This window comes from Polypterus senegalus, chromosome 17, assembly GCF_016835505.1.
Source record: "Polypterus senegalus isolate Bchr_013 chromosome 17, ASM1683550v1, whole genome shotgun sequence".
Taxonomy (NCBI): domain Eukaryota; kingdom Metazoa; phylum Chordata; class Cladistia; order Polypteriformes; family Polypteridae; genus Polypterus; species Polypterus senegalus.
In genome coordinates this window covers 29,813,766-29,957,944 of record NC_053170.1, presented here as the reverse complement: position 1 = coordinate 29,957,944, position 144,179 = coordinate 29,813,766, and the positions used below count along the sequence as shown (strand labels likewise).

Genomic DNA, 144,179 nt, shown 5'->3' with positions numbered 1-144,179 from the left:
CATTCATCTGTCTATCCAACCATCTCTAGTATGCAGTAATCAATATTTAGTACATCTTGTTAAAATATATTTAAATATACTGCTCAAAAAAATGAAAGGAACACTTTTTAATGACAGTATACCATCAAGTCAATGTAACTTGTGGGCTATTGATCTGGTTAGTTAAGTAGCAGAGGGGTTTGTTAATCAGTTTCAGCTGCTGTGGTGTTAATGAAATTAACAGCAGGAGGACTAGAGGGCAACAATGAGGCGACCCCCAAAACAGGAATGAATGGTTTAACAGGTGGAGGCCACTGACATTTTATCCCTCCTCGTCTTTTCTGACTGTTTTTTCACTAGTTTTGTACTTGTCTATGGTCAGTGTCACTACTGGTGTCATGAGGCGATATCTGGACCATACAGAGGTTGCACAGGTAAGTCTAACTTCTCCAGGATGGCACATCAATACCCACCAATGCCAGGAGGCTTGCTTTGTCTCCCAGCACAGTCTCAAGGTCATGGAGAAGATTCCAGGAGACAGGCAGGTACTCTAGGAGAGCTGGACAGGGCCACAGAATGACCTTATCCCATCAGCAGGACCCAATGGTATCTGCTCCTTTGGGCAAGGAGGAACATGATGAGCACTGCCAGAGCCCTACAAAATGACAAAATGAGGCCACTGGTGTGAATGTCTAAGACCAAACAATCAGAAGCAGACTTCATGAGGGTGGCCTGAGGGCCTGACATCCTCTAGCGGGCCGTGTCCTCACTGCCTGGCACCTTGGTGCTTGATTGGCATTTGCCATAGAATACCAGAATTGGCAGGTCCACCACTGGTGCCCTGTGCTTTTCACAGATGAGAGCAGGTTCAAACTGAGCACACATGACAGACGTGAAAAGGTCTGGAGAAGCCATGGAGAACGTTATGCTGTCTGTAACATCATTCAGTATGACTGGTTTGGTGGTGGGTCAGTGATGGTCTGGGGAGTCATATTCATGGAGGGACTCACAGACCTCTACAGGCTAGACAACAGCACCTTGAGTACCATTAGGTATCGGGATGAAAACCTTGGACTCATTTTCAGACCCTATGCTGGTGCAGTGGGTCCTGGGTTCCTCCTAGTGCATGACAATGCCCGGCCTCATGTAGTGAAAGTATGCAGGCAGTTCCTGGTGTATGAAAGAACTGATACCATTGACTGGCCCCCACGCTCGCCTGACCTAAATCCAATAGAACACCTCTGGGACATTATGTTTCGGTCCATCCAACGCCACCAGGTTGCACCTCAGACTCTCCAGGAGCTCAGTGATGCCCTGGTCCAGATCTGGGAGGAGATCCCCAGGACACCATCCGTTGTCTCATTAGGAGCATGCCCTGATGTTGTCAGGCACCATAAAAACTACTGGATATGATTTTGAGTTGCTGCAATAAAATTTCGCCAAAATGGACTAGCCTGCTGCATCATTGTTTCACTTTGATTTTTGGGGTGTTTTTGAATTTAGCCCTCTGTAGGCTGATAATTTTCATTTCCATCAAACGATGTGGCATCCTGTCGTTCCTAACACATTACCCAGTCCCTATCAGTAGAGATATCCACCAGGATTTTTTTCCCCATTAAGATCTGATGTGTTTTCAAAGTGTTCCTTTAATTATTTTGAGCAGTTTATTTACCCATTAAATTAGCTTTAATTTATACTCTCATATTAAACAGTTTAGATTGTATGAGGAAAGGCAAATTTCTTATTTACATTTTATTGTTATACTGTACAACATTGAATCACAATGGATTTGGCATTATTAACATTGATCAACAGAAAAAAAGACTCTTTAAAGTCCAAGTGAAAACAGGTCTCTGCAAAGAGGTCTAAGGTAATTATAGATATTTGACACAAAATAATTAATCTGTTAAGTACTCCCAGCACACACACACACTTCGTGCTCTCATAGTTTAAAAGTCCAGAATTCACCCTATCAAGTTAGGGTCCAGACCCAGGTTTGCATCCCGGGTCCTCCCTGCGTGGAGTTTGCATGTTCTCCCCGTGTCTGCGTGGATTTCCTTCAGTTACTCCGGTTTCCTCCCGCAGTCCAAAGACATGCAGGTTAGGTCCATTGGCGATTCTAAATTGTCCCTAGTGTGTGTGTGTGTGTGTGTGTGTGCGTGCCCTGCGGTGGGCTGGTGCCCTGCCCGGGGTTTGTTTCCTGCCTTGTGCCCTGTGTTGGCTGGGATTGGCTCCAGCAGACCCCCGTGACCCTGTAGTTAGGATATAGTGGGTTGGATAATGGATGGATGGATGGAAGTTGGGGTCCAGACAGAATCAGTTTGTCAACCAAAATGTGTGGCTGGATTTAATATGATGAGAAATAAATACTCGTCACGTTGTTTCTTAATTGCTGCTGACACGTGTTGTTCCTCACAGTCCTAATGAGACAAGCAGCTCCTTTCTGTTAATTTGTAGTCATGTTACGTTCTGCTTACTACAATATATGGAGACTCAAATTGCACCCAGTATTTCAGAAAATTCTTCAAAAGTACATAATGAAGTTCACACAGAAGTTTACAAAGCAGACACACAGAGAAATTTTATAAATATACAGTAAAATAAAAACCTGACAAATATTAACAAATAAGGTATACTAAACAAAAAAACAAGAATTGATGAGATATGATGAAATAACAAAATCAAGCAATTTGAATAATCTACTTATACGTAATGCAAAGCTGACTGACTCGCCGACTGACTGACTCACCCATCCACTCACACCCTCTCTCGCTCTCTTCTCACCCCCTCACCCACTCACTCTCTCTCTCTCTCTCTGCCTCTCTCCCACTCTCTCGCCCGCCCACTCACCCACTCTCTCTGACTCACTCTCTCTCTCAGTCATTAACAAAAACAGCATTTTCTGATAAGTTAAAAAGCTGATGTTTGGTAGGGTGGTACATCTGGAGCAGTAGGTATCCACTAAGAAAGGACATTTTATACATCAATACAGGGATAATCCCCCCGACCCCCCATACAACAGAAAAACTGAATACTCCAAAATCTCAAAAATGCATTAGCTGGTTTGATTATTGTTTTGTGACATTATAGTAAAAAGAAAACTATCCGACATGTGCTCTTTTATTTGTTGATTGTTTATTCATTGATGTTTATTAATTTTATGCTATCTTACATGTTCTGCACTGCACTGAGAGCCTGCTTTATGCAAAGGAAGGATGCAGCAGTAGTGACTGATAGGCCACATGAATAGTACAACTAACCAATAGGGTGGAGGGATGATTGAAGACAGTGAGGTGTCCTGGACAGGAAAAAAGAGACATGATCACATTGTGAAATGGAAAGAGAAAGTTCTGGGAAGCTCAAGGAAGATGCAAGGCTCAACGGTTAGCTTGCTGTTTTTTGTTGTGAATTACCAGCTCTCATCTTGGTTATCCATTCCACTCCATCGACACCCAGTCCCCGGTTGCAGGGTTGAAAGCTAAAAGGGGGAATTACCTCCCCTCACCTTCAATATTCAATCGTGATGCTTAAAACATTAAAGGAGAACCACATCCCCACCCCAACCCCCAGATTGTGACTCTTGAATTTCTAATGGGGAGATTGCTCCCCACTCCTCGCTCTTCACAGTAATGTATCAGTGTAACACAGTGGGTACTTCAAGTTCTTTAAATGGGGGACTACATACAGCTCATGAAAAGCATGAAATACTGTACTTGAGTGAGCAGCGTAAAACAAAGTCACAGACATCTGGTAATGATAATAATACAGGGTGAGTCAACATTATGTTGACACTAATGGATTATTTTTATCTCAACCGCACCTTTCCAGGTCGATGGACAGCTTGCGGTTGACCATTGCCATGGCCTCCACACTCCCCTGATTTGACAGCCTGTGATTTCTGGTTATGGGGTATGGTGAAGGAGCCCGTGTATAGCAGGAAAGTTCATGATATCAATGAAGAACAGAATACAGAGTTTGGCATCATCTGTTCCCCGTGAAATTTGTGACTGGGCTTTAAATGGTACTGTTGCTCGTTGGTTTTTGTGTGTTGAACATGATGGTGAACAGGATGAGACGTTCCTGTAAACCATCTTGCACATATAAAGTATGTTTTGTGAAAAAATTGTTTCCGCCATTCAAATGTTAACGTAATTTTGACTCACTCTGTATGACATGTCACATTATTTGTACTGTTTAGCAGATTCAATTCAAAAGAACACACTGTCCTGTAAAATTCTGTTTTTCAATGACTGTGTACAAAAGCCAAGTCACTAGGAAAAGCAGGAATTGATCTAATGGAGGAATGTTTTACTCATGGACAATTGTGTGTGTCATGTTCAAGAGTAGGCATCCCCTCTGACCTAATATTATCGTTACTTGACTGATGCCTTTATCCAATGTGACTTACAACATTTGAGATATAATTGGCCACATTTCTTTTGTTTTTCCCAGTCGGAGCACAGCCAGGTCAAATGACTTGCTCAGGGTCACACAGTGTTAGTATCAGCATTAGAACCCACAATGTCAGGGTTTGAAGTCCAAAGCCTTAACCACTACACCACAGTGTCTGACAATTACGCTACCCCTTAAACCTACAAATATTGTATACAGGAAAGTGTATAATTAGTTACATAGCATTTCTGTTACATCCGATTAACTGACAGCACTGTAACTGACAGGCATTGCCTTAGGAAATTTCCTGTGTGAAGCTGGGTAACGTGGCTAGTGAAGGCCGAAAACAGAAGTCCAACACAATAAAAACTCCAAAATGGGTCAAACAAAGTCACTGGAAAACAGTCCGTATTTACCCTACCTAAACACAAAGTATGCAAGACACAAGTGACAGTAGCTGAATAATACTAAATTGACATGTGTCAGACATGCATAATACAGTTTTTGACATCAGTGGGAAACTGAAGCCGTCGAGGGTAGGCGGTTTGAGAACAAACACAGCTGAGACAAGCTGCAGCAAAGGAAGTGAGGCACGCCAAGGTTGTGAGTAATGAGCGAATCGTTACATCTGCATAACAGCAGGCAGAAGTGCGGGAGAATGACAGATAGAAACAGTACAGGTGATGAGACAGGGAGCACGAGTCAGGGTGCATGGCAGGGTGGGCACAAGGCTGCAAGTTCACTGCCCAGCTCTGACTCGATATTAACGCTGAACGAGCCACTCAAGCTGCCTGTAGTCTGATTAAAAAGTGTATCAGAGTAACAGGAGAGGACGGCTTTGTCTAATAATCAAAATAAATGTACTTTAGAAAGGAATGAGAGGAAAAAAATGCAGATTTTCCTTTGTTAATAGGGAAATCCAGAGGAGATTTCAGTTAGGTAAGATTGTGGGGTCAGTTGGAAGAGGAGCAGATTAATCGAACCAAATGGCTATGCAAGTTATGGGCCACAAACCAGGCAAAGAATCACGAAACCAAAAAAAAAAATTTGAATTGCATGAGGAGGAATTTCTTGAGGCCACTAGCGGTCAGGGCTTTTTTCCCAACTTTCTACACGTTATCCATGGCCATACTAATAAACAGCAGGGAGGTACAGCGACAGGACATGTAAAGCAAGCGATTGCAGAGGGCCCCGAACTGAGAGGGGGCACACATTTGCATATGTACTCGATTTAATGACAACTCTGTGGGAATTCCCCTGGAAGCACAGCGTCGACACACTGCAGTGACACGGCCAGAAACCCAGTCTCCATTGCGAGAGTGTCAGTGTTTCTGATGGATGTTACTTTTTTAGTAACGTTACATGTAATCCAAGCTGATTTCATAAATCATGAAGAGCATTGACATGTCTGGCAGCAAAAATCAGATTGACTCGGTTTGTTAAGGCAATTCGGCTCCCCAGTGCCCATCCCAAAATCAGCAGCACCAATTCAGCGAATAGTTGAGTGGGTAACAGTGAGATGGGGGTCTAAGAAGTAAAAATGTGGTCCCTCAGCAGTCCTGATCATTCCTATCATTGTTTCGATCTTTAAAGCTGTTGAACTCTTACTTGACATCTACCACCAGTGCCAGGAGGGGCTGCCAGCCGGAGCTTTAATGTCAAGAGCACACAGTGTTCAAAGGCCCTTGGACATCAAGGACTGTAACCAAAGCCTACAAACGGCAAATATGAAAGTTAAAATAATACCTTCACAAGACATTTTTTTGTTTTTTAAATTTCTAGTATGTATGCTTTTCTATTCATTTTTTTAATATTAAAATGTCATGTCATTTTCCAACCTGCTTAATTCAGACCAGGGTCATGGGGTTAGGTGCTGTTTGGAGCCTGTCACAGCTAACATGGGGTGCCAGGCAGGAATAAACCCTGGACAGGCTGGCAGTCCATCTCAGGGTGGGCACACACACACGCACACACACGGGCCGATTCACCTGACTTGCATGTCTTTGGACAGTCTGAGGAAACCCACACAGACTCAGGGAGAGCATGAAAATTCCATGCAGGGAGGACACCAGAAGCGAATGTGCAATTCATATATATTTTTTATTACCATGTGCACCTTTCATGTATTTGCATTTCATTTACTTTTTCATTTATTTAGTTTATTAAAATTACTTTATTCCATTTCTGTTGTTCTATTTTCTACACAAATGTACTTGTTTGTTGAAGGATTTGTGTTTATTAACTCCTCCTTGCTGATTTTATTTATTTACACTAAAATCCTAAATTTGACCATGTTGAAGTGGTGAGTTGGAGGGTCCCTAGGAGTTTGCCTAGGATCCACAAAGTCCTTCAAATCACCTCTGCTGGGCACTAGTGGCTCCTATTTGGTTGCCTGCCCTCTTTGGTCCTAATGCTCACCAATTAAAAGTCTCAGAGATAAGAAACAAGAGTCATTCGGGACATTAGGAGAATTGCAAGTTTGCACTTGATGATGTTATTTTGTAGATGATGTACAGGTCAGGTCATGTTGGGGAGGATGCACTGGTACAACACATTGCCACACCCACCACATGACGAAACAGCTTGGGATTCTGATTGGCAACCCCCCACCCTCTGGAAATGACCCTCTATCTGCCACAGCCAGGTATTTATGTGGGCATCCCCTTGGCCTGGTCCAACCACTGGGGTCCTCAACAATAAGGATCTTGTGAGCCAGACCACCGTCAGGGAATCACGCCACATGGCCGTAGTGCTATAACTGACGCTCCCTCATAATGTAGGTAACGTACCTCATTCGGGACTCCTTGAGCAACTGCTCATTCAACACAAAGTCAAACCAGTGGTACCCAAGGATTCTCCAAAAAGACACAGTACCGAAGGGGGCCCAGTCTTCATCTCAGATCACTGGATAGATAATGTACCCAAAATGTTATTTATGATTAATAACAACAACACTACTTAATGAGCAGCTTTCAGTACCCTGAGAAAAAGATGGCCTGAAATATCAAATCCCAGACCTGTAGGGATGAACTGTTTTATTCAAATTCATTCATTCATTCATTCATTTTCCACTGTTTATCTGAGACCAAGTCACAGGGGCAAGAGTGATTTCCACATATCCCTTTCCCAGGCCACACTTGCCAGCTTCAAGGATGGATTAAGACGTTTAAAAGATTTTGGTGCCTCCATATACAGCATATGTAATTCAAAATATAAACAATCATAAACTGTAAAATAAAATTTTATTTTTCAAAAATGATCATATGTCTGGCAACACTGTGCTGCACTCACTCTCAGTGGATGACTGAACAGGACAGCCAACATGACCAAAACGACGGCGATTAGGTGAGACTCAGTGGACTGTGTAGTAGTTGCCATATTCTCAGTTTGTTGTATTCCAAAGATTAATAGATATCATTAATCTCTATTATCATACTTTCTTTATTATTTTTATTATTGTATATATACGTATGTCATTTTTTTCATTTAATGTGGGAGCCCTTTTTGTGTTCAGCTGCAGCATTTACAGTTTTGCACCATATAGTCCATGGTAATGTAAATCTGACAATGGAAAATTTGTGTGGTGCCCCCCTTCCCTTGATGCCCTAAGCACGTGCTTATTTTGCTTAATGGTTAATCCAGTCCTGGCCAGCTCCTCCTGTGGGATCCCAAGGCACTCCCAGGCCATCTGGGAGATATGGGGGGCCGGGTGCAATGTAATCTGTGTTTTGGGTGTTATTACGGCAATAAAAAAATGTACTTCATCGGCAGTGGGTGCAAAGCAAACATAAAGCCAGGATGGGATGCCAGTCGATTGTTTGGCACACCCACTCACGTGTATTCATACCAGGTCAGTTTAGAGTTGCCAATTAACCTACGCTGCATGTCATTGGGATGTGGGAGGGCAGACCACCTGGTGAAAAAAATTGAAAATACTTTAAAAAGTCTCTGGAAGGATTGGAGGAATGGAGAAAATGCAATGAAACCAAAGGTGAATCACACATGAGCTCATCCAGAGGCCCAAGTCTCAGTGAGGGTGGCCATATTCCTACAAACTTCCTCCCATCCTCCTTTGGTCTCCTCCGGCCATATCCATCCTGCTGGGGTCTCAGGCTGCTGTCATTCATTTCTCAGTGAGGGGCAATTTCTAGTTTGTTGAGAGATTTAGTGTACTTCCCTGCAGCCCCTTCCAGTGGGTTTACTTTAAACAGCCAGATACACAGATGTTCTCTCGAGCTTCTTATAACTGCTGTTTGCATTTCATTTTTTCTCAGGCTTTCCCTGAAGCGATAAAAATAATACATACACGTGTTCTGCAGTTTTCTGACCCAGGGATTTATTTTCTCACATCATTTTTTTATTCAGAGTCTTTATTTTGATGTGTATCTTTTTTCTCCATCTTTTAAATGCCATTTTGCCCTGCACCGCTCTGTCAAGGTTCACCTTTTGTCATAGGAATCCTTTCCCACAATGCACCGGGTTTACACAATGGTGACATAAGTCACACGACCATCTAAAGGTCAACTTGCACAGCCTCACATTTATCTGAAAATAGATTCATTCTTTGTCAACTACGGGTTTAATTTTGAGAATTTTTGGGATTGACTTGGTGTTTAAGATTTGGGTTAGCGTTCCTGGTCTTGTGTTTTTGATCTTTGATTGGTGGAGTTGACTGTGACGATACGGGTTGGTTCCATGCTCCCATCTTCCCTCTGGGAGGCCTTGAACCCGTCACCATCGGTAATGTTACTGATGAGCTAAGCAGTGAGGCAACAACATAGCAAGGGGATGGTGAAAAAGTGCAAAGTGCTTTTATTAAAACAATCAACAAAACAAGGCATTCAAATTCATTGTGCAGTGCCTTCCAAACAGTCTTTAAATAAATAATCCAATAAAACCAGAAGTGAAAATGTGGAGGTTGAAAACAATAGAAAAACGTCTTCTTAAAAACAACAAGGTTAAAATAATGCAGGAAGCATTCTTTTAAAAACAACAACAAGCCTGGTGCTTTTGTACCTGCGGCTCCCCTGCTTCCCCTGTCTGGGCTTCTCAATAGAGGAGTCACTCTACCTGCAGCTGGCCTACTCTCTAGTTGCAAACTGGTCGGTCACCTTTCTGATCCCTGGCTCCGGTAGGCACCACTGAACAGCGACTTGGGATTCCCCAAAGACCAGGACTCTCACGCTGGGGACACCACGTCCCAAGTCTTGACTCCTGCTGCCTTCCGTGGCCTTACACGGAGATTCATCCGCCTTCCGGTCACTCCCGCCCTTCAAAATAAACTCTGTGGGAGCGACCACTACTGCTACTCCTCAGGTGTCGGCCTAACACCCAAGCTCCCTGATCAGCTGCGTGCGAGCCGTCGTTCCCTGGTTTTCGTTCTCTTCCCACTGCTTCCTGCTTTCCTCCTGCAACCTCCTGTCCGTTCTTTCTCTTTTCCTCCTTCCCTCTTTTCTCTTTTTTCCCTTTAGCCGACTCACGCTTCTATTTAACTAGAAGGAATGGCAGCTGTGGCAAATCAGCAGCACTAGGAACAATCACGGATGTGGACAGTTTCTCACCTGTGAACTTAGGTGAGAAATGCCCACATCGCGAAATGCCCCGAGAACTGCTTCAGACGCACAACCACCATGCCCCCTCACCAAGCCACGAGCGTGGTGATTATTTATTTTAAAAGCGGCCCTTTGACGGGAGCTGTAGACCCGCTATACCACATTGACAATTTGCTGAATTTTCTGAGACTTTCTTTTCTCATGAAACCTTTCTGACCTCTTGCTCAAGTCAACCCAGACCACCTGCTTGTCACACTAGAAAAAAACCCACATGGGCATGAGGAGAGTATGCAGAACCCAAAGGGAAAGTGGCCAGGCCATGACTTGAATCCATACCTCTGGAGCTGCGCGGTGTCAGATTTAACGAGTGTGTTGAAAGGAGAGCCTCTCCTGACCCTTGGACATAAGTAAGTAAATTCAGGATGGGGCTTAAATTCACCTCATGGTCAGAACCTTACAGAATTTAGTCAGGGTGTGAGAAATGCAAAGCTGGTGGGGAGGAAGTGAGGCCATTAAAGAGAGGGAGACAGAGAGAAAGAGAGATGGGATGGAAGGGAAGCCTGTCTAATAGATGGGGGTCCACCAAACTTGGTTGTTTAACTAAATTTTGTGTATTTTGCAAAGACAAGCATATTCTCGCAGAATGTAGTAAAATCAAAGGATTGCCACATACAGTAAAGACAGAATTGACTTTTTAAAATCTAAAAGTTTAAGCTTTCGTTGTCTCAAATAGGGGCACCTTGGTAAGAATTGCAAAGAAAGAAAGAAATGTCAGAAATGCTCTTTACAACACCCAGACATCCTGTATATCAAAAATGAGGATGGAGCAACATCTAGTAAAGCTACAAACAGTGAGGCGACACCGACTAAGGAGGAAACTGAGAAGGGAGTCTGTGCTCTTAAGTGGGCAGGAGAAGAATAGGCATGGTATGTGGTCCCTGTTAAGGTAAAATCTAAGAAGAGCAAAAGGTATGTAGAGACATACAGCTTTACAGACCCTGGCAGTACAGTAGAAAAACTACAAAGACAGTTAAACCTTCGGGGAAGATGAGTACAAATATTGTGGTCTTCTGCATGTGCAGAAAACCTCAAGTGGTATGAGGCTGCTGTGAAGATAAAACGCCATGGCAGTCAGAGGCATTGCTGAACTGATGAAGTTGAACTTTGGTACAACGGGCTTAGACAGTTGCTCCTCATGGAGTAGAGACCTGAGTCTGACCAGTGGAGATGGTTTATGATGAAAGCACCATTCATGTCAAGAAAACTCAGTTAATATACTGATTGCATTTTAGTTAATCATTTAAGAAAATGCTGATTTTCTGGCCATGCTGGCATTAGTCTGTGTAGGAGGAGTGCCCTCTGTTGTACACGCACTGTACTTGTAGTGCCTTAGATAGGCACCATATGGAACAACAATTTGCATTTTCTCTCAATCTTATGTGTTCCTTGTGTACTGAACTTAGAATAATTGAGGTTTAATGATGTTCAGGATTCTGAAGTTAACCTACAAACTACAACTATTGAAAAGAGTGGGTATGTTTGAACATCTGGAATCAGAGGTAGCCCAAGAAGAAGAATCAGCTGCAGGTATAACCCACTGTGTGCAGTGTGGATGGAAAAATTGAACAAAGGTATCAGGAGTATCATGTGATTGAAGAATTAAGTTGAAGGTTAAAGGTAAAGTTTTTAAGACTAGCAATGATGTGTGGAGCTGCGATGTGGGCAGTAAAGGGAGCGTCAAAGAAGACGTCGGATGTGGCAGAAATCTTATGTTGAGATGCCTTTGTGGAGTTACAAAAAAGGATAGAATAAGAGATGAGACAACCAGAGGTACAACAAAAGTTGGAGAGACAGGATTAAGGAGAATAGGATTAAGTGGTATGGACGTGTGAAGAGGAGACAATAAAAATGTGGGCAAAAGAATAATAGGAATGGAAGTACAGGGGAATTAAAGATAGGGATGACCAAAGCAGAGGTGGATGGTTAAAGTAAAAGAAGATTTAAAGGAAACTTGGGAGAATGTGGAGGACTGAGCTGTTTGGGGAATTTGATCAGGCTTATTGATCCCTCATAGTGTTGGAAAAAGGTAAAGAGGAAGAAGATCAAATGCTATTCTTGGTTTGCCTCTGGAATTCAATCTGTTGGTCTCATCTTCTCCAAGACTAAATTTGTGTTCTTTTACTAAAACCCCTTGAATCGGTGATGGTACAATATGTCCTGAGATTTGGAGGGCAGGTGTTCACCAACCCATGCCAGCTAACTCCTTGCAATAACTTGGCACACAGATCAAATGTCAGCAGGCAGGCCCTCCTGGACTTCTGAACAGGTAATCCATCTGATTTTAAGCATATTTGGATCAACTTGGGTTGCTGCTGAGGCCACCAGGGAGCACTTACCGTTGTGGTCTGTGTGTGGATCCCAATGACCCAGTGCCGTGATGTAAAAATTGACACAATCCTTTGTATGAGAAGAAATTCTGACGTCTTGTCTCTCTGTGGTCATAAAAGATCTCTGGACATCTTTCGAAAAGAGAAGGATATACCATGATGTCATAACTAAACTGCCCACCATGACCTTGTCCATTCTGGCCCGTAATTATCACTTCTCCCTTATTGGATAGCTATCTCTCTCACCCGTTCATCACCCAATAGCTAATGTGTGGTGAGCGTACTGGAGCTAGAATGGCTGCTGTCTCATCATCCAAGTGGATGCTGCAGATTGCTGGTGCTTGATGTGATTCCCCTTCTGTCTATTTAAAGCACTTTAGGTGTCTAGAAAAACTTCATATAAATCTATCTAAATGAACATGTGGGCTACTAACATGAGGTGACGTCCACACAGCCGCACATGAAGGATGGATGAGACTTCTTTCTGATTCCTTAGCGAGGGCATCGGAGTGCAATGTAATGGCGAGTGCAGACCTCACAGGGCTGAACCTGCTGACTTTGTGTTAACCCATCAAAGCAGGAAAGGATTTCAATTAAATTTAGGATTTCGAATGTGCTGGGTTGAATCACACACACAAACAACCCAGTGAAACAGAGTATGGGAATAAGGAATGGAGGTTGAGACCCCTGTTAACTCAAAAAGAAAAGCAAGAAGACTCTCAATGCAATCCAAAGATAATCAATGTCAGCAGGCAGAGCTGTGCCATAGCAGCCTGCATGAATGCGTAGCCACAAATCTCTAAATGCCTTTGAGGGGACCTGGAGCCACACTGCTGGCAGTCCTAGGATCAGCCGAGACACACAGTGCCACCGACTTTATATTTCCCTTCAGAACTGCAGATTTTTTTTAGTGTTCAGTATTCAGTTTTAGTAAGCAGAGGTAGGATAAGGAAACCGGAGGGAATCAGCAGAGGGCTGAGTCACCCACACCATTACAAAGCAGCAGTCACCCACGACTCTGCAGTTTTAGGAAGCGGGTAGCAGATGGCAGGGATGCGTGGGGTACTATTTATACCAGCATACCAGACCCTCAGACTGGCATTCGGCTGATCTGCAGGAGGATGCGTAGAAAGCCACCGCAACAGGCCCTTAGAGAGATGTCATCATTTTTTTCAAGGTAGAAACATTTCTATCTAGCAGCACACCACAATAAAAGATAAACTCAAATGAATCAATCCATTTAACAAATAACAACAGAGCACACGGCACTCACGATTCAAACGCGGGGTCAAAACACTACCCACAATTATCAAGTGTCGAGATTAACCTTAATGCATCGTGCGGGGGTGAAGTGCTTGGCGGCATATTTATCAAATGCATGTGGGATGATATAACAGCAGCATTAAAGTGGCAAGCCTTGAGAGGACTCGGATGGAGTGTGAATAGTAAACTAATATAGCAAAGGTATTGTGGGATTGAAGGAAGGGTTCAGAGAGGAGATTGCTGTTTGAATGCTCCTTCGATTTGATTGAGAAATGGAAAGCCACCGACACCAGCCACAAGGGGGCACAGCAGTTAGTGTCCCTGACCACCTGTGTGGGATTTGCGTGTTTTTCCCACGTCTGCTGTAGGATCGACAGAAAATAAATAGGAAGTCAACACCGGGCAGGAAGGTGACATGTTAGACAGTACTGTTGCCTTAAATCTCCAAAGTCCAGCATGTCTCTGGAGTTTACACATTCTCACCATGACAAATATAGGAATGTGTCTCAGAGTGATTTAAAAAACTTAAAAGTTTTAGCAATTAGGTGGTACAGTCACTAGTGATGCCACCACAGGATCTGGGTTCAATTCTGTCTCAGTCACTGTCTTTATGGGCCTGCATCTTCTTCATATATCTATTAGGGGAATTTGTAGCGGTCCGGAGAGATTTCAGGGACGCACCCAGCCTTGGCCCAACCCACACATACGAGGTGTGGCAGAAAAGTAATGAGACTGGCAACACTGCAAGCGATCTGGCAACGCTGCGCTGTTGTCCTTGATAGAGCACGTGTATCAGTACCTCCCATAGCTCAGTGCGAGTTTCAACTCCTTACGTTAACTACGTGATTTTTGTGACTGCTATTAGCGAAGTTGTGTTTTTGGTTGTGCGTCACACAAAATGGAACAGCGGAATTTGGAGCAACGTTGTGCCATTAAACAGCAAGTGTGACGTTTGAAAAGTTAAAACAGGCCTATGGGGAACATTCTTTATCCCGAGCTCAAGTTTTTCACTGGCACAAATCATTTTTGGAAGGCAGAAAACACGTTGAAGATAAACACCGTTCAGGGAGGACTTCAACTTCGAAAACCAATGAAAACATCGAACATGTGAACACTCTTGTGAGATCAGACCGTCGTTTAACATTAAGAATGTTGAGTGAACAATTAAATTTAAACAGATTTACCGTTCATCAAATTTTGACTGAACATTTGCACATGCGAAAGGTCTGTGCCAAAATGGTGCCGAAAAACTGCCCTCTCCATAACAGAATTTTTGACCTCAAAAGGCATTCCTGTGGTTCCCCAGCCCCCTTATTTACCTGACCTCAGTCCGTGTGACTTTTTCCTAAACTGAAAAATGTCCTCAAAGGACGTCATTTCGGGACTTTAGAAAACATCCAAAAGAGTGTAACGGACATGCTGAAGACCATACCGGTTGAAGACTTCCAGCGCTGCTACCAACAGTGGGAACAACGTCAAACATTGATGTTTGAAAAAAATAAAAACTTTGGTAAATAAAAAATCAGTCTCATTACTTTTCTGCCACACCTCTTACTCACAAGCAGAGACAAAAAAGCCACCGGTAATAAAACAGCAATTAAAGAATATTAAACAATAATAAATGTAAACAACGATCCCATCCCTGTTCCCTCTTACGGCGAAGTACAATAAACATGCATTTGACAATAACAAACCACTAACAAAAATCACACACTATGAAGTCCATGAAAACGGCAACTGATGAAATGAAATGAAGGTAGATAGTTCAGTGATCAGCACGCTGTATATGAATGTAAAGGTCAGTCCTACCGGGATTGAATGGGATCAGGAGCACTCCTTTCTTCACAAGATGACAACAAATCCTCAGACAATCCTCATGCAGCAGGAAGACACCAGACAGTCCATACACTCAAAACAGGAGATGATCCAGGACAAAGCAAGAATCCACAGGTGTCAGAATGGAAGGCAGACAGACATGAAACACAAAAGACTTCTCCTTTTTGGTGTCACTGGTCCCCTTTTAAATGTCGCACTGGCCTCTCTGTACCCAACAGCCCCTGCATCCTAAGTAGATAACCAATAACAGCCACTGCAGGGACTGCTGGGAGTTGAAGTTTCAATCCCCAGTAGCTCCGCTACAAATTTACCTGAAAAACTGAAAAGTAAGGGGGCACCAAGATGGCACTGTGGTTAGTGCTGCTCCCTGACAGATTCAGGAACCCGAAGTCACTTTCCAGCCTAGTCACTGCCTGTGTACGGTTTGAATGTTACACAAATGGGCTCCAATTTACTTGAAAAATTAAAAGGTTTTTACCTCATCAAGGGGGCACAGTGGTTAGTGTTGCTTTCTTATAGTTTGAAGGATCAGTGTTCAGTTCCAATCTCTATTACTAACCACACTCTTAAAAAGAACGGTGCCATAATGGTTCTTCAAAGAGATGCCACTGGATAACTATTTTAGGTTTTCAAAAGAACCATCCACATGAAGGTTCCAGAAAGAAATTATCATTTAGATCTGTAACAGGCTCCATAAATAATCAGGAACATGATCAAACATGGTAACAGATTTTTGAAGTACCAATGGGTCCTTAATAGTGATGAGCGAACTCGAGTTCAGAGAAATCACGAAAGTGTCTGCGATTTTCATGAAACTCTGTGAAATACATTGAAGTCAGTGGGGAAGGACTAACTGGAGTAGATGCGACTGGTTTATAATGGTGCAACCATCATTAAAGAGTCCCTGAGGACTAGGGAAGTGTCTGCCAACTATACTGGACCGGTTATTGTAGCCAAAAAGCTGTGTAGCAGCAGTGCCAACCACTACACCACTGTGCCTCCATGAGATCAAAGAAGAAAGAACACAGTTAGAGACGCACAATCATATATTTTGCCAAAAGAAAGCGAAACTGCCAAAATAAAAAAAAAATACATAGGCCTATTAAAGGCAGGAAATTCAAAGTGACGTGTCATGATTGAAGCCATTGGCTCATTCTATTTTTTGAAGTCACGCTGAAGGCTCTCCAAACTGTCTGAGCTGATGCTTTGCACTTTTACTTCTATCAAAAAGATAGAAACATCTTCTAAATAGTAATAAATCTTTTGTTATTATTATTTCATAGTCTCCTGTGTTTGCAGAGGCGTCAAGCTCCTTCAGTTTGTTTTGTATTTCATGTGGCTAATTATTCATGCATAGGGTATGCGCCTCCTTCTCTTATACTGACGTGGAGCTCAAAGATCGACCTGTACATTTGGCGGCAAGCAGAGATAATTTATTTATGTTGTGTATGTTTCATAAAAATAAAATTTTGAGAACCTGCTTTGTTTGCTGATCTGTTCTACTACTAACTAAGTCCCACAGAGTCTGTAATGAAAATGATTCGCAGGGGCAGTCCCATCCAATGTTGTCCGCTACAACTCTAGGAGATGGTGTCCTGGCCTTGCAAAGCATTATGGGGCACCGGGGAAAAACGTTCTCCTAAACCGGATGGAATTATCAATAGATAATTTGACAAGCAAGAGCGAATGAGAACACAGTAAATTCGCTCTGAATAACGCTTTGGCAAAATTCACCGAGCAACACTAGTCCCTAATTTAAAATGGCTCTTGCTGCATGCAACACCACAGGCTAAGTTCAAGTTTTCTTGACCTGTTGTATCCAGCTAGTTAGCTTACTATACATTAAAGAATTCTGTTTTGTTGACATACTAGAAACCAATTCCATATGAAAAGAAGCCTTCCCAGAATGGCATAGTTCTTTGTCAAGCAAAGGAACTACGAGGAAACAAACAACCCAGTAAAGTGCCATTACTTTTAAGAGTGTAGAGTCAGCCATTAAGGCAAATTAGGCATTCACGCAGATCATCGGGAAAAAAACACCAACACAGGATAGCTACCGAATAATTGTTAGGCGAAATAATAAGCTTGGCCTAGGGTACAAAATAACCTAGCACCAGCACTGTGTAGAGTTTGCATGTTTTCCTTGTATCTACTATACTGCACCGGTTTAAAGTACCTGAAAAAATCAGCACAGAATTGGAAAAGTGGCACAGTGGTCAACAACATTGGGGGCCGGAATTCAGTTGCCACAGTGTGTCCCCATTTCCTCCAGGAGTCACCTCTGGTTGCTCTGGTTTCTCAATCAGTGCTTACTATTAAGTTAACTAGCGAATTTAGAATGGCAGGTGTGAGTATGTGGACACGGGTGTAAATGTGGTCTGCCTTCAAAAATAGCTTCTGGCTTACTGGGAACCTTTAAAGGAAAAAGTGGGGCACAAAAATTAAGGGTTGAATTCAGTTCACCACGCTTTGTTCTGTCTGATGAATGTTTGTACTTGAGTCACCTTCCAAGATCAGGGTTTATTACAATTGTGTAATGATTTAAGTGGCTCCCTCGGGGTCACACAGTAAGTCAAGAAGTGAACAGGCAGACTTATGGCATGAGGCCCAGTGCCTTAGCCATTAGGCCATACTGGCAGACAACAGATGACTGGTTCAGAATTACAAAGTGGACCCTCCAAGGCTGTATCCTATTATTTTAGTTATTGAGCTTTAAATTAAAGGATACAGTTAGGTCCATAAATACAGGTGCTGGTCATAAAATTAGAATATCATGACAAAGTTGATTTATTTCAGTAATTCCATTCAAAAAGTGAAACTTGTATATTAGATTCATTCATTACACAGACTGATGTATTTCAAATGTTTGTTTCTTTTCATTTTGATGATTATAACTGACAACTAATGAAAGACCCAAATTCAGTATCTCGGAAAATTAGAATATCAATTAAGACCAATGCAAAAAAAGGATTTTTAGAAATGTTGGCCAACTGAAAGGTATGAACATGAAAAGTATGAGCATGTACAGCACTCAATATTTAGTTGGCGCTCCTTTGGCCTGGATTACTGCAGCAATGTGGTGTGGCATGGAGTCGATCAGTCTGTGGCACTGCTCAGATGTTATGAGAGCCCATGTTGCTCTGATAGTGGCCTTCAGCTCTTCTGAATTGTTGGGTCTGGCATATTGCATCTTCCTCTTCACAATACCCCATAGATTTTCTATGGGGTTAAGGTCAGGCGAGTTTGCTGGCCAATCAAGAACAGGGATACCATGGTCCTTAAACCAGGTACTACCTGTACTGGTAGTTTTGGCACTTTGTGCAGGTGCCAGGTCCTGTTGGAAAATGAAATCTGCATCTCCATAAAGTTCGTCAGCAGCAGGAAGCATGAAGTGCTCTAAAAAATCCTGGTAGACGGCTGCGTTGACCTTGGACCTCAGAAAGCACAATGGACCAACGCCAGCAGATGACATGGCACCCCAAACCATCACTGACTGTGGAAACTTTACCCTGGACCTCAAGCAACGTGGATTCAGTGCCTCTCCTCTCTTCCTCCAGACTCTGGGACCTTAATTTCCAAAGGAAATGCAAAATTTACTTTCATCAGAGAACATAACTTTGGACCACTCAGCAGCAGTCCTGTCCTTTTTGTCTTTAGTCCAGTCGAGACGCTTCTGACACTGTCTCTTGTTCAAGAGTGGCTTGACACAAGTAATGCGACAGCTGAAACCCATGTCTTGCATACGTCTGTGCGTGGTGGTTCTTGAAGCACTGACTCCAGCTGCAGTCCACTCTTTGTGAATCTCCCCCACAGTTTTGAATGGGTTTTGTTTCACAATCTTTTCCAGGGTGCGGTTATCCATATTGCTTGTACACTTTTTTCCCCACCACATCTTGTCCTTCCCTTCGCCTCTCTATTAATGTGCTTGGACACAGAGCTCTGTGAACAGCCAGCCTCTTTAGCAATGACCTTTTGTGTTGTGCCCTCCTTGTGCAAGGTGTCAATGGTCGTCTTTTGGACAACTGTTAAGTCAGCAGTCTTCCCCATGATTGTGTAGCCTACAGAACTAGACTGAGAGACCATTTCAAGGCTTTTGCAGGTGTTTTGAGTTAATTAGCTGATTAGAGTGTGGCACCAGGGGCCTCATGTATAAACGGTGCGTACGCACAGAAATGTTGCGTAAGAAATTTTCCACTTTCAAATCACGATGTTTAAAACCTACACTTGGCGTAAAGCCACGGTACCTCATACCTTGTCGTACGCAAGTTCTCCGCTCGGTTTTGCAGACTGGTGGCATCCAGCGTCAAAGCAGTGCTACTGTTCCTGTGTGGTTACACCTTATTTTCCTGACGCTTTATAAATACACTGAAACTAACCACATATTGTTTATTGGTGTAACGCATCTGATTGTAATTAACTTGTAACAATATAATGGTCCAGGGTATATCCATAGTATTCCAAAAACCATAACTGCTTTGGCGTTGTTACTCTCACTGCATTTTCTTTTTTTTCTTTCAGCTGCTCCCATTAGGAGTTGCCACAGTGGATCATCTTTTTCCATATTACTCTCATTGCACCACTCTGAGTATTTATATCACTGTATCTGAGTGTGAATCACAGCAGCAGCTGATTGGAAAGAGAATTATCGGTATACGGCATTAAGCACACGCTGTCTTGGCCACAGCAAAACGTTTCAAAGCCTTTCCTGTACGGACCTCGCGGTTCAGAAACAGTTTCATCCCAAGAACTTTAAACGCACTCAATCAATTGCATCTTGTAGGACTGTTTGTACTTATAAGTACAATTACCTCACTGTAAACTTGCACTTCAGTTATAATATTGCACAACCTGAGCCACTTTATAAAGCGCGTATTTACATATGATGACGATATCATTTTTAAGATGAAATGCAGCAAAATGTGTTTATTATATTATACAGGTAAAACTTTAACTTCATTTAAATAATCCATATTCTTCACTGAGACTGGCGTGAAGGATAGAATAATTAAACATGTACTAAAAAGATATTTCAATGTTCCTTAAACGTTTTGAAGAATCGGCGCTCTAAGCTTACAGATGGCTTAACGTCTATTACAGAGCTGATTGCGTGGCGATCGGTTACTTGGAGAAAGAAAAGCAAGGATTGCAGGAGTCGGCCACGCCAATATATAGTGAATATAAAACAGAAAGAGAAAATAATGACACAGCTAAAAATGCAGCGGCAAATTACGACAAAAGTTAAACGCTTGTGTCATGAGCACGAGGCGGCTACGCAGTGTCCACAACGGACGTGGCCATCCACTGTGCATAAAATACCATATTGAAGGGGCCACCGATTCTTTCTCTGTCTAGAGCCGCCCCTGAGTACTGCTGCAATAAATAATTTCATTGAAGGTCGTACACAATCACTGCACTGTGAAACCCATGTTTAATAACGTGCTTTAACTCCTATCATCATGAAAATGATATCACGTATACATCTCAGTATTTTAGTTATTCAGGGAGCTGTAATATCACGAATGTAATGGATTGTGTGTCCAGTCGGAGGAAGAGAGCCGGTTTAAGAAGCAAGTAGTGATTCACACACATAGAGCACATAGAAGATCAAATACAAAAAAAGCATTTAACGTGCTACTTTAATTACGATGTGACTTGAGAAACTGGTTAATTAAACGATTTTAAGATGATGTTTATGATGTTTTACTTTAATGACAAAATAAACTACTTCATTAAAGTGGAAATTTCTAGATTGAACTTGACATTTCGTGCTTTTTTCCCCACTGTGTGCCTTTTTTTCTCTGTATTCTAATAAGCTTTCATATGACACTCAGACAGTGGGCTACGACTCGCCTTTTCACGGCGACTGATATCTGAGCTTTCAAGTTTCTCCAACATGCTATGTCACTCGATCAACTTCCTTTTGTTGATTATACCACGGTTTAATTAAACAAATGGTATGTTTTTCCTTTGCCACCACTTGATATTCGCTGAAATTCTTATATTTTCCCCCGTGCTTTTCCCATTGACTTTTCACAGAAGGCTGAGCTTAAGGGCAATTTATATTGATTTGCATATTCAAAGAGGCGTAATTTTGGGAGGAGCTGGGGCGGGACATAAGGCGCGTGCACGAGCGTTACTTTTCACGCTGACTGGGATTTATGTAGCGGAAGAACGTGGAAGTTGGAGTACGCACAGATTCCTGTATCTGGATTTTTCTGTGTGTAAGCACATTTCGGCTTTTGTGCTTACGCCATGTTATAGTGCGAGTTCTACGCACGGCATTATACATGAGGCCCCAGGTGTCTTCAATATTGAACCTTTTCACAATATTCTAATTTTCCAAGATACTGAATTTGGAATTTTCATTAATTGTTAGTTATAATCATCAAAATTAAAAGAAATAAACATTAGAAGTACATCAGTTTGTGTGTAATGAATGAATCTAATATACAAGTTTCACTTTTTGAATGGAATTACTGAAATAAATCAACTTTGTCATGATATTCTAATTTTATGACCAGCACCTGTATTTGGACAGAGACAATTTTTTTCTAATTTTGGTTCTGTACTTTACCACAATGAATTTTAAAGGAAACAACTCAGATGCAGTTGAGGTGCAGACTTTCAGCTATAAGTTAGTGGGATGAACAAAACGATTGCATAAAAATGTGAGGCAACTAAAGAATTTCATATCTTTAGAAAAGAAGATTATATCTTTTCATTTGTGGTGATCAACTTTTGTTACCTGTCCTATTACACTTGCTGAACAAACAGGCCCTAGCTAATGTTACTCGATTGTTTGTAAGTCGCTATGGACAAAAGTGTCTGTCAAGAAAATACATGTAAATGTAAATGTATCTTCCACTGAACAAAATCGATCACCAAGAGGCACAAGGAAGTAAAAAACATAGTCATGGCCAGGCAAAGACGTCAGAATACTAGGAAGAGCTTTGAAAGATGAATATATGAATCTGAAAAAATACCAGTCAGAAATTTTCATCACAAAACAAAGGAGGAAAATCACACAGAGAAATAATGAAAGGAAGAATCACCACGAAGATCTTTCAAAAAGCAATCCAAAATCTTGGATGGTGTGGAAGAAATTAAATTGGAAATCTATTAAAGAAAGAAATCTTGACCTTGATTAGGACTTATTTGAATCAGGAACCAGGCAGGAGGAAACTTGTTCATTATTCTTTAGTTTCTCTTCAAGAAGAGGGAGCATCCTGATACAGAACTCTACTCGCAGTGACAGTGCCCGGGGCAGAGGTTGTCAGCAAAAGGTCCCAGAACAAAGACAGAGTGTCATTCTTATAGATAACTGAATGTGCATAACAGTGCTGAATTAATGCCGACTCTGATTGGTTCACTTGCATGCATACACTCTGATTGGTTCAATAGCTTACATACCCAAATAGAGATACCCTAATAAAAGTCTCATTGTCCTTGACTATCTCTTAAGTTCAGCTCTTTTTCTTTTATGGACAACTGTATATGTGACCCAATGGCAAGTCTTTCTGTGCACATGACACTTCTTAAACCACCTAGGACATTTTATCTGTCTACTATTGCATTCGTTTCTTCATGCTATTTCTAAGACAAATTTCTTTTTAATGCATACAGCATTTAAAACACTTCATTTACAAAAAGCTATTTTAACCCTTGATAGTTCCTTTTGCTCTCTCACAATGCCAGGAGTAGTGAGCCACCATTTTAAAAATACTTCAAGTGACACATCATGTGGTACAAACAAAAGCGCATTGCTAACAACAACATGGCTACCAAATTCAATAACATCACAAAATGGCAGCAGTCATGACAAACAATGTGATGGCTAAAATGAAAAACTAAAATAACAATAAAGAAATATAAAAAACAGCAAGAAAATAGTCATACAAATACCATAAGGAATTAACATATAACCTGTGGTGTCATTATTCATCCATCCATTATCCAACCTGCTATATCCCAACTACAGGGTCACGGGGATCTGCTAGAGCCAATCCTAGCCAACACAGGGCGCAAGGCATGAAACAAACCCAGGGTAGGGCACCAGCCTACTGCAGAACACACACACACACCAAGCACACACTAGGGACAAATTAGAATCGCCAACCTGCATGTCTTTGGACTGTGGGAGGAAACCGGCCCACCCGGAGTAAACCCACGCAGACATGGGGAGAACAAGCAAACTCCACGCTGGGAGAACCTGGGAAGTGAACCCGGGTCTCTTAACTGCGAGACAGCAACGCTACCCACTGCGCCACCGTGCCGCCCACAGTGTCATTATAATCTATTTTATTGGAGAAGTCCATCAACACAAACAGCCACCCTGAATTTCCTTTCTTCTCATTTTGCCTGCCCAGCGTGGTGGTCCTCAGCTAGCCGGCCACTGCCACATCTGGCTTATCTGCACAGCTGTGTGATTTTTATTCTCAATGGCTGCACTGGGTGGGAGCTGGCATAGCCCACCTAGCGTCACCAGCATGCCCGTTTCCTCTATCTTGGCAGTAGCTAGTTCAGTTTCACAGCATGCCAATCTGGTCTCGTGGCAGCTGCTTATTTGAATTAAAGCAATTCCTGGTTCTGACTTTGATCTGCCCCTGATTTCCACCACGATAAAGACCTCCTCTGGCTTTTGAAAGTTCTGGATGGAACTCATACTTTAGATTTTCTTTGTCCTTCAACTTTTATTACTTTAATTCATTTTTTATGATGCAAGTAAAGTTTTAAACATTCTAGGATGTTACAATTGTGTGGTAACAATTCATGTTTATCGTTACTACAATTCTTTGCTGCAACGTGGTAGTCAACTTCTGTCTCTTGAAATAACACAAACGATCCAGCAAGTGAATATGAAAAGTATGAATTAAGAATAAAGGAAAAATTATCTGTCAGGAATGCACCCATTTATGTCCTATCGATTTTAGTTACTCTTTGGATGTTCCATAATTGTTATTTTGGTTATTATTATTTTATCATTATTTTGTGACATCATTGTACTGACATTTTGTTGAATCATTTCTTGAAAGGCGCCTCCATTTTCTTTGTTATTTTCCTGGGTTCCACTATTTTGTGGAAGGATTCGATGTCCTTTGCTGCCATGTGTTTGGACTGCAGTAAGGCTCATCACTTCACCACGCCGTGACCGTACATGACTGGGGTCTGAGCTTTGCTTTTAAAAATAATCATCTGAATGTACACCAAAGAAAACTTGATGCTAAACTAATTATTGTTGGGTTTTATTTGGTTTTAATTTAGAAAGTACCTTTAACTGCAGTTTTCACTAGATATTTGGCCTTAGTTTGTTTAGGAATGTTCATGTTAGATATTTACTTTCTGATGCTGTGCGCCCCAGGTGCCTGCAGCCATGGCCATCTTCAGTTTCCTATGACATCAATAGCCATAACTGAGCATGGACTATGGCACTGAGGGCACAACAATTATGGTGCAAAATGAAAAGTGCATTTTATTAAATCGAAACAGTGTCCAAAACTAGAGCACTGCATTGAAAAGTCTTCAATAAATAATCCATAACATCAATAGTGCTCATAGTGAGGAAGTTACCATCCAATAAATAAGTTCAAGAAACATAAGACTAAAAACGAAGATTAAACCACAGGCAGAATGGGCACGTCATTTTCATTCTCCAGTGCTCTCTCTCACACTTGTCTCTCTTATCGACCCATCGGTGCCCAGGAGGGCTGGGTTTTGGGCGAATGTAGTCCACCAACTGGCAACTATCCCAGCCACCTCCTTCATTGTCCGCTGGCCACACACCAAGCTCAGCTCACTCATCTTGCCACCTCCATCAGTACCCAGACGACCCCTGGAGCCTATGGTATTCTTTTTTCCAACGACTCAAGTTTGTATCCTCCCAGGAGGGCCATTTCTCTTGCTCCAATGCTGGGCATCTACGACTGCTTCCCCTCCTCTAGATTACACTTTCTGAACAGCCAACTCTGTTCTCTCCTTCTATGTTGTCCTTGATTTTTCTTCCTCATCTCTCTTTTCTATTATTCCCATTTGACATTTTCAGACCTTCTCTTGTGGACCTGTGAGAGTACGTGTTTCCCTAACAAATCATGGAGCACTAATGAGGGATGGCTGCGCCAACTGTGCTCGTGCATGTGAATGAGCAATCGACCAGTTCTCACATTGAAACACTCCATGGCTGCAGGGCTGTTCTACCTGCACACACCTACACTCATGAAGTCTGAAACGCACTATTCTGTTAAATAAAGTGAGCCAACCGGATGAACCGATTACGCCACAGACACTTCACCACACTCGGTTAACCAATCCTCTGACAATGAAGCTCCTTTTCAACAAAGTCAGCATTTTAAAGGCTATGGCACATACGTAAATTAATCTACCAGTTGTCCTACTAGTGCAAGGTGACAGCAGTTTTGAGAGAAAATGGGATAAAAAAATGGCATAGAGAAGTCACAATTTATGCAGGTGTCATAACCAGGAAGACAATAATTAAAAAATAAAACTTAAAGCATAGCCAGAGTTGTTATCAGAGAACAGACAAGGAAGTTGTAAGCCAAAAATGACAACAGAGCCAAGAACCATGGGATGTAAAATATATTCTTGGGACCAAAAAAAACGCCTAAACCAGTAAATTAAAAAAATAATAATAATAATAATTACTCAAAGGTTTGTCTTTCACAAATCCAGATCTTTAATGATTCATTAAACATGGTGCCAGATTTCTAAAACATCACAACGAACGACCTCAACAATGGATCCTCATGTCCCAGCAACTAATCGCCAACACTTCAACGTCCAGAAGGAAAACAAGAATAGGAAATGAGAGAAAGTGAATGGCCACCTGGGAGTTATCTTGTTAGTGGTCTTTGGGGCTGTAGCACCAAATAAGAGCATATTAGTAGGTAACAAATTGTAAATTGAGAATAGTGAACATCTGAAATATGAACGAAAAAATCAGCATGGCATCACAGAACATTTCACTTAGCGTTAGGTTTTTTATTAGTCATATTTTGGATTAGATTAATTATTCACAAAAATAATTTACATAAATAGAACTACAACCATCTGAATAGCAGTCAACAGTTCGAGTCTCAGCAGTATAAATTCAAAATGGAAACTGTGACATTCGCTAGAAACAAATGGTGCTACACTTAACCAAGTTATTGAACAGGGAGCTCAAACAGACTCTTTTAGAGAAAATACACTTTTGAGCTTTACTCAATAGCAAAATGTGTTTAATTAATATATTAAAATAACCCTCATTTTACTTTGGCATCTGGAACTAATTCACCTTACTCACTGTGGCAGTCAACATGTGAATAATGTTAAAGAAACAATGAAGCAAAGGATGAATATAACCACTAGATTCCTTGGTGTCCGTAACCCCAAAAACCCTGCTCAAATCATTTTTGCAGGCCTAGGAACAGTTAGAAAAAATTAAACTTCTAAGTCAGATCATGAATCTGTCCTGCAATTTCCTTGCACAGAATATTCAGTGCCTGTTTCTCATATCTTGTGTATTGTGATATGAAATCCATCCACGTTGAAGCACAAAAAGTGGAGAAGGCTTACAAAAACCAACAAGAAAGGCCTGACCTGCCCTGACTCCAGTCTGGGCCTACTGGACAAACCTCAGCCCTAGGCTGTCTAGCCCCAAACTCAAAACGCGGGCTTTCCAGCCTATATAGGCCCTAAATGGACCAAGGATTTTAAAATAGTAAAGTCTCAAAAATGGAGAAGTGGAAAACTGTAAAAAATCTCTGTCTCCACACAAATTAAAGCAAGTTCTTTCAAATGAACTATTTAATTAAAGGAATTAAAAAATATATAAAACAAGAAAAAACAAAGTGGTAACAAACATAGCAAAAATTAGGGATGCGAAACCTTGAGCAACAAAATCCAAATCCAAATCAAAAGACAGAACCTTAATACAAAATGCCAGAGAATCCAAACAAGAACAAAAAAAGTGAGAAACAAAACAAACCCCAATCACTACTCGTATGCCAAAGCAGCTGGGACAGCTTAAGTGCTGCTGGGGTGGGAACTCTGGCTGCATAATTAGGTGGCCCCACCACCTTAGGCTCCACATACAGGAAGCAGGGCAGATTACAAACAACACTATACAGAAACACAAATGTAAATCATAACATGCAAAAATATAAAGACAAATCCAAACTAATAAAAAATGAACATATAAAATTTTATTTAAATACACAAAAACTAAACAAACAAGAAATCAACAACCCTGGCTATACTATAATATACTGTAGAACACAAAACTATTAACAAAAAGTGCTTATCTACTTCATGCATACTATAGTTTTCTAAATATTTTCATAAAATAATAATTATAATCTGCCCATTCTGCTACAAAAACATAAAGCAATATCTTTAAAAGTTTAGAAAAAGGGTAGAAGCCAGTAAGCAGATTTTCCATGTAACAGAATCATTAAGGTTAACAACCCATCATTAAAGCAGCCCACGCAGAATGTGAAAGAGGGGGTCACACTTACAGTACCTACAAGAACATCAGTGATGCTTCTCCACTGCTAAAGTCCATTAGGCTGGGTGTGCGGCCACCATCAAGTCTCCTGAAGGATTCAGATGGTGCTGCTTCTGAGTCCAAGTGAAATGTCTAGGAGTGAAAGAGAAAGATAAGAACTTGTGGAGACACCTGGAAAGTGCTGTGCACATCTGCAGTGGCCTTATGGGGTGGCAATGGAGGGAGGCAGCAGATGGCATGAGCCCCATGACACCCATCCAGTCTTCCACTGCCAAATCGCGACTGACCCTAAGACGTATCCTATGTTAAATCTACCTCTGTGAACAAAGTTTCTTATAACAAACTAAAAGCTGAAACACGTCTTCTTCATTAATTGAGGTATTACTGTACTGTTTTAAATTGTCGTATTAATAGATTTAAATTTCCAATGGTGAAAAAAAAATCTTAAATCTGGTCATTAGGCCTTGCAAATAGTAATATACACTTTTTTATTTGCCCAACTGGATCATGACAAATATACTTTAAAAATCATTGCAACTGCTGTGAAGACACCTCACTCACGTTCTAGTATCTGAGCTGACCAGCTACTATAGGCAAGGGTGCCCCACAACACAACACCTGATGTTCTGGTGGTGCGCCATTTTAAAAATAACAGCACCGGTATGCAAATACTATATGATGGTCATCAAGCACTGTAAATAACTTAAGAATGTTCCATGGAAGTCCAGTCTGTTTCAGCCTGATGCCAGCCCAAATGCAATTCAAGTTAGTAAACATTTTGTTGCATGTGCATCATTAGCCTTTAGTCCAAGGTGTAACTTGATTATTAAACAGTGTTTTAAAGCATTAAGGCAGACCCCGTGAAAGGTATTGATTATCTTGAGGTGTTCTTTCTTTGGGTCTCCAAGCTTCTTCCTGAGCAGTATGAACAGCTTCATACATGCATCATAGTCAAAATCCTCTCAATATTAAATCCACTAGGCCAACATATGCCAAGACACAGCAGCATAACCATAGGAACTTATGAAGATCATCAGTTGGCCCTTGTGAAGATCACTACATTGATAATACGACTGATGACGCTCTTGTAAAGCTATGCTGTAAGAATGACACAAGTGCACTCACCATGATCTGACTTGGTCCAGCTATTGCCATTTAAAGGAAAGCTTGATGTGCCACCTTCTGGTGCCAATCTTTGTATATGTGCAGCTAATAGTCTCATGGGATATTTTTCCTTGCAAACCGGACAACTCCTTAGTGCAGCTATTTTTTTGTAACGGACATGTCTTAAATTCCATATAAATATAAGAGGAACAGTTTCAGGAGTTTGCATGTTCTCCCCGTGTCTGCGTGGGTTTCCTCCGGGTACTCCGGTTTCCTCCCACAGTCCAAAGACATGCAGGTTAGGTGCATTGGCGATTCTAAATTGGCCCTAGTGTGTGCTTGGTGTGTGTGTGTGTGTGTGCCCTGCGGTGGGCTGGCGCCCTGACCGGGGTTTGTTCCCTGCCTTGTGCCCTGTGTTGGCTGGGATTGGCTCCAGCAGACCCCCGTGACCCTGTAGTTAGGATATAGCGGGTTGGATAATGGATGGTTGGATGGAACAGTTTCAGAATTTTACCTGTCATCATATGCACCCTTGTCTTTCCTTTGGGTAGAGTTATAGTTACCTAAATCTGAATATAGACACGCCACTTTTTATCGCAGTCCTAGGACTCCCATCCTGTGCCTGGTGGTTTTCCTTTAAATACATTTTTAAATTGTTGTTAATGAAACATGCCATTTAATGGGCTCTATGCACAATCTCTTCCGGATTCCGCGTCAGCCAGCTACTTCACTTCCCGCACTGATATAAAAGTGCACCTAGCTATGGCGCGCCCAGAATTACGGCAAGCAGCATAAGTCACATTATTCAAACATTGTGCCAAACATTAGGAAAAGAAAAGGAGAAGGGCTTCAAACGATATGTTTCAGGCTACATCCACCATTACAATTATTAAAAACTTGCGTCTATTATAAACGTACGTGGTACAAATATGTGAGGTACATTAGGCTTCTGGAAAGAAATAAAACTTCAATAATTAGTCATTAAACTTTGTTGAGGGACAGGTGACTATGTATGTAAGTTTATATTAACATGAGTCTGCTGGACATTTTACCTTGGAAAAAAGCGAAAGTCTCTGTCTGAGCCTGCAAAATGGTGAATGCCAAACTGCGGCTTCATTATAAGGGTCTTGATTTGTTTCCTCGGCTGGAAGAACTTCTCTCTGACAGACATGTTTCCACCAAGCGCTAGGTCGACAACTGCTAGATCTAGTCCTCGTGGTCTTTGAGGATTTGATCATCCTCCTCCTCCTCCTCACCCGGTGTGTCATCCTCCATCGGTCACTTTCTGTTCTCCTAAACCTCCGGTCTTGAAATCGGGACGGAGAAATAGTTTCACTCAAACAACGTAGGAAACACTCCCTTCTTCAACAGTCGCCGCCCTGTCTCGGACCCTGGCTCACGAAAATCCTCTTTTTTAAAATGATACAAACTCAGGTATGGGGACTTACCATAAAGCTGTCTTTCCGATTAGCCATTATATATTTAGATCGGGTTTCCGCATTCGAGGGAAATGTATGAAAACGAAATACTTGCTGGAAACTCAACATAAAGGTACACAGCAATGTTCCGTTATAGAGCTATCTGTACGCTGAAACTTAAACTTGTTATTCTCTGACATTCTCTCCACTAAACAAAAATCACAACTGCAGTAAGTACAACGAAAGAGACAGAGGTGGCTGAGATTTCACCGGATGTACGTCAGCATTGCCGTGTGTATAGAGCCTATTAGATGGCTTGTGTTGTGACCTTCTGGGGCTGATGCCCCACATTAAAAAACTTTAGTGGGAAAGTTTATTGAAAGAGAGAGAAATCTCACAAAGTCGAGATTGTTCACCAGGTGAAATGGAGTAAGCCAAAACAAAACTAGTCAACTCCAGACGATTCTTCAAAAAGTATATTTGTTCATGAGGTCTTTCATCAACGTTGAATTTTCATAGCTATTGTAACTTCTGTAAAATGGCTGCACATCATAAGGGAGCATTCAGAGAAAAACCTTTACAGGCAAACAGATAACAATAATAACAGATAAACTCAATTTGAAAGTGACCAAGGGGTTCAGCCCCAGCCTCCTGGAGGTGGAAGGCAGCAAAACTAATCGCTGTGTCACCACACCACCCTCTCGGAGTGTCGTCTTCTTCAACAACGTAGGAACTGTAAGTGGGACCTGTCACATAAAATTGAAAAGCTTTATTTTTCTAAAAGGACTTTTGACATCAAGAGCAGGAACACTGAAAGCCACTTCACCTTGACAAGATGAATTCTGATTTTGGAGGGGACGGCTGTCAGTGTGCATGATGTGTAATGTTACAGGCATGAGAGCAGATTTCTCTCAATGACACTGTTAGACAGACGTCATAGCGCGATGTTGCAGATCTCACTCTGCGACGCACTACTTCACCTTACGCTCCTCATTGTTAATACAAGGACATGGGCCAATCTGGAAATTTCCATTTGACTCATGCTCCCTAGCAACCATCTTAGTTGGCATCTTTCTGAAGACTCACAGCTTGCAGAACTTGTTGTGTCATTCCAAGCTTGACATTTTCTGTACCTGTAAATAGGCCGGCAGGCTGCACATTACACATTAAAGCGGTTCATTCATTTCAAGAGAAGGTAAACTGTTTCTCGTGATACATTCCTGGGCTGTATTTTCCAGACCGTAAATTAGCATCTGTAATGTGAGGAACTTTGGAGTCTTTTATTTTGAGCCCTTCTAGTTTCCTGTGCACATCAAGTGACGATTTATTGTATGTTAAGGGTTTGGTTTAACAGCTTCCATGAAAAGGACGGGTCTGCCAAAGCTAGGGTGTAATTATTTCTACACATTTAACATTCTGCCAGTACAAGATAGAAAACAAATGATCCACGCACACGTGATGGCAGACTGCGTCAATCACTCATGAGGCCATTCACAAAGTGCACGTGCGCCCGCCTTGCATGCCAGATTTCTGCTACAATTGTGAAGGCTCACCTGCTCTTCTGCTATTAGTGAGACAAACTGCCTTTTCCCAAAAACTGAATATATTTCTACATTTATGTCATCGTACTGAATAACAAAGCACATCCACAGATGAGTTATACAGTGCCCTTAAAAAGGCTTCACCCCCTTCAAAGTTTTCACATTTTATTGTTCTACAACACTGCGTCACAGTGGACTGAATTTGATTCTTTTGACACTGATCGACAGAAAATGACTCTTTAATGTTAAAGTGAAAACAGCTCTCTGCAAAGGGGTCTAGATTAATCACAAATACACAACACAAAATAACTGATCAAATGTAAGGACCCACCCCTTCAAGCAGGACTGCAGAGTCGGAGACAATTTTGGTTACCTGGAGTTGGCAAAAATGAACCGACTCTGACTCCTAATAAATTTAAATTGTAATAAAAAAAAAATACATCGAGTTCAAATGTCCCATTTCACAAATAATAGTCATAATTAAATACTTCTCTGATGTAAGAATAAAGCCCAGTGCATAGTTGTGTTACTACTAGTGTGACGTTCAGCTATGTACACCAACAACAACAACATTGATTTCTATAGCACATTTTCATACAAATGATGTAGTTCAAAGTGCTTTACATGATGAAGAAAGAGAAAAGAGAGAAAGTAAGAATTAAAATCAGAAAACACTAATTAACATAAATTAAAAGTAAGGTCCGATGGTCAGGGAGGACAGAAAAAACAATAAAAACTCCAGGCGGCTGGAGAAAAAATAAAATCTGCAGGGGTTCCAGGCCATGAGACCCCCCAGCCCCCTCTAGGCATTCTACCTAACATAAATGACCAGTCCTCATTGTGTTCAGGGTTCTCATGGAAGGACTTGATGATGACGGTCACGTTGGTTTCTGGCCTTTAATCCAACCTGACATTAACATATTGTAATCTGGATTATGGTACATTACAAAAAGTGTTTTCATTTTATTTCAGATGTAATGTGTTTAACAAGTTCATTTGAGTGTAAACAAGCGTAATGTTGTAGGTGGAGGGGTGTGCTATGGCCTTATGTGCATTCAGGGGTTCTTGTCTTTTGTTTACACTGGCCAATACAGTAGACAGCCAGCTTCCTAGCCAGTAGTTCTGTGATTAAATGATGTGTGTTGCCTTCCTTCAATCAACATGGAAAATAAATTAGCATATTAAATACAGGGGAGTCGGAGTCGGGGAGTCAGAGTCAGAAGAACCGGAAATAAGGAGACGTAGTCGGAGTCGAAGGATTTATCTACCACATCCACAGCCCTGCCTTCAAGTCAGTGTTTAGGTGATGCACCTTTGGCAGCCATGATGGCCTTGAGTCTGCTTGCTCAGGCCTTTCTCTGTCAGCTTTGCATATCTCCATACTGCCACTTCTCCTCATTCGTCTTTACAGAACTGCTCAAGCTCTACCAGGTTGCATGTGGATCCTGATTTGAACAGCCTTTCTCAAGTCCAGTCCCAAATTCTCAGTTGGACTGAGACCTGGACCATGCCAGACATTAGTATTGCTGTTTTAAAGTCCATTCATGTGTAGGTTTGGCTCTCAGCTTGGGCTCATCGCCTTGTTGGAACATAAATCTTCTCTCATGGTGCAGATTTTTTCTCCAGGATTTCCTTGTATTTTGCTGTATTCATTTTATACTCCATCCTCACAAGTTCTCCAAAAAAACATGAACACAGCATGATGCCGCCACCATTCTTCACCGTGGAGATGGTGTGTTTTTGACATTGTGCAGTCTTCAAATATGACATTTAGTCTGATGGCCAAAATACTCAAGTTTGGTTTCATCAAAACTTCTTCTAGCTGATTTCAGAGTCTCCCGTGTGCTTTCTGGCAAACTCTACTCAAGACGTCACAGGCATTTTTTTTATTTTAATAGTGGCTTTCTCTTTTCCACTCTTCCATAAATCTACAATTGATGAAGCACCAAGACAACACTTGTGGTCTGCACAGTCTCTCCAATCGCAGCTGCTGTAGCCTGCAGCTCCTTCAGAGTTCTCAGTGGTTTCTTGATGGCCTCCCTCACTCGTCTTCTTTTCGGCACAAACACTCCGTTTCTGTGGATGGCCTGCTCCAGCGATACTCTTTCCATTTCCTAATGACTGATTTAACTGGACCCGAGGGATATTCGGTGACTTGGGGAACATATTTATACCATGAATTGAACTTTTCAATCACATTTTCACAGAGTTGTTTGGAGTGTTCTTCATTGTGTAGGTTAGACCACCATACTGACTCACCACTAGTTGGACCTTCCACATGTAGGAACCCAGACAAGTGACCTCCATTGAACTAATGATGGGACTTCTAAATCCAGCTGGCTGCACCAGTGATGACATTGGGGTGTCATTGCAAAGTGGGTGAATACTTACTGTATGAAATCATGTTATGTTATGTTTTATATTTGGAATTAATTTTGAATACTTTACCAAGATCTGTTTTCACTTTGATATTAAAGAGTCTTTATATGGTGACCACTGTCAAAAAGCCAAATTAAATCCACTGAGATTCAACGTTGTGCTTAAAATGTAAAACCTGCTACGGGGGTGAATATGTTTTGATAAGTACTGTATACACTCACCTAAAGGATTATTAGGAACACCATACTAGTACGGTGTTTGACCCCCTTTCGCCTTCAGAACTGCCTTAATTCTACGTGGCATTGATTCAACAAGGTGCTGAAAGCATTCTTTAGAAATGTTGGCCCATATTGATAGGATAGCATCTTGCAGTTAATGGAGATTTGTGGGATGCACATCCAGGGCACGAAGCTCCCGTTCCACCACATCCCAAAGATGCTCTATTGGGTTGACATCTGGTGACTGTGGGGGCCATTTTAGTACAGTGAACTCATTGTCATGTTCAAGAAACCAATTTGAAATGATTCGAGCTTTGTGACATGGTGCATTATCCTGCTGGAAGTAGCCATCAGAGGATGGGTACATGGTGGTCATGAAGAGATGGACATGGTCAGAAACAATGCTCAGGTAGCCTGTGGCATTTAAACAATGCCCAATTGGCACTAAGGGGCCTAAAGTGTGGCAAGAAAACATCCCCCACACCATTACACCACCACCACCAGCCTGCACAGTGGTAACAAGGCATGATGGATCCATGTTCTCATTCTGTTTACGCCAAATTCTGACTCTACCATTTGAATGTCTCAACAGAAATCGAGACTCATCAGACCAGGCAACATTTTTCCAGTCTTCAACTGTCCAATTTTGGTGAGCTTGTGCAAATTGTAGCCTCTTTTTCCTATTTGTAGTGGAGATATGTGGTACCCGGTGGGGTCTTCTGCTGTTGTAGCCCATCCGCCTCACGGTTGTGCGTGTTGTGGCTTCACAAATGCTTTGCTGCATACCTCGGTTGTAACGAGTGGTTATTTCAGTCAAAGTTGCTCTTCTATCAGCTTGAATCAGTCGGCCCATTCTCCTCTGACCTCTAGCATCAACAAGGCATTTTCGCCCACAGGACTGCCGCATACTGGATGTTTTTCCCTTTTCACACCATTCTTTGTAAACCCTAGAAATGGTTGTGCGTGAAAACCCCAGTAACTGAGCAGACTGTGAAATACTCAGACCGGCCCGTCTGGCACCAACAACCATGCCACGCTCAAAATTGCTTAAATCACCTTTCTTTCCCATTCTGACATTCAGTTTGGAGTTCAGGAGATTGTCTTGACCAGGACCACACCCCTAAATGCATTGACGCAACTGCCATGTGATTGGTTGATTAGATAATTGCATTAATGAGAAATTGAACAGGTGTTCCTAATAATCCTTTAGGTGAGTGTATATACATATATATATTAATAGCTAGTGTGGGACTCCCGGAGGAGACTGTATTTTTAAGAACGTTTAACAGACGTTAGCCCCCTTGGCTTGCAGCAGGGCCACAGGTCACGAGCTTAGTAGTTCAATCCTGTTGGGGCCTGTGGACATTGGCAGGGTCCTATATGGTCGCACTTAAGCCACACCCGGAAATGCAGCCAGAATAGGCTCATTGGGCACCTGCACCCCGTTGGGTGCCCTATAAAAAGTGGCCAGTCCACACCATTCAGAGGCCAGACTTGGGAGGAAGAAGACAAAGCCAGAGGAGGAATGGAGGCGGAAGGACTGTGTTGGGCTGTGAGCCTTGTGTGGTGATTTGTGCACTGGGCTGTGGGGTGCAGGGTGAAACACTCCCTAATTGTAAATAAACTGGGTGCAAATCCTGAGTCCTGCGTCTGCCTGTGTCAGGGTTTAGGGCGACTGTTCAAGACCCAGGCTTCACACTAGGAATCCACAAAGGGAGAAAATAAGTCACGTATCTTAAAATAGTTCTTTATTCCTAAGCTTTCAACAACCATCCAAGTGTCATCATCAGAGGAAAATGATTAGACATACAGGAATCAAAGGCAATAAACAGCAAGTGAAGGGTGTGATGGATTAATAAGGTGGGGTTCGGAAGGTGTTGGTCATAAAGTCTTTTCTATTATATGGATGTTGTTCTTTATAAGCCTGAGTTCAAGTCCAAGTTGTTGCCGTTTTTATTAGAGAGCCACGATTCAGCCAGCTCTCTGGCACTCTTGGTATTCGCCCTGAATTTTACTTTCAAAGGGTCCCAGTTAAACCAGTGGAACTTGTACTTTATGTATGTAAATCAGAGACCGTGGGTCCTTCTTTCTGATGAGATTGTGATATGTAGTATACGTGTCGCCAATCTTTTAGATGTTTGTCACACGTATACCACTGGGCATGCGCGCCATGGAATACTGTAAACTGCGTTTCTTGTCGATTTCTTGCTTTAGGCATTGAAATGGTCAGTCCACAGAGTGCTTGCTGGTTTGAGTGCTCTCTTGATCCCAGATCTGGACAGGACGCATGCCGGACTTTTTGATACGCCACAATGATAAGAGCGGTGGGAGACACCTATTTGCTGAAGCCTGCGGCGTCTCCTATATATGAATTGTTTAATAAATGTCTTGGGGTAGCTGTTTGATGTGAACAGATTGGAAAAGATAACGTCTATCATTCTTTTGTGTGTCCATTGTGTTACAATGGGTGTTAATCCTTTTGAACAAAGTCCTAACACAACTCCGTTTATGCGATGAAGAATGGTTGCTTGAAAAGTATCATGTTTTGACTGCATAACATTCCTTGCGATAAATACACGTAAATTAAACTGGCGTCGTTACCTCTCTCAATGGAAATGTCAAGGAAATTGAGTTTTCCATTCATTTCTTTTTCAATTGTGAATTGAATTGCAAGGAATACTGAGGTGATGTAGTGGTGGGATTCATTCAGCTGGTTAACTTTTAATGTGATGAATGTGTCGTCGACATGACTTATGAAATGTGGTTATCAAATTGAAATGCCATTAACAGACACTTGGACACGAACCAAGCATATGTAGGCTTAAAAAGAAGAAGATTCCAGTAATAAAAAAAGACTTTATGACCAATACCCTCTAAATCCCACTTTATTAATCCCCCCCCCCAATTTACTATATATTGCCTTTAATTCATTTATGTCTAATCATTTTCCTATGATGATCATACCTGGCAGGTTGTCAAATGCTTAGGGAAAAAAATAAATGTATGATATGTGACTCATTTTCTCCCGTTGTGGATTTCTAGCTACTAATATGCAAATCGTATCACAGACATTCGCTTCGCAGACAGAGAGGACCCTTACCTGGAAGGACTGTGTGAGAGAACAGGCAGGCACAGGACATTATCTCCCCTAGAGCGTTACATGGGTTGCAGCAGTGCCTCAGATTTCCACAGGGCTTCATGGGAGTTGGAGTTCTGCACAGCCCTGTTGGGTTCTGTCGGTGCCACCAGGGGGCGCTGCAGGAATTGTGGACCACTAGGCCTCCGCCTCCCCCAGAAGTGCTAACGGACCACTGGAAGTACTCCTGGATGCAGCATAAAAGAAGCCTGCTGCCTTCATTCAATGAGCCAGAGTCGAGAGGGAGAGAATGACACTTGCCGGGAGGAGTGGAGGCAGAGAAAAGAGATAGAAGAAAAGGGAAGAGAAAGTGATGTGTACTGAGCTATTAGTGTGCTTTGCCCTGTGGTTGTGGTGTGGGAAACACGTGGTGCTGGAGAGCTTCCCACTCAAAACGAAACAAAGCCTGTGTCTGCCTGTGTTGGGTGTTAGGAAGCTGCAGACCACTAGATAGATAGATAGATAGATAGATAGATAGATAGATAGATAGATAGATAGATAGATAGATAGAACTGAAATAATCCTATTAGTTATCTATCTAAGCTCATGGTCTTTCCTGACAGATGTATGAGCCGCCCTGCACAGAGCACCAGTCATCACAAGGCCAGCCAATTCCTTCTTCTATGGACCAAACAGCCTGACACACATGACCTTTGGATGCTGAAGATAAACCTACTCAGAGAAGAAGTCATGAAGACACAGGCTGAATATGCAGACTTCACAAAGACTGGGACCAGATGTGGGGCTCAAATGCAGGATTTCAAATTTATGAGGCAGTAGTAGTACAAACTGCTATTTCAGAATCTGTTATTAAGACTTAACAATTTTAACATGTCTATGTGAGAAGGCCTCTCGACTGGCCAATGCCACCTCTAAAGAAATTAAAGTCTTCCATGACTGAAAAGGACCAACTTATTTTATGGTAACCATTGGGGAGCCAAACAAACTAGGAGAGTGCCTAAATGAAAGTCGTTGAAGAAAAGCTCTCATCAAATGTCTACGTCTTTTAGCCAGAAGGTATGAAGGATGCTAAAACAAAGTGGGTGGAAATTCAAAGGACTACTGAGACCAGAAGTGGCCCTTTTGATCTAAATGTTAAGTGGAATGCTCTGTCCGATGCATGTGCACCATCTCAATGCTAAAGCACGGTGTGGGCAGCGTCTATAAAGCTGTAGAAACAGTGCTTTGTGGCAATGCCCACAAGACTAGTGAAGAGGGGCAGTACAAGGAAATGACAGCAGAACCTCTAGGAACAAAATGCTGTAGTCTAAACTGGTTAGCCTAAAAAGACCTTAGCCTAAAAAGAAACTTCATCTGTTGGGAGATGAACTCCTCCGACGTGTCTGTTTCTCCGTTTGCTCTTTACGCACAGATTTGTTTGTCAAACCACACACTGGAAATCAAATCACATGGGTGATGAACTGCTGCCCACCCCAGCACTGCACCCAAAATGGCTCTGATGGGCTCGGCCCACCACTACCCTGAACTGGATTAACAGCAGCATTTACTTCTAGAAGACATTTTCATACACAGAAAGAGGCTCCAAGTGCTTTATGAGATGTGAAAGAAAAAGTCACAAGAAAGAAAAACAAACTATATTAGACAAGACAAATAAATAATATTAATAAATAATAAGTCAATATAAGCTTACATAACATAGATATATTATTAGTAGAAAAGTATAGTCCTTGTAGAAAATATCATATTCTAAGTCTTAAAGATGAACCCGATAATCGGTCAGAAAAAGCAAAACAATACAAAATAAAAACTCCAGTTAAGCCGGAGAAAAAATTAAAATCTGCAGGGGTTCAAGGGCAAAAGACCACCCAGTCTCTGACAACGTTAACGTTAGCTTGGATGAATCAGTACTACTTATTTCACTGCACAGATTACCCCATAATTTTTCATTTTCAGTTAATGTTATACATAATGTATACTCCCTGCTTGCTTCACTTGCCAACCCCGCCGCCTGCACTTCGCGCCAGCAACTTCATGTCTCTGCCGCTCGCGTATGTGGATTTCACTTTCACCAAACAACAAATCTTTTAATTCTCATGGAATCACCTCTTCATTGAGAAGAAGCACTACTTTTCCCTGATGGCAACATGAATTAGACGATCTACAAGTCTCTGACGTAAACTTTAAACTCCAACAATACCTACATACTTCTGTCATATCACCTATGTCCATATTTCGATCTCTTTTGCTTTACCTTTTTGTCAAATTCGCATTGAATTTTGATTCTGTGTTTGCAATTACATCGTGACACCTCAATGTATAACTGCCCGGGAGTGAATATCATTTCTTTCTCTCTACACGAGCTGTGTCTGCCAATAGCATTCGCACAAATGAGAAATGATTGAACTGTGTGCATGGTTGTAAATGTTTTAGATGTGCGCAGGACTTTTCCAAATCTCTTTGCATAAAGTCTTGTCTCGCGAGGCTTGAAATTTTCTCTCATGGGATTTCACTTTCACCAAACAACAAATCTTTTAATTCTCATTGATACGCCTCTTCATTGGGAAGAAGCACTATTTTTCCCTGATGGCAACACGAATTAGACGATCTACAAGTCTCCAAACGTAAAGTTTAAATTCAAACAATATATTCAATCTCTTTTCGCTGTTCCGTTATTTCACCGAGTAATAATTTCTGTTGCTTGTGCTAATGTGATCTTTACTATCATTATTTTATGAGAATTTCAAATTTTAGTACTTTCATTATTTCTTACCTGCTCTGCATGTGCATCGCGCCAACGTTTTTAAATTTCTTTATGACGTTCTACATTGCCATCTACTCTTTGTCTTTTATTTCCAGTCCCGGGCTGGTGAAATCTCTTGGCACAAAGTCTCGCCTCGCAGGACATGAAAGTGCCTCTCTGAGAAAGTCACATCTCATCCCAAGATTTTCTTTTAATAATAGAGAGATGTACATAAAGACAGTAAAATATAAAAACATAGAAGGAAATACATTCGTTATACAAACACCACCAATTATGTGTAGTAATGTTCATATCTACGAATCTAAGCTTGTTAGAGACACTGCACAAACCCATTAACCTTTCTATGGACATTAATGACATGCAGACATCTTTTGCTTTTGTATAAAAATCAGGAGTGTTCTCCCCTCGACTTTCTCGTACACTCAGATATGAGGATGTACATTTCAGGAGTAAATCGCAAGACAATGATTACATTTTTATATCATGTACATTCATGAATCATCAACAACAAATCAAATCAAATTAATAATATATTGAACAATTATTATAAAAGTAAAGTTCAATAAATCAGTCTCTACAGCTGCATGAATAAAACAAAATTTGAGTATGCGTTCAGGTAAAGTACCACTGCCAGTTAGCGGAAATAGCTCAAAAGTGGATAGAAATCTACGTTTTGTACCTAACACTTGTATGCAATATTTGGTTGACCTCAGTGAAACTGTACTCAAGTTATCGTATTTACACACACACAGACAGACACACCTTGACATAATTCCAAAAATGGTATTTTCGGACTAAGGGAGGTATAAAATATCTATTTGTCAAAATCTCGAAATGGAATTTTAGAGGATTCCAATACTTTCCCTGTACTTTGTATACGAGAAATCCAGGGAGGTCTAATACGACGGAATACATCAAAATCTCAACGTTGAATTTTTGGTTGATTACAGTATTTTCCCTATACAAGAAAGTAATAAAGACATGCAGAATTTTTTTGCTTTTATACCCTGTACTAGTTAAGACGGGTAGTAAATGAAGTAGTCAGCGTAGACTCCATTGTTAACGTTAGCAGCGCACAAGCCATTGGGATGCATTTGGCAGAGCACGCATTAATAAAATGCATTGCATTTGTTATTTCAACAGATGGCACATCACAAACATTTATAGTAATAAAATAAGTTACTACAAAGGTTTACGATGTGCCATTTGTTAGAATTACAAATGCAATACATTTTATTACTACAAGTGTTTGTGATGTGCCATTTGTTGGAATGACAGAGACACAGTATCCAGATGGACACAGAGACACTTATCCTTTTATTAAGATGCATTTGTCTGCTTTTTATGTTCATTGAAACACAGCACATCCATCTAGAAATACAAGTTGACTATCCATCTGGAGGTCCGAGTGAAGAATGAGCAAGAGATGAACAGCTGAGATGGCCAGTGGAAGAGCCACCTCACTCTTTGGACAGGGCAAGCACTCGTGGAGGTAGGCCTGGAGGGACAGAAGAGCTTTGGTTGTCTTCAGTTCCTTTCTTACTATGAATTCTCCTCTATTGTGATTCTCTCATGTCTGATGTAATACATTAAAACAAAATCTATATTTTGTGATATTATGGGATGCTTATTATTATTTAAGGTTGTGAGGAAATATCCTAATGGTGTTTCCATAATAGCATGTGCATGAATACAAAGCCCAGCTAGCGCTCACACACACAGCTCTAAAATGGCACTTTACTGACTTGTGGGGTCCTCATTGAGACATTTTGTTCTGTGAGGGTTTCTTTGAAAAGGTTCTTAATATTTGAACAAAACAGAAAGCTGTGATATACAGTTGACTACCAAGATCATGAAAACCCAAACTTTGCTGGTGATATTGTATACACCGAGGGTCTTTTTAAAATCAGGAGCTCATTGGTATTTCACAAATCTGTTACCATCTGTTCATGGTTACTTACGGAGCGTTTTACAAATCTAAATAAATAGGAGGTTCTTTTTGTAACCTTCACGTGGGCACTTCTTTTGAGGACCATGATTCCCCTGTGGCATCATTCTGAAGAACCACTTTGGCACCTTTATGTTTAAGAGGGCATCTCCAGGGCCGTTCCTTCAAGTCTTTACAAGTTGGTGTCTTTGTGGTGCTCCATTTTTATTTTTTTAGAGATGGCACACTTGACTAACCATAGAATGGCACCCACCGGAGGCGGTGAAAGGCCCTGGCATGCACTCTGTGAAGCTGATGGTGGATTTTAAGAGTTTAACATGTGGATGAATAAGTACAACAGATTCACAGAGTGTTCAGATCTCTGCACTCTCCGCACACTTAATTGTGTTGTAGATTTTATTTTAAATGGAAAAATTTGACATTTCTGCCCCTCATTCTGCACTTGTAAAACCATAATGGCAAAGTGAAATCATGTTCTCCGAAAGGTTTACAAATTTATTCAAATTTAAAACCGGAACCTCTCATTCATAGAAGTTTTCTGCAAGCTGTGCTCATTTGCTTTTACCCTTGAGATGTTTCCAGAACTTCATCATAGTCCACCTGCGATAAATTGAATCAATGGGACATCATTTAGAAAGGCACACGTGTACCTGTGTATTGAAAGTCCCACGATTCACATTACATGAAAACCCCAGCAAGGAAGTTCAAAGAGCTCTCTGTATACATCCAAGTTAAACGTGTGGTGAGGAAAAGATCAGGGCAGGTCAACATAACCGTTTGGAAAGCTTTGACTGCTCCCAGGAGCCCAATGTCGTCAATAATTGTGAAATAGAAAAACATTTGGAACCACTAGGACTATTTCTGGATTTAATCATCAACCCATACCAGGCACAAAAGGCATTGGTCAGGAAGGTGACCAATAATCCAATGGTCATTCTAACAAAGCTTCAGAAGGCCTCTACTGAGATGTCTGAAGGACAGCTAGCACTTCATCAATCAGGTGTTTATGATAGAGTGGCTAAGCGGAAGTCACGCTTGAGTAAAACACAATTTAAAGGACTCTAACAGTGTGAAGAAGATGATTCTCTGGTCCGATGAGAGAAAAACTGAACTCTTTTGATCAAACTCCAACCACTATGTCCGGTGACGACAGACACTGCGCATCACCTGCCTCGTACCATCTCTGTGGTTAGCATGGCGGTGGCAGCCTCATGCTATGGGGGGCCTTCTCAGCTGCATTGAAAGGGAGACTGGTCAGAATAAAAAAAGGATCAATGCAGACAAATGCATGGTGTCCCTCGAAGACAGTCTACTCCAGAGTGGTCACGGCATTTCACCTTTCAGCAGGACAATCACCCAAAGCACACAGCCAAGACAACGCTGGAGTGACTTTGGGACAAGTCGCCATTTACAGACGCTTCCTATCCAGTCTAATGGAGCTTGAGAGGTTCTGCCAGGAAGAATGAGAAAAACTGCCCAAATCCAGGTACCCCCAAAAAAGACTCAAACCTGGAATTGCTGCCAATAGGGGTATTAAGAATACTTGTATACTTTAAATGAAGGAACTTTAAATTTGTAAACCTTTCTGAAAGTGCTTTCACTTTGTCATTACAGTCAGTTGATGGACAAAAATGTCAATTGAACCAATTTAAAGTTGAATTTGTAACACAATAAAGTGTACAGGGTGGCATGTTGGCACAGTGGGTAGCGCTGCTGCCTTGCAGTCAGGAGACCTGGGTTTGCTTCCTGGGTCCTCCCTGTGTGGAGTTTGCATGTTCTCCCTGTGTCTGCGTGGGTTTCCTCCCACAGTCCAAAGACATGCAGGTGAGGTGGATTGGCAGTTCTAAACTGTCCCTATGTGCTTTGTGTGTGTGTGTGTGTGTGTGTGCCCTGCGGTGGGCTGGCGCCCTGCCCGGGGTTTGTTTCCTGCCTTGCGCCCTGTGTTGGCTGGGATTGGCTCCAGCAGACCCCGTGTCCCCGTAGTTAGCGAGTTGGATAATGGATGGATAAAGTGAATACTTCTGAATGCGCTGTAGATGTACGGATTGCACAGAATGACGCACATATTTGTACATACCTGATAAAGGTTCAGCCATGAAAGTGGGTTTCTCGCATTTTTTTAGTCTTCAACGTAACCTCCACCCGCTTTTCTTCTTTTGTTATTTGCGTTTGTTATAAAAACGTGTTGAATTCTATAATTCTTTTTTTTTTCTCCCTATGCTAATTTGCAGAAGACCCCTGCCTGCAACTTTCTACCCGTTTTTCTTTACACAATGTCTGTCAGCTAACGGCAGCTCAGGAGGTAGCGGTTATCTTACAGCCCCCCGCCCCCATTGTGGATTCTTCTTTTTTGCCCACTGGGTGTTTCTCAGGGTGCTCAGCAGAGCTGCAGTTTATGTTGACCTCTCACTCCAAATTGATTTTGCGTGGGTTTGCTCGGGAATTCCTGCCTTTATGTCCGACGCTGCCGGGATTCAATCGAACCTCTCCACGAGGTCGTATGTGGAATAAGTGCGTCCTGCTACCCTTTTAACAGATGCCCGGTCTGGGGCTGTTTATTGATTTATTTATTTAAGCACAGCTTTGTTTTTCCTTGAATTTGAATTCTGCGCTGCGCTGTTTCGCCTGTTAAATTCAGGAGGGTTTCCCTCGCTTTCTGCATTGCAGCGCTCGCCCACGCATCTATCGATTAGGGGCTTTGACTTAACATACACAGAATTCGAGAAAGGAAAGAGATTTACTACAAGTTAGGGAAGCGCCCACCGCCCCCAGAGGATGCACATGATCGAGCTCACCATTTCAATGCAATTTCGGGCAAGAGTCCGTGAGGAGATCTGTTAGCTTGGCTGGAGACGTGGAGTCGCTCAGGTGGGCGGATAAATGAAACTCGGTTGTCTTTGATTGCCAAAGCAGAGAAAGAATTGAAATTCTCCCATGTGCGCTGCCGAGCCGGCGGTGGCAGCAGCAGTGCGGGGCTGCTCCTCTCCTTTGAATTGTGTCAGGTTCACTCTGCGGCAAACATCTAAAGACATCACCGGCAATGTGAACCGAATATAAAGAGGCGCCTCGCGAATCCACCCAGCAACACAGCGGGCTTCCCCCTTCATCCTTGCAGCCCACAATAAAAGGGAAGACCTTCAGCCGCGCAAGCCATTTCTTGACACAAATGATTTTCGACACACACTTTTGTAGGGAAACGGGGCTTTAAATTATACGGCAAGCCGAACACGTGCCTGTTTATGACACTTGCTTATACTTATGGTATGTTAAGTAAAACTTATTTAAGAACAGCGAACGTACATAATGAAGAACCCCGCGATCGCCTTTCCCCAATCGCCTCATTAGATTTTACAAATGACAATCACTGCCTAACACGTTTCTAGACGAATTGCCCTGTTTAGGGTCTTGGGCAGCTGGTGTCCTCACAAGGCAATTAGCGCCCAGACTGGGAATCGAGGACTGGAAGGCTGACGCGCACATCCACGTAAAGGAGACTCGCCATTTAACTTGTGACGCGCGCCGCAGAAAACCTCACGTAGAAAAGGGGAGAGAACGTGCAAACTCCGGACAGGCGACGCCGGATCTGCGTGCTGCCCCACGCCAAAATAATTGTCACTGGATGTGCCCAGCGGGCAGTGGACAGAGCAATGGAGCCATCGGCTTGACTGTTAAGTGCAGAAGACATCGGGAACACCTACGCTGCCTCCTGAGGTTCTTTCACGTTATTTATTTGTAAACGTCATGTAAATTAACGGTTTGCTCGGTGGCACTGTGACTAGTTCTGTTGAACCAACGCTCCGAAGAAGTTAGTCCACAGCTCTGAATGGCCAGGTGGGCGTCTGTGTGTGTGGGTGCCCCCCGCGGTGGACTTTCTGTCTTCAGTGTAACAGCTAAGATTTGTTTCTGGGACTCCGCGACCATAATTTGGTTAGAAAATAGTTAATTTTAAAGAGTTTGATCATGGACACCCACGTCATAAGCCAACACGTCCAGTGTTTGCTGTTAGATGCATCAGAAGAGTTCATGAAACTTATTAAGCCTGATAGCTGAAGCTTCAATGTGCGCCAATAATTAAGTGGGTGCAAAAAGTTACAAATTAATAAAAAATGCAACAAAGCATGATTATACGTATTCCTTAGGTAAGCAACACTCCTTCGGTGCGTTCTCACCCCTTCACGTTTTCACATTTTGTTATGGTACAGCCTTGTGCTAAAATCATTTCATTTCATTTCCCCCCTCATCAAACAACACTCAATACCCCAGAATAACAAAACGACACATACAATTTGTTAAAGTGTATTAAAAATGAAAAACCGAAATGTCACATTGACACAAGTATTTAAGCCCTTGAAATTCGACTCCGGTGCCTCTCAGTTTCACCTTGTTTGGACTCCATCTGTGGCCAGTTGAACAGATTGGCCTGACTGGGAAAGGCACACATACCTCTCTATAGAAGGTCCCACAGATTTGTAAAAACCAAGCCATGGGGGCAGAAAAATTGCCCGAAGAGTTTAGAGACACAATTGTGTCAAAGCACAGATCTGGGGAAAGTAAAAAAAAAATGGAATTCCTGTGGCACTGAACTTTCCCAAGAGCACAATGGCCTCCATAATTCTTCATTGGGAGAAGCAGAAACAAGTAGGACTCTTGGCCAACTGCCCAGACAGAGCAATCATGGGAGAAGGTCCTACAAGAGAGGAGACCAAGAACCTGACAGTCACTCAGGCTGAGCTCCAGAGAACATCACTGAAGATTTGAGAAACATCCAGAAGGAGAGCAATCACTGTAACAGACTCTTCTCAGTAAAAGACACATGGAAACCCACTTGGACTTTGGAAAGCGGCCCCTAAAAGCCCCTTAGAGTGTGAGAAATAAGATTCTCTTGTCTGATGAAACCAAGATCAGCATCATGTTTGGTGAAATCCAGAAAACTGGTCATCACCTGTGCAATGTGACAGTGCTGACAGCATCGTGGTGTGGGGGTGTGTTTCAACAGCAGGGGCTTGGAGACTTGTCAGGAATAAGGGAAAGCTGAACTTCAAATTACAGAGATATCCTTAATAAGAACCTGCAGCAGAGCACTCTGGACCTCAGACTTGGCTAAAGGTTCACCTCCCTACAGGACAATGACCCTAAGCACAAAGAAAAGACAACACAGGAGTGGCACAGGGTCACCTCTATGAATGAACCTGAACTTGACCCCAATCAAACCTGTCAAGGGAGACCTGAAAAAAAGAGCTGTCATCTGATGGTCTCCATCTAACCTGAGAGAGAGAGAGAGAGAGAGAGAGAGAGAGATCTGCAGAGAAGGATGGCAGAAAAATGCCCAAAGTGTGTGAACTTTGTCATGTCAGAACCAAGAAGAGTCCAGCTGGGATGGAATCGCCGTCAAAGTGGCTTTCAATTAAATACGGAGTAAAGGGACTGGACATTTGCGTCAATGCGATATTTCAAGGTTTGCTTTTAAATAAAAAATATATATACTGTAATACGATATTATACTACCTACATTGTATATATGTACACTATATATATGTATGTATGTATGTGTGTCGCCCATAAAAGATGCATTGTATAATAGGCTATTTATTAAAAAAAAAAAATGTCCATCAGCAAGAAGCAACGAAGAGAAAACTACGAATCTAACGTGTAAATCCCACTGAAAGGGGACGGGGAAGATGCTCGGGATCCAGAAAAATACTTGGTTTTTGCTCGTATTTCAGTTAACGTCTGACTAGTCAGCTTGTTAAAGGTAAAACGAGTTCATTTTTCAAAGGAGGCCAAGGTGATTTAAAACACAGCCGCTAAAACCGGGGGCTCGTCCGATGTCTATGACTCACGTACTGCATTTTTTATTATAATTGAGACTGAGAGATTTTTTGCAAGACCCCTCGTCGAGATTTGATTCAGATGAAACGCAGAGAGACGAGGTTCCTTCGCAAGACATTAAAAGCAAGTACATAAATAAATCCGCTTTTCTGAGACGCGATATTTCTCCCTGATTATTGCAAATCTGTTGCCGCCTGTCTGTTTTAGTCGGGAACAGGAAACGATTGCCTTATATGGACAACTTCCCGCTGCTGCGCTCCTGACGTTGGACGACAAGCATTAAGATGTCCTTCCATACCTCTGGGAGCAGAAGTCCTGCTTCAAATGAATGTCGGAATGTCTGGGAGAAGCACCGCTCGCAGGCCATTGAAACGCAGTCGGAGGAGGGGCATTGGGGCGGGGGCTTCCACAAAAAAAGAAGGGACCAAGAAAAAAGGAGCGTTCGCGAGAACAGATTTACTACGTCTTTATTTAACTGAATTCCGTATTTACTCGTGTCGAGGAAGGGTGAATACAACGCGTACTGTGCACTTCGTATTTAGAATCTGATTAAGTAGGCGACAAAGGCGAGAAAAAAAGAGAATTCTTTAGTAAGCCTTTAGAGATGTTAGCATTTCGTTAAAAAGATTGCCTGAAAAGAGTGGTTCGTTTAATGTTGCTAAAACAAGAGCGCTTATTCAAGTGATATTAAAATTCATTATTGAACAGAAATGTGGGTGCCAGATAATAAAAATCCGAACAGCCATCCATCCATTATCCAACCCGCTATATCCTAACTTCAGGGTCACGGGGGTCCGCTGGAGCCAATCCCAGCCAACACAGAGCGCAAGGCAGGAAACAAACCCCGGGCAGGGCGTCTGCCTACCGCAGGGCGCAAAACACACACACACACCAAGCACACACTATGGACAATTTAGAATCGCCAATGTACCTAACCTGCATGTCTTTGGAAAGTGGGAGGAAACCCACGCAGACACGGGAAGAACATGAAAACTCTACACAGGGAGGACCCGGGTCTCCTAACTGCGAGGCAGCAGCGCTGCCCACTGCGCCACCATGCCGCCCAATCCGAATATCAACAGATAATAAAAGCATAATTTACACATCCTCTGGGTTTAAACGCCTGTGTTTTTCATGTGTTCTATTAAGTGCGTGTGTATATAATATACAATATATATACACACATATATATGTTTGTGTGCACAGTGGCATGCAAAAGTTTGGGCCCCCTTGATTAAAATGCCTGTTACTCTGAATAGTTAAGTGAGCAGAAGATGAAATGAGCACCAAAAGGCATTAAGTTAGAGAAGACACATTTCTTTAATATTTTAAGCAAAATTACATGTTTTTTTCCATCATTCACAGGTACAAAAAATGAAAAGGGCCTGAAAAAAACTTTTGGGCAGCCGACATGCTCTGTACTTAGTTAGACCCCCTTTAGCAAGGATCCCAGCTTGTAAATGCTTTTTGTAGTGAGCTAAGAGTCTTGCAGTTCTTACTTGGGGTGTTTTTGCTCATTCATCCTCGTAAAAGGCATCTAATTGTTCAGGATTCTTGGGCCATCTTGCATGCACTGCTCTTTTGAGATCTCTCCAGCCATAGATTTTTAATGATGTTTAGGTTGGGGGACTGTGAGGGTCATGGCAAAACTGTCAGCTTGTGCCTCTTGAGGTACTCCATTGTACAGTAGATTTTGAGGTGTGTTTCAGATCATTATCTTGTTGTAGGACCTCATCGTCTTTTTAACTTCAACATTTTTACAGATATGATGTTTGTTTCCAGAATTTGCTGGTGTTTATTTGAATCCATTCTTCCCCCTATCAGTGACATGTTCCCTGTGCCACTGGCTGCAGCACAAGCCCAAAGCTGATTGATCCACCACCATGCTTAGTAGTTGGAGACACATTCTTTTCCTAGAATTTCCTAGAATTCAAAGAAACCCTTTTTTCTCCAAACACACCTCTGCACATTGTGGCCAAAATGTTTCATTTTGATTTCATCAGTCCACAGGACTTGTTTCTAAAATGCATCAGGCCTGTTTAGATTTTCATTTGTAAACCTCACCCGCTGAACTTTGTGGCTAGGACTCAGGAAAGGTTTTTTTCTACTGATTCTACTATGAAGATCTTATTTGTTCAGGTGCACCACCACTCCATAGTCTGCGAAATCTTCCTGAAGGTCTTTTGCAGTCAAACAGGTTTTTATTTGCCTTTCTAGCAATCCAACTGTCAGTTCTGTCAGAAAGTTTTCTTGCTCTTCCAGACCTCAACTTGACCTGCACCATTCCTGTTATCTGCCATATCTTAATAACATTACAAACTGAGGACACAGCTACCTGAATACGTTTTGCTGTCTCCTTGTAGTCTTCTCCTGCTTTGCGAGTGTCAGCTCTTTTATTTTTTAGAGTGCTAGGCTGCGGCTTAGAGGAGCTCATGGCTGCTGAATGATGGGGACAAGGTTTGAGGAGTCGAAGAATTTAAACAACTTTGACATTTGCATCCCGTGGGGTTTCCTAATGATGATTGTGAAGAAGCCATAGTCCTGATGAGCTAATGAAGGTCTGAGACCACCTTGGGACCTCAAATATCTTGGGGTGCCCAAACTTTTGCATGTTGCTCCTTTCGTTTTATCATTGTACAATTGTACAAAACAAAAACAATACACTAATCCTGCATGAAATGCTGAAAAGAAATGTGTCACCTTTAACTTGATGCCATTTTAAGCAAGGGGGCCTGAACTTTTGCATGCCATTTTAAATAAATGAATAAGTAAAGTGTTTACCTAAAATTATTATAAATGTAGCAACCAAAAAGCTATTAAAGCATCAGTTAATTCCTCACACACATCATAAGAGCACTACTCATCTTCTCCACCAGTTGTTTCATCGACCCTTTGATCAACAGTGACTGAAGACTGGAGTAAGAATCACATCTGAATAGAATGTGAAGCCACTGATCCACACCTTTGTATTCTGATACATTTATTCACAATGCAGATTAGTACATAAGGATTATTCTAAAACTGCCTCAATACAAAAAAGATTTTATTCACTCCTCTTCTGGACTTGCTCCATTAAACCGTTGTGGGGTTCCTGAATCTGTCCTGTAAAAACAGTGCTAAGGACTGAAGACATCCCTTGTTGAGATACACATCCCCCTATTTAGGCAGTAAGGCATAGTGGTTAAGGCTTTGGACCTCAGGCCCTCAAATCCCACTACTGACACTGTGTGACGCTGAGCAAGTCACTTGACATGACTGTGGAAAACCAAAAAAAAAATGGAACCAATTGTATCATCAATGTTGTGAGTCGCCTTGGATGACGGCGTCAGCCAAATTTGTAAATGTAAATTTATTCAAAGTAAAATGCTGGCAATTTCCCCATGCAGATGCCTCAGAAATAACAAGTAGGCTGGAATTTATGCACATGTTGCTGGTGCTGTGCAGCCACGTATTTCAACTTTAGACATTGTTTAAGATATTTACTGACAAAAATATGCTTCATTTGTTTTGTTGTTTGTTTATTAGCAGTTGAGTTTAAATATTCAAATCGGTGATGCGAAGGTATCGTTTGCTATCCAGCAAAATAGTTTTGCATGTAACCGTGTTTCAAAAACTACCTAATTTTACTGATCAGAAGACAAAATTCTATTGATCAGTCCGTTTTTGACCCTCAAAATGTGGTCGGAGTCTCAAGCTTTGAAAAGAAGAACAGTTAGGCCATTCTTTCTTGTCCAGCGAAATCAAAAGGGGGGGAACAGGAATTTCAGCACCATGGCCAGCGCTGTTCCTAACAGACTTCCATTTGTTGCTACTTTTCAGAATGTGAAAGCCCGTCGCTTATACTTTTCACAGCCCCTTGAAAACAACTTTGCTAAAACTTAATTTAAAAAAAATTTAAGATTTAGCTAAACGTTCAATTTCATTCTATTAGGTATTGAAATGATGACAGACTAGCTGAAGAGGTGCGTCTATAGAAAAAAAAAAGATATTCTGGTAAATGAAAGGTAATCTGTGGAAGTTCTTCGACGTATGCTGCAAAGGACTCCTGTTTTATAGCAGCACGGGAGCGTTACATGTTAGTTCAAACAACCAGCAAGGAGTAAAGAGCTCCTCGCAGCCTATTTTTATTTATGTCTACTAAGCGCTCCTATTTAACTTAAGATCTAAAAAAAAAATAAAATCAAGGTTAAACGAATAAAAAGCGTGCTTTAACTTTTACGGGGGCAGATCGCAGACGTCCATAATATTTGATAGTGGGCACCGCAGTGGGCGTGGCGCTGTGCTTTGCGGATTTTTATGAATGAAATCCCCCCTACCCGGGAGCTCCATTGACATTCGGAGCGCGGGCTGCCCCTTCCCGGATGGTAATTGGTCGCGATTTCCAAGCGAATCAATCTCCGCTCGTTGACGTCACGCGGGAGCTGGCGGAGTACCGAGGAGACGTTGAAAAGACTCGAAGAGAATATGTGAGTCACTGTCATGAGCGCAGATAGGTGCAGAAAAGACCATTTAGCTGAACGCACTGCGTTCTCCTCGCCACTGCGTTGACAACTGGAGTCGAAAACGCTTCTCGCCGCTTCAATGTCTGGATAATACCGAGCTCAAGGAAATCCTTATTAAGCATAAAAGATAATCAAGTTGAATGTTTTGCCAAAGTTAAACTATTTCCATGCAATCAGGTAGGTCTATTTATATATTCTCTCTCTCTCTCTCTCTCTCTCTCTCTCTCTCTCTCTATATATATATATATATATATATATATATATGTGTGTGTATATATAATGCATGTTTGGAGTATAAATTAAATTCAAGGATATTCCTTTTTCTTCCATCTCCCCCTTTCATTTTACATATATAAATACATAAACACACGTTATCATACATATGGGGGCGACAGAGAAGAGATAGATTATTCAGTTATTCTGATTTCAGATTTCTTTTATGGTTAACACAGACCTAATATTCTCATTCAGTTGATAAGGATGCACAAGATGACGTTCGGCTATCTTGAACCTATCATATCAACTAGAGTCTGAGTATAAATTCTCCTGATTCTTCCTAAATACTTCAAGCAGAGGTGGATTTCATTTTGCATTTGAGGTCATGCGTGAACTTTTTTCCCCTCTCTTTAAAGCGTCATTTAAATAAAAATAAACGAGTCGATATGGCTTTAAGCCTGTCTGAGAAAATCCTCCAACAGGTTTGCCTGTCAAAATGCGAATTTATTGCCTCTAATAGAACGCCTCCTCGTTGGTCGGTGCAGAAATAGCGGCAGGTAGACTGCAACAATAGCGGCCGGATCGGCTGCTGGGCTCAGCGGTGGCTCAAGCACGCTGAGCTAAATTTAGAGCCTGTAGGTCTAAAACGGCTACGGTTCGTGTGGCTCATTTTTACTCTGCCGGTGAAAAATGTAAACTCCGCCTCTGTGTGTACAGTTATGCGAAATAGCATCCTAATTAAACATTACTAACTTCAGTACGCACGCACAATTTTATTACACTAAAAAATAAGCCTTTTAATTATTTGAGATTTGAGATTTCAACACAGCAGTTTACTTGTTAGATGTTTTTTCAAATGACGCCATCAAGCATGAATTGAATATTTATGACTTTCTGTAACGTATTTCTGTTTGTTTTATTCCGGTGGCACAGGTGCAGTCAACGACAATGAACGAGTATTTCTCTTCGAACTCCACCGCCAAGGAGGAGCCCAGCTGGTTCGAGCAGACCGATGACAATGTCTCTCTGGAGCTGGCGTCCTCCGCACCGGAGCCGCGGCTCAACCCCTGGGACGTGGTGCTTTGCGTTTCGGGGACGGTCATCTCCTGTGAAAACGCCATCGTGGTGGCAATCATTTTCTACACCCCTGCTTTAAGAACTCCAATGTTTCTCCTGATTGGCAGCTTGGCCACTGCGGACCTGCTAGCCGGATTGGGGCTCATCGTTCATTTTGTGTTTTTGTACTGTATCCGCTCAGAAGCGGTCGATCTCATCACCGTAGGCTTGCTGGTCACTTCCTTCACGGCCAGTGTGGGGAGCCTTTTGGCCATCACCATCGACCGCTACCTCTCCCTCTACAATGCACTCACCTATTACTCCGAAAGGACTGTGACTCGGACTTACATCATGCTGATCCTCACCTGGGGGGTTTCGATCTGCTTGGGGCTTCTGCCTGTCATGGGATGGAACTGTTTGAAAGACGTGTCCAGCTGCAGTATAGTCAAGCCCCTGACCAAAAACAACGTGGTGATCTTGTCCGTGTCCTTCTTCATGGTGTTCGCCGTGATGCTGCAGCTGTACACGCAAATCTGCAAGATAGTTTGCAGGCACGCCCATCAGATCGCTTTACAGCGGCACTTTTTGTCAACGTCGCACTATGTGACCACCAGGAAGGGCATCTCCACGCTCGCCGTCATCTTGGGGACTTTCGCCAGCTGCTGGCTACCCTTCTCCATCTACTGCCTTTTGGGTGATTACACCTACCCCTCCTTGTATACCTACATTACCCTCTTGCCTGCTATCTATAACTCCATGATCAACCCCGTCATCTACGCTTTTCGAAACCAAGAAATCCAGAAGGTCCTGTGGGCAGCTTGTTGCGGCTGCGCCTCTTCGAAAATGTCTTGCCGGTCCAGGTCTCCCAGCGATGTATAGCGACGGTCTTACTGTGGACCAAATGCTGTGACCAAAACTAAAAATAATAAAATAAAATGACATGAAATGAGATGCATCCCCGTGAGCAGCAAGTGGCGGCTGATGTGCTGCAAAAGCAAAAGCGGCCTTCACGAGTACGCACTGCTGCTCACCACACTCTGCAAAGGCACTTAAACATGAAGTCAGCGCTGTAGCCTCACCGATCCGAGCCCACCTATCCCCCCATGATCGCGTGGAGCGCGCACGTTCTCCCCGTGTGAAAGTGGGGCTTCATCCCACCAAAGACGTGCAGGTCCAAATTGGCCCGTGTGTGTGTGTGAGACAGAGAGAGTGAGAGTGAGGACCCTGCGACGGATTGGCGCACCGTCCAGGGATTGTTTCCTGCCTTCAGTCCAGCGCTGCCGGGATAGGCTTCTGCCTCCGCGTGATGCTGAACTGGCTTAAACAGGTGTGAAAATGTGATGTTAAAGGCAGGGACGCTACGTTGATGTCCATGTCCCATGAGTATGCTGCGCTTTTGGGATAAAAAATCTGCTAGGAAGAGGTTTCGTATCATTGCAGAATTAAATCAGGATGACTGCTAATAGGACCGTATATGCTGGACAAGAATATAATGCAGGAAAAGAGAGATCGATAGATGACAGGCACTATATAATAGAAAAGAAAGGAACGACGCAAAATACGCCAAATCGGTCAATTTAAAAGCGGACTAGAACCTAAATATTTCAGATATACCGAGAGATAACCCGCCGAGAATATCACTTGAAGTGCTGCCTGCTGCTTCGCTCCACGGGTTTCAATCGAAGTGACTTGCTCTACCCTACTGAATGCTCTTACATAATTAATATTATTAATACGTTAATAGGCACTACGCGTGCTTGAATGCAGGCACCAACTGCCACACAATCAGCTATAGTCGATTGTTGTGGATTTAATATTCGAGGACAGCGTTGGCTTGGGTTTTCAGCACTCCATTGCATTTGGAAAGCTGGAAGATTCTGAAGCTGGATGACGTCGTTTCCGAGTCTGAGAGCCTTAGACTTTTTAAATGCTTGGATGGATGGATGGATAGATAGATAGATAGATAGATAGATAGATAGATACTAACACGACAGACAGATATGACTGGCGCTATGTAATAGATACATAGACATATGGAAGGTTCTGAAGTGGATGGCTGAGAGAGCCTTAGATATTTTAGAGGATTTGGCTCAGTTATCCACTTTAGGACCTTCCATATGCATGTGGAGAATCTTAGCATCAAGTCGGAATAACACTAATATATATATAATGCATTATTAACTGTTATTCCGACCTGGTACTGTTTCTGGTGATATTCTTCGCGTATTTCCTATTATACAGATTGAGAGATTCCGAGCGGAGCCGCGGCTCTGATATTCTCCGCATATTCTCACTGCCAGTCCCCCGGGCCGTAATGCATTCCTCACATTGTGGTGCTCTTCTGACCCCTATCGGTCACAACGAAATTTGTACGTAAAGATGGCCTGAAATTGCTGGAAAAACTGCAGGACTGAATTTGAACAGACTCATGAGCCTTGCGTTCAGAAACGAGGAGGGTGTTTTTGTATTATGTGCCTAAAACGATAGCCAAACACTCTAACGTGGAGTATCCGACATTTGCACTATGCTCATACGTGTGGTAGGAGATCATGCAACATTTAAGCAGATGTGTTCAAAAGAGTTCAAACATGCAGGGCTTGGTTTTCTAAAGCTGATTCAGTGTTTACACATTGCTCCGTTTGGCCCCCTTTTTTGTTTAACATTCCTAATCATAACTTGAAAAAGTAATAAAAAACATCAGTGATTCTTTTAGTCATCAGTGGCTTTTGAAAATCAAGCCCATGTCGATCACAAATTTGCATTGCTGCGGTAATCCTATCTGTAAATGATTTTGAAACATTCATTTTTGCTGTGAATCTATAAATGAATTCTACTTTTTGCCAAATTCTAAGAGCTAATGAAACTACAATGGATGAGTTTATTGTATGTACTGTGTTCGATTTGCACAAATATAAATTCAAATGAGGAGGGGGAACAGAACAAAAAGTATCAATGCGAGGCACTTTGAAACTAAACTTCTTACTGTAATGTTGCACAAATCTTTTAATGTATATAAAATGTCTAAATGAACAACTTCTTTTGTTTAAATGGGAATGTATAATGTTCTTGTTTACAATTCAAAAATAAAAATTAATTTCTTACATGAATGCCCTCAGCTTGCACCTTTACTTCCACATCCTCAGTTGATAAGCGGAGGTCTTGGCTGATGTGGTCACACCAAAGGAACATGAAAAACGAGAGGAGAACATTCAGTCCATCAAGCCAGTTTGTTTAGCCAATAGCAGAGCTGTCCCAAAACCTCCACCAGATTCTTCTTAAAGGTCGTCAAGATTTCGGTTTCAACTTCACATCTTGGTACTTTGTTTTAGATTTCTACAACTCTTTGTGTAAAGAAGTTCTTCCTAGTGCCAGTCTTAAATGCACTTCCCTTTATTTCACACTTATGATGGAAGAATTCTGCTGGGTCTACTTTATTGATGCCTTTGAGGATTCTGAAGACATGGATGAGGGTCTCATCCTCTTGGCAATAAACAGGTTTAATTGCTCGAGTCTGTCAGAGATGACATGTCCTTAAGTCCTGCGATTTACTTTGTTGCTCTCCTCTGCACAGCATTAAGTTCTGCTAGTCTTTCTTATGAGCTCTTTATGTGGTCACACCTTACGCAGTGGCCATGCCAAGGAGAGCACAAGGCTGGCAGTCTGGCCATCTGTTTCATCTCAGGGTGCACTAAAATGAAGTCCTGTGCATCAGTGCTGCCACTGCTGAGGTGTGGGCCTGGTGGCAGGTGCTCCTCTCCCAGCTGGATTCCTGGATCTTCATGACAGGTATGAACCCAAATGAAAGGATCAGACAAAGATGTCCAGTTATTTAATTGATAATCCTGTAACATATTAGTGGAAAAACTGGACAGATAAGTGGAGTCTTCTCTACAAACTTGAGCTAGTAAGTGGATCAGGAAATTGATGGATGGATGGAACGCTCCTCAGCTCTAGTGAGACTGCTGAATTGAAAACTAAGTCAAGCAACTCAAAATGTTTCTTGAAATGCAAGGATAGGTTGCAGCAAATTGGACCATTTCTTGCTTTCCCCTCTCCTTGGTGCTCCATGTTATTTGCTCATTTGAAGTTTGTATTTAACCTTACTTCTGAGTTGGTGCAAGTTTAAAGCACTGGCAGGACCGACTTATTGGCCCACGTTACCAGTACCCTGATGCTCAGCCCACCGGTGCTTCTCACAAAAGCATTCACAATGCTGTCTGCCATAAAAGAAGATGGCGAACAAGTAGACCCTGTGGGATGTGTAAACGTGCTACATCACAGACAGACAGGGGAGGCTGCCGTTCAGATGGTTGAAGTATCACCGTCGCCAGCCCAATTATTTGAAGGCAGCCCTAAACACAAGTCCGTCCAAATTAAACAGCCCACTGGGTGCCGCATTTGTGGAGGTTATTAAGCTGATAAAATAAATGAAAGAAGCTCACAATGTGGAATCTTCAAAACAGAAACTCACACCAAGAGTTCCAATTCCTTAAATTAATAAAGGATGCAAATCAAGCAGATTTCTTTCCATGGAGCAGTGAAACCCACACTTAATGGTGGTGAGGAACCCCAGGAGCTCTGTGGAGAATGGGCTATGAGAAGCTCTGCTGCACAGACACACTGGTCAGGTGCTGGGGTGCAACACCTTCTAACTGGAGGAGTCCAGGAATTTTCAAGGTGGCATTGAGGTCAGTGAGAGAGCTTCAACTCCCAGCTCTGTCAATATCTTTATAAAATATGCAGGTACACACAGTGCTGTGAAAAAGTATTTGCCCGTGATTTATTTTTTTGCATGTTTGTTACATTTGTTTTCAAATCATCAAATTTAAATATTAGACAAATATAAACACAAAATGCAGTTTTTAAGTGATGATTTTATTTATTAGGGGAAAAAAAACTATCCAAACCTACATGGCCCTATGTGAAAAAATAATTGCCCCCTAAACCTAATAACTGGTTGTGCCACCCTTAGCAGCAACAACTCCAATCAAGTGTTTGCGATAACTGGCAATGAGTCTTTCACATCGCTGTGGAGGAATTTTGGCCCAATTCTTTGCAGAATTGTTTCAACTCAGCCACAATGGAGGGGTTCCGAGCGGGAACTGCTTTTGTAAGGTCATGCCATAGCATCTCAATTGGATTCAAGTCTGGACTATGACTAGGCCACTCCAAAACCTTCATTTTGATTTTTTATTAGCCATTCAGCAGTAGACTTGCAGGTGTGTTTTGGATTATTGTACTGCTGCAGAACCCAAGTGCACTTCAGCTTGAGGTCACAAACTGATGGCCGGACATTCTCTTTCAGGAGTTTTTGATACAGAGCAGAATTCATGGCTCCATTAATCACAGCAAGTCGTCCAGGTCCTGAAGCAGCAAGGCAGCCCCAGACCATTACACTACCACTACCACCATGTGAGATTGTTGGTATGATGTTCTTTTTCTGAAATGCTGTGTGACTTTTACGCCTGATTTAACAGGACGCACACCTTCCAAAAAGTTCAACTTTTGTTTCATCTGTCCACAGAATATTTTGCCCAAAAGTCTTGGGGATCATCAAGATGTTTTTTGGCAAAAGTGTGGCAAACCTTTATGTTCTTTTTGGCCAGCAGTGGGTTTTCGCCTTGGAACTCTGCCATGCGTGCCATTTTTGCCCAGTCTGTTTCATATGGTGGAGTCATGAACACTGACCTTAACTGAGGCCTGCAGTTCTTTAGATGTTGTGCTTGGTTCTTTTGTGACCTCTTGGATGAGTCATCGCTGCACTCTTGGGGTAATATTTGTAGGCCAGTCACTCCTGGAAAAGGTTCACCACTGTTCCATTGTTTTCTCTATTTGTGCATAATGGCTCTCACCTTTAGAAATGGCTTTGTAACCTTTTCCAGACTGACAGATGTCAATTAATTTGTTTCTCATCTTTTCCTGAATTTCTTTAGATTCTGGAATGATGTCTTCCAGTTTGGGATCTTGTGGCCTACTTCACTTTGTTTGACAGGTTCTATTTAAGTGATCTCTTGATTCAACAGCGCCGGCAGTGATCAGGCCTGGGTGTAGTTAGTGAAACTGAACTCCGCTTTCCAAAACGTGATTAACCAGTTACTTCATGATTTAACACGGGGGCAATTACCTTTTCACAAAGGGCCATGGAGGTCTGGATCGTTTTTTTTTTACCTTAATAAATAAAATCATCATTTGAAAACTGCATTTTGTGTTTAATTATTAAACAAAGATAACCCAAGTAAATGTTTCAGGTCATCAAACAAATTTAAATAAGTGTGGCAAACATGCAAAATAAATAAGAAATCAGGAAGGGGGAAAAATACATACAGTGCTGTGAAAAAGTTTTAATATTAATGATGTGAAGTTTTCATTATAATGAATTACATTTATATGGTATCTGCTGTAGCTACTCAAAGCACTTTTCACAGACAATAGGGAGCAACGTCGACCATCCACCTGGATGATGTGCTGGCAGCCATTATTGCACCAGTATGCTCAACACACAGTAGCTATTACGTGGCAAAAGGATGAGAGAGAGAGAGAGATACTAGCAATATAGCAAGGGCAGGGGATGATTAGGAGGCAAGAACTACCAGGCTATGGTGGTCAGTTTGGCCAGGACATCAGGAGATAACCCTACTCTTTTCAGAGGATGCTATGGATCTTTTATGACCAGAGAGTGAAGACCTCAGTGTCAATTTTTACAGCACAGTATCCCTGTCACTACACTGGGGACATTGGGACCCACACCCAGGCCACAGGGTACACGCCGCCCCCGGATGGCCTCACCAACACCTCTTCTAGCAACAGCCCAATGTGATCTCCCACCCAAGAACTGGCCAGGCTCAAACATGCTTAGTGTCTGGTGGATTCCCTGGCCAGAAGTGCAGGAGGCAAAACAGAGGGTGCTATTTCTTCTTCAGACTTGATGACCCATTCACCTTCCAAAAAAAGGGAGATTTCATTTGAAAAATCCAGACATGGTATATACAATGGGAAATTGACCTGGATAGATAAAAATCATTATTTTGGAAATGCAGGCGCTATATTAAAAAGCAAGATGTTTACAAACTCTGGCTCAGACAAACTGCGATGACTGCATTCTTTGGAACTGTTTTACACAAATTAATGCTGTAGGATATTATCTTAATCTATGCATACTTTTTCATTTAAGTGTATAACACCACCACATTTTATTAGTCACCAGTGGCATTGATAGGCAGAGGTTTCAGAGGCCTAGTGTGTCTAGCCCCTCATCATTTTGTCTGCTATTTATTATTATTGTTTATTATCATTTCCACAATCACAATGTTAGATATGTATATTAATGCACTCAATCGCCTACATGGACCAACCTAACGACATCACCCAGCAAGATGGATTAAGATAAAGTGGTAGCTGAATGGTTAAAAGCACTGTGGACCAGGGCCCTATACACACACTTAATTTGTGCAGATATTAAAATTAAGAATTCACCCAAACAAATACTTATGTGCTTGCCTCTTATTCATATCTTACCTTTTTAATGTCCATAATTACTGGAACATCTCATTACATGCACGTAAAGAAAACAACACAATTGATACACTTCAAATGTTGGTTAAGACCAAGAGAAAAACAGCAAAAAAAGAGAGAAATGCTAATAAAGAAATCACTGTGTGTCCAAATCACAAATGTTGACAATCAAGCATTTAAATGTTTAGCTTTACAAGAAGATACAAAAACAAATTAGTAATTATTTCAAAAATTGATCACAGTTATACTTTAATATTAATCTTGAGAAAAGAGTAAATAAATCCCATACAAATCCAGTATAAACACGAATAAAAAAAAAAATAGGAGTCCCCAACCACCTGGTATGTATATTTGCTATGAGAATTCATATTGTAGGAACAGACCAACACAATTTTCATTCATATAAAACTTATCACAATACCATAAAAAGGTGTACACTTGTTATTTTCATATATAAACTTTATGTTTAACAAAAGTGATTATTAGACAGACATTGCATAGATAAGAAAAAAACTTATTTTTATTACATGGCACTTGAAACAAAGAATTATAATGGAGAAAAAGGCTGTATGGTCTCTAAGGATTCTTATGGCCCATTCACAATCTGCACCTGGCTTGCCTTTCACTGTACATATTTTTTTATTATGCATGTGGATTCAAAGTATTTAAGACTCAGTGATGATAAACTCAACTTAAAAATGTGTTAACAGGAAAAGGCAAGAAATAATACAATCTATTGCGCAGCAAGGCCATGTTGGAGAGTACTATGTCTTGAACACATCTGATCAACAAGCAGATAGTAATAGTAATACATGACCGAAATTAAATGTCCTACCTTTGGTGTAGTAATAATAGTGAGCACCACTATATGGCAATATTCAAGGTGTTCTGTCAGACATATTTTGTAATTTACAACAGGACCATAAAGCTTTTCCACATGAATGTTCTTCAAAGCACTGCGTGTGTTATTTTACTAATATATTTCAATTGGTCCCGGCACACACTGGGGAAACAGGCAGACAAGAGGCTAAACCCGTATGAGACAGCAGGAGTCGTCTTTTTTTCTCTTCCAAAACGTGCTTGCATCATTTCATTAAAAACACAAACACCCTTTATAATACAATGTGTTTCTTTAAAGTCTGTAAAGCAAAACCAAAAAAGGGTACAAAATACATAATGACTGGTCACAAATAAAGCAGCCTAGGCTGGTTTGGTCTATTATTCGTTGTACAAGTGTAACTGCAGGTAAAGAAATTAAGAGAAATTAATGATTTTATATTCAACATACTGTAGGTATCATTTACAGTGAAAGATTACACACTGACTGCAACTTAAAATCAAAAGCTGTTATCCCAACTCCAATACTGAATGCACATGAATAGACACTAGCTCATTTCTGAATGGACTGCAATCTGCAAATCAGCACAGGCAGACAAGTGTAGTTTTTGATATTGCCTCCTGCCTCCGCATCCCTTACTCCACTGGCAACTACCTAAATAAATATTGTACAATAATAAGAATTTTTACGTACTGTACCTACAAGCATATATAAAATTGAACTCCCTTTCAATGTATTGTTCAATCTTTGGAAATTACCTTTTATGTGGCAACATTAGAATAAAATGATCTAACATGTCTAAATCCAATTAATACAGTAGACACTGTTTTATAAAATGACATTGGTACAAAACTTGAAAACAAAACCATTACACACAGCAAAAGGCAGTTCTACAGACAGTGCAAGCTTCCCAAACAAAAGTACAAAACCACATTAAAGTGTTTTCTATTCACCCAAGACATCTGCCATTTAATTCCTAAAATTTGTTTGTCAATAATCCATTTTTACCTCCAAGTCCTGCTATATTACTTTCTTTCTAACCAGTTACAGAAATCCATGTTTCAAGCTCTAACATGAACAGGACTTCTGAATTTCTCCTGCAGGAGTTAACCACGTGGACTAGATGGTAACACGTGCTATAAAATCTGGCCTGTTTTATATCTAAATCTCAAATCATTTACACTTTATAGAAAAAGGGTGCCTACACCTAATGTGGTCTGCCTGGGACTTTATTAAGTATTATTTACCTACTATTAAATATCAGTATACATCCCTATACTTAATTCCTTTTTAAATATATTATAGCCAAAATAAAAGATCTCACAAACTATGATCAAAAGGATGACTATTTTCCCCTCTGGCATATATTTTTTACATTTATATTTAAAGGTAAACATAAGGCACAAGAATGGCACTAAATCAATACATGTTTTGTAAAACACTGTGCGTGTGTGTGTTTGTTTTTTTTTTCCTTTACCCATAGATGCTAAATTAAAGTGCAGATTTCTGTTCAGGAGTGCAGAGCCTGCTGGACAAACTAAAAGCAGCTCTTTTTGTTTTTGATCAATTTATGTCAAAGTTCAAAAAGGATATTTTTTTATACATATCACATTTTAAAACTACTACTTTATATATAAAGTCAAAGAAGAATCTCTTGTTTACATTCTTCTTTCTTTACATGCAATGGATTGTAAGTAAAATGCATTTGGTCTGGTCTTAGTGCAATGGATACGTTCTGTATATTTTAATAATGTTTCCCCTAAAAAAGAAATTCATTTTAATGGTCTTTGGCTTAAATATTTGGTCTCATGATTTTACATTTGCTTGTATTTTTTATTATTTGCTATGGCTGTTTTTGGCATTGCATAACCTATAAATATGCACATAATGTATGCACTAAATTAACTATAAACTGAAGGTGAAATCTAACATATCAAAAGTTTGTTCCTTTTTGGCATCAAACACATTTTGTCATAGAAGCTATTAAAAAGTGTTTGTACTCGATATCTATGACAGAGAAGAAAGATAAGTACATACATATAAACACACACACACAAGATTTTTTAGCAAAAAGTTTGCTAGATGTTAAGGCACATTGTTAGATAATTTCAGAAAGAAAAAAAATTAAAGTAAACCCAGACTGAATCCAGGAATCAGTTCAGAATACATTATGATATTCAAAGTCGTTCCTTTAAAGAAAGCATTCTAGTCAGACCAATCTTCATCATCAAACTCTGAAGAGTCATCTTCCGAGTCACTGCATTCCACAGCAATTCGTCGAGAAAGGATGGCAGCTACATCATTCCCAACATGGTCACGCTTTTCTTGCTCCCTCTGTTCCTCTACTTTGCGCAGATTGAAACCTGAAAAATTATACCTGGTCAGATATGCTAGCACTAAACTGAGAAGTTTTTTTCTTTAAGTGAAAATATGACTAGAAAGCCACTTGATTGAATTACACTGTGACTAAAAGTTGGTGGACACATTCCATTCTAAAACCATGGCTGTTAAAAAACACACCCTAAGACCATTATCTATCCTCTGCCAGACATTATCGTAGGCACTATGCAGTGGAGAAGGTAGTGTTCTAACCTGGCATCCACTAAACCCAGATTCGTCCATCACACTTCCAGATAGTTCAGTATGATTCATCACTGCAGAGAACACGTTTCCATTGCTCCAGGATCCAATGGCACCATGCTTTACACTATTCTAGTTGCTGCTAGGCAATGTGCATCATGGTCTTAGGCTTGTGAGTAGCTGCCTGACCAAGGAATCCCATTTCATGAAACTCAAAGTGCAAAGGTTCTGGAGGCAATCTGGAGCTCTGTTTTGAGTGATGCAATCGAGGATAATTGGCAGATATGCTCTATGAGCTTCAGCACTCGGCGGCTCCACTCTGTGAGCCATATAACGTACTTAATAGAGTTAAACCTTCTAAACCAGCTGCCTAAGAAAAAAATATATCTAATTTATGGTACTTCTATTATAAACTACAGACTATGTGTTTTTATACATGGGCATAAAGAGAAAGCTGTTTTTAATCTTAAAAAAATTTTGAATGTAGAGAGTTATGGACTACAGCTCCAGAGTTCTAAAACTGAATCTCTGTTCAGTTGACATCTGTAAGTATTTATCAGAGCCCTTTCAGCTGCTATACACATATGTTGTGTTGCTTTCAGTATAATGTTAGGCTATTTTAGCAGTCTTATTTACTGTGTACCGCGTACATTCCTACACTGACACTATTGTTAGATACCCTGTCAAATTTGTATTAGGAGGTAAGCCACACAAATGTCTATTTCATTGCTAAAATAAACTGAAGGGCATTTCTGTTTTTGAAACCACTGGTGTGTCCCGATGCAAAGACAATAAATGTGACAAACACATATGTTAAACAATATTTGAACAGAATGGAGGAAACTGTGATGCAGACTCCGATTACAAGTGTATTTTGCAGTTAAGGCTAATTTCTGTTCTATGAATATTGTGGATCAGTACAAAAGCACAAACATCATCAAAATCTTACGTGAGGTGCCTTGAAAATAAACGCAACAAAGACATTTTAGTCATTTCTAACCTGCTGTCAAACTTCAATTAAGAATTGTAGTTTTGCAAAGAAAACCTTACATAAAATAAGGAAAGAATTTGGAAAATTAAAGGATCACTAATTTGTGACATTTTAAATTTTAAATAATTTGACTTGTAAACTATGTTACTAATGAGTTAATATTTCCTGAATGTACAGAAACAAACCAAAAAAAAGACAATAAAATGTAGACTGACAAAGCGATGCATGTGCAGTTAAAAAAAGTAGCTTCAAAGAATTTTTATCTAAGAATGAAGAAAATGAAACAATCTTGAATTATCACGATATTTAATAGTTCATGTGACAAAATATACTCTTTGGATTTTAATTGTTAATACTCATTGAAACAGATTTTTATAATTAGTCAAAAAATGTGGAATGTGCATGCTGTAAAAGAAATAATTTAAGTCCGTGATAAATGATGATATCATTCTTTCTAAAATCTGCCTGAAATCTCTCCAAGCCTACTCACACTTATTTATTGTTATAATGGGGCAAAACACAAATCAGACCCGGTTGACTGGCAGCTCTAAATTGCCTAATAAGAATAGCGCCAAGTAGTTCACGGATGTGGCCTGTAAAGAAATGGAAAACTGTTCAGGGCTGGATCCTGTCATAGTCCAGTGCTGTCAAGAGGGGCCCTTAGCTTTCTCACCCCCAAACTAATTTAATCAGATATTACAGTGTATGGATGGAGTTCTGAACTATAAATATTAAAATATATATATAAAAAAAAAAAAACTAACAAGACAATATAAAACTATATCAAAAATTTATTTGCAAATGTTGGTTTAAAAGATTGTCATGATTTGGTTCTTAATTATTTAAAACTTACAAGAATCAGAGAATGTACATGCAAACAGTAATTAGAGGAATTTTACTCGCTTACAGGATTCTGACTACCAGTGACAGACAATCATCAGACACATCAGGTAGAAACATTAGATGAGCAACAACAAAGTAAAGTAGAAACAAGGACTGTACAAAACATGTCCCAATTTTGCCTGGAATGGGTTGGACATATTCTTTAAATGGATGAGAAAAAGACTACCACAGAAACTTTTACTTGCTGAACCAAAATCTAAAAGGAAGAAAACAACGTGGTGGTCTGGCCATGACATGGCACTGTGCCATGTAGGAGAACAGCAAAGGCCTGGAAGCTATAGAGACTTGTCTACCACACAGCAGGGGCCAGGAACCCAAGGCAACTTTGACTCTCAGAGAAACAAACACCAGTGGCATTCATGTTAACACCTGTTAACTGGATCGTCAGTTTGAAACACGGACGCTTATTTGCAGATTTTTACCCCCCCACTCTTTCCATCAAAAAGCATATTATATGGTTGTATGTAGAATAATTGTATTGCTGTTGATGATGAATACATTAATAAAATCATCAAATGTTTAATTGTATACTTATTCACTAATTAAAACTTATACCTGTATTAGCACCTGAGAAAAAGGAATATTCCTTTTATAGTTAACAACTAAGTCAAATACACTGCTTGAATTGTTTAACTTTAAAAATAGGGCTCTAAATACTGCCGGCACAGTGAAAGCAATGAAGATCCTTGAAACTTAACCAACATTAAAAGGAAAAGTTTAAAATGTATTTCATGGTACATCAAGGTCAGGAGGAAGACAAAGGAATTATTTCTTAAAAAAACTAATTTTTACTAAATATTTAATTTCACAAATTAAATTTCATATGAGCACTCACCTTGTCGAATGGCTTGCAGAAGATCACTTCGAGCATCACTCACTGGGGCAGGCTGAGCTTTAGGTGTGTTGGTCAAAGCAGGGGCAGGCATACCACTAGGAGGTAATGGTGGTGCAGCAGGACCAGAAAACATAGGGGGAGGTGGTGGTCCAGGAGGAGGAGGAGGGGGAGGAGGTGGTGGAGGACCACACATTGGAGGAGGCAAAGTGGGAGATGGCAACGAGGAAGGCATATCAGGGGAAGGAGGTGGAAGTGTAGAAGGTGAGAAACCAAAGTTACTGATTGGAGGAATGGCCGGTGGAGGTGGAGGTGGAACTGGAGCTAAGAAGTCAGCAGGAGGTGGTGGAATTCCCATTGAAGGAGGGGGAGGGGGTGGAGGTGGGGCAGGGGGTGGGCCAACACTAGGACGAACACCCATTGAAATGAGAGGCCCTCCTGGAGGAGCTGGAGGTGGATGACTTGGACTAACAAGGCTCGACCTTTTCTGAGATGTCACTCCTCTCTGACTGTCATTTTGGTAGCTGCACATAAAGAGGAAGATTGAAAGAGAGAGAGAGAGAGATCATTTAAAATAAATATACATGTACTGTATGGTACCAGTATGGTACCCATTAATTAGTACAAATGTTTACTGCTTACATAAGACAGAAAAGATCACCTTTATACATGTCAAAAACCTTTCAAATCTAAACTCTCATTAAAAAATGACAAAATACTGTACATTCCTAATAAAAGACTGGAAAAAAGAGGCACTAAAGTTTCTAAACTACAATGGGTGTTTTTCTAGATAATAATTTAACAAATTTAAAAAGTCTGATTATGATGACAAGACTTACACTATTTGACACTAACAATGCGTGAAACAGAATATCAAATTTATAGCTAATTCAAGCTGTACATTTTTAAGGTGTAATTGTAATAATCATAACATGTTTCTTTAGAGACAGAAACTACAGAACATAAACTCTGTGAACAGGGCAGCATTTTCAAAGCAACTCATGTATTACCTCATATCAGGAGGTGGTGGGGGTAAGAAATCATCAGGAGACATCGGTGGAATGGGAGAAGTGGGGCTTGAATAAGATCCATGGCTCTGGTCCAAGCTGCCATTCATAAAAACATCGTCTCCTGAAACATAACTACCATTGGGCATGTCCGGGAAGTCTCTGGAATGGGGAAAACGTTGATGATAATCAAATTGGGAAATAATAACTGACAAGGCATAATGGGGATAAGCAATAGATGAAATATCCCAGCAGTATTAAAAAAAATAACTAAACAAAACAGGATCAAAAAGGATAAAAAATGTAAAACACTGAAGAATTGGCACATGGCTCATTCACAGTGTAACAGACAACAGGTAAAGTGCTAACTGGAAAAACAAAATGGAGTGTCCATTTATTTTATGTTTTTACAAATAAAAATTGTTAAGTTTAGGCTTTTGGCTAAAGCATTTAATCTGAAATGAACCCTGACATACAGAAAAGAGAAAAAAGAAAATGTAACCCACAGTTATGAAGAAATCCAGGTTTAGTGTAATTCACTTTTGCATGTTAATTCAAATTGCAACACAAGACAAACTACAATACTTTATAAATTTACACTCATACTATTACTGCAGCATTAAGAAGTCGGGTAGATGTATTTCTAATGTAAATACTACGGACTGGTGTGGGTATTGGAGTAACAGACTTTTCCAGCGAGTTTCCATTAACGATTTCATTTACATAATCTTAGCGAGTCACAGGCAGCCACACCACATTGACTACTGATCCTGTATTCTGACATACCTAGTGACTCAGTCCTACCAATCAAGTCTCAAGAGTGGGCATCGTGTGTATGAGAGCTGACAATTAATGAGCGTTCACCTGGAAGAACAACGAACAATATATAACTTTGAAGAATGAGGGTATTTTGGGCTTTGCAAACAGAGCAGAAACTAATCTGTCTGATGCCTCATGTTTAACTCATCACGACAGGAAGGAAAAAAAGAACTTGCCATACCTGGAAAAAATTCATAAAGCACTGATTTTGTCAAGCATAATCTTATTAGCTGTCAGAAAATGGGGAACGCTTATGATACTTAGGAAATATGAAGCTGCGCTGGAAAGCCATCACGAAGCCATGCAATTTGCTATGCCCCGTGACTTTTACTTGTATAATTTGGCATATTCGGATGATGAAATCAGGAACTGCACTTGTCAAGTCAGAAATTCCCTTTGACTAAAAGATATGTAATGTGCCACCACCTTTACTATACCATCATATAATTAGATTATTATTCCACAATTCAAACCATAGCTGTACTAAAGCACCATTATTATTATTTTTTTTTTATTTCATAGAATTTATGTTCAAAAACCTACTCGCTCCCCTAAATCAGTCTTTCAAACACCCAAAACAATATTGTGAAAACTAACACACACACAGAACACGCATGGCGTTTTGAGATCAAAACATGTTCTCCCCATGTCTATGTGGTGTTTTTATCTGGGAACTCTGGTTTTCTTCCCACATTTTAAAGACATTACGCTTATCTTGGGACCTTCTTATTAGCCCTACAGGAGCAGTACAGGTCTGAGTGAGCCCTCAGATGGTCAGGAGCTCAGTCCAGGGTTGGTTCCTATTTTACACCTAAAGCTGCTGGCTTACTGTAACACTTAATTGGATAAGTAGGTACTGAAATGGATGGATGGATGAATGAGGGAATTTTACAGTCAGCTAAAACAATACCAAGATGTAAATTTGGGGTAACTAGAAAGGGATGTCTATAAAAAAAGTTTTAGAGAATGGTGCACATTGGCTTTTTTGAAGTTCAACATTAAAACAGGAAACACAACGTTAATGAATACCATTTCCCCAACATGACATTTAAAATCCACAATATGATATATTAATTCTGAGCAGAAACCCTTTGTAGGTTAAAATCTATTTTTGTCATGCATGGCCAAAATTCAGGAATTTTATTGCTCATTACATGACATTGTACTGGGGAAGAGCTTTCTTGTACATAATGTAAGAAAGTAAACAAACTCTCAGGCAATGCGTGTTTTGCTGAAAGAAAAAAATCTCTGCCGATAAGCAGCATAAAGATAAGTAATGTGCTCTATCATCTCTGCAGAGTATTGGAGATAGCGAAGGAGCTGGGCAACAAAGCAATTGCTAACTAGCTTGAGCCAAATCAAGAGTACAATTGCAAAACTGACTATGCAGTAGCTTATACAGCAGAGGTTTGCAGATAAACAAACATTTGCTTCAAGTGGACTTGTAGTCACTGTCCAAAGTCCCATTTAAAAGAATAGGTTGGTAGTTCAGCTCTTTACAAAAGAATTTTCAGCAGTATTAATACTAACCATCATTACTATGTAGCCTTAACACCTAAAAAATGAAACTCATTTTAAAATCTTTACTCAAATGTTTAGACTATAGTACATTACTTGTACTGAGAGGCCCGCACTCTTGTGACATGCTGAAAGTTTTGGTTTATATGCGTTTACCACTGTACTTCAGCTGCAAACCTAATAGAAAAATAAATAACTGGCTTTTGCATTCCATGTGGTCTGTCCCACTGCTCTTTACAGACATTTTGGTGATAAAAGAAAGTTTATGAATTACATTGCAGACCAACCAATAAAGGGGCAAAAGACTCTGCATTGAGCAAAAAAGTCAGATGATTATGTATAAAGCCAAGACGTCTTCTTTGTTAATGATTTACTTGGTAAGAAAGTGAATACAACAAGCAGAGATCGAACAGAAGACATCAATAATTGGACAGAAGATAAAAATGAATCACATTTCTGGTTGCCCAATTAAAACTCACCACAGGCCACTACCACAGGAAATGCCCAATGGAATACAGACACTTGTTTTTTGGTGACCAAGTAACCACAAGCACACTTAGTCTGTGAAAACCTGACATCACTGTGGGGTGAAATAGCTGTAGAAAGTCTTTTGCATTTATGTGATCACTGCACAAATTCCTCAGGATGAAGACTGTCCCAAACGTTATCCAGCTAAGCCTGAAAATCTGTACAGTTAGGATCTATGTTAAGAGCAATTAATGACAGAAGTCAAATACAGATCTGCAAACAAATATTTTTTATGGGAGCCATACAGTATGCCAGATCAGCAAGTATTGTACAGGACTCATTATTAAAAAAATGATTTAAAAAAACACAACATGTGGTGTACAATGTTTTTCTATCCAGAGCCTTAAAATATAACTACCAAAACTGTACATAAAGTGATTTCCCATGCTTAAACATACAAGATTATATTTTCAGCTGAAATGGTGGATACTTGATTCTTATGAGTTTCACTAATACAATGATGTCTGTAAAAGCGACTCCCTGCTGAGCTCAAATGTGCCATCTGGTGGAAATAAACCATGCCAAGACCATAGCTACAGTGGTGTGAAAAACTATTTGCCCCCTTCCTGATTTCTTATTCTTTTGCATGTTTGTCACACAAAATGTTTCTGATCATCAAACACATTTAACCATTAGTCAAATATAACACAAGTAAACACAAAATGCAGTTTTTAAATGATGGTTTTTATTATTTACGGAGAAAAATAATCCAAACCTACATGGCCCTGTGTGAAAAAGTAATTGCCCCCTGAACCTAATAACTGGTTGGGCCACCCTTAGCAGCAATAAATGCAATCAAGCATTTGCGATAACTTGCAATGAGTCTTTTACAGTGCTCTGGAGGAATTTTGGCCCACTCATCTTTGCAGAATTGTTGTAATTCAGCTTTATTTGAGGGTTTTCTAGCATGAACCACCTTTTTAAGGTCATGCCATAGCATCTCAATTGGATTCAGGTCAGGACTTTGACTAGGCCACTCCAAAGTCTTCATTTTGTTTTTCTTCAGCCATTTAGAGGTGGATTTGCTGGTGTGTTTTGGGTCATTGTCCTGTTGCAGCACCCAAGATCGCTTCAGCTTGAGTTGACGAACAGATGGCCGGACATTCTCCTTTAGGATTTTTTGGTAGACAGTAGAATTCATGGTTCCATCTATCACAGCAAGCCTTCCAGGTCCTGAAGCAGCAAAACAACCCCAGACCATCACACTACCACCACCATATTTTACTGTTGGTATGATGTTCTTTTTCTGAAATGCTGTGTTCCTTTTACGCCAGATGTAACGGGACATTTGCCTTCCAAAAAGTTCAACTTTTGTCTCATCAGTCCACAAGGTATTTTCCCAAAAGTCTTGGCAATCATTGAGATGTTTCTTAGCAAAATTGAGACGAGCCCCAATGTTCTTTATGTTCTTTTCGTGAACAGTGACCTTAATTGAGGCAAGTGAGGCCTGCAGTTCTTTAGACGTTGTCCTGGGGTCTTTTGTGACCTCTCGGATGAGTCGTCTCTGCGCTCTTGGGGTAATTTTGGTCGGCCGGCCACTCCTGGGAAGGTTCACCACTGTTCCATGTTTTTGCCATTTGTGGATAATGGCTCTCACTGTGGTTCGCTGGAGTCCCAAAGCTTTAGAAATGGCTTTATAACCTTTACCAGACTGATAGATCTCAATTACTTCTGTTCTCATTTGTTTCTGAATTTCTTTGGATCTTGGCATGATGTCTAGCTTTTGAGTTGCTTTTGGTCTACTTCTCTGTGCCAGGCAGCTCCTATTTAAGTGATTTCTTGATTGAAACAGGTGTGGCAGTAATCAGGCCTGGGGGTGGCTACGAAAATTGAACTCAGGTGTGATACACCACAGTTAGGTTATTTTTTAACAAGGGGGCGATTACTTTTTCACACAGGGCCATGTAGGTTTGGATTATTTTTCTCCCTAAATAATAAAAACCATCATTTAAAAACTGCATTTTGTGTTTACTTGTGTTATATTTGACTAATGGTTAAATGTGTTTGATGATCAGAAACATTTTGTGTGACAAACATGCAAAAGAATAAGAAATCAGGAAGGGGCAAATAGTTTTTCACACCACTGTATATGAAGTGTGTGTGTGTGTTACAGTCTTCATTGTAAATATTGAAAAACATGCTATACTATGCATACAATTGCTGGGGAGAAGCAACAGCAACAGTAAATAAGTGCTGTGTGCATAGAATTTTCATTCTTCATTTTTCTTTGTGGAAACAGACTGGGCACCTCTGGGCTCCCAACAACCTTCCTCAAATTGTGCTTACTCTATACTGTCAAAAAACGATGCAAAAAGGTAGTCATCTATGTATCCCTTTCACGGTAACTATGAGCTGTAAACACCTGTGTTTGTACTCCATACAACAATAATTGGGCATTGAGGCTATTTTAACTCTAATATACATTGGTGACTGTAATGTGATTAGCTGACAGGTGTAACTTAAAGAAAATGACAAATATTTAAAACATGAAACTGTTTAATGATTATTTAGTTAATGAGGTCTTCATGACTTCATTGATAACATTCCAAAAGAACCAAAAGAGCAAAATCATTAGTATCCCAGTATTACAATTAAGGATAGAAAAGATTAATTTAACAAGCAAAAAGAGCATCAAACTTCATTTAACTTAATAAAATAAAAAAAAGAGCTTGGCTATGTTTGCTCAAAATAAGTGGGAAATGTCCTGCAAATAGAAATTGACTGCTGAAGGAAGAGATTAAAATCTCTCATCAAAACAAACCATTTTAATTACAGACCTCTCTAAGTGGTAAAACAAAAACAATAGTTATAAAAAATAGTTATAAAAGTTTGGTATGCATTTTGTTTTTGGAAAATAATTCACAAAGAGAAAACTTATAAATCAGTGAAAGACACATCAAGGACAAAACATTGATGTTCCTTCTAAATTTCTTCAATTTCAATCTACTTCCATTTGAAATCTTCTTAACAAGGAAAAAGAAAATGTAATCAGAAATAAAACTGATTTTTATAAGGCACAAATTGTTGGCAAAGTGTTACCCAACCCCTCTCAAAGACAAACAAATACTCAAGTAACTAAGAGATTTACTTTGCTGGATAATTATGTTTTTACCCATTTCTGTGAACTGATACCTAGATTATTTGTTGTACACAGCGGTATTGAAAGCTATATGGCCTTTTGTTGTTAGACACCCATCTCATCAGTTTAAGAAGTTAACAATAGTATAACAATGGTGGGATCAAGGTAAATAGATACACAGTTTTAATTAAAAGCCAATACAAGTCAAACCTATTTTATGTAGGTTTATCAGTTCTCAAATAAAAAAAAAATAAAAAAATTACATTTTGTTACTTATAATAAATTAAGAATCACAGCGTAAACTTCCTATGAAATAAAACAACTCACTTTGATGCTAGCAGTTTGCTGCTAATTTGCTATATCTGAAACTTTTCAATGGACCAGGTAACGCCTAACATCCACATATACAGTATTTCACATAGGCTAAAACCCTGAAGAAGACTGAAAAATTAAGTTAGGAGTATTAAAAATGTTTTGGACAAAATCAGCATTTAATAAAAAAAAAAGTTGGGGACGTTTCCAGGGCAAGTTATGATTGCTAATCATTTTTTGACTTTTTTTATTTTAAACTAGAATATCAAAATACAATATCCAACACTTAAGCTTTATACCAAAGGGATAGGTATGAATATATAAACACCATTATATTATACCTGCAAAACATGTAATGAATATCAGACTTACATAATTTCTCCCTTCTGATTTTTTGGCTCCACAAACTCTTTACCCATCTTTTGCCTCTCCCACTCCTCTTTGCGGGTTTTAATTTTACGGGGATTCATGGCTCCTCGGTTGGGATTATCCTTTTTCTCTTTCTGTTAGGAGAAATCAGTCAGCTTGAATCAGGCATACTCCACTCATAGGAAAAGCACCAAAAAAAAAAAAAAATCACTGAATTGTACAGTATTTCTCAAGCATTGTTCCCCACTTAGTAAGGATAGTTTAGATCCATGTAAGCAGCTACACTTAAAACAATAAAATTGACAAGTACTATAGTGACATTTGAGCTTAGCAATAAACCAGATGTTAAGTCACTATAAACAAAAATAAAATTAACTGAAACAATAGGCAGTCAGTATCACCATCATCTTTAGCAGCAGGGCATATCTAATGCAAAATGTGGAAAAAAAAAAAAAAACTTATACAAGAACTAGCAGAGAAAAAATACTTCTGAAATATATTATTTGTACGGTCCCAGAATTCAATACAACCTGAAATATTACAATATATTCTGTGTGATGAATGTCTGTAAGTACTATGTTAACATGCTTCCAAAATATTGATCCACCCCATTAAAGAGATTAATATTACTCTGGATGTATAAGTAAAATGATTTTTTATTTTAAAAAGTTTTATTTTGTCCAGTTTTCTCTACATAACCTTCTTAACCCATCTAATACAATTTAAGGTCACAATAGGGCAAAGCCCATATTAACAACATTGGCTGCAAAGCATGAACCAGTCCTGGACAGTACACCAATCCATCACAGAGTCTACTCTCTCTCCGACTCACTCACTCACATGTGCGCACAGACACAGACACACACACACACACACACACACACGCGTGCATGCAAATGAAATCTCACTCATATGGGCCCAAGATAAAGTTGCCAATTCACCTAAGACATACTCCTTTGGAGATATGGTATTTAAATGTACCAGAAGGAAAACCCATGCAGGCAACTACTGGGCATGGGATTCAGGCATAAGATGCTGGATCAGAGAGGAAACAATTGTGCAAGTACATTTAATTATGCTTTTTTTTTGTTGTTTTTTTTTTTTGCTTTTTTTAATAAGACTTTCCTTCTGCTCAACTTGAATTAAAACATGCTTCCAGACATGCCATTGGGGGGGTGGGGGGGTGAAGTTTCAGGATTTACGAACAAAGAATTCAACAAACAATTGCTTTTGAGGTCACTTGTTAAAAATTAGAAGGGGCTTGTAATAAGCAGTATTAAAAACAAATTTTTTTTTTTTTTCCCCCCCAGTTCTTAAACAAAAGTTTTCAAAGTCGTACCCTGTGCTTTCGTTTCTCCTTCATGATGTCCTTGGTATCTTGAAGCATTTTTTCCTTCCACAAATCAAAGAAATATGAGGGATCAGTATAGAACCTAAGAGCTTCCTTCCCATCCTCCCTGTAAGGAAGACAAAACATTTATAAAACAGCACATTGATGAAAGGTTAAAAAAAAAAATTACTCTGATGTATAATCCTATTTATAATAAAATTGAAGTTTGTGTGCATCATTTACATCTGGTAAATTTATAATATTAATGGTAAGTTTTCTTATATAAAAAAAATACACAGTAAATTTAATGTTAGTGTAAAAAACACTAAGGCCAACTTTGATATCATAATACATTAAAATGTTACAAATTTTATTTTTATGAAGGATTACAGTATTTATTCAAAGTTGTCTAGTCCAGTAACTAAGTATTTGTCATTATATAATAGAATTTTCCAAGTAGATGTCCCATTAAAATATTAAAAACCTACAGAAATTTTTCAGCGTACCCAAGAAATAAATTTATATTTTATATTTACTGTATATATAATTTATTTATTAAATCTTGGGTTCTACATATTTATACACAAACACACACCCCATGCTCCACATGCAAGAATCAGGGAAATACCTGTATACACTGAGATTATTAAGAGGTGGTGGTTTATTACAGGTGTTGTATGTCTCCTGTACAGGTTGTGGAAGGGTACATCTAGTAAAAAGTTGTTGATCCTGGCAAAGAGAGCTTTTAAATGCCTTCCTTGTAGTGATAGCCTGCAGAGAAACTAAACAGCACAATCAATATTATCATACAATAAAAGTCTGGATCGGTAATTCTTGAGAATAACACTTCTTATCCACACTGGCATAAAACAGCAATTAGAAATAAAATGCCTAGCCACAATTGCCAAATCAAGAATCCCTGCATTAGCCACAAACAAATATTATCCATATATTATTCTGACATTACATTTTCATTTGTGCAGTGAAAGTGAATATGAAGGTACTGTGGGTGTGCTGCTACCTCTCCGATTCATGGATTAGAATTCATAACCCAGCCCAATCACTATTTGTGTGGAGACTGCATATTCTCTGTTTGTATAACTCTTTTTCCACCTGCTTTCAAGAAAGATGTATGTTTGGTTACCCAGAGTCTCTAAATGTAACCAAGCAGGAGTCAGTTTGCATGTATATGGGGACATGCCTTACAACACAGCTGCATCCTTGTTAAGTTGTGATTCTTGTCTTCTGTCCATTAATGCAGGGGCAAGTTCCATTTCCATTCATAACTGAATTTGGTTACCTCTGTTCATACATTGATGGATGTCTTGTCCCTACTTTAAATTGTGTGTGTGTGTGTGTGTTTTATTTCAAAGACATGGTAAAATAAGAAAAATGTATTTCACAAAATATTTACAAATAATCAAATACATGGAATGAATTTCATTAAAGCTTAAATTAGCCTACAACAACTTCTAGAAACCTGAGCATTAACATACTGTATTAAAGTGTCATGCCATAATTTACAACTACTTTAAAATCTTTATAATCTGCAACCCCTTTGTATTTGGGGTGTAATGGTTCAAAACACTGTACATTTCCACTCTGTCTGCTAAGAGAAAATAAATCATCTGCCAAATGTCTATTGAGAAAACAGTTGTTTACAGCTTACATTTAAAACTAAACATTCTCATAAAAAAGGGTTAAAAACAAAACCACTAAAAAACCAGTTTCCATTTACAAAGTTATTAAAAAAGCACAAACTATTTTCTGCTGAAACATAATATAGCAGAAAGAGTTTCTTTTCTGAGAAGGATCAGCCAAAAACTTGCAGTTATAAATAAATTACACAAAGTTTATGGCTGGCTTAAATCTTGCTCAAAAATGTGTATAAACTCCTCATTTTCTGTCAAACCCAGCAACAGTAATTCCATGGCCATGGAAAAGATAATCCGTTATTACTAATCTAATAGATTTGGCAACTAACATTTCAATGAATGGTGGAAGTAGAATTTCAAATTGGTAAGAAAAATATCATGGAGACCAAATAGTGTTAGTAGAAACTTGTTAAGCCACTAGGCTTTGAGATAAAACTGCTGCCACCTTGGGGGGCAGCATAATCCCTCGCCTTTTAAGCAGATGCACCTTTGGTCTTGCATTCATTAAGTGGACTTTAGAATTAATATATCTTACTGAAAACGTAAACAAATTAGGAGGCAATGTCACACTACAAAAACGTCAAATGGAACATTTAAATGGAAGAAAATGAATAAGCTGTAGAAGATTTCAGAACTTAGCAAGCAAAGCTCTGATTTGGGTCAAGACTAGATTTCAAGTAGACTTCGTTATCTCTATGCATTTATATTCAAAGCTGTACAACAGGTTAATGAGTGTTACGAATGGATGCAGGTACTTCAACTCATGGTCCTTGTGTCTCAAATACCAAGATGCCGTATGCATAGCTTATTTACTTCTGTTTAATAACCAGACAGAATACTATCAGTGAATTTTGATTTTATCTCTCAGGACAGGAACCAAATGATTTGGTAGGTTATAAATCTAACATCTCGTTTCTTAATAAAAGCAAAGATATTGCATGTTTTGTTATCATACATGTTGTATTAGTTGTAAAAAAAGGTACAAAAGGTTTTTGACACAAACATGAACTCTAATAAGTGTAGTAATGGCAAACATGCTTTTGCTGTTCACCTGATGTTTTCTGCCTCAGGGTGGTTGTGTTTAATACACAAAGATGTGTATGCTTGCTATTAAGAACGCTACTTTACTTTATCTGGCACTTTAGGGTTGAATTAAAAGTCATGGATTTGCCTCATAGATGACTTAGTTGAAAAGCGAAGAATACGATGCAACATATTAGCCAGTTCTCTATAATACCATACACTAGAAAAAGCGTGGAAAAATTGGGACGTGGATTAGTAAATACAGCTTTAAAAAGGAAGAGCATCTGCAATGTGCACCCTGGATTTGGTCTATTTAAGAATGCATTTGCCTTGCGCAGTGCAACTTTATTGGCTAAACAAATATTCAAGTAATTTTGATATTAAATGTTGGGGTCAAGTGCACACACGTAGGTATGCTTTATATTAAAGTCCTGAAAGATTAGTAAACTGCATTTTCATTTACTCAGAATGTATCATTGGCTTCCCTGTCTGACACAACGGAACCTTAACATACAACACCTACACTTCCTTAATTAGAAACAGAAAATACTTTTCCACACTTGCAAATCAAATTTACTTTTACAAACAGAACAGACTATTAATGTGATTGTATTCAAAACATTTTATCACTCAATTCAGATCCACTGCATTTGTTTCTATGTGCTGTATGCCTGCATATCCACACAGCATCTGTTCAGGTAGTTACAGGAGCACAAAATATGCATGTTAAAAACATACACCAGTCAGTTCTGCCTACACTGACAATGACATCATCATCAGGTCTAGAAGTTTGAAATTCAGCAAAAGTAATATGACACCAGTATGCAAATTCTTCCCACATTTTCTGTCAAAAAAAAAAAAAATTGTCATATTTATACTAATCCCCTGAAATTATTTGTTTTTTGTCATTACAATTTTCTGGCTGTATTTGAGAATCTTTGCAAAGAGTAAAACATGACAGATTGCACACTGAACATTACATTTCCCAAAAGCTGGGAATAAATTAAAAAAAAAAATTATATATATATATATATATTATATAAAGCTTACCTTCCTCTTCTTTGGGGTCCAATTGTGTCACTTTCACCTGTAACCGATCAATCCTTTCTCCCAGAACATTAACACGTATTGCAAAGCTGCTTGCTTCATAAAAGAGCTCTCCAAAAATATCCTCTGCATATTTACCTGCAGCAACATAAAACTGCATTTAAATAAAATGAAGTTGTGTAAAATACTTTTGACAACAATTTAATATACTGACAAAATTTAGTTTCAGATGAATTTATCTTTAAATAGTTTAATTGTAAATCTGACATGTTTTGTAGATTGCTAAATATTTAGGAGGTCACATAAGGCTGCATTTTTAAGAAAGCATTTTCTAGGCATAGAAATAACATTTGGAAATAAATAATGCACATTTGTAAAGGACTGTAGTAACCTCTGGTTTTTACCATTCCTAAGTACTTCAAGACTGGGGCATGTTTAATGCTAAAACAAACTTCAGCTGACCTGGATGAACAACTTCTTCTTCTTTAGGCTGCTCCCGTTAGGAGTTGCCACAGCGAATCATCTGTTCGCATATTGATTTGGCAAAATTTTACATAATTTCAGAAAAAACTGCTAATAAGTGATCTTGGGAATCTAATGGGGGGAAAGGAGGGCTAGCTGATAACTGGTCACATAACATTCTCAAACCTGTTTAATTTAACTAAGGGGGTCATGGGGGGGTCGTCCCAAAAAAAAAAAAAGAACGATATTCATAAGCAGTTGAACCACCTGAAAAGCAATAACATTCTAGAAACCCAACCCAATTCAAAGGTTCAGTTTCTTAGGATTAGACCATATCCAAGACAGCAGGTAAGCTAATTATGTTCAAAATGTAATGTGCATTTATTCACATATTACGGTGTATATGCATAATCAGGGGTGTTCAACTCCAGTCCTTGGAGGGCTCCAGTGGCTTCTAGTTTTATTCTAACCCTTTACTTAGTTACCATGTTTTGCCTCTAACTTTTCCCTTAATTTTAACTGACTTACTATTTATTCTTAAACCCTAAGCAGCCAGGTACCGGGTCGAAAAGGATTCAAAAAATGTTTTAAAAAACCCACAGACAAATCATGCTACACACAAACACAAACAATACCTTGTTTGAAAGACCCAGGTGTCTACTACACACTCATAGTGATCACAGTGTGACAGTATGTACAAGTTGACTTTTAAGCTAGCATGAAATCTTGTGTGTGCCATGTCATTCGTCATCAAAAAAAATTAAAACAGGCCCAGTAATTTTTCTGTACAAAAAAATTCTCTAAATTGTCAAAACTTAGGATAATGTATGTTATTACATCAATCAAAAGGCCTTGAACTCCCACTACAACTGAGCAAACTGCAAAAACCGTTACATCTCACGCCTGCATTTTCACTTGCTCTTGCATATAACTCCACAAACCAACAGCAAATATATACAAGTAACATATCAGCACTTACAGCAGGTTCTCCTGAGCAAAACAAGCCCTCACGTATATATATGTATGTGTGATGAAGGAGTCTTGAGGAAAACGACATAACCCATAAACACAGTCGCCATTATGGGCTTGAACCACCTGCCGATTTTGAGTGGGTCATTACTATCACAAAACTCACACCATTGGATAGCTGAGACTGTGACTTTTTCAACGACACCAAACAAAGCCATGCTTGAACAAGGCTTACCCTGACTTTGAGCAATGACTCACTAGGCTTGAAGTTCGAGCCAGAATTTGTGTGTGTTGTCACATATAATTTCAGAAATCAGCAGTGAATATAGACATGTTATATACAAAATTGACAGAATTAGCCCAGGCTCGTCCCTGTGGGAGGAAGCATTAGCGAGATATTTGTTGTTAAACAGCAGGTGGGAATTCCAGACTAGCTACCAGTGATCTGGCAGTTCAGCTCAGGTGGCTCTGGCTCAGTGGGTCATGCCCTTGCAAGCTTTATACCCTTTTATGCCTGAAATACTTATAAACGATATAAAAAATGCCATGTTTGAGGAAAAAAAAAAATAGAATTTTTTGGGGGTGTATGTTTGTGTGTATATGTGAGAAAGTACTTATATTTTGTATATTTTTATATTATTTTATATAAATTTTATATTTACTTATATTTTGGCTATCCCTGCCTAGCAATGTACTATTTCTGCATGCTCCCAATTTCTCTCTCTCTGTCTCTCTCTGTCTAGAAAAGTTCTGGAGGTGAGAGGGGTGCCCATGGTGCCAAATGCTGTAACTACTTATTTCTTTGTGTTATCAACATGCAATTTTTCACAGGTATAGTTGACATATCTGGGAACACATCATAGATAAATAAACTGACCTGGCATTGTTTGAAAATGAAATAAACTGTATTTTATAACAAAAATTTGGGAAAACCACAGCGTCTTTTTTTTGTTTGTTTGTTATTTTGGTATCACTTTTTAAAGAAAAGAAAGTTTAAATTTGACACAAACACAATTTCTATCACATTCGAAAAGTTATGTTAAGTTTTAGGGAAAAAATTACTGTTCTTTATTTATTACATAATAAGGCTTTATTATGGTGTTCCCCCTTCAGGTGGAAATCACTGAAAAATGCCCTTGGGTGTAATAGGATTTATTAATTATCAATCAAATAATAATGAAATATAAAACCAGCCAACACATGACTAGCTAACCTGTGTCTAGCATACAATATCTGAACATAAAGAAAGGTGAAGTTCTTGTTAATGCTAATCTGCTCGATGTCCACAAAATATTTTGATTATGGTCTTAGAAACAAGAAAAATCAAGCATTTTGGAAATGTTTGCTGTGGCAGAATTAGAGCAGCAACAAGTAATCGAATTAAAGGTTGGGTTTAACAACAATAATAATCAGCTTCTTATTAAGAAACTGGTGGGTGGGAAATTGGTTGGAGTTTGAGGCCCAAACTCAGCTGGCAATCTGTTGGCTCACTTTACAGCTCATTTTTGTATGGCTGCAATTTAAGGAAAAGTCTTATTCAACAAGGCAAATAAAATCAAGGGAAAAGGCGGCAATTAGGAGTAGAAATAGTCAGTGAAGAAGAAAGTGGCAGGAAGTAAAACGTACAGCCACAGTAGCCATCCAGGAAAGGAGTTGGGCACCACTGATACATATGTATGATACACAAACATAATGAAGCCCGGAATAAACAATTTTCTTTACCATTTTTTCCATCTAACTGAATGCCACAAATATCAAATGAAATCAGTGTATTATTAACTGTTTATGTGAGCCTTTTAAGGTCTAATGATAACTGACAAACTACATTCTCAAGCCATAAATACTATGCACATGATCTTGTCAGTCTTGGTATAGTCTCAAAATTTCTTTGGTGTTGGAAAAAAATACTACTGTATAATTAGACTTTACCCTATTGGGATAACTAACAAAAATACAGATGATAGATGATATATAGATGAAATAGATAATAGATAGATGAAAAAGATGATACAGATAGATGAAATATAGATAGATAGATGATTTGTGGTACTTAAGGCAATATTGTGATTATAGTTTTTATTAAAAAAAATGCTTAAATGTGCTTTTATTTATAAACAGTGGGAATCTAAACAAACACTAATCATAACAAATCATTTTAATAAAATCTTCTTTTTCTTTCGGCTGCTCCCATTAGGGGTTGCCACAGTGGATCATCTTGTTTCATATCCTTCTGTCCTCTACATCTTGCTCTGTTACACCCACCACCTGCATGTCCTCTCTCACCACATATATAAACCTTCTCTTAGGCCTTCATCTTTTCCTCTTGCTTGGAAGCTCTATCCTTAACACCCTTTTCCCAATATACTAAGATGCATAAATGTGGATGGTGAGGCGAACTACAAAAAAGTGACAGGCATCAAATGAGCAAAAGAACCTGGGTGAGTGTTTTCAGTATCTTCACCAACTTCTCGTTTTTGACAATTTAACAACCACAATTTTCAAACAACACCATCAAATGGCATCTTTAAAGACTGCTAGCTCAATTTTATCATTTGGTATAAAACTGACATTAATCCACAGTAAACACACTATGCCTGCATTTGAAAAAAATACAGATCTTCAATGTAATATCTTATTATTATTCTTATCCAAGTTCACTAACAGGGCAGAATTAAACACTCCCCAATGTATTGATATCAAAAGACACCATCAGTAAGAACCTGTCCAATAATCACTTGTAAAAACATTAGCAAAAGAAGTCAATTTTCTAAGCTTTGTAAAGCTTGGAGAGCAAGGATAGGTGTTAGTCCATCCAAGCAGCATCATGGATTAGTGTTGCAGTGTTCAGGTATTCTTTATACCTTTGTTCATTTTTTAGTTAACATTTTAATTGCTACCGTTTGATTACACGGGAAGTTGGAGAATTAGTGACATTGGAAAGTTCAATATGGAGGCCGACAGTGGCGTCATACCACTGAAATAATTACGTACATCGGTTTCGGTTAGCACAGGGAAGCCACCTACCAAATTTCGTGAAGATGGAGTCAGCCTTCTACCTACACGGGAAGTTGGAGAACTAGTGACATTGCAAAGTTCAATATGGTGGCCAACAGTGGCGTCATACCACCGAAATAAGTATGTACATCGGTTTCGGTTAGCGCAGGGATGCCGCATACCAAAGTTAATGAAAATGGGGCCATAAATAAGAAAGTTCAACATGGTAGACGTTGTCGACCGTAACGACCGTTACGTGTAGAATTTTGAAATGAAACCTGCTTAACTTCTGTAAGTAAGTTGTAAGGAATAAGCCTGCCAAATTTCAGCCTTCTACCTACACGGGAAGTTGGAGAATTAGTGATGAGTCAGTGCGTGAGTCAGTCAATGAGGGCTTTGCCTTTTATTAGTATAGTTAACATACAGTAATGGAATTGTGAAGTTAATTAGTATGGTGGATCAAAAAATGTTGTCTTAAAAGGAGACTATGAACAAGAACACTGGGGAGAGACTGAGGCTAGTCAGGGGTAACTTTTGAGCAAACACTAGACAGCCGCACCCCCTAACCTGAGAACTACAGATATACAGAGTAAGTTACAAAACACTGTGGTAGACACTACTATTTTTGTCATTTTACAAAAATTGGATTGTCAAGTTTTGTTGGGCTAAATGGCCTGCTCTCATCAAAGCTATTCTAATGACTGACTGCAGTATGACATCTCATTCCAGAACTTGGACAGCTGCCACTCTTTCACACATTACAGTCACAGATTTTTTACAAAGGAAGCTATGAAAAACGTAAAACATCCAGTGAGCAGCAGCTCTGTGGCTGAAAATGCACTGTCAACAAGAAATTTGACAGAAGAACAAACAAACTCATCAAGACAAACAGAAGTTCCACAAATTCTCAAATAACTGCTCTTTACAACATAAATTTGGAAAAGTTTATCTCCGACTGCACAATGCTTTGGGCTTTGAAGTAGATGGGAAACAGAAGTAAATACCCACTCTAACAACAGAAAGAGGAGACTGCCATGAACTAAACAATTAAACATTTTAAAAATATTACCTTACCCGATAGATCTAGGATTCTGTCATTATAGACAGGGGGGAGAGGGTCATGTCATAAATTTGGCATAACCAGGATAAATCCACAGTTTCATCCTTCCTTGTGACATTACAGGCTGGAGGTAGAAGTGTAAATGTATAGGGAACCTCTGCTTGACACAAATTATTGCACTTAAAACAAACGGAGAACCACCGCCATCTATTCTGTCACAGAAACCACAAGAAAACCTTCCTTCTTGGCCTCTTCGGACAACTGGTGTTCATCAGCAACACAACAGTATAAAATGTATGCCTTTTAAATTCCCAAGTGAATTCGCTCCTTAAAACTCTCAGTATCTAAGTTTTGAAATGCAGAGTTTATCTTAGCATGAAATAAACCTAAGCTTTTAATAGGACACTTAAAAACCTACAGTAGACAAATTTAACATAAAGGTTTCTGATGTTAAAATATTTTACAAGTTCACCTATCAGTAGATATAAGCAGCCACTAAACGAAGAAATTAAACCACATGAACAATATGCTGAAACAAATGATTAGCAATATGTCATGGAGCACAAATTTAAGATATAATAGTTATATTGAAATTTTAAGAAAGTCTTGAATTTTAAAAGTTGAATATATTGTGCCTTCTGTTGAAGTTTTAGATCATAAAATTCACAAAATTCTAAATCTTCTCCACTGCATCCCTACATATTAAATAAACTTACATCTCTGTAAAAGCAAAACTACATTAAACATTTTAAATAGGATAAAACTGTTCAACATGCTCACTGGGTTGAGCTCCGAAGAGGTTACTTACTGAGACTACCAAGCTGCCGAATGATGTTAGAAAGGGTGATGTTGGTAACACATTCCAGCTCACTTTTTATACTGTTGGGCAGAGTCTGTCGGCAGAGGTGTCGAGGCTCGATGTTTCTTGTTACTAGTGGCATTTTAACCTAGTTTATGAGGCCAATAATCTATGAAAGAAAAAAAACAGAAAAAAACATTAAAAATGCATAATTAAGCAGACAGCGACATAAAAAATGTGTCTGTCAGGTAAGCCTCCAGATAGCATAGCTGTTGAATAATTAACCCAAATCACAAGACAAGCATTTGCAGAAGTTCACAATAGGAATTAACAAGTACATTAGACTCCAGCTGCAATAAGCAAAACATACGCTTACTATTTACACCTTTGAATTTTTCTTGTTCGAATTATATGAAAATTTGTAAAGTTCTATTTTAGTTTTGTTTCGTAGATCATGATGTTGACGCTTTATTCCACTATAATTTTCTACACCTTGGTTATACTGAAGCCCAGACTTAAATCCTAACAGAAACTCACAAATATAGCATCTCAAAACAAACAGTATCCCATTTTACCAGTTAACTATTCATTGTGAAGCTCACCACAATCATCTGAAAAGAATTAAAACTAACTTAAAAATGGTTAGGCATACAGGCAAAATATGCAAAACATGATGTAACAATTGCCATATCACAGTTGTGCTTGACACTGACACTTTATTTATCCCTGCATCTACTCAAAACAGTGAAAGCGCACAGGAAGTGGTGAGCAAGGATTTCACTAGCATATGTTGCTACAGCAAACAGGAATTCTTGGGGCGAGTAGAAATTATGTTAATACTAATGGTACTGCTATGTATATATATTTATATACAATTTTTGTGGACAATTTATGTGCCACATATGATAAATGTGTTGACCATGATGGCAAACGGGTTGAAACATTCCTGTAAATTATTTTGCACATACTGAAGTATGTTTTGTGAATAAATTGTTTCCGCTATTCAAATGTTAAAATAGTTTTGACTCACCCTGTGTAAAGCTTTATTATTAGCCCTTAGTGCTTTACAATGTAAACTTCAAACATAAAGTTAAGATGTACTAAATTTTTAATGAAAACACCTGCATATTTCACCTAAAAGTCATTTAAGGCTACTTTACCATTGTCAAGATACAAGTGTCTTTACTTATGAAGAAGGAACATTTAGTCATATAAAGCAAAAGGTTGTGCTTCTTTTGTATTTTCCTCAAAAGATCACCACATACAAAAGCTAGTCTCAGTTAATGTTTTAAGGTTATTAAATTTGTTATAACAGTGCTACCTTAAGAGACAGCTTAGTGGTTTTGCCAAACCTACTGTAGCACCCTTAACTTCTCTGTTGTCAATGCCAATTCAAGGGTAAGTCCTGCATGCTTTGGAATTTTTTAAATCATTTGCCTACCAGCATCCTGAATCTACAAGCTATTGTCTAGCTAAGGACCACTGGGAACTATGCAGAAACCAAGTCATTCACTAATTACTGAAAAATGCAGCATTTTGGTTTGGTAAAGAAAATGAAGCTTAGAAAGTCTGCTTGCCATGCGAACTCCAAAATGAAACTTAGCAGGTTGGATATTCAAAGCCAGAAACTTGCCACATGTTTGATGTTATTTGTGCACAAGTAAGATGCAGTGCTCAAATTTGATTGAATGCACTTCACTTTCATGCACAACTCTCATTTTACATATTATATACTGGATACTGAATCTATCAAAGGAAGCCTACAGGATCTCTATGTAGAAAATATACTAGAACAGTGTACTGCTTCCATCCAACAGTCCTGTACATCAGACCAAACCTGCATTACTTCACTTTCTCCACCTACCTCTGAACAGTTAAGATATCTAGGAAGTACAGTTACAAAAAATAAAGATCTATCAAATTCAATATAGCAATCTGATTCAAAGTATCAAACAAGAGATTAATAAAATTGTAATGTCTTCTCAAAACTGGATGAATCGTTTCTGTTAAAAATCCATGTCCTTCCTAAATTCAGCTATTTTGTTCGTAATATCACTACATTAGCAAATCTTTCATTAGATACATTATTGTTCCTTGGGTTTTTATATTGTTTCCAAATGAACAGTGTATCATTAAGGCAATTTTCCAACTTCCTCAAAAGATGGGAGGACACCCTGGAATTACCAAATTTTAAATTTTATTACTGGGTCATGAAAATATGTACTATAATACAAAAGAAGGAAACAGTAAGAAAGAAAACCATACGTGTTGGTTAACCAAGAGGAGGAAATGCTCTTCAAACTCATCACTATTTACCTTGATCTTATGCCTATTAATTGTCAACAATTAGCCATATACAAAACAAAAGACCTGTGTGTGTATGGAGCAGTCCACTCTACTCATACTCAACCACAGCCACAAGATGGCGCTTGCATGCACCTCCCTACAAACCACCAGTGGGCAGCAAACGCCGTCGCGCAACAATGTGTAAATGAAACACCTCAGCAACAGGGGGCAAGGCTTGAAGTTTTCACTAAAAACACTGTCCATCTGGAACGATTTCCTTCAAACAAAGATTAACAGGACTTGTATGGCAGCAATACAGCTAAGATATGGTATTGCCGGTGTTGTCTTACGAAAGTGGGGCAGCAAGCACAGGTGGTTCCACATCCTCTTCATTGGGCAACTCCTAAAAGTTAGCTGCTGCATCTCCAAGTTCATGAATATAATAAAACTGCTAGGGAGTTTACCAATAATTCAGTAATGTATCATTCGCTCAAAATGTGGTGCCAATATAAGAAGCACTTTAAAGCCAAGACACTGTTGTCAATAGCTCCATTCACAATAATAATCTATTCCGCTCCACCTTTATCTATCCACTGCTTAACTCACATATGTTACTGGGTATTAATATCTTTACAGACTTCTATACTGACAAGTTTGAATTCTAGAAATAGACTTCATATATGATCTTCCCATTAAATACTACCTGAACTATTTAGAAGATAGAACATTTTTTTTGAGAAAACACCTGCCAAGCTTATAATCATTCATCAATATCCATCCATCACTACACTATACAATGAAGACATGGGCAGACTTTATCAACTGTTCTCAAACAGTATATCCATAGGGGATCTAGAGCAACCACCTGAACAGCACCTTACTATTTTTAAGGTAAAATTTCACATAAGGGAGGAAACCAGTGATCAATAAAATACAAGTCACCTCAACCTTGTAATTCATTTTAAAATACTAAAGTACATCAAATACATCAATCTCAAATAAAACTATCCAAAATATATCCAAGGCAACACCTGAATTGTAACTCATGTTACGAAGCATCTCTCTCTATAGGACATATGTTTTGGCAATGTCCTACATTCAGTTGTTTTAGGGGTGAAAAATCTTTGTTTCTTTGTCTGATAGTTTTGGATTTTACTATTATTCAAAGTCTTCTGACAGCATTACATGCAGCAACACCTGATAGGCCAGGAAAAGTCTATTGTGGTATCTTAGTCTAGATTGCTCACTCATCCCCTTATTCAGCTGGAAGAATTCATCAGTTTTGACAAGAATTCAATGATGATGTTTTAAAACAAGACTGGTATGTGTTAAGCTTTTCAATTTCTCAGCATGTTCATGGGTCTACTGTGTGTTGGGAGTTTTGATCATACAGTTTATCAAACTGGTACAGGACAGGAGTCAATAATAATTTAACATTAATGTATGGAAAATGCATGGAGTAAGTAGTTTATTTCATGTCTAATTGATTTTAAAATCAGTAAATAACATATTACAAAAATGGGTTGCTATGATATTTGAAATTTAAAGGTATACACACACTTTTACAATGAAGAAAAACATTTGTCAATGCTAGTCAATCCACAACAGTTCTTAACAGGGACTTAAGAGTGTGAATAAACAAGCTGAATAGGTGAAAGGGATTGACATTTACATACTGCACGATTAGAGACACAAGTCAAAGGACGTTTATATGCACAGTTTTGCTAAAGTTTGGTCTATATATTTCAGTCTTCATGCTTGAAAAGGTCCAAAGAGCAGCTGGCAGACAGCCAAACCAAAACAGACCATGAACACATAAGACATAAATGTCACATTAGATGATTTTTCCAGGCATTTTTAGCCACAGCCTTTATTTATATAATTGTAGCAAGTATTGTGCATTCACTCTGACATACAACATGCCTCAATCCAACAAGTCTGTAACTCATGCCATGGTTTGTTTTTTGTCCTTATTCATGCTGGTGGAATCTGTATGCATGAGAGCTGACAACCAATGAATGCTTATCTGAAATTACAATGCATATAATGCAGCAATGAGGAACAAGGATTCATAAACAGGAGAGACACTAATCTGCCTGATGTCTCATCACATCTATCTGATGTCTCACGTTTTACATACCATGGCAGAATGGAAAAATACAAAAGGGCACTGACTCACTGTACCTCTTAACTCATCATACAGCATCAGCTCCGTCAGGAATCATGTTATTGCTTGTAATAAAAAGAAACGAGTGTGACTGTGCTGAAAGGTCATATAAATTAAAGCTGTCTTATGACAAGATCAGCACCTGAAGTCAGCAAGTCTGACAAACCCTACATCCAGAGGTAGCATTATTGTGGCATTCAAATTCACAGAAAAGCCAGTTAAGAGTACATTTGACAAAAATCTGCAAAACGTTCCCCACCCCCACCGAGGGGATTGAAAGAAAAATAAAGAAAACATTTTGTAAACGCAAAGCTATTTTCTAATCTGAACTTTGTCTTGTGCTCCAATCTTAAAAAAAGACAACACTGTGCAGGTTGCATTGTAATAAAAGACAGCAATGAGCAAATACAATATGTGTACAAGAAGAAAGAAAGGAAAATCATTCCAAATCTTTAAGAAGCCAAGAGACTTAAGAATACAACTTTTTTTATTATTAAAATAATGTTACAGTGGGAGGAAATCATTTTAAAAAGGAAAAAAAGCAAAAAAAAAAACACAAAAAAGATACATGCTCATGATCTCACTAGCCACTCTTGATAATGAATGCATGTTCAGTCAATTTCAGCATAATGTCAATTAAAAGTATAGCTCAAACAAAAATAAGGAATTTTGAAATTTTGAAAAAGACCCCACTTTTCAAATCTAATTAGGTCCCAATGCATAAACTGTGTTTGTTGTGACTTCTTGCAGTTTCCTCTAAGGATCTCTTGCAGAACTCATGCAACTATTTAAAGAGCAGCACTTTTTTCTCTTAGCACATATCTTCCTGTTGGTGATAGGACACTGCTGGCAAATATGAGGTAAAGATATGAGTGCAAAGTGATACACTAGAACCTCATTTCAATTGAAGCATGCAAGGTCACAAGCCTCTCTCTCTCTGCCAACACAAAAAAGAGAAACTGGCAGCATTGCAACATGTTAAAAGTGCAAACCTTTTGAAGCTATAGAAAAATTAAAACAGGAACTAAGTGTAAACTTGTCTCTTCCTCAAAACTGTCATGGCAAAAGGTTTTACATTTAAAAGCTGCTTTAAAGAATGCTATACTATTTGACAGCTGGTGACAGGAATGATGTCACTTTGTCAAATGTAATTATCTAGAGTTTGGTGATTAAAGATAGCACATTCTTTGCTGTGTACTGTTTGTGCAATCGCAATTAAAACAGAATGACTAAACATGTACTCCTGGCACACTTGCAAGGTTTTCACCTTTACCCTGTTCTATTTAGGCTGAGTGGGATGAACTGGAAAACATAAGGCTGTCATCTTGAAAGAAAATATAAAGATGCTTGTTTACTTTTTAAATTCTGAAAGAAGGTATTTTCAAAACTCTCAAACACTATAATATTAACCACTAGCACAGTGGAATCACCCAGCTGACTGTAATGCACATTCTTTTGGATTTCCACTAGAGGGCTCCCTGCTCCTGGAAAAAAAAAAAAAAAAAAATCACCAATCCCACCCCTTTAAGCTACAGATAGAAATAGACACTTTAATTAGCTTTGACTTCTGCCAACCTCTGCAGATGGGTGGGGTGCAGCAATTTAGCTGTAAAACTGTCCTCCTGCCCTCAAGGGGACCATCTCCATAGCAACTCTGCCGGCTTGTCTCATACAAAGTGTGCGCCTCAGTTAAAGCCTTGCTTACTGTCCTCTCAAGTCGATTATGCAGGGGATGAAGAACTAAAGACTTGCAGGAGATCGACTGAGAGCAAATGGAATTTATGCCAGTATGTGGCCTAGTCAAAGTGCCTAAGAGATGAAGATCCTTTACCAAATGCTGAAAGAGTTTAAGAAAAAAAAAAGCAAAATTTGTTGTGATGGGAAAACAGATTAGTACAGAAACTATTAGCTAATTTCAGCACTTACTACTGCAAACAGCAAAAGCTCCCAAAATAAGTAATAATGAAAGAGCTATTCTCTATTAATGATCACGCAACTTTGTAGAAAGACAACCGAGATTGCTTATATGCTGTATAATATATAATACAGAGGGGAAAAAAAAACAGACACAGTCCCACTTCACTGACAGCTCTAGACTCACCTGTGAGATCTGTATAAAGTGGATGGCCGATGAGACAAGGAGCCCTGGCATCAGCCTAGTGACTTTACAGTGTTTAATGTCTTGGGATTAGTAAACTCTTAACGTCAGTTTTTGCTTGAACTCTCATTCATGGTTCTCTCTTTCATTTTGACTCAAGAATTTATGAACCCCTAGTTCAAGGCACCTTTTAACCCTCATACATAGTCAGATGCTGCCTTAGAGAAGAGATCAACACTAGTTTATTTCACAGTCAGCTAATAGGCAGTTATTAAAAAAGCTTTTTTTTTTTCAAAACACACTAAGTATGAGGTGGCAAGTGAACAAAAGCAATAAATTTCCAGACAACACATTTTTCAAACAGTATTTAAAGAGACAAATAAGCATACTTATATTCAACAATCTTTCTAGCCTTAGCCTTCCACAGGAGCAGGTGCAGTCACGTATTCAACTAAAGGTCTTCTAGCCCCCTATGTTTCCTTGCTCTGCTCACTGGAATCTCTGGAAATTCCCCAGGCCTTTAAGACCTTTCTTTCATTCGTTCTGGTGTCTGTGAAGGTCTTACATTTGGGACACTGTTCTGGTCTATCACAGACTTAAAAGCTTTCATGTAGGAATATGGTTATATTCCCTTCATTTTGTAGCAGTCTCTTATGGGACCAGCAAAGTGTGGTAATGTTCGCTTACAGTCTGGTGTGGTTAGTATTAAAATTATATAGACACAACATACAGTACAAAAGAATGGTATTTTCTACCTTGCTCCTGGCCATATGCATTCGATATGCATTTCTGGGTGATAATCACGTTAAAGAAGCGATAGTTAAGTTTACTGTTATAAAATCACCACTGGTATTTGGACAAAACTCCAGTTAATCTGTCAACCTGAAACACAGACAGGCCAGATTCTGAGTACATACAAGTGGTACTTTCATTTTTTTCTTATCATCAGTTTTTAATTTTCTTCTAATGTTAAAATGTTCACTGAAGTAGCTTTTCAAATAGTATACAGTGTGTATCCACTAATTATAGGTATCTACTCAGTGTAGAAAAGAGTGAGGGGAGAGTTGCGAATGCTATTCTATGAATGCCAAAGGGGTTCACACACTGTGTATCAATACATTTGCAACTTACAGTGTTGTTTTTGGCAGAATTAATAAGAGCAGTCAAGCATAATAATATACATTAAAAATAGTGAAGATTAGATAATTAGATATTTTATAAGACACATGTCAGTTTCATGTCATGAACATTTGCACCATGTGTCTTGAAGATAGTTGCCTTTTTCAATGCTGAAATTCCTTGGCCATCTGTCTCAGCAGCTATGTAACAAATGTTAGACTTCCAGTTTAAATAGTTTACACTTAAGCCTCGTGAATGTAGATGTCATACAGTACATAGATCAAAGCATTCAAAACATTTTAATGAAATGCACCATGTGTTATTAAAACAGAATTACTGTATGCATAGTATCTTGATCAATAAATTAGGAAAAAATACAGCTTCACATAATAACAAACAAAACAGACCAATAAACCTACTTATGAGTGAGCGATTTTACTTATCTTTATTAATTACGAACACTGACGAGCTAAGTCCAAGCAGTTTGCTTTGCAAGTTCTGCAAAATTGTGAAAATGTTCGGGGAATTTGATGAACATAGGAAAATAGAATAAAGTCAACAGGGAAGGATTGACTGAACTAGTTTTAAGGACATTATGATGATGCAATGGTCTTTAAAATGTCTTTTAGTGCTATGGAAGCATTTGCCAACTATGCTGGACAAATTATTGTAGCCAAATATGTGACATGAGCGGTGAGGCAGAAGTTTATATATAATATATATTATTGTACTCACAGAGTTCCAATCTTGGCGGCACTGATTGGCTGTGCCACATAGCAGTTTTTTAAAGCTGTGCTTTGGTTGGCATGCATGCAGCTGGTGTGCCTTTGTTGTTTTCGATTTACCTGTGCAGAAGTTTCACACTTTACGTCCATCAACAAGATAGAAACACCAGTAATACAAGTACAGTAATACATATTTTTGTTATTATTTTACATGGGTTTGTGCGTTTTCCGACCCAGGAGGTGGGAGCACTTCTTTAAGGTTTGTTTTGACTTATTGCTAACTATATGGCTAATTGCATATGTGGTCTGCTGATCTATAAAATTAGCTAAACTGTACGGTGTAATCAGTGTTATATATTCAATGGTAGTATTTATAATATTCTCACTATTGTATGGTCAGCTAATGTACAACTCAAAGGAAAATATTGCAAGTTTTTTTTTTTTTTTTTTAAAGAGCATGTGGGGTACAAATAAGGCCGAGTACTACAGAGTGGTGACATTATGCATGTGCAAAGTGGATTGGACTGTAACGTAAAATGTGAGGTGGAGTACTCTTGCATTATGCATGTAAGTTCTGTGCATGACTACTACAGCTCTGTGATGTCTCACTGGCCTCACAAAGCATCATGGGGCACTGGGAAAAAAAATGCTTAAAGCAGCCACACTGCAAATTTTCAGGAAAATATTAATCTAACAAGATCACCAGCAAACACAGCATGTTCACGGTACCAAATGCTCTCATGAAATTTGCTGATCACCACTAGTTACAAACTGACATTATGAATAAACTATTCAATACATAATGTTGAACTGATCAATAAAAATCTGAAAGTGGCATTAAAACATCCACACTATGCAGTAACACAATTCCTCAAACCATACACAAGATTAAACAGACCTATTCACTGTGAACAAGGCAACCAACCAACCACTGGACCAGGCGCCAGTATAGAAGGACATACTTACACAATAAATTAACACACCTTGGGGTTCGAGAGGAAAATAAAAACTGGTAAAGTCATCAGAAAAGATACTTCGGGATAACAGTCATAAAAGATTAAATTTGATCATGAATCACTTCTTTTTGAGTTTATAATTTTGCAGCAGTCTATAGTCACGATCTTTGTCCACGCAAATCTATTTTTTGTCTTTGCAAACTTTATTCCATCACTTTTTAGTTCTTTATTCAATATAACTATAAGCTTCTACACTAAATAAGGGAGAAAGTAATTTTCAAAAGCTGTTTGCAGTAAGAATGTACACCGGCGAGGTATGCAAACATTAATCTGAACATGCCTGCTTACAAGTTCTTACTATTTGCTTAAAGCCATCAGGATTACATATGCATGCTTATCAGTCTTGCCCTGCAATATTACTGTATGTAATGCCACCTTAAGAAAAAGAATGGATATTAGAAGATGTCTCATGTGAACCACAGATGCATCACTATGATGAGCACTTGTCGGCTCAAGTCATGCTTGGTATACAAGACCACAGTAGCAAAGAATTATCGTTCCGTCTACGATTATGTTATATATCATATGAATTTATGGCAGTCTACTCTTAAAGGAATTTAAATTAGATTTCTATTATAATTGTCCAGGTTTTACTTTTAGTCAGTTCTATTGTGAAATGTTAGGCATTCCGCATAATTCAAAGGAAAGAATTGTGTTACAATAGTAAAAGTTATAGTCTAAATCATTTAAAGACAGAATTATTTATTAAAATAAATTACTTTTTCTATGGGTGTGGAACAAAGACATAAAATATTTCTGAACTCTCAGATACACAAACGTTTACAATATTAACCCCTTAAGTAAAATTCTGTACATCTCAAAATAAGTACTTTCTATCACCAGAATTTGCTAAGGTATAAACAGAAAATGACAGAAATTTCAGAAAAATGTTTCAGAATAGTTACTTTGATTGAAAACTTGTCTTATATACAATAAAGGAATTATTATAATTATCTGTGGATAAGGCAACAGTACAACACAATCTGAGGCATCACAGTGGAACAGCGGCCAACACCCAGACACTGTCAGCGCACAGTTTATTTACTCATATCCCTTATCTGTGTCCATTTATCTTCAGATTGGTTTCCAACAACATCTACAAAGACATGCAAGTTAGGTTACTTCCAAATTGTAAATTAGCCGGTTTTGACTAATAGGCCTGATGATGCTGGAATAGGCTTCAGCTCCCATGAATCTGAATTAGATTAAGCAAGTTTTAGAGTATGTAAAATTGAATTCTCAACAGAAAAAATGATTTTTCTCCTCGTTCATTGTAAAAGTATTTCCAAGGACACAGGACAGGTAATTTCGTTTTTGTGAGGAAATCTACAGTAATAAGGGCAAATATACTTTTAGCCCCTTGAATATTTTCCCCAAATAAAAAAAAAAAAAAGACTGAAAGATGACCCCTCACCCACCCCAGGCATATATGAACACCTATTACTAATTTATTAAGAACAAGGGATCTAGCATAAACTCCATGACAAATGTAAAGCAACTTCTTCTATCTGACCTTTTTTTTTTTTTTTTTTTGAGGCACTATATATAGATAGATTAAAATCAATTAGCTTCTAGTATCCAATATGTGATTCTGATGACAGAATGACATAAAAGCAAATGTTTACTGTAATATCAATAAGTAAAATAAGTACAGTAAAATATGTTTAGGTATGAAAATGACAAAAAAATATCAGATTCCATCTGGTTTATGTGTTACAAATTTCCTAATTCCAACCAGTGTTGGATCAATGATAAAATTTTGACTTTGTTACCAATACAATGAGTCTATTTTGCAGCTTAGTACTAATACTTAAACATTACTAAAGCATGCAGCTCTCTCCCTCTCTTTCTCTTGTACTCAGACATATTGCTCCCGCACATCACAGTTTTCCAATGCTGTGCTGAAAATTGCAGTCTAGTAGCTTATTTTCTTCATCAATAGCTCCTCCAAGAAAGGTCATCGTCCTTCATGCACCTTTTATTAAAGGATCCCACCTTTTGCCTTTCGTCAAAAGAATCTTGACTCTTTCACACCTTCCACTTTTTTCCAACCAGTCCCTCCAGAACTCACTTACATAACTTACTGCTCCTTTACAAGGCATGGAGCTCAGCAGCCAAGCAGTTACATGGCCCTCTGAATTGTTAGCCTGATCATTACTATACATGTATGTGTAGTGTCCAGATTATTTCAGCAAAAGAGCTTCTCAAAGAAAAAAGCACAATATAGTTAGAAAATCTTTCCTGATACCTTAAATCTGTAAGAAAACACACTTCAAAATAGGCGCTAATAAATATTATAACGACCCAGGAGATGCAAGAAATGGAGGAATGGATTCAGCCACCTTAAGCCAGACTGCTGCTGTGGCCCTATTCTTTGGGTTCTTCACCAACCACAAGCTGCCAGGCTCCCCCTCACTCCACTCACCTGGGGTCAGAGGCGACCCAACTGCCACACTATCCCATGGTTCCATAAGCCGATCCATGGTCATTGCCTATCCATGGGTCACTTTGCAGTTCATGACCTCCCTCTTCGTTCCAGACCCAGGGTTGCGTATAATATTATTAGTGAAATGCACATTAATCAACAGTGCATGTAATATAGAGTCTACATTACGGAATAACGCTTTTTAGAATGATGTTTTTGCATCACACTCGTACAGAATCACAACAATTAGGCTTGAACTAGTTTGTATTTGTGTCTCTTCATCAAACAAGCTTGGGAACATGTTCTTTATGAACTCTCACTGTGAGAAAATGCTGCACTTAACCCATCGAAATACATAAATCTTAACTTCTTATTTTTGTGCTAAATACCATTTCAGACTTGTCAAGTTATGTACCACTAGAAGACATCAGGATGAGAAAGAAATGCTTAGAAAGATTTGTTGTGTGGCCTCTTTTGACAAGACAAGCCTTGCAACAATGTTAGCAAACAGGCACTGTAAAATTTTTAGGTTAAACTTTTTCTTTTTTTTTCTATAAAGTAAAAGTATTGCCATACTTCATTTTGACTACTTTGTTTATGCTGGTTTTTAAGACATATATTAATGGGGGCGCCACCAAGTCCCAAACCAGAGACACAGCAATACCCTACACTATTCCAGGTTCAAATAAAGGATTTCATTTAACAAAAACACATTTTTTAACAGAACACCAGCAAAGAATATCAAATCACAAATCTCCTTTCACCTCCAAGAAAATGTTGCCCACTGCCTCCCATGTCTGACTCATTTAAGTATAGGTATTTCTCTTTTAAAGTCGACCCAGAAACTGCTTCTGGTTTATTGCCGAAGTCATGCTGAACACTTCTGCATCATGCAGAAACCAGGGAAGTCCTCCGGCAGTACCCTCTGGTGGCCCCCAAAGACCCCAACTCCCATGCCACCCTTCGGGTGTCCCGATTAGGTTTAACCCAATGAACCACCTATCATTTTGGGGAATGAACTGCTCTCGGCATGCCCGTTCATTCAGTCTATTATGACCTACTAGTCGGCAAGAATCATTCCTTTATCCCGGCCAGGATGCCTGGTCCTGTCTTGCCGACACCTACACATTAGAATATGCAATACTAATCTCAGCAGTGCACCATTACCTTTCTTACATTAGTTCTAGTTCTATTCTTGGTCTCCTTCTACCTTGCATTATGTAACTCATCTTTTGATTTCTCCTTTCGGTTTCTTCCCCAAATTTTTATTTTTCTTGACATATCCACTCATTTCTGACCACATATAAAGAGAAAGATTTTGTCACAGGTACAGTTGGTGCTCGGCTTCCCTTGGTGAATAGGTTGAATTTCCAGAACAAATCAAACCTCATCCACCTAACACCACTTGGCAGCAACAATTAACAAAGCTACTACTAAATGCATCACAATTTAGGACAGAGCTGCTAGTGTAGTTTAAGTGAAGACAAATAAACTCAGGCTATTTATAAACTGAACATTTTACTCACAATGGAAGTTCATGGATGACAAATATTTGTTAATAATTCCTTTCAATGTGTCCTTCACATTTTCTTTCAGTTTTTATTACATTTTAGTCTGTTCTCTGTTCAAAGTTCACTTTTGATTGACCTGTCAATTGACCGATCTGTACTGAATAGATTCTATTGAACAATTCTGTAGAGAACTCAGAGGTGTGTATGTGTGTAGGGGCTTGTTTATTTATTTGTGCTTGTGTTGCCACTTTATTAACAGTGCTCTCATTCTTTCCATCAGTTTTGGACTCTTGATTTAGATTGGGGCTGTGATGATAGCAGTGTCATTTAGGAATTTATTTTTTTGTTGTTAACTCTAACAATAGATGTGTAGTAGACAAGAACAGATATCATTTTGATCACCGTATGAAAAGATATTATATATATATATATATATATATATATATATATATATATATATATATATATATATATATATATATATATATATTGCATAAGCAAAAATGTATCTAGGAAACAGATGAAGTTAAAGCTGGTAGAGTTGCTGAGGAACCTTTGCATTGGAAAATAAAAAGTTAGCATTCAGCAGATAAGCAACCTCACAAACAGCCTTCTCATTTCTTTTAGATAACAGGGTCCCTTAAAAATTCAACTGTTGGCATTGAGGTACATGATGGACTCCAAATTTAAATACATGAGTGGTCACCATTACCACGTTAATGTTTTATGTACAATCACTAAAGTTCTTCAGATTAAAAAGACTATGAATTGTAAGGGAAAGTAGTTAAGTGAAGTCATTGTAAGTCAAATAAAGTAACACTTTTGTTTGGTGTGCACAACACATACATACTCCCCATGTTATGGGGGGGGGTTAGATTCAGGCACAAAGGATCCACACTCCGATCATTTCTGTGGGTAACTCCAGCTGCAATTACCAAATTACAAAAAGATATAAAGTATATCTACTATTAAAAGACAGCAGACTAGAGTTTATACAAGTCATCAAATAAAAGTGTTTGCTGTTTTACAAGTAAGGCTCAAGTTAAAATTCACTTGCAGTAACGACTGAAGCCATTTATGAGCATCCTTTTTAGCTATAGATCCTGAACTCTGTGGGTTAACAAGTCCCTTCTGAATTGCCTTTTGAATAACCTGGCAGTGCTTGTATGTACTGTTTAAGCATAAATGGCACGGTGCTGCTATTTATACGGTTGGACTGCACCCTGCCAATGGTCAAAAAACATGCAGCATGTACACAACAATTAGACACTCAATATTTACATTATTAAAAAAATATAAACATAGATTGCCTTCTAAATATTTTTAAACTGTCAGTGTTTATCAATTTTAAGACAAATTGGATTGTAAGTGAAAGAAAGGAAACAGAGAGAAAAACACTACAACATAAAGAGTTCTGTAGTGGAAAGCCCCTAAAAATTTATTTTTGTAACAACATCAACCATGGAAAAAGGGTCAATCAACAATAAGGCCGAATATGTTCACTTGCATAGAACAAGGTAGAGGCTAATGGAACTGAATCCATAGTCTTTTCTGGATCAGGCATATTTTTGAATTACTAATCTCGGCTTCCCATATCACGCCTAATCATTAAAGCATTAAACAGCAAACAGAAAACTGCACAGAATCATGTTATCAAATGAAGTTACGCCATGCAAAATATTGTCTGAAACTATATGAAAAATTTCAATAATCCAAGTCTCAATACACTAAATCTCAGCAATCTATTGGCTACTGAATACTTAATATCCCTTTTCCAAAATAAATATCCATTTCAAGCTTAATCTTTTATGTAAAGGCTATTTTGTACAAAGGGGAAAAAAAGGCTCCTTTTAATTTTATCATGTCACTAGTTTGCTCCTGACATAATCTGATCCTGCCCCATGGCACTACAAGCAGCTGTGTCACACTGAATTCTTATAGAGCAGCTGTTGTTCAGGGGGTGGGGGCTGCGAAACTGTAATAAAGCCAAAGCAAGTCTTCAGCTGACAAAGGAGTCCTGATGCTAGACCAATGGAAATAGTTGCGCTGTAGTTGGCAAATGATAAAAATAACTTTAAATGACTCATGTTTCATTCAGTTCAACTATTATAGGAACTTATGACTGATTTTTGTGAGTTGTCTATGTTCTAAGACTGGGACAGGTACACAAAATTACATGTCCGTAGCATGTAATCAAGTATAGTACAACCAACTGAGTTGAAGAACAGGCCATACATTTCTAAACCTGCTTGATCCAAGTCAATACAATCTTTCAAAAACTAATAAGTAAAAAAAAAAAAGAAAGAAAAAATAGTACTTGTCCTAATTAAGTTGCAAAGGTCACATTCTTGTTTCTTTAAAAACAATAAGACAAACATTCAGTAATAACACATTATGCATTCTTCTCTCGATTTCTGTCAAAGCATAACAAGCCTACTAAAAAAAATAAAATTTCAATGGCCTAAGTAAGCTTTACAGAGAATGCAGAAGTAAAATGAATGAGTCAGTGGAGATTGCTGTATACTTCCCAGAAGTCAGTACAGGGAAGCAGTAACCTTTCATACTCATTAACCCTATTACTAGTCATTTTACAACGTTATGGCATGAGAACACATGTTCTAGCCAAGAAAATTGCGTTTTAACAACTCACAATGATTAAAATACAGCATTAGGTTTTGTGATATACCAGAGGTATTTCTATCCATACAATGAATTGGCAACAGGCTCAGATTTGTATTCAAGATGCTCCTGAGGTGATGTTACTGTCCTTGCAGGCACAAGCACACATATCATTGAGATAGGAGTCTGATGTCAAAGCTTCAAGAACTTGAAACCTGGCTGCATTCTGAGGCTACAGTTTAGTAAAGTTAGAGCTTTGCATTCGATTCATGGATGTCATACAGCAAATAATACCACTAACACAACAAAAATTACAAAATAGCAAAATAACATTTTATATAGCATGTTTTCATACAAATCATGTAGCTCAAAGTGCTTTACAGTACATGATAAAGAAAAAATATAAAAATTTGGCAATACTAATTAACAAAGAATAAAGTAAGGTCCTATGGCCAGAGAGGACAGAAAAAAAAACAACTGTTTATATTTTTTATAAAATGTCTCCTTATAATCTCTATATAATATACAGGTAGTCCCCAAGTTATGGACATCCGACTTACGAACGGGGCTGCAGCTGCTCTTTCATCTGTCTTGCGGATGCGACGCATGCGCCTCAGTAACTGCCGCTCCATCCTCTTCGGCCTGGGAACGCTGCAAGCGGTGGCTGGAGGGGGTGATTTTGCTGCTCGCACAGTGTAGTGTCCCTTGGGCGGCTCCAGTTGATGAAGGGGGCAGCTGGGTGCGCAGCAAGCGGTGACCCAGGGTCCATAGTTGCTGGGGCCACAGCAACCTCTCATGTGCAGGACGGAGGCTTGATGGGGCGGTTCACTGCCCGCCCACCACACCGCCGCAGCTACTGCTCCTGACTGCCCTGTTCATTCTCAGTGGGCAGCTGATGATGCTGCAAGAGGTGATTCGGTTGTGGCCGACTGGAGGCCATTGAGGGTGAATGGAGCAGTGGGGGGCAACACTCGGTGGGCAGACACTTCAGGCAGCACACTGTATGCAAGTGGAGGTGACTGTGTGGTGGGCGAATGGTGAATTGCCATCCGCTGCCCCCATTCATTCTCAATAGCAAGCCTGCTTATACTGTTATGTGAATAGCAGGAAGTTGTCTCTAGTTTAGTACGCCAGACGTACTGACAAGGGGTGCCTTTCTGCTGTGATAGTGTGTGCAGTGCTGTGCAGATTTTAACCTTTTGCCTTCACCCTTCAACAATGTCTCTGAAATACAAATCTGATCCAAGTGCTGGTGATACAGTAAAGAAGAGAAAAACCATCACCATGGAAAATAAAGTAGAAATAATAAAAAGTTCTGAGAGACGTGAAACTCCATAATTCATTGGCAGAGCACTTAGTTAACAGTCGGTCAACAATAGCATTTATTAAAATAATGTACCGTTCTGACTTACATACAAATTCAACTTAAGAACCAACCTACAGTCCCTATCTCGTACATAACCGGGGGACTGCCTGTAGTCATTTTTAAATCCATCAGATTCTCAAATCCAATTCTTGAGCCCAGAACTGCAACCAACCCTGGACAAAGGACTAACCCATCTCTAGACCCACTCACCCACACTTAAATGGGTTAAATTTGGATCATAACTTAAATTGTTTCTTTTTGATAGTTCCCTAATCACTGAGATACTGCATATTATATACATATATATATATGCACATTTTTCTTAACTACATGGATTTGATTTTAAACAAAATGCTAGTCTGGGCAGGTAAGTAGAAAACTCAAGGAAGACCAATGGTCTTTCACCACATTGTAGTAAGCAAACTTTAAATGCCAGTGTGACAAAAAAAATAAATAAATAAAAAAAGGATTACAGAACAACCGTGCGGTCTAGAAGTATAAAAATGAAGATAAACCACCAGCTTTTTACATATGAAACCGAAAACAAGAAATAGTGTTTTACAGGTTAAGCCAAAAGAAAAAAAAATGTAAAGTAATACTAATCAAATCTTGACCGGCATGTTGCGAGAAGTCCATGCAGTGAAATTATAGCCAATGTCAAGGCTTATTTAAAAAAAAAAAAAAAAAAAAAAAAAAAAAAGCATACATACATACATATATATATATATATATATATATATATATATATATATATACATATATATATATATATATATATATATATATATATATATATATATATATATACATATATATATATATACATACATATATATATATATATATATATATATATATATATATATACATATATACATACATATATATATATACATACATACATACATACATACATACATACATACATACATACATATATATATATACATACATATATATATATATATATATATATATATATATATATATAAATAAACAAAATGCAACAATAGGGCAGTAACCTTAGTGATATTCTGAGGTCTGTGTGTTCAGAATAGTACTTATGTATCTTAACCACAAGAAGATTATTTATATATAATGTATGCTGTCACATCAATCACAGATCAAAAAGTTAATTAAAAGGGCAAGCTCAGCTATGAGACACACTCTGGACCCCCTGGAGATCATAGCAAAGGAGAGAAAACAAAACTGAGTATCATTATGAACAATGCTGCACATCTTCTAACCCACACACTAACTCTGCATACTGTGTATGGAAGTATATCAGGGAACGCTACTGGGGATCCTTCATTTAATTTTCATTGGATATACTTTGTTAATCCTCAACCTATACCAGCAGCAATATACCTGCATAAGGCCTCACTGCGACTGCAATGACCAAGACAAGCACCTTGTCCATGGGGAAGGCGCTATATAAATAAAATGTATTATTAAGTCAGAGGTTCTCTTTCTTTTTAAATTATGGTGTATGTTTAGACTGGGCCAGGGTGTAAGATATATTTATTTATTGAGCTTCTGTAAAAAGACAAATTTACCCCTGGGGACAAATAAAGTTATATCTAATCTAACAATTACTTTCGTTGGTATCAAATTTAAGATCAGTCAAATTTGCACATAAAAAATGACAATGACTTGCAAATGTTGTCATTTCTTCACAATCTGACACAGGCACAGTCAGGGTCTTCTACAAAGCACTAGAAAACAGGACTATGCTAAGGGTTGGGGGGGGTTTCTCCACTTTCTAATATATTAAACAAAGCTCTCAAATCTGCCTTTTCCACAACAGGCAAAAAGCGAGCCGAGGTCTATTACAGTTACCATTAGTCAAAAGAAAGAAGCCAACTTGGAGCAGGTCCACACTGGCCTGTCACAAAGTATACTCACATGTCTATTACTTTTTTTTTTTTTTTTTTAAAATACCAGTCATGCTCACAGTTGTTTTTTTTTTCCACTTTCCACCACCACTCCAATTGAAAAGATGTTCCATTTTCAATTCACTGTATTAAAGGAACAGAAATCTCTGCGGCCATTTTTGCCATTAGCACTGTGTGGTAAGCAAGCCATTTCTTTCACACTGACCACAGTTTGATAAATGCTTAGTTAGTAAGCATGTCTTTTTATTTTTTTGTACTCTGTGACTGCATTCTTTGCAAATAGAAGCAAATCACATACACAGTTCTTTCAGTTTTCCAGCTTTAAGCAAATATGTGCTCACCAAAGTACAGTATATTTAAATGTGGCAGCGTACCCATGTTTCATAAAATAATTTCAAGTAGATTCAGAAATAAATGAAAACAATTATTGGTTTTGCGGATCCTTCCATGGACATGATTCGGAGGGCACGATACTGATTGACTGACATGAAAATGAACAACAGAAACCATGTAAGTGCCATTTTTAGCTTATGTGTACAACAGCCATCTTTGCAACTCCTTGCTATGCAAAATAATCAGCCTGTGCAGTTCCATTGGAATACAGCCGTTTGTGGATTAATGTGGGATGATCTCTGTAATTAATAACTCAAGCAACCATTGAAGCTATTTCAATAAACTATCAGTGGGGCTACACTTTCAAAATTAAGATTTAAGGGATTTTGATCACAATTTAAGAACATTTAAAGAAAAGACCACCTATTTTTAAAATTCTTTCCTGTGACCATACAAATTAGTAAATGTATACTAACTGCCACATAATGAGGATGGTTTCAGTAGGAGCTGGCTGAGCAAACAATTAAATGCAGCTCTCACTTTTCTAAGTTTAACTGAGGTATTAATGTACTCAACCTATAAGGTATTTAATTGTAAAAGGGTGAAATTCTTCTTCTTGACTTCACAGAGGAGAAACTGAAATCAACAGACATACAATCAAGTCCCTCTGCAACAATGGAAAGAATATACAAAACTATTATCTGGGTCACCTGAACAGACCAAGACCAACATGTGACGATGCAGGTCCGCTCCACACTCTGATCGTCCTTACAGGAGCCCTGAACCCAACACCGTCGGTAATGTCACCAAGATGAGCTGACAAATGAGGACAATTCACTAATGAAGCCAGGGATTATTTCCAAAAGTGCCAATATGCTTTTATTTCAAAACAACAAATAGTGTCCAAACAAAAAGTGCAGTGTATCATAGTTTCTATAAATAATCCATAAAAACAAGTGTTCGTTGGGGATAAAAACAATTATTGATAAATAAATCCATTAAAATCCAAGGTTAAAATCAGAGGATAAAATGCAGTCTCTCTTATTAAGATCTCAGCCCACCGCCTCATTCTCCCTGGCTCACCCATTGCTCCCGCTGACGGTGGAGACCAAACAGCAATGAGCTCCATTGGGCCGACCTCCGTCTTGGCTTCCTTACAGACATCACTGCCAGACCGTTCGAGGTCGGCTCTCCTCCCTTCATCTTTCTCGCTCACGTAGTCAATCCTCAGATCCCTCGGGAGGACACCTGCCTTGCTCATCCCACTCCAACAGAACTTTCAGTGGGGTGAACTAGCCCCTAGAGCGACACAAAGCAATGCTCCTTTGCAGGGCCCCAGCTTGTGCTGTCTCCTCCTTACAGGCTGCCAGATCATTCATGTCATTCAACCTCCTTTTTCTTCACCTCGATTGATCTCTCTCTCTCTCTATCTATCCCCCTTTTCTGCCGTTGCCCCGTATTCTACATACCCCTGCGCCTCCGTGGGCAGCGCGTTAATCACATGCCGCAGGAAGCCAATGAGGTAACTGAGAATGATCGCAACCACACGTGCAGGTGCAACTCGCTCCAACCACCTCATTAACTCCCCGCGGTCATGCAAACATGCCCACAGAGAATGACACGGCTATATGGATTAAAACCCGGCCCTTTTTTTTTTTTGAAGCCACGGACCCGCTATACCACACAACAACCAAAAATATGTGCATGCTGTCAGAGATTATTATAGCATTTGTTTATCAAGGATACATCAACACATACAAATGGCAAAGGACAACTATAAGACATTATTAACCACCATACAAGGCAAGCACATACAGGTAATAGCACATATTGGTTATTTTAGTGAAGTGGGGATTCCCTTAATGTGTTTCCATACTTTAAAAAGATGGCAAATCACGATTGTCAGCTCCCGTCGATAATGTGAAACCTTTTCAGATGTGGTGTTAATATCTAGGAACTGGGAAAGTTCTCTGGTAATCCAACTATACATAGGCCCTGTCCACACCAATGAATTTTCATTTAAAAAAACACATTTGTCTAGGTTTTTCACTTCTGCCCACATTACTCTGTCATTTTCACCCCCTGTAAACAAAAGACTTTTAAAGACACTCTCCATAGCTGGATACTTCTGAAAAAGTAGTGTTAGCATTTTGGTGTGGATGGGCATAAACACGCTTTTTTTTTTTCTTTTCGAAAACAATACTTCAATCATGCTCTAAATGGCTGGTGCTTATGTTGTGGACCTTCCCTGCTTGGATCCTGCTCTTTACAACGGCTCACTCCCTGACTGGCCACCCATCACAGAAGAATAACATTTTCCAAAATAGCAAGCATAATAGAGTTGCTTGTTGGGCTGCTTACCTGTATGTATCTAAATTGTGTTTGGTAAAGTTTGAAAACTGTATACATGCGTAAAAAGCAAATTACTTAGTGGTCACCACAGGTTTGAGATAAAACATATGTCCGGTGCAGTTACTATTTGTAGTTAAAAATTCAGAAAAACTCGATTGTACATAACTCAGCCTCTTATCAATCTTTATTACTTAATCTGTTCAGTAAGGGGCGCATTCTGCAGCACAATTAACAAGGTCCTTAACGAAGTGGACTATTTCACAGGACAGAGACACAAGCACAATGCGGTAAAACGAGGGTTCAGACACACGCAGGTACGCACGCATTTATCAACTCACTCATGTATTTCCTCTATCGAGGTACTTTTCAAACTGGTGTTTGGTATAGGATAAGCTCCTACTTAAAACTGATCATCTCGCAAATGAGCACAGAGGTAAACACTTTTTTTTATTCTTTCTAAATGTCACTTTAACATTTGGAGTGTTTTCATTTAATGATAAAATGACTGTCACCAGTTCTGAAGACTTACTTTTAGCCGAACTAGATTACCCAAAGATTGTTATGACTTTCTCTATAACACATAGCTGGGTCCAGTTCCTTTTTAAGCACGTTTTCTATAAAAGACAGACAGTTTCATGTACATTATTAAGCTCATCTGGTCACCTTTCCCTGCTAAACCAATCTAACCATTTTGATTGTTTTTTTTTAAAGGATAGTGGAAATTACAAACATCTACTTTTGCATACTCACTATAAACGACAACAAAGTGGTGGAAATTCAAGGGAGCACAGTCTACTTTAAAGCTACTGTTGAATGATTTGGCTAAAGACTTGGCAATGAACTTTGATGACTTGGAAAGACCATTCCACATCCTTTCTTGCTGCTGACATTCAGGCATGTGTATCCAATTATGTTGCCGTGTAGTCATCAAAAATCATTTCAAACATGTATCATTAACTGATACATGTTACTATAGCTAGGTTTATATGTTAACTGAGCTGAAGACGGTTCGACATGATTAAAATGTCCATACAATCAGATGCTGAAGAAGCAAGAGGCAGTTCCCGATTCAGCGGACTCAAAGCAAGACGAGTGCTTTTGTTGGGTACACGCACATGAAGATCGACGAGGGGAAGACCCCACTTTAGTGCAACCAGGAGGGCAAGAACCGGCCTCCAGTTTGGGTGCATCTCTACACCTACTTAAATCGGTAACGAATGCTTCCTCCCACATATACAGTAACATGTGACAGCCTTCATACTTTATACAACTGGCAAGAAATGTCCTTCCAGTTTTACTCACAGGTGTACACGGTTGTGTTAAACTTGAAGATAAGCTTGCCCTTCTGTTTATTACGAAGAGTCGAATACACGCCCCCCCTCGTCGGCATATCGTATACCTAGCAAACTGTCAAGACCACGCCCCTTCTCGCCGGTGTATTTGCAGTCTGTCGAGGCCTAAACCATTTCTTACCAAAACCCAGTTATTAAAGTAAAAAACGACAAAAAAAAAAACTAATGTCACAATATATTTGCTAAATAAATGTTAATTAACTGGTTTCTAAATATGTCGATAGTTTAAAAATTGTATTTAGCAACTTTTGGTCTGAAACAAAATAATTAAATTGGGATTGGGGAAAAAAAAACTTCCTAGTGAATTAAGGGCTTTGGTTCTTTTTGTTTTGTTTTTAACACGACTACCTTGGACATTCCTGCGTTCGTTCCTTGGTAAAAAAAAAACTTTCTTTCAGTTTAAAACCAGTTTTAAATGTACTTTTTCTCTCGAACTTCGGCTAAACCCGAAAAACTGAGTTAGCGGATCACAATTTAGCAGGAAGTGACACGATACCGCCCAGTTAGCGCTCTGCCTTAAGGAGGTCACGATCTGGCAGACTGAAGACTAAACTTTTTCAGTAACAAAACATTAACAATTTCTTACCTTTTAGGAGAAACTAACAAACTTGGCTTTATTGCGACTAGTGATATGATGCAACATTAATCCATATTATTCTATGCACGACAGTCTGTCGTTTTACGGAATTTTTCTTCTTTTCACAAAGACCAGCTAGCAAAGTTCAAACTGCCCGTCTCTCTCGGCTGTCCTAAGACTCCGCCCCATGACGTCATTTGACGGAACGTCTTTGCACTGAGAGATGATTGGACAGAATAATGTCCTTGATTGCTGTGTATCAGAGCTAAACTAGAATACTATGACTCCACCCTAGTTGAGGAGTAAACAGATTAAAGTGTGGCTGCTACCGTCTTAAAAACTAACCGGAAATTTTAACAATCGTCTTTACATTAACGTAAGCATTTCTTTTTTTGGTTAATAGATTAGATCTAATTCAGGGTACTTACAATCAAATTTTGTTTAAATGACGCAGATATTTACCTCACATTAAATAGAGAGATCGACAGATAATGTACTGCTTCTTTTAAAAATGGTATTCAGTTCCTAATTAGTTACTATGAGGCTTCAGTCTGATTGCAGAGCTCAGCACAGCTATGAAATTGCTCTGCTTCCAGTAATTGATTTGCTTAAAAAGAAGACTCTGGGCAAATCAGCACATTAAAGTCGTTAGATCTTAGTGCAGCATTTGGTACTTTCAAGATATTCTACTGTCCAGAATGGAGTATATTCTGGTATCTCTGGCGTTAACCTCCAGTGGTTTAATTACTATCTGACTGATGGGTAAGAGATTATTAGTCTTGGCAACAGCATGTCCAGCTCAGCAGGTCACACAAAGAGTTCCTCAAGGCTCTGTCCTTTGGCCTCTGCTGTTCTGAATCTACATGCTTCCCCTCTGCCATCGTAGTTCTGGACTGAGTTAACATTTCTATGTGGACGATTCTCAATTCTATTTCAGTGTTAAAACTGGATGTTCATCAGCATTTTCCAACCTTGCAACATGTCCCAGTGAAATTAAAACATGGAGGGAACATAACTCTTTAAAATGAAACTGCAACAAAGCTGAAGTCCTGCTAATTGACACTAAGGCTCAGTTTAAAATGACCTTCTTGGTGATGACATCATCAGACATTCATCTGTAAGGAATCTTAATGTCACTTTGATTCCATTCTTTCTTATTCTAGCCACATACATCCCATTAACAAACTTTCTTATTTCCACCTGTAACTCCCTACTGACAGGTCTCACTTCTAATCTTTTATCACAGCTCCAGTTGGTTCAGATTTCTGATGCAAGTCTGACTGGCAACTGAAAGAACATAACAGCCATCCTACACCATCAGTAACCTCCTCCATCACTGTGCTCCTGTCTGTCCACTAAGGTCCACTAATTCTGGCAATCTCATTGTACCCCAAGCTAAACCTTTGCTCTGTGGGTGACAGAACCTTTAGCTCTATAGCATACCACATGTTTTGTGAAAAAAGTGAATTAGTGTACTTAGGAGGAAAGGAAACCAGCAAAAGAAGTGCAAGATCTTTGAGAAAATGATTACTGAAAAATAACAGTGATTTAGTTTGGATACTCAGGGGCAGGGGCCAAAGCTGGCAGCATCAGGAAGAAAGAGGGAAGCAGCAATAGGAGAGGGCATCAGCCCATAATACGCTACACGCATTGTTACTTCTGTAGAGCCGATTGAACCACTTTAGCATAACCTGCACAATTTGTGGACAATGGAATACCAAGAAAGAGTAAAACCCACAAAGACAAAAGTGAGGCATTCAGACTTTACCAGGATAGTATTTGGGCTCAGTTTTAAAGTCAATTTTCTGCAGTGTAACTGTAAGGGCAGCTGTGCCAACCACTGTGCCTCTGTAACCCCTCCATGAAATGAGCTGTCGCCATTCAAAACACTTGATGTATTGATACTTACATCAGTTTGTGTTTATTTATTTATAATTTTTTTGTATTTTATTCTGTTTATTAATCCTTTGTAATTATGAGTGTTTAAGCTATTGTAAAGCACTTTGAGCTATGTATCTTGTATGAAAATGTGCTATAGAAACAAATGTTCTTGTTGGTAATGTATTATATAAGGTGAGCCTGTCAGATTACCTTGTGCCGGCTTTCTTGTTTCCAGGTTACTTGATTCAACAAAGATGCAATCTCGGATGATGCACCTTCTTAGTGGTTCAAAATAAATCCACCTTTATAAAAGGAGTAGCTGTGTGTGGTCTTTGGGACAAAACACAACCCGAAGGCTCCCTAGCAGTTTTACTAGGGAGCTAGTGTCTGCTAACTCTTAAGAATTACCCAGTGCAGAGGATGTGGACCCACCTGTGTTTGCCGCCCCACTGGCTTTCTAAGAAGATGCTAGCGATACCATATCTTAGCTGGCATATGAGTCCTGTTAATTTTTATCTCAAGAAAATCCCTCCAGATTAGACAATGTTTTAGTGAAAACTTCAAGCCTTGTCCTTCATTGTTGAGATGTTTCACTTGCGCGTTGCTGAGCCATGGCATCTGCTTCATTTCAAAGTTGTGTCTCTCCATCTGTGTCATTAGCATGGCAGCATTTCCTACACACGGGTTTTTGGTAGTGAGAAGTGAGGTGCATGCATGCACCATCTAGTGGCTATGGTTGAGCGTGAGCAAAGGGACTGCTCCATACACACAGAGGTGTTTTGTTTATACTGTATATGTCCTATAAGTGTCTGTGGGTTTGTCCAGTTGCCATGTCTTTGTCATTCCAATAGATGGCCCACAGACATTAACACTGTTTTTACAAATCCCATACCAAATGGTATATAACAGTGACTCATGCATTGCATGGTGTACTTCAGACATTAGAGCTGAGGTCTACGTTGATTACTTGGATTTCAGCCTATCTTAGTTAGTAACACAGCTAAATGCAAAGGGATAAGTGTATGTGTGTCTGTCTGAGTGTTCGTCTGGTTGCTATTTCTCTGTCATTCCAACAGATGGCAAATCTCAAACATTAGCACTGCTTTTTATGAATTCATACCAAATGATATATAACAGAGACATAGCACTGCAACAACTAATGATAAGTTCATCCAACAGAGAAATCATCTTAATAAATTTAAATTAAATTTAAATGAATTTCCCCGTAGGATTAATAAAGTATATCTAATTTAATCTAAACAGACAAGTGCCTGTGTATCTTTGTGTCCATCCAGCTGTTATGTCTCTGTCATATGCTATTTGACATGAGATTTGTAAAAGCAATGCTAATGTTTGCAATGCATAATCAGTTGAAATGACAAATGCAATGCAGATTATTACAACTAATGTTTGTGATGTACCATCTGTTGGAATGACAAATGCAAACCATTTTATTACTACACGTGTTAAAAAAATACTTTTCAATAGATAGTGTCCTGCAAATGTTAACGATGAGGTCTACGTTACTTACTTAATTCTCAACCCATCTCAGATGTTTAGCACCGCTAGCATGCTGTAATGCAAAGCTGAGCCATTATAAGCATGTGTTTATGTTCAAATTATATGTTGGGATTATTTCTGTAAAACATGTAGAAAGCTTTCAAAAGATGTTCACATGAAAGGTGCTATATAATATAAGGCGGGGTGGGCAGCATTGGTCCTGGAGGGCCACAGTGGCTGCAAGTTTTTGTTCAAACCCAGTTTCTTAATGAGAAGTCAATTATTTCTGATGAAGCACTTACTGGTCAAGTGACATTTTAATGCTTCATTTTAGTGGTCTCGCTTGTTAAGGTTCCCCACCTTTAATTGTTGATTTTAATATTAAACAATCTGCATTCAGTGTTTTTAATGACTCCTTATTAGCATCAATATGTAAATGACAAAGGAGCCAGCAGTTCTTCATCTAGCCTGTTTCCATTTACACCTGTGTGTGTTCATCATGCACTATCTGGTTTAATAAAGCACTTAAGAGAAGAGTATGACCGACTGACATTTATCACCTTTAGGCTTCAGATTATTCGAGTAGTATCCTTGGAAAGGAAACAAATCTATGATATAGGAACCTAACATTTCAAACTAACAAGCCACAAAATTAAATAAGGTTTGAGATTGAAAAAAGATTGGTTTCTAATTAAGCAACTAGATTGGAATGAAAACCTGGACCCACTGCAGCCCTCCAGGACCAACATTGCCTACCCCTGATATAAAGATTAATGTGAAAATCTTTGCAACTCTTAACATGCTATCACAGATACACAGCATTAATTTGACTTTTATGTATATGGCATATGTATTTAAACAATTGAAAAGCCCTTAATTCATATAGCATCATTTATAATAGGTGGCATGGTGGTGCAGTGGTAGCACTGCTGCCTCACAGTAAGGAGACCTGAGTGTGTGTCCAGGGTATACATGTGTCTTCCTGTGCCTGTGTGGTTTTCCTTCAGGTGCTCCAGTTTCCTCCCACTGTATAAAGACATGTATAATGGGTGAATTGGCAATGCTAAACTGTCCCTGGGATATGTTGTGTGTGTATGTGTGTGTTTGTGTTTGCCCTGCAACTGACTGGCACCCTTTCCAGGGTTTACTCCTGCCTTGTGCCCTATGCTAGTTAGGATAGTCTTCAGCCCTCCAAGCACGACCCCTGCTCTAAAATAAGCAAGTTATAAAATGACATGACCCTTCATAATGAACATCATCCAAAGAATCCACCAAACAATCCTTAAAGTTATACACATATTGTGTAATGGCACAAGAAAACTGTAAGATATCTTTGTGTCCTGTGGCAGCTTCAACCTGAACCTGTGAAAGGCAGCTCACTCATAGTCCCTTATATCCAAATCATCAGTTAACATCGACTCATGAATTGCTCTATGACTCGCACCATTGTAGTGGTTTTCACTGCTCCTGCCTCAGCTTGTTCATCGCACTGTAGAACATGAGCTTATCATCATGACCACTCCCAGATCTTCCTTAAAGGATGGCAGAAAGCTAGCAATTAACCAGCTGAATTACTCCATCATACTCCTAAGTGCTGAGTTTTGACATTGCTACATATTTTGGATGTAAGCACAGCTAAACTGTTATTTGATTTTTCTTCTGCTCCATGAAGAAAGCCCTCACAGAGCTCCTCATACAACTTCTCTTTAACACAGTTGGGCACCAACATAATGGTTTTCTTTTTTCACTTTTCAAGCTACAAGTTTTTTATTTACCTAATTGAGACACAAACCTATTAAACGTATTATCTCAGCCTGTCTCTGGTCTTTCTGTGGGACAAGCCAGAATCAAATTGAAATTCTAATGAGCTAAAGGATCACCCGAGAGCCTGTTTAGGCTTGATGCCTCAACTGTTACAGATGTACATATTGTGATATGAAGGGGCCCTTGTGGCAGCCTTCCATACTCAGAACAACAGAAAGGAGAGAAAAGTACAAAAAATACAGTCTTTATTAGGTACCTACTTTACTGGGATGGAAAAGCAAAAGAAGCACATATAATAAAAATACACGGAGAACAAGACATCCTGCTTAGTCAGTAGGGTGACTTGCCCACCACAGGACAACACCAAGCACTCCCTTAATCTCTCATCTCTCATGAGACAGTGGCTTCTTCTTCCTTTCCATTCTCCACCAGTTTATTGGACTTCACACCAGTAAGGAAGATCTACACACCATCAAGTGGCACTTCTAGCCAAACCCCAGAATCAGTTCCAGGATCAGGTATGATCTTCCATTTGCTCCAGAGACAACAGGCTGGAACTCTCTCTGCTGGCACTTGCTGTTTGTAAGCCTTGTCTCATATGTTCCTTTTTGTGATTGTGTGTCACCATTTCCATTTCCTCCCTGGCTACACACTTATTTTTCAGACATTCTTGGTACTGTATATGGTTGGTTTCCTGCACTTTGAAATCCTGGAGTGGCCTTGCACAACTCACATTTCTTCACTCCTTCATGCTGGTGCCCTGTCTAATGGTCTTCTGGGGCACAGAGCACACAGACCTTTCCTGTTATCACTAGTGTGGCACTCTGACTTAGAGCTCTGCCTTGTGATGTTGTGATTGACAGAGCCATGATGGCTTCCCAAGCCACTTGGTGGAATTACATTTACAACTAACACCTCAAGATGATCTTAGCCCTTTGGTCAAAGTGTTGACCAGCTTGTTATGAAAGTGAAACCCACCTTGTGATTAACCTTTTACGGCAGATTAAAGGGGTGGCATGGTGGCGCAGTGGTAGCGCTGCTGCCTTGCAGTTAGGAGACCCGGGTTCGCTTCCTGGGTCCTCCCTGCGTGGAGTTTGCATGTTCTCCCCGTGTCCACAAAGACATGTGGATTGGTGATTCTAAATTGGCCCTAGTGTGTGCTTGGTGTGTTTGTGTGTGTCCTGCAGTGGGTTGGCACCCTGCCCAAGATTGATTCCTGCCTTGTGCCCTGGGATTGGCTCCAGCAGACTCTCGTGACCCTGTGTTTGGATTCAGCGGGTTGGAAAATGGATGTATGGATGCAGATTAAAGCTAGTTGCTGTGTGAAACATTTTCATGACTGTGTTCACCTTGAAAAGTGCAATAAAGTCACACTATTGATTAATTGGCACTTATAAAGACACACATAAAATGGCATGTATTTTGTTTTGTCCCTCAGTCAGCTTTAAAATGAAATTTACTTGAAGTACTGTAATTTTTAGGAGTGACCAAGAGTTGTCCACATACATTTTACTTCAAAAAAAAGCTTAATTCTACATGTTGCGATGGCTGTTAAGCACTCAGAATTAAACAGCTCCATACTTTTCTTTACCTACACTGTGAGATGGTGTCAGACCAATGAACTTTATACTCCTCATCATGAAGACCTTTGAGAGGCTGGCCATGGACTATAGGAGTCTTCTTGAGAAAGACCACTAGGATCCACAGTAGTTTGCCTATCAGGCAAAGATTGGAGTGGAGGATGCAATTATGTATCTGTCTTCACCAGCCTCATTCTCATCTGGACAGTGGCAGCACTGTGTGTACTATGCTTTTGAGTTCTCCAGTGCCTTCAGTGGATTATTATTATTATTATTATTACCCAGTCATCCCTGTTAAGGGGTACACTCAGGGATATGCAGGTATGGCATCCTATAATGGACTATCAGTCCAGCAGACCACAGTTTGCAAGACTTAAGGACTGTGCCTCAGATGTGGATATAAGCAACACTGGGGCACCACAAGAAACAGGCCTGTTACCTTTTTCTCTTCACCCCATACACCTCAGACTATAAATATAGCATCAGGTCAAGTCACTTGGAGAAATCCTTCAATGTAATCCGTGTTAATGGGGTCAACATCTGAAAAACTAAGAAACTGCTTATTGACTTTCATGGCACCAAAGAGCTTCTACCCCTGGTCACTATTCAGGGAGTGGATGTGGCTCTGGGGCATTTCTACAAGTGCATGGGGCTCCACATTAATGACAGGTTGGACTGGTCTAGTAACACTGAAGAACTAGAGAAGACAGGCCAAAGTAGGACACTTTTTTTTGTAGACTGTGTTTCTTTAATGTGAATAGTGACATCCTGTACATGTCCTATAACTCTGTGATTGCTAGTGTTGTTTTCAATGCTGTTGTGTACTGGACGGGAAATGTCACTTCAAGAGTGGCACACCAAATCAACAAGCTGATTAAGAAGGCAAACTAAGTTATGGGATTCAATCATAAAACACTGGAGTTGGAAGTGAAAAAGAAAATGAGGACAAAACTGAGTGCCATTATGAACAATGGTGCACATCCTCCCTCTGACACACTAACACTGAGACCTTTCAGCTTCATTTAGCAGAAGTATGTGAGGAGATATGACTGGGGCTTCTTTATACCTACTTCAATATGCCTTTAAAATGCCTCACTGTGGGATGGTAATTTATTAGCCATGTCAGATATTTTCTTTTTTATATATATTTCTTGTGTGTATTTCAAAGATGTTATTTTTGTTTGTTGTAATAATGCAATGTGAACAGATACATTTTCCTTCTGGACAAATAAAGTACTATCTATGTATTTATCGATCTATGATATAGTGCTTTTCATATCATATCTCTCTATGATATACCTGTAGTGCCTTTCATATCGTATTTATCCAACTTGCCCCTCATGGCTCTTCTATTCATTTTAATAACTGATGTGCACATGTGGTGCAGGATAAACGCCACAATTATTCTTGTGGGGAGCATTTAAATAGAGATCTTTATGCCTGTCTTACCTTTTTGCTAAAAGGGGCCAACAGAACACACATTACAGCAAGAGAACTGAGACATTCTGCCCATGTCCCTCATGTTAACAGCAGTTCTGCAGTTGCTGGCCTTCCATGTGTAGATTTATACCCAATGCTAGACATAACTGGCTTAAAGTTTATCACATTGAGTCTAATCTCATAGAAGCACACGTCAAAGACGGTCACCTGGTCAGCCAGCCGAGCGTCATCAAGTGCGATAGGACATGCTGTCTGCACACAGCCTCCTTGGGAATGTGCTCAGCAGTGAAGCAGAAGCATTAAGTTTTGCAATCAATTACTGCCATGATGATTTTGTGACGCACAGAGCATGGACGCCTTCTACATTGTAATGCTGCTTAAGCAAAATGACAAGTCGAGTATGATGAGCAGTTTTCAAAGGGGCCATTGGCTTTTAGCATATTATACAGAAATGTGGGTTATAATACCAGAAATCCTCCTGATTTAATCAATCAAGGTGTATTATTTCATTATTATTGATGTGTACCAAAGAGGACAAGACATGTTTAATGAAAATCTGTCCAGAGCTGTTTCCTGTCTTGCGTCCTCTGCTGCCAGGAGAGAATCCTGCCCTCCCATGACCCTGAAAGATGATTATTATCTTAAGTATTTCCTTCATTAAAATAAAAGACTTTCTCAACACTAAAGTTTAGTAGGAGCATTGCGCATTTCTTTAAAATGGCAGTGTATTGTTGTGGACCTCCACCATAAAGCATCTCAGTTTGAAGATTTGCACTCTGGTGGACTGCTAGTGATCGGTCATGAATCTGCGGTGTCTGACTCAGAAGCGGTGTCCAGTATTGTGTGAGCTAATAGCAGAACTCCTACTCCGAGACTTCCACTGTGTACACTGTGGACAGAATGCCTCCAGGTGATGTCAGCTGAGATCTCGCTCTCTCTTTCAGGCCCCACCTCTGCTACACTCCACCCGTCCACAGTGTAAATCCCTTCCTCATCGCCATGTGTATTGCTGTGGACTCACACCATGAAGCACCTTGGTTTGAAGATTTGCACTGTGGTGAACTGCCAGTGGTCAGTTGTGAACCTACAATATCTGGCTGAGAAGTGGTCTCCAGTATGGCATGAGCTAATAGGAGGGCTCCTTGTATTGACCACGTCAATACTGCTTCTGAACACTGTGAGCTCTTCTCTCTCAGCTCTCACCTTTATTGTGCAATGACTCCACTACACTCCACCCATCTACAGTGCAAATCCCCTCCTCGTCGCTATGAGTATTGCTGTAGATTCACACCACAAAGATTCTCAGTCCAATGATATGCACTGGGTTAAACTGCCGGTGGTCAGTTACAAACCCTCAATGTCTGGATCAGAGGTGGTCTATTTACAGGGTGAGCTAATAGAATATCTCCTAGTCTTGGCCATGCAGATACTGCTTCTGAACACTGCATGCTCTCTCTCTCTCTCTCTCTCTTTTTTTGCACAACACTGCCACTGCATGGCCATTTCAGTAATTGACCAATTGAAGGATTCTAGGGTACATATGGTCATTATTTGCAGAAGCACAATGAAATTCTTAGTTGCCAATCTCCAGTGCTATTATAATTGAATAACAACTATTATACCTCAAAATGTCTGTCTTCTATACCTGAAAAATCTTATAACATTAAGGGAAGTGGTTGAGAAAGCCAGTTGTGATGATATTTGATTGAACTCAGAGTGTAACTACCTACAGTGCATCCGGAAAGTATTCAGAGCGCATCACTTTTTCCACATTTTGTTATGTTACAGCCTTATTCCAAAATGGATTAAATTCATTTTTTACTCAGAATTCTACACAGAACACCCCATAATGACAACGTGAAAAAAGTTTACTTGAGATTTTTGCAAATTTATCAAAAATAAAAAAATGAGAAAGCACATGCACATACAGTAAGTATTCACAGCCTTTGCCATGAAGCTCCAAATTGAGCTCCGGTGCATCCTGTTTCCCCTGATCATCCTTGAGATGTTTCTGAAGCTTAACTGGAGTCCACCTGTGGTAAATTCAGTTGATTGGACATGATTTGGAAAGAAACACACCTGTCTGTAGAAGGTCCCACAGTTGACAGTTCATGTCAGAGCAAAAAAACCAAACATAAAGTCAAAGGAATTGTCTGTAGACCTCCGAGACAGGATTGTCTTGAGGCACAAATCTGGGGAAGGTTACAGAAAATTTCTGCTGCTTTGAAGGTCCCAATGAGCACAGTGGCCTCCATTATCCGTAAGTGGAAGAAGTTCGAAACCACCAGGACTCTTCCTAGAGCTGGCTGGCCATTTAAACTGAGCGATCGAAGGAGAACGGCCTTAGTCAGGGAGGTGACCAAGAACCCGATGGTCACTCTGTGAGAGCTCCAGAGGTCCTCTGTGGAGAGAGGAGAACCTTCCAGAAGGACAATCATCTCTGCAGCAATCCACCAATCAGGCCTGTATGGTAGTGGCCAACGGAAGCCACTCCTTAGTAAAAGGCACATGGCAGCCCGCCTGGAGTTTGCCAAAAGGCACCTGAAGGACTCTCAGACCATGAGAAACAAAATTCTCTGGTCTGATGAGACAAAGATTGAACTCTTTGGTGTGAATGCCAGGCGTCACGTTTGGAGGAAACCAGGCACCGCTCATCACCAGGCCAATACCATCCCTACAGTGAAGCATGGTGGTGGTAGCATCATGCTGTGGGGATGTTTTTCAGCGGCAGGAACTGGGAGACTAGTCAGGATAAAGGAAAAGATGACTGCAGCAATGTACAAAGACATCCTGGATGAAAACCTGCTCCAGAGCGTTCTTGACCTCAGACTGGGGTGACGGTTCATCTTTCAGCAGGACAACGACCCTAAGCACACAGCCAAGATATCAAAGGAGTGGCTTCAGGACAACTCTGTTAATGTCCTTGAGTGGCCCAGCCAGAGCCCAGACTTGAATCCGATTGAACATCTCTGGAGAGATCTTAAAATGGCTGTGCACCGACACTTCCCATTCAACCTGATGGAGCTTGAGAGGTGCTGCAAAGAGGAATGGGTGAAACTGGCCAAGGATAGGTGTGCCAAGCTTGTGGCATCATATTCAAAAAGACTTGAGGCTGTAATTGCTGCCAAAGGTGCATCGACAAAGTATTGAGCAAAGGCTGTGAATACTTATGTACATGGGATTTCTTAGTTTTTTTATTTTTAATAAATTTGTAAAAACCTCAGACTTTTTTCACATTGTCATTATAGGGTGTTGTGTGTAGAATTATGAGGAAAAAAATTAATTTAATCCATTTTGGAATAAGGCTGTAACAGAACAAAATGTGAATACTTTCCGGATACACTGTATGTTATAAAAAGACTGAAAGAATGGGGTTTGACAGGACAGTCACTGTTGATTTTTACTCAGATGTGTGAGTGTCAAATGTCTGTGCGACACCGTAGCATATGCAACAGTGGGTATGGTAGTGTAAGTATACCGCAGATGGTTTCGCACCCTACTTCAAGCCAATGTTCAGTACATCAAAATCACTCACTATAGTGCCTGGGTAGGGGTTAAAATAATAATGTGCTATTAAGACTTATAATGTTTAGTTTGCATGATATGTTAATATAAGAAAATAAGATTACTTAGAAAAGGTAATGCTTTTAAGTGAACAGAATACAAATATAAAGCCCATAAGAGAAAGCTAAAGAATTCAGCATAGATGCGATGAGTAAGTGTTTTCAAGGCAGAAAGTAGTCCGAGGACTGATGGGATATATGCAAATACAACAGTATGCTCAAGAATGGAGTGTCAAAGTTAATAGATTTAGGCTTACGATAACATAATGTGTATGGGCTTGTAAGAAGATATAGGATAAATGATTCATATATCACTGTATTACTACATAGTAACAATCTGACAAGGACCAGGAACATTGACAGGTTATCAGTTGTTCAGCTTTAGCGTGGCATTTAAATCTTACGTGATCAAGTTACTGAATAAAACAGAGTTTTGGTTCTTGAGTTGTGCTCCTTCTCCCTTTGTAACTTTGCCACTTGTAAAGACTCATCTGCTCTTTTCCTGTCACTTGCAACACTCTATGGACAACACCTGACTCTGTAACTGCTCAAAGCACTAAAACTACCTTGAGCTTACTGACACTTGCAATCACTGTAGGTTTAGATGTGTTCCTTTCTAACCCAGGTACTAAAGCGAAACAAAGAGTTGTCCTTGTTCAGCCCTCTGGTGCAAAACCCTGGCCCCATAAGTGTGCAGTCCACCATTGTAAAGATGCCCAAGGTGGAGTAGTACAGGGAGTACATATAAAACAAGGTCAATGTATCAGTTTTCATGATAAAACAGTGTCCACTCTGTTTGTCCAACTGGGATCTTTGTGCTTTGCACTCACATTTCTTAGCTAGTAAAACAAACATGGGGCAGTGCAGTGTGATCACCTCACAGCACATGTGCCGTTAATTGATTTCAAGTGAGGGTGCTTATTTTGTCAAGTTTAACTGTTCCCCCAGTATTTCTCCTACTATGCTTTGGTTATTTTGGTTTACTCTAACAATACAAAGAAATGCTTTTATTTTAATTGGAGTGTTCAAGAGTGTGTGTCTTACAATTGGAGCACTGGCTTCTGGTATGCAATTTGGAGCTGAAATAGACATGATATATTCAGTGGAACGCTTATTAAATGTACGGACAGATGAAATTAAGACAGAAAGCTCTGGCGAAAAAAGGTGCAGACTTTACACAGAACTGAACTGGAATATGAACTCAGTCTCCTATGCAAAACCAATTCCCAATTATGATATTCAAGGTCAAAAGCCTAAGCAAGGGGACATGAGATGATGCAGGTCACCAGCCATGTTATCAGAGAAGATATCAAGTTCACACAGACTGTCTTACACGGGACTTTGAATGTAAAAACAAACAAAGGAAACCTAAATACACATGAGGATACAACACCGAATAAAGTGAGCATCCCAAATCATATCTTCTCAGTGGAAAAAAAGAGCCAAAGTGAAAGTGAACAGTGGGCTCTTTATAGTTACTGTGCATGAAAAATCTGTAAAAGAGAGATACATTAAAAAAAGAATTTCATTTAAAAGCTACATAAATACATGAGCAAATGAAACTTGATGGGCGAGAAAGGGCATGATTTTGAGAAGATGGTGCAGAATGCCCTCAAGCAGTGAAGGCTGAGGCAGCAGAGTAGACTTGGGCTGTGATGGAGAGAGTGCTGCATGCTGCGAGTGTCTTTAGACTTTTTATCCCAGATGAAATTATGTTTTTTGGTAACATTTTAGTTAAGGATCTGCAATAATGTTTCTGATACTCGTTTACTATTAGGTAACAAGATGTTAACAAACACTTCTTTGGTTCTTCATGACACAAAGCATCAGTAAAGTGTTTATTCATCTCTGCACTTCACGTTAGTGTTGTCTGAGGTGGTTTGACTGAGACGTATTTCTCTTGATATTACATACTAGCCGTTCCCCGCAGCTTCACCCACGTAGTAGTGAAACAGAACAAACTTTAAAAATCAATAAACAAAAAGTTATCACTAGCTAAGCGGAGGCAAGTTACGCTCCAAAACACAGAGGTAGACTGACTCCCCAGTCCTGACGTCATGCTTCCCCCTACCCTCAGCTCACAGCCTCTGTCTCAGATTAGCACAAATATATCACTCCTACAAATGATTCTTAGCATGATTAGAGAAGTTGCAAAATCAACCGGAATGTTCAAGTAAATTCTAGAAAAAAACCTGATCTAAATCCATTAAGTAGTTCTTTCATTTGCTAGCTAAGTGGATGTAAGATATAACCTGAGGCTGGCGCATGAGTGAGGATGGCCCAGCCTCCCTCCCCTCGGCCCGCTGCATCTCTCTCTCGGATTTGTGTAAATTAATCAGTACTGCAAGCAAACTATAATACTTTCTGCGATGAGAGAGGCTGCAAAATCAACCGGAATGTTTAAGCAAATTATGGAAAAAAAACCCGATCTAAATCCATTAAGCAGTTCTCTCATTTACTAGCTAAGTGGATGTAAGATACGCCCTGAGGCTGGCGCGTGAGTGAGGATGGCCCCGGCCCCTCCCAGTCGGCCCGCTGTGTCTCTCTCGGATTCACATAAATAAATCGGTACTGCAAGCGAACTATGATACTATGATGAGAGAGGTCGCAAAATCAACAGGAATGTTCAAGCAAATTATAGAAAAATAACCACGCTTTAAATCCGTTAAGTAGTTGTCTCGTGAAAAGCGGACAGACATACAGACAGACAGATAGATGCTAGATTTTATAAATTTTACAATCATGTTAATATGCCACACTGCACAGAGATAAATAACCCATCTAGTTATGTTTTATAAGGGTCACGAAGACCAAAAGAAGCCTTTTGTCGAGGCCTTGTTACATAAATGAGTAAATGAGTAATAGATGCATTTATGCAGTACCAAAAGTGTTATAAGTTTTTAATATCTGCATTACATCCAAACTACCCTCTAAAGGCATGATGTACCATACAAGAAAATGAAGAAAAAAATGAAAGCTTACATTCCTTCTTCATTCTCACAAAAGAAGTATGGCTGTGCACTCCACAGTGCATGTGTATCTGCATTTTAAGCTTGCCAGAACATTCCCTCCTTTGGAATCATCATGATACCCCCAAATTACTGTACTCTCAGCCTCAATCATCTCACACTAATCCTGAGAAGTGGAAGATATACTTCACATTGGCCTTATGAAGCCTATCTAAACACCTCCACCCCTCCTGCACTCACCCGAGAAGATGTATCAACCATCTCCATTCTTTATTATCCGTCATTTGGCTTCGGATATCATCTGAGACTCAGGGCTTGGATATCAGTGGGAATGAGCTTCTCAGATATTGCTACAAGTCAGTATTCATTCACAGGTCAACGTAACCACACAATACAGACACACTTTATCCTTACACAAACAATATTGTATCATCCTTGGTCTGAACCTGAAAGACATATGTTTCTCAGGTCGCTGCAGACTATCAGAAAGGGGTCTACTTGGAGAAGCCAGGCATTAAAGCAGCTCCTGACAGTGGACACATGTAAAATAATTAACAGAAGTACTCCTAGAAGACTGCTGATAAATCCCATTGGCCTGGCCATGTGAAGCTACAAAACATAAAAGCGCTGCTGAAGAATGTAACAGTGTATTCTGGCACAAAGTCACCATTGTTCCCTTTAAGGACCATCTACTGTCAATTTGATCAGAGTTATAAGTCCATTGTTCCATCTCTTACATCTCTGGGTCATTACAATACTTTTTCTAAAAAATGTGAAAAAATGTATATATGAAACAAACATCTTATTTTCAAGTATTTATTTCTAATACTGATACCATACTGCATCCTGGGAAAACCACCCTTTTTACTGAACGTAATTCAAGTTCTTATAACTTGCAGCCATCAACTGCATTGCTTACGGGCCAACAATGTCTTCTGGCCTAGAGTCCTCTCGTGTATTTTACTCCTGGAATTAGATAATGGATCATGTTTTCAACACAATCAGAAATATACCGATTAAAAGTAATAACTTAACATGTCTGTTTTCTTAGGACAAAGAAGTAACACGACTTATTGAAGCTGTTCAACGCATGCTGCACTATATCACTTGTCTGCAATAAAAAAAAAAAAAAGTTTCAGAAGCCTCGTTTGTTGAGAGAAGTAAAAATTTCCTGGCGACAGTTTGCTTGCCCAGATGGATGTCTTGCAACATCTAGGAGTAACATTTTTTTAACAAAAAAGGAAATTCCTCACACAGTCGGCACTTTCAGGTCCAGACAAGCATAAAACTCAGCTGCCCTGGAGGTTTCTATTTTTACTGCTTCTCTCATCTGGTGTCGTGTTTTCCATGCCAGTGCTTTGCTAGCTCCATCTAGTGTTCACCCAGCAAAGCGTGTAAGTGCTGCTGGCATTAGTCAGAGAGTGCCGCAGGACAGTCTGGCCCGACCCTCGGAAACTGTGGTGCAACTGGAACCCGACGGACTGGAGTTTCCATAGCAAGCTGTACCAAAACCGGATCACTTCTTCTTCAGCACCTGCTACTTCAAAACCAGCCCAGCCCAGATGGACGGTGAGAATGAGCTGATATATCAAGGAGATTGTCCCATCCAGAAGCACGTTCTCAAGGACCTTCCACTCGGCACTCTCCAGGTCTGCCTGGACATATTCCACCTGATTGGACATGAAGAAAGAAGAAAAAAAATGTCTAGTACTGAAATAATGAATAAGAAGAAAAGTAGCAGTGAAATGTAAGGATGGTTCCTGCCTTTGGTTAGGTGATGCCATGATAGGCTTCAGCTCCCCGTGACCCAAAATTAAATAAGTAGGTATTAAAAAAGATTTGACCCTGAAAAGGTCAGAGAAGATTAAAGCTTGCCAAAAAACAAAAATAAAGGCAGAATTGAAAAATTCAGCATTAACCAATGTTTTGTTTTTAAATCTTCTTTTCAATAAGAAAATGAGGAAAACATGCACAGGACACTAATATATTTAGTGAATTGATTCCAATTTAAATGGTTCATTGCTCATTTGTAACTTTTATGGCTGTGATATTTAACCGGCTCAATGAGAAAACTGGTATATCATACTGCTGGCGCCGAATACGACCTGTCAGTTGAGCTCAGATAACTTGCTTTAAAAACAGCACATGGCGAATATGCTGTGGTCATAAAGTAACCATTAATAATAATAAAAAACAGGCAAATTATAGCAAATGGATGAATTAAGCAAGACATGACAGCTTTTACTGTACCACACCATTTAACTGGGTGATGTCTATCATAAATTTATTTTGCTACATCTTAACCTATTAATCCTTTAAATTTCTCTAGTGAAATTGTCCAGGCTTTTCTCCAAACTGTACACAAGTAATATAGATGGAAAATCCTCGCCGTCTTATGTAATCCGTAAGAAACAATTAGGGTAAACTAGGGTGCATCTTCAACATTTGGAACACTAAAGCGGGCAAAAATGTGGAGTGAATATGAGAAAATTTACAACAGGTGTTTGGAGAGAAGACCTGCGGCAAGAATTAGAGCCACAACAAATCATAATGCTTGATTTATAGAGTCAAAAAAAGGACATAAAGTAAGAATATCAGTGATCTGGTCAGTGCCACAGTCTCACAGTAACAAGAGAACAAGTTCACATCCTAGTCCAGCCAATGTTTGTGTTTACTGTGCACTTCCTCGCTGTGTCTGTGTGGCTTTTGTCAGGAACTCTGGCTCCTCCTACATCTTAAAGTTATGAATATTGCTAATGTGAACTCTTCACAGTGTATGTGTGAGTGTGTCCAGTGGTTGACTGGCTGGACATCCTGGGCTGCCCCTGCCTTGTATCATATGCTGCCAGGATAGACTCCTGCAACACTATCTATCTATCCATGTTCCTTACAACACCAGCTATCTTTTTATTATTTTTCCATATAGTTCCTTTCATATCTCTCTGTTTATCTTCCATCTACATAAAGAGGTGTAGCCTAGCAGAGTTTGCTAAACTGACAGTTGTACAAAAAATATCCATCCATCCATTTTCCAACCCGTTGAATCCGAACACAGGGTCACGGGGGTCTGCTGGAGCCAATCCCAGCCAACACAGGGTGCAAAGCAGGAACCAATCCTGGGCAGGGCGCCAACCCACTGCAGGACACACACACCCACACCCACACACCAAGCACACACTAGGGACAATTTAGAATCGCCAATCCACCTAACCTGCATGTCTTTGGACTGTGTGAGGAAACCGGAGCACCCGGAGGAAACCCACACAGACACGGGGAGAAAATGCAAACTCCACGCATGGTCTCCTAACTGCGAGGCAGCAGCGCTACCACTGCGCCACCGTGCTGCCCTGTACAAAAAAAAATATGGCATAATAAATGCATAGTGCTCAAAAGATACCCGTTTAATTTTTATTTAAAAATACAAAATATACAAATTAAACGCGTAGTTGCCATGAATTAGCTTTCTTCCTCACGATAGTGCCTTTGGAGCAACCAATAGGTTTTTAAAAATGAGCTAAAAAAAGTGAGAAAAAAAAAGGAAATTACTGTCCCAGAATAGGGAAAACCCGGGAGTTAGTGGCAGGATTGGCACTCTATCCACTGTACAAAACCTCACACTATTCAGTGTGGTGCTGAGGTGTCACCCATTGCACGGCTGCACTCGAATCCCAATCCAGGTGGTTCATCGGTTGGCGGGTGCAGCAATGCATTGTAATCAGCGCATGCTCCCAACCTCCTATTGTCCCAGAATGTAAAACTGCTATTCTGAAAATCAGTGCAATTGAAGCCCATTTAGAGCCCTAGGTGGGCCTTTGGGTGGGAAAGGATGTGGGCAATAATACTCAGTTCAAGCTGCCCAATAATACCATCAATCCAGAAATGCATGGGCACATGAAAATCCCAAATGGCGCTGTGAGGAAGACCTCTGCACTACCAATGCTTGTTTGTTAAAAACATCTGCGCTGACCTGATTAAAAATAAATGCACATAGTACCTAGAACGTTTGCTGAATTGTTGTCAGTTGATTCCAAGCTATGTATACCTTAATGTGTCCCACAGCAGCTGTCACTAGAAGACCAATGCTTGTGTATACACAACACCAACATTTGTTTCCAGCTGCTTCACCCAGATACAGGCATTCACTTATAAAAACACTTTAAAACACTCATTTGCTTTGTTTTATTAATGTTTTATGAGCATTACCATTGATTTGAATGGAACAAGCACTTGGACTGAAACCTTTTAATAGCTGCCCCAAACCTTTGCCATGTCTCTTCTTATCATAACTGCTACATGCAGGAGTTTTCTAAACTGCTTGCTACTAAACCACTTTGGTGTCATTGAAAACAACAGCAAGTAACTTTTCAAAGTATATAGGAGTGTTCTGGTGTGACGCTAAAACAATAAAAAAGGTTTTGGTGTGAAATGGCACTTAGGACAGGGAAATACATAAAATATATTAAAAATGAAGAAAATGGTTAAGTTAATTAAATAAAGTCCAGTGTTTTAGAAAAAAGACTCACTCCACCTGGGAGACTGGCTATACCCCTAATATAGCAACTTTCAAACCTATTTATGTATCATTATACCATATTGCACCCTTCACATCTATCTGTCTATCTATCTTTGATCCAGTCCTTCCCTGGACGCTCCGGTTTTCAACCCACATCTCAAAGATCATTGTAGATGAATTATTGGCCCTGTGTGCCAGTGTGTTCTTCAACAGGCTGGTTATCTGTCCAGCTGTGATTCCTGATTTTAGTCCAATGTTACCAGGATAAGCTTAGCCCTGCCAACAATCCCATAACCTGATCAAATTGGACTGAACAATTTGGTAGGTGGAATAATAGGGGTATCTAGTACACATTCTGTGAGCAACGTGGGAGCGTATTTGTGCTTTTCCTACTGTTAATGCTTAGGAGCTTTTTTTTATCATCTTCCTTCAGTGTTCCTCACGGAAAATGGCTGTGACTTAGGTGGTGATGTAGTATCAGGCATTGTATCATCGAGTCATGGCTGTGTTCCATGATTATGCACCAAAAAATACCTCTACACCTTCCCAGAATGTTAAAGCCCAGCTATCCTGGTGTTTTATATGCTGCAAATTCCAGCGCTAGTACTGGTCGCAGAAAGGGAATAGAATAATTTAAAAATATTTGCTATTTCTTGTCCTACATGTACCTTCAATGCCTTTCCTTGGTATTCACATGTGTTAATGTCTCTTAACCGGCACTCCATCTCTCGAATGTGTTCCTGTAAAGCATGTTTCTCAGACTCTGTCACTATTTTCAAGGTGTCTTTCTCACCTCCTGTCCAGTTTTATATTTCCCATCTTTGAAGGCGACATTCTCAACATGCCTCCTATGCCTTTACTCCTCCTCATGCGTCTCACATTCACACTTCCTCTTTTGTTCACTAACTAGAGCCAAACTGACCAATCAGACTGCTAAGAAGGACTGGACACACAGACCTCAGTGTTTTATTATATTGTAGACAGATTAATTTGTGCATCATCTTCTTCTTTCAGCTGCTCCCATTAGGGGTTGCCACAGTGGATCATCTTCTTCCATATCTTCCTGTCCTCTATGTCTTGCTCTGTCACACCCATCACCTGCATGTCCTCTCTTACCACATCCATAAACTTTCTCTTAGACCTTCCTCTTTTCCTCTTGGCTGGCAGCTCTATCTTTAACATCCAATTCCCAATATACCCAGTATGTAAGCAATTAAAAAAATAAAACACATTTACTGTAGGTATAATTGCCTAAACTGCCACGTTGCCAGAGCTGCTCCCTGTACAAGAGATAACTGTTCAGGTAAGAGGCAGGACTTATTGTATTATGTTTTTGATTACTAGCTGTGAATCTTTGAAAATGTACCTTAAGACTTCTGATAATACCGATGTAAGAAGCATTTTCATGTGTTGTGTGAAAATGCAAAAGTTAATGTCACTGGGCTCTGCCACCGATGTGTGTGTCCTATTTGGATAGGAGAAGGGCACAGCTGGTACTAGAGCCCCCATCAACCCAATCTCTTTCAGATGCTGTTTTAAAAAACAAAGAGGCTAGGTAGTGAAACTGCAAGAAAAGAAAATGTCTGGGAGTTGAGTGGTCTTCAGCATCTTCCTACTTCTGCTTGGACTAAATGCAGATTTAAAGAACCAAGGTTGTATGATTCTTTGTATCACCTTATTTATGTTGCTATTGGTTTTAACGTAAGTAGATATAATTTTCAAGTAAAAGCTAAAAAGTAAATGCCTTTATCTGAGTATTATTACTCAGTGTAACTTGAGTGCTAGGACTGTCCATTCCTTGTGATCCCTTAAGGGGTCAAGGGAATGCTTTTGAGAATTCCTCAATTGGTGGTAAAACTGGGCTGAAGTGCAGGTTCGGAAAATAAAGACAGTCCCAGTCAGAAAGTCTGCCATTAGAGGTCCATAGGGATGAATACATGGGATGCCAGTGTGACAGGTAAGTGGTAAAGGCTAACCGGTACATAACTGATTTGGACAATTCTTCTTATCCCCCATTTAAGAACCAAAGAGGATAGATAGCACCTTTCATGTTAGGTGTGATAAAACACTCCCCAGCAGCACAATCCCCCAGAATGTAATAATGTGAAGCATGCTATACATAAAAAAATAAAATTATTGCTTCCTTTAAAGAGGAGGTCCAAATTATGTCACGTGATGTGATGTGACATGAAATGATGATTGGGTGGCTCATGGTTGCAGTGTGCCAGAACCCAGCCTGGCTGCATCAGATTCAGGTAAAAAGCTCACATTTGGTGAAGTACAAGGTTATCATAGGGCACACTTGCTCATATGGGGGCCCCTTAAAATCAGGAGTGATCCTTGCCCTGTACATGTTTGGGACGTGAAAGGAAGCTGGTGTACAGATAGGTCACTCAAATGCCATGCTAACACTGCCAGGGTCAGGATTCATATTCAGGACTAACCTCTGTACCACTGTGCTGCCTATGTGTGAAGTGCAGTAAGGTTTTATTCTTTGGTAGTGGTTCTTCTGATTGAAAATCTGAACTTCAAGTGGGATTACAGTTATGCACAACAAAATGCTGTGTTCATTTGTCTATGATCTAGTGGACTGACTTATATAAGGAGGAGGTTGGGAGCATGCACAGATATAGCGTGTTGCCACAACCACCACATGAGGAACCACCTCAGGATCCCAAATTAGGATCTGAGCATAGCCATGCAATGGGTGACACCTCAGCACCACATTAGTCAGAATGGAGTGGAAGAGTGTGAGGTTGTTTTTTTTCTACAGTGGCTGGAGTGCCAATCCTGCCACCAACCCTCAAGTTTTAGTTGCAAGCTGGAGGACCTGTTTACAGAGTTGGGTGCAAGGTTAATGTTATGAATAAAATAAAGACAAAAACAGCTCTTTTTTTAGTGACCAGCATTACCTAAATAGAGCGCAAAGAACTATTTTAATAAATGTCAGATAGATTTCAAAGTTACTAGCTTTAAAAAAATGTACAAACTGATATACAAAACACAAATGACAGTTATGCAAACCAGTAAGTGCTATTATTTAAAAATATATAAATCTATTAGGTTGTGATATTACAGAAGATGAGTCATTTTGCAGTTTAGTTATACATTCAGGTGTGCTTGACTAAATGGAAAGTCAAAAGTCAGCACTTCTTCAATAAGCGCAGTGACAAGATAAACATAACCAAAGCAATGGTTGCTGAAAAACTGCACCATCTGCTGGATGTCATCATTCAGCACTTTCTCGGATTATCTAAATTATCTCCACGAGAGGACAGCAAGGGAGTCCTGCTTGTGCTGCACTACCACATTACCTTTTTATGTCCCAGGAATTGCATGATGGTCTTGAGCTTCATAGGGTTGTTCTTCCTGCGTCCTGGCTTCTGTTCTCGCCAATCCAGCCAGGTCCTGTGATGGTGTGCATGGCTCTCTTGCTGGCTGTGCGCAGATGGGCTACTAGGATCAAAGTGGTGTACTTCACATCCTTCAGCAGCCATGCGTGACACAAACAGCCCATCCTTCTGATCCATGCTGTGAAAAACAGTGAGTCAGTAAAATTTTCTGGCAGCTAAGAAGGGTCATTTACCATGCAAGAAATACAGGAAACATGAAACCAACACAAAACAATCAGCAGATGAGCAGCAGAGGGTGTTCACAGATAGCTAGTAGGAGATTTCTGATGAGGATCAGCACATTTCTATCATCCATCTGGCTAATCCTCTAGTAGTATCTCCATAAAACCGACAAGAGTTCTAGTCATACTAGTGACTCAGTGTAGAACTAATATATCTCAAATGTGACATGTTCTTCATGAAAATGACTTCATGTTCAACAGGGTTTAAAGGATTTACCAAAGAAGAGTCACTCTAATTCTGTAATGGGCTACCAGTGAAGCAACCTTACTTTCATATAACACCGTTATACAGTGAACAAATTCTGAAAACACTTTACAAGGATAGATAGATAGATAGATAGATAGATAGATAGATAGATAGATAGATAGATAGATAGATAGATAGATAGATAGATAAACTGGAATTAGACCACAATGCCTGGCAAGAAATAAGAAATACAAGAGCTAAGCACATCTCAGAGAAATATCCACATTTGTCACTTTTTTTGCACAACTGACAGCAGAGGGCAGTATACCACAAAAGTATGCAGGGCTTCAGGATGGAAATTCTGTAGAGACCTTGGAATTATAATATGAGTTGTGTTTGTGATTCAGTGTGTTTGCCTCTGTGAAATGAATCAATTTAACTGAATGGTTTAAAAGGGAGAATTTAAGCCTAGTGACTAAGGAACAGTTCTGTAAAGCACATGATTGCAGTTTAAATTCCATCCCAAGTGACGAACTCTGAGCAAATCACATTGCAAGCAAATTGTGGAAATAAATGTTCTGTACATGCAATGTTCTGTGCACTATACTGTACAGTATATGGTTACAAAAAATACACTAATTTGCCACTCAAAATTGTACAGCTAAATAGAGGAGCAATCAAACAATCACATTTACAAAAGGCAAGGCTGATAGGGCTGATCAAAGGAAAAGGGGAAATGGAATAGGAATAAGGTGACAGATTGATCAGAGTGATAATAGACCAGCCGTGACTGTCACCAAGACAGTACCATTTCCTTTCATATACACATAGTCACTGCAAGGACAAGCGTAAATAAAGTTTGTAGATGTTGCCGACATACAGGAGTGTCATGCTAGTACAGTGTTCAAAGCCCAGATCTCCCAGACTTAAATCCTGGACTGGTCACTGTCTGTGTGGAGTTTGCATGATCTTCCTATGTGAGTGTGGAGTATTTTGGTCTGCTCCCACACCCCAAACATATTAATGGTAGACACAGTAATAACCAAGTGTTCACTATCATGGACTTGTATCTTTACCCATGGATTGAAGAAACAAATTATGGAGGCAAATTGGACAGAAGTTAAAGACTTCTGCTCAGCTAATTCTGTGCCCAGAGTTTCCATGTTCTCCCTGTGTCCATGTGAGTTTTGTGAAGATACTTCAGTTTTCTCCCACAGCTCAAAGGCAGAAATGGAATAAGCTGTTTAAATAACTGGATTGTAACATGTGGCACATAAAACATGACATTGAACTTTCTTCGTTTTTTCTTAATGAGTTCAGGATTTTTTCCAAATGATGTGTGCAGATTGCTGGAAATAGAAAGAACTATTTAAAGACCTCAGAATTATTTTCTCTTTTATGCTGAGTACAGAAGCATGCATTTGTAGGACATAGAGAACTAAAGAAAGTGTTCAAGTGCCATATTGTGCATTAGAATTGTGGCTGGTTCAGATTCAGTTCACCGAGTTCAGACTCAAAACATCACCCTCAGATCAGATGCTCTTAGTTTGGATGTATGATCCCTTTGGCAGAAGGGCAGTTTTCAGATGTTCTCAGTTTGCGTATATGGTTCCTTTTGGCAATTTTGCCAGTTATTAATTTTGCCAGGGAACAACAAGAACCTGGAAACTTTACTATAAAAGTAACTATACAATTTTCGTTAGACACTCCTTCTTTGGGTGGTATGCAGTGTACAAATCCACTGCTGCAACATCACCATGGAGGGATATCACATATAAAATTAACACTGAAGCATCACTGCTGATTAACAAAACTAGAGTTTTAAACCAACGGAACAACTCAAGACTGGTTGATTTTTATTTGATTATAAGAACCCGTTGTCAATTAGGCAGCCTTTATGAAGAAGAGAGCCTTTAAAAACACTGAGGGTGTCTGCAGTATGGATGGAGGTGGGAAACTTGTCCCACCAGCTAGGAGCTACACATGAAAAGAGTCTGGATTAGATTTGATGTCACATGGAGGTGGTATCACCCAATGCCATTCATCAGCAGACCCGAGTTGTTGAGAAGGAACATAGGACCTCATGAGTGCCTTCATATACATAGGTGCTGACCCACTGACTATTCTGTGAACAAGCATCAAGGGTTTTAACTTAAATGTGTGCTGCTACAGGGAGCCAGAGTAATGACCTGAAAAGAGGAGTGACATACACTTGTCTCAACTGGTGCCTCTGCATTTTGAATCACCTGTGTTGGCTTGGTAGCGCATGCAGATACCCCATACTACTAAAGAGTTGTAGTAGTCTAGATGTGACGAGACCAATGGCTGGACCAGAGGTTCTGTTGTACACTCCACCAGATCTTCTGGATGTTACATGGAATGAATCTACAAGAACCAGAGACAGTTGCAATGTGGTCAGCAAAATATACTGTAGTTGGTCATCAATCACCACCCCACTGACTTGGCAGGTGTTAGTGATCATTAGCTACACAAAATAGAGATGTGGTGTTAAACAGATGGCCTGGGATAACTAGGAAGTCCACTTTTGCTAGGTAGAACTGAAGATGGTGTTCCTTCATTCTGACTGTGATATCAGTGAGACAAGCCAAGATTCATTCTGGAGGGAATGACAGGTACAGCTGAGTATCGTCAGCATAGTAGTTATATGAGAATTCATCGGGATGGGATGGGTGGGAATAGTGAGGTGGTGCACAGAGGCAAGAGGAGAGGACCCAGCACCAACCCTTGAGGCTCCCCTGTCTCATTCCTCTCCAAAGCACATGGTAGGATTTAAAACATCTGAGAGAAGTCCCAGTGAAGCCTAGGTCAGAGAAAGTGGGAAGGAGGATCTGATGGGTTCTGTCCTTGCTTGTGTGGGTTTTTGTTCAGGCACTCAGGTGTCTTTCTACATACTTGTAGAATTTTTGTACAAAGGATCATACAATATTTTTGCATTAAGGATAATGTCCAACAAAGGATTGGCATCCCGTTTAGGGTTTATTTCTGTCTCACATCTAATGCTGCTGGGATAGCTGTGCAACCATATACAGTAAGTATTCTGTTTTTTTCCACCATCTTGAAAAAATTTGATTTATATTAATGGGTCAATTTTGTGTAAGTGACCGTGGGTGTATGCATGGGTGAGCCCCATGATGGCCTGGCAATTTGTCCAGGGATGGTTCTTGCCTTGTGTATTGATAACACTGGTCCCAGTGCCTCTGAACTAGACTGAGTGTCATAGAGGATAAATGGAGGCACTCTATCAGCCCTGCCTGATATTTTTTTACATATTCCTGACATCTCTGTATTTATGAGATTTTCTAAATACAGGATGCAAGACATTTTATCCCAGCTATCCAAACTTCAGTAATCATTAACTCAGCCAGTCACTCAATAACTTGCTAAACCAGTTAAAGTTCAGCACAGGAAAATACTGCCTAACCTTGCAGAACTGAACAGAACTCGACAAGGAACCAGTCCACTGCTTAAGTATGCATCATAACCTAAACTTTAATACCTCTTATTCTGAAATCATTGGAGATACTAGTTAAAAAGAGCTGCTCAGGTCCATCTAGACCTTTACCAGTTTATAAATTGAGTGAAAAGACGGGACAAATATTACAGCAACAACATTTCTGCTTATGCCGAATAAACACTTGGAAGATGTCAAAACCTGTGGTAGATTATTTTTGATTGATTTCTTAGCTGAATTGGCATCTACTCAAACTCCCCAGCTGCATACTGTAGTATAGAAGATGACTGATCCTTTTCATTTGGGCTCTTAAATCCTAAAGATAAGTGTGCTACATTAACCAAGGATTATAAATAGGCCTCAAATGAGCATGTGAGGTTGTCTCAGTAAACAAGTCCTGAGAAGGTCCTGCTCCCCTCCACAGCTGGTTCCTACCTTGCACCCAAATGCTGCCTGGACTGACACCAGACCCTTGGGTTTAGAAAATGGATGGATAAATTCTTAGCATAGGCAGCCTGGACCATCACTTATTACCTAACAGAACACCAAGAGCTGGCAAACTGGTCTGATGAGCTCTTTACTCGCTTTATGGATTATCCCAGCACTCTCGCCTCTTTCCATTTGAGTTTACCTTGTACACAAATGACTGTGGGAGTTTACATAATGACATTTCTGCAAACTTGTGCTTCTTGTTAGCATCTACAGAATAATGAGAACAGTCAAGGACCTCTTGCTGATAATTTTTCCATTTGATGCAAACATCGTCCAAATATTTAAAAAACAAAGTGCATGTTTATGGATTATAGACTTTCCCTGCACAACAGCAACTGAAGATTTTTCAGCACTATAAATATTGGTGGACTCTTATTAATAATAGGCTAATTTTTTCAACGATCCATCTGTTCATTTTTCAAATATGCAGATCATAGTATAGCGAAAGTTTAATACTGAAAAACTGTATGGGACACCAACCCATAACAGGGCACCCTCACAGTCACTTATAGTGACAGCTGGCAATGACCATTCAGTTCAGTGACAAATGGAGTAAGTGGTACCCTGACATAATGCTGCGTTCATGTGCTCTCAGACTATTTACAGGTCCAAGTCATTGCATTTCACTTTCCTACTTGCGTTTATGTGGGTTTCCATTCAGAATGTTAAGAGAAACATGAGGCCCCTGCTCATTTGTTACTTGGTCTGCGAAAAAAAAAAAAAAAATCAAGATAAAAACCATTATTTGTGCAAAAAAAGAGCAAAGTAAATGTCTTAAATGGTATCTCTTTACTCCAAATGCAATACAATCAAAAATGCCATTTCGGGCTGACCAGGTTATGTTTTATTTTAAACAACTGACTGAAAGTTCAGCATTATGTTACAACTCACTTTCTCTGAATTGTCTGAGTTGTAATTCCGAGTTCCTCGAGCGTTCATGCGGTATTTCTGACTTAACAACTGAGATTTCCACATGAACGCAGTGTGAACACCAGTCCATCATAAGACACGTTACAGGTCCTCACTTAAATGCCACCAGTTTAGAGTTAAGGTGTGAGAGGAGAAAAAAAGACAGCACTTATACAGACATGCAGTAAACATGCGGCTGGGCCGGCATATACACTTAGGCTTCTGCAGTTGTGAGGCACCTGTGGTAACAGCTATGCTACCAAAGATTAAATCAGTAACCCAGGACAGATATGTCTGCCCTTACAAGTAAAGCAGGTTGATTTTAACTCTTTAAGAGCTGAATATTTTTTCCAAAAAACTGTATCTGAAAAGCAATGGTTTCACACAGTAATCAACATAAAACATCTGTTGCTGCATGCTGTGGCTGTCAGTTTGCCAAGAATATGCGTCAGGCTTGCTGCTAGGCTGTCCTTGCGTGGCTGGGACATGGCCGCTGTGCATTGCAATCTGGTTTCTACCTCTTATCATTGTTAAGTGGCAGTCCTCCCTGGCGAACATTGTCAGCACAACAATTAGCTGGGGACAAATCAGCTGGAACCTCACATTCGTTTTCAATAACTTGTATCAAAATCTGATTCAGTCAAGTCATAGTCTAGTTCAGAGATGACAGACAAAACGTCATCCACGGAGTTTTTTGCTTTATGCATTCACTTTGACATCTCGCCAGATGTCAGTGCCATTTTTGCCATTGTTTGCGCCTTGCTGCTCACACAAGTGCAGGAAATCTCGGTCAAACCAATGAATCTAACTTTCCTTCTAGCAACAACAGTCCAACTAAAACATAACATTTGATTTTGTCACAGTTTACAGTCGATTACCATCGTCAACTCCTCCTTTTGACAAAAGTCGACATCAGCCCTGAAAGAGTTAAAGGCAATAAAACTCTTTTTATTGGCATTTGACTGAATTCTTATTTATGGTTGATTCTAGATATTGTTACTATTGGTATCTAAGCAGAAACATGAAAAATGATCTTTCTCTCTTCTTACAAATGTGCCTGTATTTATCATGCGTCTCAGAGTAAGAAAACAGTCCTAACTGGATGAAAAATCTCAGAGTGATGCAAATTTTGTTCTACTCTTAGGAGTATGAATTAGAGAAAAGCCAAGCAAAATGACACTTGTTATTGGCTAACTAAAAAGATTACAATATGTAAGCTTTCGAGGCAACTCACGCCCCTTCTTCAGGCCAGATGTAATACAGAAACTGGAGTACCCTATGATGAGTATGAGTTAGAGCATTTTGTCAGTTGCTCTAAGTTAGGAAGCTACCTTCACCAGAATTTAGGAGAACTTCTGAGCTGTCCGAACTTGCTGGAAGATGGCGTATAGACAGAGATTGGCATGCAAATTCTGGGAAAGGCAGAATGTTTTGGAAACACTGGACACCAATAAGCTCATACAAAGATATCAATTTGACAGGGATAGAATAATATTAGTAACAAAATTTTTGGCTCCATCTTTACAGAGAAGCCATTCACTGTTAGATGAAATGAATGTTTTGAAAATGTTAAGTTTTTTGGCCACAAGGAAAATACAGCTCTGCAACAGCAATGATTTGGGAATGTCACAACAACGCATTTCTTGAATTTGGCACTAAACTTGGAACGGCCTTACAACACATGAGGTAATACACACATTTACTTTGTATATTTCCCACCACTCCACAGGAGGTAATGTTAAAACAAGCTGCATTCATGCAAATCTCTGGTTTTCCTTAAGATGTCAGTGAGATTGACAGCAGGCTCACATAAACCACATTAAGAAACTTCCCACTTTCACTTGTAACTCTCTACTGGCAGGTGCCACTTCTAATCTTATATCACAGCTCCTGCTGATTTAAAACTCTGCTGCAAGAGTCCTAATGCAGACCAGCAACAGAGAGCACATCACACCCATCCTACGTCACCTCCACTGGCTCCCTGTGTCTTACAAAACTGAATATAATATTCTATAGTATATACAGTACCTACAAAGCTTTAAATGGCCTCACACCAGACTACATCAGTGACCTTCTCCATCACTATGCTCCTGTTCGCCATTAAGGTCCTCAAATTCTGGCAATCTTGTTGTGCCCCACACTCTCTGTCCAGTTGCTCAGGATAATTTGTGTGGGTGTTACATCACAAATTATGTTATTTGCTAGGCTATGTTTTAGTATTGAATTTAGTATTTTACTCTGGTTTATTGCCTTTTACTCAATTTAATGCCTTTGTATATCCTGTATCTATCCATCCATCCATCCATCCATTATCCAACCCGCTATATCCTAACTACAGAGTCACAGGGGTCTGCTGGTGCCAATCCCAGCCAACACAGGGCACAAGGCAGGAAATAAACACCAGGCAGGGCGCTAGCCCACCACAGTCCTGTATCTATCTGTTTTAAAATTCTATTCAGGAAACATCTGTATCGAATGTTACATATACCTGTTGTTTCTTTATGAAACTCTCTGAAGTGCCCTGAGCATGGGAAAGGTGCTATATAAATACATTTTATTACTATTATTATTATTGCCCAAAGTATAGATCACAAGCGATATCACAATATCAACACACAGGTCGTCATGAATGCAAACTGAAACTGTAGTGGCCAGCATATTACCTGGAAGACAGGTGGGGTTGGAAGTGTGATTGACAGCAAAATGGCACACAGATATGCTAAACTCTGCATTCCCTAAACCCCTGGAACATTTGTGCAACACTTTACAAGCCAGGGAAGGTTCAAGAAGGCAGGTGAAAACTTTCAGGGCATTGCATAAATAGAACTTCACAGAAGATGAGACATGCCTCTCTGGAAGACTAGAAGAGCATGAGACTTCAGAAATAGCACCGGAACAGCTGTGGCTAGTTTCAGTAACTATTACTTTAAAAGATGTTGCGTGTGGCCATAAAAGGGGTACTCTTCTGAAAGCGTGGCTGTAGATTATTCATTGTTAAATTAATGTGCCCGTCATTGGGTTTTACTGTTATTCGATGTGTGTCTCGGTCTTTCTATCTTGGTACTCATTACAGTATTGTTCTTGATGTTATTGCGAAGGAAGTGGAAACAATTATGTGCTACTTCTCTTAATCCCCTACTTTGATTATTATTCTTAACACCTTTGTGTCAAAAAACTACAAAACACCAGCATGAGTTCCAAGAAGACTACAAAATGCTTTTATGAGTTTGCAGATTGGGTGATGTAAAATCATAACATCATTCATTCTGAAACATGAACTTCTACTCCTCCATGGTAGTGAGTGTAGGATGCTTCATAACTACTTCTCATGTCCTACTCTGGAGTAGGACAGATTCTTATTCTACTTAGACATTCAGTACAATGCCTAGGAGCAATACTGAAATGCTTGATAAATATAAGCCCTGGTCAGCAGCAGCTCTCTCTTCACTAAAGTATTGCTTCATCCTCTCACTTCACAACTTCCAAACTTGCCTTTAGACTCCACATTCACATTTCTTATCCCTATAAGCAATGGAAGATCTCTTATTTTACCCAGCGCTATTAGCATTGCAAAGTCTATAATGACCTCTAAGTGACAAAAACAAAAATGCACTTTACAAATTGATGAAAACATTGGGACAGAAATCTAATTATTCCAACCTGTCTAATTTCTTGCCCTAATTGAAATTACTGCTATATGAAACTCAATGCATCTGTGAAATGTATGTCTGCTTCAAACAAATGATCCTCCAGGGATAATAAAGTGCACATATCTAGGAAAATCCACTCATTTTTTACAATACAAACTGTATGTATTCCACTATACTATATAATGGCAGGCAGACAATGCTAATGGTAACCTGGACAAAGGGCAGAATGGGGCAAAATCTGCAGTATAAGGGTAGCCACCAAAATAACAACTTCTTAAGCCAAAGCACCAAAGCAGGGCATAAACAAAAAATAACACAAAGTATTAAATTCACTCAAGGTCACAAACAAAATGTTAGCTTCCCTATGCCTGGCTATCAAGGTTTTCCCCATTCTTAATTGCCAGGTAGACACGCTCAATCCACAAGCTCACCTCAAAACACAACACTCCTTCTCATTTCATATTCCTTGAGCTCCTGTAATAACTCATATCAGGACACTGATGGTCATCTAACACAATTGCAAGAATCTTTTGGGGTTGAGGATACCCTTCCAAACTCTTAAATCCATCTTGGATTATCTCCCTTGTGTTCCTTATCTTACTCACGACAGTTTCCAGGATGCTTGCATTCCATAACATGCAGCAGGGTGTCACCTGCCCAAGCCACAGCCTCTGTTGCTCCACATCAGGGATATTTAAACTTATTTTGTCATGACCCAATCTTGCCCTTCTTAGTGTCTTTAAGACCCATTTCTTAATGATTAACAGAATGGGGGCTCTCCCTTGTAGATTCTCAGACAATCGTCATGGTGTGGGGATGTCCCCTTTAAAGAATAATTGAATCATCTATACAACTGTTTCAGCTAATCTGTTTGGATCAACCTATGTATCATGTCATTGAATCTTAACACCATCTTGTTTGATTTGCTTCTTCAAGCACTGGGCTTCATGCCATACATATATCTCATTTTTTTTCAACAGGAAAAAAGGTTTGTTATTGTGTAAGTTTCTTTATGGACATTCACATATCTTATTGTATTGCTACACTTTTTTGCAAAAGAATTGTGTGGGACTTTAAGATATGCTCCTTTCTATTCACACACTAATCAAGAAGACAGAAAACAACGGTATAAGGCAAATATTTTTGTTAACTACCTAAAGTGGTTAGGATCTTTGCATAGCACTTACTCTCTATTTATCTATTATACATTATACATATGTAATACATCAAAGCTAGAGTAATGGAGAAGCACCAATGATCACCACAGCAAGGGTTGGGGGTCCCCCTCGAGAACCCCCACCTAGTGTCTGAGCCACCACAACCCACATCGCAGACCATACATGCTCAATTGAGATTAAATAAAACAGTGCCAGCTGGTCCATAGTTTGATTTAGTATCCTTTCTTAGAAGACATTTCTTGCTGAAAAGGCCACATGAAACATCTGACTGTATTGCAGACAATTACATCTTTTACTACACTACTCCTTCCTTCTCCTGTCCCAGTTCTTTATTATGTGGGACTATGTTTTTAAATCTACCTTGACTTCCACCTGATATCTCCTGGAATCAGCAAACCCCCAATTGTATGTGGACACTGGCACACACTGCTTCTGATATATTCATTTAAGTCTGCCACAACACCATCTTCAAGGCTTCATTATGGATCATTAGCTAAAATATCGGACTTTGAAATGACAATCCTTCAACATTACTTTCGCATTTCCTTCCAGATGGGATGGGTTCGGCACCTGGTAGGCAAGAGATTTAAATAAGGGCAGTGTAGGCAACCCAGACTTGAGAGAAAACAACAGGTGGATACCCGAGGGTAAAACCAACAAGAAGGAGCCAGCTTGGTAGCTCATACAGTAGCAGTACAAGAATTTGCTCCAACATAGAAGGAGACTGAGGATCAGTAATAGTTCGACAGAGTCCTGTTTGTGCAGGGTTTTTGTTGTCTAGCTTCAGGCACCTTCCAAGGGCATACCAAGAGAAGTTCAGGCACTTAAAGTAAGGAAGTGCTTTTCAATAAACAGACCTGCTCAGCTTACTAATTCCCTAGTTGAGTCTGTGTGCCAACTTGTTTTCTCTTTAACATGGAACTTAAAGCAGTGAGTGGCTGCCAGCCATAGGTGCTCCTCCATATCTTTCACTCTGACAAATTGGTGTTAGGTCCAAAACAC

At 39.6% G+C, this 144,179-nt stretch overlaps 3 protein-coding genes across 3 annotated transcripts in view; 1 reads left to right on the top strand and 2 right to left on the bottom strand.

Annotated features, from left to right (window-relative positions):
- Positions 1 to 52,654: 52,654 nt before the first annotated feature.
- Positions 52,655 to 57,078, top strand: gpr186 (G protein-coupled receptor 186). Its single transcript, XM_039740462.1, has 2 exons — positions 52,655 to 52,882; positions 53,855 to 57,078. The coding sequence occupies exon 2, from the start codon at positions 53,870 to 53,872 to the stop codon at positions 54,854 to 54,856; it is 987 nt and encodes a 328-aa protein (XP_039596396.1). The 5' UTR covers positions 52,655 to 52,882; positions 53,855 to 53,869; the 3' UTR covers positions 54,857 to 57,078.
- Positions 57,079 to 61,465: 4,387 nt separating this feature from the next.
- wasf2 (WASP family member 2) lies at positions 61,466 to 110,627 on the bottom strand. The gene is made up of 9 exons (XM_039740752.1): positions 110,455 to 110,627; positions 86,614 to 86,773; positions 80,324 to 80,458; positions 77,224 to 77,377; positions 76,605 to 76,722; positions 75,269 to 75,399; positions 68,644 to 68,802; positions 67,637 to 68,157; positions 61,466 to 64,690 (listed from the first exon to the last, which is right to left on the bottom strand). Exons 2-9 carry the CDS (start codon positions 86,744 to 86,746, stop codon positions 64,533 to 64,535), a joined length of 1,509 nt encoding a protein of 502 aa, XP_039596686.1. The 5' UTR covers positions 86,747 to 86,773; positions 110,455 to 110,627; the 3' UTR covers positions 61,466 to 64,532.
- Positions 110,628 to 125,944: 15,317 nt separating this feature from the next.
- Positions 125,945 to 144,179, bottom strand: part of LOC120517857 (methyltransferase-like protein 24) — a 64,521-nt gene continuing 46,286 nt past the window's right edge. Inside the window, exons 4-5 of the mRNA XM_039740357.1 lie at positions 132,970 to 133,186; positions 125,945 to 126,812 (exon numbers count right to left, since the gene is read on the bottom strand). Of these exons, the coding sequence (XP_039596291.1) occupies positions 126,504 to 126,812; positions 132,970 to 133,186 (526 nt within the window). The 3' untranslated portion in view covers positions 125,945 to 126,503. The remainder of the gene's footprint in view (positions 126,813 to 132,969; positions 133,187 to 144,179) is intronic.

What these genes read in the sequence shown, in the direction of transcription:
- gpr186 (XM_039740462.1), top strand. Translation starts at nt 53,870, where the DNA reads ATGAACGAGTATTTCTCTTCGAACTCCACCGCCAAGGAGGAGCCCAGC.
- wasf2 (XM_039740752.1), bottom strand. Translation starts at nt 86,746, where the DNA reads ATGCCACTAGTAACAAGAAACATCGAGCCTCGACACCTCTGCCGACAG. An exon ending in GGACCCCAAAGAAGAGGAAG is followed by an intron (nt 77,378 to 80,323) that starts GTAAGCTTTATA and finishes TGTGCTGTTTAG; the next exon opens with TTTCTCTGCAGGCTATCACT. An exon ending in TCTGCAAGCCATTCGACAAG is followed by an intron (nt 64,691 to 67,636) that starts GTGAGTGCTCAT and finishes ATAATTTTTCAG; the next exon opens with GTTTCAATCTGCGCAAAGTA.